General features: G+C 45.3%; 3 protein-coding genes across 9 annotated transcripts in view; 1 reads left to right on the forward strand and 2 right to left on the reverse strand.

Annotated features, from left to right (window-relative positions):
• The window catches only part of IQSEC3 (IQ motif and Sec7 domain ArfGEF 3), a 218,977-nt gene extending 210,560 nt beyond the window's left edge, over window positions 1-8,417 (forward strand). The window contains exons 12-14 of the mRNA XM_068277664.1: window positions 2,839-2,931; window positions 5,055-5,098; window positions 7,371-8,417. Coding sequence (XP_068133765.1) covers window positions 2,839-2,931; window positions 5,055-5,098; window positions 7,371-7,754 — 521 coding nt within the window. The 3' untranslated portion in view covers window positions 7,755-8,417. The remainder of the gene's footprint in view (window positions 1-2,838; window positions 2,932-5,054; window positions 5,099-7,370) is intronic.
• Window positions 8,418-38,985: 30,568 nt separating this feature from the next.
• On the reverse strand, window positions 38,986-109,044 carry LOC137564185 (sodium- and chloride-dependent GABA transporter 1-like). Of its 2 annotated transcripts, none has more exons than XM_068277673.1 (15): window positions 108,976-109,044; window positions 97,978-98,313; window positions 91,008-91,139; window positions 83,314-83,414; window positions 81,606-81,715; window positions 78,547-78,679; window positions 69,537-69,671; window positions 67,230-67,333; window positions 66,248-66,372; window positions 65,254-65,366; window positions 43,912-44,043; window positions 43,110-43,212; window positions 42,207-42,307; window positions 40,347-40,514; window positions 38,986-39,364 (listed from the first exon to the last, which is right to left on the reverse strand). In XM_068277673.1, exons 2-15 carry the CDS (start codon window positions 98,207-98,209, stop codon window positions 39,257-39,259), a joined length of 1,797 nt encoding a protein of 598 aa, XP_068133774.1. In that variant the 5' UTR covers window positions 98,210-98,313; window positions 108,976-109,044; the 3' UTR covers window positions 38,986-39,256. The 2 variants fall into 2 exon arrangements, with proteins under 2 accessions (XP_068133774.1, XP_068133775.1); XM_068277674.1 differs by lacking the exon at window positions 108,976-109,044 and adding an exon at window positions 108,877-108,959.
• A 19,285-nt stretch (window positions 109,045-128,329) lies between these two features.
• SLC6A12 (solute carrier family 6 member 12) overlaps window positions 128,330-144,179 on the reverse strand; it is a 176,452-nt gene continuing 160,602 nt past the window's right edge. For all 6 annotated transcript variants that reach the window (XM_068277667.1, XM_068277670.1, XM_068277671.1 and 3 more), the window contains 8 exons: window positions 143,222-143,325; window positions 142,783-142,907; window positions 139,849-139,961; window positions 136,890-137,027; window positions 134,571-134,673; window positions 133,172-133,272; window positions 131,869-132,039; window positions 128,330-131,278 (listed from right to left, as the gene is read on the reverse strand). In XM_068277667.1, the coding sequence (XP_068133768.1) occupies window positions 131,132-131,278; window positions 131,869-132,039; window positions 133,172-133,272; window positions 134,571-134,673; window positions 136,890-137,027; window positions 139,849-139,961; window positions 142,783-142,907; window positions 143,222-143,325 (1,002 nt within the window). In that variant the 3' untranslated portion in view covers window positions 128,330-131,131. The remainder of the gene's footprint in view (window positions 131,279-131,868; window positions 132,040-133,171; window positions 133,273-134,570; window positions 134,674-136,889; window positions 137,028-139,848; window positions 139,962-142,782; window positions 142,908-143,221; window positions 143,326-144,179) is intronic.

Here is a 144,179-nt window from a genome sequence, read left to right on the forward strand (position 1 = left end):
ATATTTTCAGTTTACACACTACTCAGCACTCTAAAGGATTTTACAGAGCAGTTACATACACTAATGGACCGCCACTCAATTTACTCTAATACTCTTTATTGTATCAAAAGGTAAATGACAACACAATATCCCCGGAAACCCCCCACCTATTAAAAACCCCTATCCCACGCTGGATACAACAGGAGCGCTCCCGGTCAACACCATACACACACAACCCACATTCAACAACCATGGACTGAATCAATCTCTAATGGCTAATAGAATGGAGGCAACTGTATGATAACGCTTCTGCAAAGGCAAGTCCACTAATCCATGTTCACTCCAGAGTATACATTCTTTAGTGATTGATCATGCAGCATAATGACACAGTCCAGATTAGAATCTTCAACAACTGCGACCGAGATCTCTGCACTTAACATATATTTGAATGCTTCCTTATGGAGTTGTTAATAACCTTCCTCGGAGCGCCGTGCCACCTGTATACCCACTCGCTCTCTACACATCTGTGTGGCTTCCGGGGTATCTCCCTTCAGCATAAAGGTGTTACCTTCTCGCTGTAACGAAAGATGGTCATCCGGGCTTCCTTCTGCGGCGTCCCGCAGATTACAGGTACCTGTATGTGTCAGGGACTTGCCGACTTGCAGCGCGTCATGCGTCCCCGTGTATGGACGCCGGAGCAGCTTCCCACATCCAGCGTATTGGCCACGCCCACATACGCGTTACGCCCACCAACGTGAGCTTCGTCAGTGTGATGACGCTGTGGCTAGGTCATAGCAGGAAACCCTCTTCTATTTAAAACAAAACTGTCTCTCATCCACGCCTCTCCATGGATCACATTTGATTCTGCGCTCTACATCTTCATTTGAAATCCTTCCATATATTTATCTCCTGGTGTTTTGGGAGAGCATATAGTCCAGAAAGATTACTGGATACAATAAACCATGAAATGTCTCATTTATTGCCAGATCAATTTCATACAATTCGTGCTGTATATGGCTTGGTTGTTTGGTGTCTCCTTATATTACCTCCGCAGAAGCTACATGCATTTTAGTTGCTTAATACTTCTATTTGTTGCCTCCATGATGTTTTATTATTTCATACCTCCTTTTAACCCTTCCTTTCAGTGTCCTCATAGAGGCCCAAGTCTAGTGCACCTATACATTTATATCTATCCCTCCTTCTCGCCGGGAACTACTTTGCTGGCAATAAATAGTACTCTGCAAACACTTCTACCTATGGTTTCATGCTGCAAATACCTCTGCCAATGGTTTCATACATTCTCATGTGCACACTTCATAGTAATCTTCTCATCATGTATATTCTCGAGACATATATATCCAATTTACAACCAATCCATGCATCCTTCTATGTCTCTCTTGTTTAAGTACCACCATTACATATATTATATTACATACTTCACATCATCCCTGCAATCCAGACTGGTTCTTATTATAAATTCATCCTATTCTAAACCCAATTATTTATAGAGGGGGACTGGTCATCTACATCTAGCAACAAATTTTTGCTTATTTACCCATACTCTTTCAAAAAATGGACCAAATTTAGCTCAGAATTAAGTCCTCGTGGGATTAACGTTCCCAGAGTGTATATCCACCTATTCTCAATTTGATATAATAATTTCTCAAAATCTCCTCCCCTTGTACTCCTTTTTGGTTTAATAATACATTTATATCTCATACAGTCTGGATTGCTATTATGGAATACTGCGAAATGTGTGCCCAATGGGCTTTTTTCATCCGCAGTAGCAATATTTCCTACATGTTCTCCAATTCTCTCCTTGATCTTCCTTTTTGTTTTCCCTATATACTTCAGTCCGCATGGGCAGGTAATCATATATATAACTCCCTCAGAATTACAGTTTACGAAACTCCTAATATCATATTTTTTATTCCCTTTCGAATTTTCAAACTCATTTGTCTTATCCACTAATTTGCAATATCTGCACGATCCACATGGGAACATCCCAGTTGGGATAGGGCCCAGAAACCCTCTTCCCCAATTTGGGTCTATATTTCTAGAGTGTACCTCAGCCTTCACCAAAGTGTCCTTGAGGTTCGGGGCCCTTCGTGGAGTCATAAGCGGATATGGACCCACAATTTTCAAAAGATCAGGGTCAAGACTCAGGACATGCCAGTGTTTTTCCAGCACCCTCCTGAGCTGGGGCCAGTGAGACCCATACGTAGTTATGAATCTCACCTTCCCCTGCCCATCATTTTTCCTTTTGCTTTTCTTTCTCAAAACTACATCACGATCGATTGTACTTACCCGCTCTCTAGCATTATCAATTTTACAGAGCAGGCCAGTGAACTCTTGACCTGTCCTCTGGAGAGAAAAATAAAATACAGTGACTGACACTTGAGATATTAAGCTTCAGAAGAAAGAGCTCTCTGGGACTTTGAAAGTTGTGGAGCTCAATTTCTCTTTTGCATAGAAAACAACTGGAGTTTCTTAACTCTTCCTGTACTGGAAACAATATTAGAATTATGTCTCTGCTCATAATGTTCTATTTCTTAGCTGTACTACACATACAAATTATTCTATCATATTTATTTTTTTTTTTGCTTCAGTGTGTCTTTAAGTTAAAGTTATTTTAGTTACTTTTTTTATTTTTTTGCTTGGAACTTGGTAAATTACTGAGAAATTAAGTTTTACCGATAGAGTGAGAAAGCAAAAAGTATTTCATGATGTAAGTTTTGTGAATCAACCCAATGTGCCTTTTTTATATTTATCAGTTCTGTGCACTAGCATTACACAATTATCAGCGGCGACTGAGTATTATTTTTGTAAGGTAACTGTGATTGTATCTTCCGTTCTTAGGGGAGCTGGAAAAGCAGCACGGGGTGAAGACCACCCCTGTCAAGACAAATGGGTCCCAGCTGGACTGTCAGTCTAAGCAGGAGTCTCCCATCGGTAAGTGGTACATTCCTACAGTGTCACGGCCTTGCCCCTCCTCCTGACCCTTGAGTTTCCCCAATCTGGCTGCTTTCCCATTTTTTTTCTGGCCTAAGTGGCACCTGTCTGTCCTTGTCTGTCTGTCCGTCCTTCTTTCTTCTTTCTCCCTTATAATTTCTCTTCCCTTGACTCATGACATTTGGACAATCTCTATGCTGCTCACTTACCCCCCACCTAGGATTGAATTAAAGTGGATAGGTTTGTTTTTGAGTCTAAGTCTAGTTTTATTTTTATTTTCTGTGGTCTGCAAACCACAGGATATGGAATTCTAGAGTAGATGCTTACGTAGAGGCTGGAATATAGAAATGGCGGGCCTGGTAGACCATAAGGGGCTTGCTGTGGGGGCTACAAGAATGACTGGCCAAGTGTGATCTTTGACCGTGGATCATTGAAGGCGAGCAAATGACATTTGGGCACACTTGTGCTGTGTATATGTGCCTTTAAATATGAAATATGTCACAGGATGATGGAGGGAGTTCCATGGGCGTAACTAAAAACCAATCCCCCCTCCCCCCCAGCAAAACTTTGACAGGGCCCCCTTAATGATAACAACCCTTCCCTCGCTTCCCTTGGTGGCCTTCACAACATGGGGGTCCATTATACAAAGGTCATAAAACGAGTGGGGCCATTAGGATACAATTGTATGGGCGTGTTCACATCTCTGCATTGTACTGCATCCTATTATCCATATGCACTTTCTACGGTGTGTTTCTGGATAATGGGTGCAATTAAGAGCTTGTTACATAACAGTTATTCATGCAATGAAAATAACTTGCATGTTATAATGTGCAGAGTATGCGTTGCATAATGTCCACGTTATAGTGTAGAATCTAGCGTGTGTACACCGGCCCTTAATCCCCCTCAGTGTGTTGGCAGGTATAGTTCTCCCCATTCACTCCGCCCACTCTATGACGCTCCTCCTGCGTCACCCTGTAGGCCCTCCTCCCCCCTGCATAGCAACAGAACACAGCCTCGGCCCCACACGTTGACTAGTGTTAAAAAATAAACATATCCAATATGTTGTTATTAATTTGCAGAGTTATGTTTTTTAATAGTTATTTAGTTTGCAACAGTGAGGATGCAGGCCGACTTCCATGCAGCCTTTTCTCTGTAGTACAGATTCTCCTTGTCACTGAGTCATCACACTTCTGCCCCTCCTGCTGACTGTCTCACTGTTCTGTCACTTCCCTTTTTCCTGCGTTCCCCATTCTGACCCTTTTTCTTTCCGTTTTCCTGTGCTTCCACCTCTGTTCATTCTCTATTGCCACTCTCTGTTTCTTTCTTTCTTTCTTGCTCTCTTTCTTTCTTGTTCCTTATTTCTTCCTTCCTCTCTTTCTTTATCTTCCTTTTTTTCTTATTTCTCTTTCTTTCTTTCTTTCTTTCTTTCTTTCTTTCTTTCTTTCTTTCTTTCTTTCTTTCTTTCTTTCTTTCTTTCTTTCTTTCTTTCTTTCTTTCTTTCTTTCTTTCTTTCCTTCCTTCTCTATATTTCTTTTTTGCTCTCCTTTTCCCTCTTTTCTTTCTCTCTCTCTCTTTTTCCCTTCATTTTTATTTTCCCATTGCCTTCTCTCTCTCTCTCTCTCTCTCTCTCTCTCTCTCTCTCTCTCTCTCTCTCTCTCTCTCTCTCTCTCTCTCTCTCTCTCTCTCTGCTCTTTATATCTATATTCCTCTCTCCTTTTACCTTTTATTCTCCTTTCTGTCTCTGCATTTATGCTCCTCTCTTTCCCTTTCTTTCTATCTCTCCTCACTCCTTTGTATCTGTTTTCTGCTCTCTTACTTCTCTCTTCTCTCCATTCTTCTCTACTCTGGTTCCTGCTTTTTTTTCTTACCTCTCTCATATACTCTGTTTCTCATCTCCATTCTCCTCTCCTTCATTTCTCTGTTTCTATTCTCGCCCTTCTTCTCTTCTCCTCCTCCTCCTCCTCTCTCTCTCTTCTGTAATTCTTTTTCTTCTCTCTCTATTCTTTCTCTCTCTCTTCTGTATCTCACTTGCTCTCCTCTCTCTTGTCTGTACCTCTTTTCTCTGTATCTTTCTCTCTCTCTCTTTCTCTCTCCTGCACCTAAGTTCACCTCATATTTTGAAGGTAAGCACGAGTCACCTGAGAAGGACGCAGACAGTGTGGTGGAGGTGAGTAGGGCTGTAACACAACAGGGCTGTCACTCCGACCAATCACAATGCTCCATCCTGCGCTGCTCACCCATCCCTCAGTTCAGGTCAGCAATCTAGTCACCCATTCACCCTCAGGCCAAAACAATATAGTCACCCCATTACCCTCACAGTGCCCTTAAAGTGTACCTGTAACCCTCAAACAGACGGAACAGCCATTTTGTGATCTTAACCAATATTCTTAATGATAACAGGTAATGCATATAAGCATAGCTTAGAATGTAACTTGAATCTTCTGACATTTCTATGCCTTTCACTGTCAACTGCCCTTATGCACAACACAAACAAATGTAATTTGGCATCACGTACCAATTAATGAAGTGAATGAAAGAAGATGCAGAGATGTGACCTTTAGCAATCAATCAGATTTGCATTTAAGCTGGCTTTTAAATAAAAAAAAAAAAAGCTGTAATTTGACTGTGTGCTAATACACTTTCCTCATTTAGTTTTATAGCGCATCCCCAAAAGCAAACCTGAAGCAAAAAAAGCCCATAGGATATAATGAATTGTATGTGTAGTACGGATAATGAATAGAACATTAGTAGCAAAGAAAATAGTCTCAATTTTTTTTTCAGGTATATAGCTTTATTTAAAACATTGCATCATGCTGTCATATTTGTCGTTTTAAACCCACACTCTGTATTTTAAGCTATAAAACAGAGCATAAATATTGACCCTTTGAACTGTCCTGCAGTAAAACCTTATCACAAGCTGCCTCTCACTGTTTCTTGGCTGTTTAAAGCGGAATGAAACACAGCAATTCTTCTTTGCTCTAAAACATTATTTACAGCATATTATATACTACCAGCATTTTTTTTTACTAGAACAGCATTCAAAGGTTTAAACATAGGACAGAAAAGCTTAATGCCGGGAAAGATGGACGCATTCGAACTGGAGATAATGTTATCTTGTGTTTACTTGTATCAAGTGAGGAATGTAAACAAACACTTCTCTGACACTGCAGACTCTCCTGAACATAGACAGACAGTCAGAAAGCATTTCTGCTTATATTTCAAGATGAAAAAAAAAAGTTATGAATAAAAAGCAAAGTCAACAAAATAGTGTACTTTGGAAACTTGTAATTTCTAAATGAATAATAATACTTATGCACAAAAGCAAATATGATAACTGTAGGGCATATACAAAGTAGGAAAACGTGTTTTTATTGAATATTATGTCAGTACTATTTGGGGTTGGGTTTGCAGAGCTCAGAGAAGCTCTTTTGTATAGATGACAATTGAAGTTTTTAACACTTCCTGTACTGGAAAACAACTTGAGACTCCTTTCTTTGCTACTAATGTTCTAATTCTTAGCTGTACTACTCATGCAATTCATTATCTCATAAGTTTATTTTCACTCCAGGTTTGCTTTAAATGGAACGTACTTCCTGTAGTGCAAACATTTAGGCAATTGCTATAAAAGTTATAGCAATGAAAATTCCCCACCGAGTGCTTTTTGTTTTTTAGTTCAGTGACATTACCAGACCCCATCTTATTGCTTAGCTAAACCTGTTGGAAATGCAGTGTACTAGTTGCCTAGCAGCACTGCTGTTGCTAAGGTGGGGACCGGAAGCCATGTTGTCACGGTTTGTCAGCATTTAGTCAAATGCAGCTTTTCTTGGAGTTTTAAATTGCTTAGGGCTTTACATCTTCAGTCTAACCTGTTAACCATGTCTGGTCTGTTCCTTACATTGAGTCAGCCAACAAAATTGCTATCTCCTCTGTAATGACGTTGAGAGGTACGCTTTAATTCCTTATTCCTTTACCTTGCAGACCACTTTGACTGGTTTTCCACCCCTGTTTGAATTTGCTTTCCCTGGACAGCCTTTGCGAATCAGCAATGCTGTCGATCTCTGATGATGTGTTTGCATGCCTTAAAGGGGTTAGTAGTAGAATTTAAAATCTTAAAAAAGTGATAAAATTCCTGCACGACATTTTACATCTTGGAAATGACCCCTTGTAATAAAGTATGGTATTTGTATTGACTTGTGGGGGGAGGAAGATAAGGTGGTCTGCAATATGGATTTTTGCATTATCTGCTAATGCAAAATGACTTTTGAGGCTTGAGCGCCTCTAGTGTCACCCTAGCATGCCACCCACCCACCTCCCCAGGACACCTAGATGAGGTTAAAGCCTACTAGGGCTCTTAGCTTCTGGGGTAAAGGGCAGCCAGGACTAGCACGTGGGAAATAGTCTTGTAACATTTAATGCTTCTTTGGCTGTTTCTAAACTAGGTGTCAATTCACAACAGGCTTCAGACGTCCCAGCACAGAGGCCCCCAGGGGCCAGAGAATGGAGCTCCGGGCAGCACGGCTCCTAACGGGAAACGGGAGGCTCTGCAGGTTGCCCCCTCCGACCAGCTCCTGCAGTGTCAGCAGATTGTCAAGGTGATTGTGCTGGACACTCCTGGCCGGGCGACGCCCGCCTTTGACCAGACTGTTGCCCGCTATGTGTCTGGGTCCTGTACCACTACTCCTCTGCGCAATGTGGGAGGAGGTGTCCAACAGCCCCCATTACCCCCGCCACCACCCCCTTATAATCACCCACACCAATACTGCCCTCCGGGGGTCCTTCTAAGAGAACGCAGATATTCCAGTGGCTCGCGGAGTCTTGTTTGAGCAATGAGTCATTTACTGGTCTGTTAGAACTGATCTGCTTGCACACATACCAAACCTTGCACATATATTACTTTCCTAATCGCTCGGTAGCCCATGCACACTGAACCCTCTCTTGCACATACTGCATCCTCTACACGTGCTACAGTCAAATATTGTTGCTCACTCATGTTGATCTCATATATTTCCCATTGATCAGGCATTTCGTGCACAATTTATCCCACCCCTTTTTATACCCTCCAAAGAGTTCAGTTCATGTATTTTTGGTAGGTTTGAACTCTTCTCACAATATTTTTTTTATTGTGGAGGAAATGTAGTATGATCAGCCTATCCCGGATGAGCCCCCATGCTGGTTAATTCTGCCTCCCCCATTGCTTCCACTGAATTTACTCGGAGCTCCTGCATAATCATTTGTGCCTGGATTTTCCTGAACTGTCCTCTCCTCTCCATGTCTCCATGCTGATTGACAACAGATTGCTTTGGGAAAGGACTGAACCAAAACACGAATTTCGATGCTATTTGCCTCGGATAAACAGACTTGGCAGCTCACCTGAAGAGTTCTAGATCGACAATCAAAGTAAAACAGGAACAAGTGAGCCGAAGTCAGACTGATGCTTCTTATTTTATGTGCAATACAGTTCTTCATGGACATATGTTTCACATGAATTCTAAGAATGGTGGAATAATTTCCGATACTTCATTTACCCTTTAAAATAGTTGAATTACCCTTAAAGAAGATCTGTAATTTAAAAAAATTCCTCTGGGGGGATACTTACCTTGAGAGGCCTCTGGAGCCTAATGAGGCTTCCTCTGTCCCTCTCCGTCCCTCCGTTAGCCTGCCCGGGTCCCCCGAAGTGCGGCAAGGTAAATATTTACCTACTGCGATCCTGCGCAGGCACACTAGCCACTCTTCCTTCAGGTTGAGGTGGAAATAGCCGAACCTGATTGATCCGCTCTACTGCGCTCTACGTGAGTCCTTTTGCACCAGCGTAATAGAGCAAATACGATGGGACTCGGCTATTTCCACCTAGCCCGAAGGAAGGATTCCGGGAGGATGCGGGGGAGCCAGTGCTGAATTGTCTGCAGGTGCAGGGGATGGGGAAGCCTCATTGGGACCCTGAGGCTTCCCCCTCCCGAGGTAAGTATCCACCGGAGTGTTTTTGTTGAAGTACAAAGTCTCTTTAAGGTTCAAGTATCACACCAATGTGATCCTATCAGCAAGGACAAAGGCTACATCAGTATGTTCCTATTGTCATAGGATGGATATTTGCACAGATACAATCTGGAGAGATTTACAAAGACTGTTGTAGAGACTTACAGTAAGAAATACCATTTGGTGAGATACATTTACAGCTGGCTTGCAGCTTCATTTTATCTCTGCCACTAGTGGCAAGAAATAGTGTTGCACCAATCTAAAACTTATGAACAGGTCTAAGATATATGATATGTTTAGTAGCAAAATATCTTGTGAATACAGTAACAATTTATTGGCTAACATACACCACAATGATGGATTCTGGCATGGGTGTCTGCAGAAACATTGGAGTGGAGAGGGGAGCTACATTTGTTACATTCTACAAGCGTAAAACCTTAGCCCTTGTGACAAAACTTTATATGAAGCCAATTTAGCACCCAGCAAAAGAAAACATTCCTAAAATAATTTGTCGGTTTGATTTTACTTTTCTCAGCAGTTTTTAATAACCTTTTTGCTTGCCATGAGGACATGCTGAAAATGTATTACCGGTATATAGATAAGAAAAAAGTAAAGAGATAAGTCAAGCTAGACGAAGAAGGCATGGCAGCAAAGAGATGCTGAAAGGTGCAGGCTGGAAGGAGGTGACATGGCAGTATAGGGATATTGATAGGTGTAGGATGGAAGGAGGTGACATCGATAGGTGCAGGCTACAAGGAGGAGGCATGGCAGCGCAGGGACACCATTAGGTGCAGGCTGGGAGGACATGACATGGCAACACAGGAATACTGATAGGTGCAGGCTGGAAGGACATGACATGGCAGCACAGGGATACTGATAGGTGCAGGCTGGAAGGAGGAGACATGGGAGTACAGGGATACTGATAGGTGCAGGCTGGAAGGAGGAGACCTGGGAGTACAGAAACACTGATAGGTGCAGGCTGGAAGGAGGGGACATGGGAGTACAGAAACACTGATAGGCGCAGGTTGGAAGGAGGAGACATGTGAGTACAGAAACACTGATAGGCACAGGCTGAAAGGAGGGGACATATGGGAGTACAGAAACACTGATAGGTGCAGGTTAGAAGGCATAGGCATGGTAGTGCAGACACTTAGACACTTAGAGTTGCAGGCTGGAAAGAGGTGATTTAGCACTGAGAGGTGCAGATTAGCAGTTGACACGGCAGGACAGAGATACTGAGCAGACTGGAAGGAGGTGGCATGGCAGTGAAGAGACACTGTATAGGTGCAGGCTGGAAGGAGGGGACATGGGAGTACAGAAACACTGATAGGTGCAGGCTGCAAGGAGGTGGCATGGCAGCACAGGGATACTGATAGGCACAGTCTGGAAGGAGGGGACATGGGAGTACAGAAACACTGATAGGCGCAGGCTGGAAGGAGGGGACATGGGAGTACAGAAACACTGATAGGCGCAGGCTGGAAGGAGGGGACATGGGAGTACAGAAACACTGATAGGTGCAGGTTAGAAGGCATAGGCATGGTAGTGCAGACACTTAGACACTAATTAGAGGTGCAGATTAGAAGGAGTTGACATGGCAGGACAGTGATACTGAGCAGACTGGAAGGAGGTGGAATGGAAGTGAAGAGACACTCGTATAGGTGCAGGCTGGAAGAAGGAGGCAGGGCAGCACAGAGACACAGATAGGTGTAAGCTAGAAGGATGAGGCATGGAAGCACAGGGGCACTGAAAGGTGTAGGCTGGGAGGAGGCAGCAAGGCAGGACAGAGACACTGATAGGTGCAGGCTGAAAGGAGAAGGCATTGCAGCACAAAGACACAGATAGGTGTAGGCTGGAAAAATGAGGCATGGCTGGACAGAGACACTGATAGATGCAGGCTGGGAGGAGGCGACACGGCAGAACAGAGACACTGATAGGTGCAGGCTGGGTGGAGGCAACACGGCAGAACAGAGACACTGATAGGTGCAAGCTGGAAGGAGATGACATAGCAATATATAGATACTTATAGGTGCAGGCTGAGAGGAGGTAACATGACAGTATAGGGATATTGATAAGGTGCAGGCTGGAAAGAGGAGGCATGGCAGCACAGAGAGACACTGATAGATGCAGGCTGGGAGGAGATGACATGGCAGAACAGAGACACTGATAGGTGCAGGCTGGGTGGTGGCAACACGGCAGAACAGAGACACTGATAGGTGCAAGCTGGAAGGAGATGACATAGCAATATATAGATACTTATAGGTGCAGGCTGAGAGGAGGTGGCATGGCAGTATAGGGATATTGATAAGGTGCAGGCTGGAAAGAGGAGGCATGGCAGCACAGAGAGACACTGATAGATGCAGGCTGGGAGGAGATGACATGGCAGAACAGAGACACTGATTGGTGCAGGCTGGGAGGAGGCGACACGGCAGAACAGAGACACTGATAGGTGCAGGCTGGGAGGAGGCGACACGGCAGAACAGAGACACTGATAGGTGCAAGCTGGAAGGAGATGACATAGCAATATATAGATACTTATAGGTGCAGGCTGAGAGGAGGTGACATGGCAGTATAGGGATATTGATAAGGTGCAGGCTGGAAAGAGAAGGCATGGCAGCACAGAGACACTGATAGATGCAGGCTGGGAGGAGATGACATGGCAATATATAGATACTGATAGGTTCATGTTGAAAGGAGGTGACATGGCAGTATAGGGATACTGATAGGTGCAGGCTGGAAGGAGGTGACATGGCAGTATAGGTGCAGGCTGGGAGGAGCTGACATGGCAGTATAGGTGCAGGCTGGGAGGAGGTGACATGGCAGTATAGGTGCAGGCTGGAAGAAGGTGAAATAGCAATATGGGGATACTGGTAGGACCAGGCTGGGAGGAAGTATCCATGGCAGCACAGAGACACGATGGGGGATTATAAATTTCAACCTCACAATATATGATAGTTTTTGGGATTGTGCGACACTCTAGCGTTGGACACTCATGTATTCAAGGAATATTGACAAAAATGGTCAACATTACAATATTGTGAATATTTCTAGGTACCAGCTTTGCACTAAGTCTTTGTAAATTGCCTCCACATTTTCCTAGCCAAGAAAAAAAACTTACTTTCAAAGCATAGTCTTCTTTACTATAATAAGAGATATATTTATAGAATAGAGAATTATTATTTGAACCTTTGCGTAGCTGCTAAAGCTGTGGAGTATTTTAAGGGCTTCCTTGAGGTGGTGATATGATGTGTGCCCACGCACCAGATGCAGATGCACTTTTCTGCTGATCTATCTTTCATTCATCATTTACCCTGATTGACTTAATTAAATGTGAAGACATCAGTCAACGATCAATAGGTGGGACTCTATGGGGAAGCTCCACCCCTTAAAGGAGCTGCAATATAAAAAATATGGGTCCTATGTACAGTATAAAACAGGGAAAAAAATTGCTTTCTAGTTGCTAGCTTCCTTCAGATAATTTTTCTCCCTACTTTTTAAAACTATATTTACAAACACAAACTATGTATCCTTTGTTGGTGAAGTTAGCTGAAAATATGGGAAGTGCCGTAAATATTCTTAAAGGGAGCAAATAAAACAAAAATGACTTGAAATGTCGAGAAACACCAAACCAAAAGTGGTTTAAAATGCTAATGGCACATTTACTGACTACTCTCCATTCTTTTGACAGGGCAAAAGAAAGGCAAATAAAATCTTATTATTTTTGTTGTTAAAATAAGGATTAGGGACATTTTTTTATACATGCTAATATATCTTTAAAAAGGGACAAAACGGCTCTAATTCTCCAAGAGATAAAAATGCAAAAAAAAAGATGTTTTTGCCCTTTTTGTGAATAATAAAGTGAGATTCAAAATGATAATACATAATATATATAGTTTTAAGAAGAGAGAATAATTGCCTTATAAATAGGCCCAGGTACAGTCAGTGTGGCAGTTTGTTAAAGCGGACCTGAAATCAGAATTCCCTCTCTGCTCTAAAAGATAAGTTACATCATAGTAACCTTTTAAGGAAAAAAAACAACAAAGAAATGTTAAAGCTGGAAGAAATCATGCAATAAATCTGAAGCGTGTCTTCTCCCTGCTTTCATGGAAGCAGACACAGGGTTAACATCCTCACAAATTAGCTGCTCTGCTGAGGCAGCCAGCTGACATAGCTGAGAGATCAAATTTCACTTGTGATTAGTCACAGATGAGGGGGAATTAGACAGTCTAAATTCTCTAAATACATACAGGGTGCGTTTCTCTATGTTTTCCTTCTGTTCTGTGCAAGAGTTCAGGTCTGCTTTAAAACTTTATTGGTTGTTAGAACTTTTTAACGCTCAACCTTTTTTTTAAATATCACAACAGTGCCACCTGCAGACAGAACTGTGTGCATATCTTTCTTACTGAGAACAGTCATTGCTATAGAGAACTCTGGTAGGCATGTGTCAAGTAAACATAACCTACTGATTATATTAGTGCAATCAATCTCTAAATGCCCCATTTCCACAGTGTAAACTACGAAGGATAGCTAAAACCAAAATATGCTGAAAATAATGTATTTTAGACTTGAGTTTTAAGGGAAATTCAACTTTTTCCTTAGCAGTAACCCCGAGCCATGCTCTGGACGGAAATCTGCAGTTTAGAGCAGTAATCCTGAGTTGCATCCATCGGAGGTGTGAAATGTGCAGGGATGCCGCAGATCTATCTAGCGGTATGATTTTTAGGGTCTGAAAGCTTGTGAAAAAATTGCACCGCTTTTGGAAAAAAAATTGGAAATAATCATACCGCCAGGGAGGTGAAAGTGAACCTAAAGTAAAAAATAAAAATGCCCATTTACTAACCTGGGGTTTCTTCCAACCCCATGAAGTCTTCCTGGTCCCTCGCCATCATCCTGGCCCATCGCCATCCTTCCAGTGTCTCGCTCCAATGTTGGATGCTTGGTCTCATGCCATGACTGGGCATCCTCCTACCTGCTAGTCGGGAGCGATCTGCGGTTGTGCACTTAGCTAAAATCGCTATCGTGCATGCGCAGAACTTTCTCTTTTCTGGGGTAGCCTGACAGAGCCGCGCATGCACAGTGGATTATGGAGTGGGACAGCAGAGGAACAGCTGAACGGGGCATGATGGGGAGGGACAAGGAAGACTTAAGGGGGCTAGAAGAAGCCCCAGGTAAAGCTGGCCATACACTTATAGATTTCCAGCCAATGTTCCAAAAAGATCGATTGCTTTCTGAAAAGAACTGACTTAAAAAGCAATCGATTCCTACCATACACTGCACATCAATTTCCAATAGATTCCAGTAGGGAATCAATTAAAAATCGATCGAACTGCAGAGTTGCACTGTTCGATGCAGTGCAAAGCAATAGGCCATAGTTATACCAATTCTCTTGCTCCGTTCCCAATTGTTTTAAAGGGGCCCATACACTGGTTGATTTCAGCATTCGATCGATCGCAAATTGATGCACAATCGAACAGCCAAACGATTTGCAGGTGATTTTGATGGATTTGATCTATCTGACAGGATGGAAAATCTAGGCCGATCTGCAAGTGCCAGCAGATCAATGGCCCATAGAGTAGCATTGAATATAATGTGCAGTAATGCATTTAGATTGATTTTCAATAGATTTCCACTAGATTTCATCCTGAAATATATTGGAAATCGGTTCCTAGTGTGTGGCACACATCAGATAGATTCCTGTCAGATTCGACCTGACAGGCACCTGACAGAAATCAATCTTTCTGATGGTCAAATCTGCACATTTATCAGTGTATGGCCACCTTAACTTTTCCATCCTGTCTGATCGATTCTTTCAATCAATTTTTGTTTAAAACGGATCAAAAATCAATTGATCTTATATCTGACATTTTGGGGGATCGATTCCCAGTAGATGAATCAAATCTGCAAAGAATCGAATAAGAATATAGATGAGTGAGGCCACCTTAAGAAAATGGGCATTTTTTTTTAGTTTAAAAAAAACATATTCCAACATGATCCGTCACCTTGGAGCACTAACAATGAAAAATAATGCATGTAATCTCAGTGACGGAGGTAATAAATTAGCTAAGTAGATTTTTCCAATAAATAATAAATATATGTATTAAAAAAAAAAAAAGAGTATAAAGACAAAGAATAAACGCACAAGGTTCCCTTATGTAACAAAAATCCTGTCTTTGACTTGCACATCCTCTGATGTAGAACTCCTCATTTAGATGTTTATCTTAATTGGGTCTTTTTGCATCAGTAAGCTTAAAGTACAACTTTGTTTAATTGGAAAAACCCTTCGGCAAGTAGTCAGCTGAGATGCAGCCATGTAAGGGTTTGGTAAACTTTGGCCTGTAGCAGCAGCATGTTTCTGTGGAGGATATAGCAACTATTGGCTGTTCCACTAAAGCCCTAGATAACCTTTATTTAATGCACGTATTTTTTAAAACATGGATTTAACCTAATATCCAAAAACATCGTAGAAATGTAATGAGTATATCAAAGCTGTCTTTCTTTTGCTATCCCTGTTTGGGTTTTAGTGGTGTTAGGACTGGAGTTATGACTGGACAGTTGGGGTGTCTGACTAGAGGTGGAATGGGGCTGGAAGTGTGGTGAGGGTGCGACTGGAGCTGTGGTAGGGGTTGTAGTGGTGTTATGACTTGAGGTGTGACTGGACTGTTGGGGTGTCTGACTAGAGGTGGAGTGTGGCTGGAAGTGTGGTGAGGGTGTGACTGGAGCTGTGGTAGGGGTTGTAGTGGTGTTATGACTGGAGTTGTGACTGAACTGTTGGGGTGTCTGACTAGAGGTGGAGTGTGGCTGGAAGTGTGGTGAGGGTGTGACTGGAGCTGTGGTAGGGGATGCAGTGGAGTTATGACTTGATGTGTGACTGGTCTGCTCGGGTGTCTGACTAGAGGTGGGGTGGGCTGGAAGTGTGGTGAGGGTGTGACTGGAGGGTGTGGTAGGGGTTGTAGTGGTGTTATGACTGGGGTTGTGACCATGGCCGGATTTCTGGCAAGGCCACATAGGCCATGGCCTAGGGCACCAGATAAACAAGGGGCGGCCTGCAGAAAGTGGGCATTATTTGCAGGGCATTATTTGCAAGTGTCCAAACAAATGAAAGGGGTCAGGATAACTGCACTATTAGTACCAGCTGGCATCTGCCTGTGCTGTGCTACAGGCAGCTGCAGTCCGTTAACCAAACGTTTGTGAACAGTGTGTGACTAGCAAAAAGCCAGGCCTTGTCCAATGACATAGCAGCAGCTGCAGGCAGTTACAGAAGGCCGGGTCTCACGCACTTGGCGTGGGGGATTAAAGGACCAGGGGCAGCACCAGCAAATAGTACAGAATACAGAAGGCAGCCTCTCACAGTACCCATTTCTTAATTGATTGGCCAGCGTACTGCTACCCTGAAAACAGCAGTGGGTACAGGACTCACTTTTACGTGTTGCTGACCCCACCCAATGTCCAATTGTGAGCCACTTTTGACAATGTGTGTGTGGTGGATGGCTCCCACCACGCCCATCACCTGTAGATCGCTTGATTGACCAGTTCCCCGTGTGACGTGATTGATTCACTTTACATTGTCATGGAGACCTCGGCACTAGTCGCAATAGAGGACACCAGCGGCCCAAAGATGTTTGGGTGGGTGGGGGTGTGTGTGGAGAGAGGTGGTAGGATACGGTTTCGGTTGGGGCGGCTGGTAATAGTCGGCCTTGGGCGGTAAGAAGTACAAATCCGGCCCTGGTTGTGACTGAACTGTTGGGGTGTCTGACTAGAGGTGGAATGTGTCTGGAAGTGTGGTAAGGGTGTGACTGGAGCTGTGGTAGAGGTTGTAGTGGTGTTATGACTTGAGGTGTGACTGAACTGTTGGGGTGTCTGACTAGAGGTGGAGTGTGGCTGGAAGTGTGGTAGGGGTCTGGCTGGAGCTGTGGTAGAGGTTGTAGTGGTGCCTATGACTGGAGGTGTGACTGGACTGTTATGGGTGTGTGACTAGAGGCGTGGTGGGGACATGACTGGAGGTGAGATGGGCATGTGTGTGTGAAAGTGTTTTGGTGAGCGTGTGTAACTGGAGGTGTGGCAGGGTATCATTAAAGGTGTGGGTAAAAGTGTGTAGGGGCGGTGTTACCCGATGTGTGGTGAGGAGTGTGACGTGTGGAAATGTGGAAATGTCTGTGGTTTAGCAAGGGGTGTGACTAGACATGTACGGTATTGGGTTGGTATGAATGGAGTTGTAGTGGGAATATGTCGGGGGAAGGAAGGAGGAGGGGAGTAGGTTTATGATGGGGAGCATGTTTGGAGAACTGGCTTAGGTCAAATATTTTCCCACATTTCCACAGAAACCTCTGCTGAAAATGCTGCCTGCCAAAGCAAGTCTGCAGACATGCTGCGACCAGGTATGGTGTATATAACACAGGCCTACTTCAAAATAATTTATTTGGATCTCATCAGAAAATGTGCAATCTAGTCATTGAGTAGTGTTGGGCGAACAGTGTTCGCCACTGTTCGGGTTCTGCAGAACATCACCCTGTTCGGGTGATGTTCGAGTTCGGCCGAACACCTCATGGTGTTCGGCCTTTTAAGTTCGGGTTCGCCCCGAACTTCTGTATGCCCCCGAACAGGGCCGAACAGGGCCCCTGTTCGGGCGAACAGGGCCCTGTTCGGCCGAACAGGCCGCAATACGGCCCCCCTATGGGGTCGCAGGCATAAGGGGGGAGCATGCCCCGATCGCGGGGGGGGTCGGAAATTCCCCCCACCCCCTCCGCTAGCGCTCCCCCCTCTGCCCGCTTCCCCATTCAAAAGTTTCAAGAAGTACCTGTATAGCGGATGGCCTGGCAGTGGCACTGTGGAGTGAGGAGGAGGAGGAGTCCGGAGAGTGACGAGTTGAGGGAGGCCGGGCAGCGGGCGTGAGGTCAGAGAAAGGGCGAGTTCCGCCCTTTCTCTGAACTCACGCCCGCTGCCCGGCCTCCCTCAACTCGTCACTCTCCGGACTCCTCCTCACTCCACAGTGCCACTGCCAGGCCATCCGCTATACAGGTACTTCTTGAAACTTTTGAATGGGGAAGCGGGCAGAGGGGGGAGCGCTAGCGGAGGGGGTGGGGGGAATTTCCGACCCCCCCCCCCGCGATCGGGGCATGCTCCCCCCTTATGCCTGCGACCCCATAGGGCCCCCAAAATAGGGATGTTCGGGAAGTTCGGGGTTCGGCCCGAACATGCCGAACATCTCGGCCATGTTCGGCGAACTTTCCCGAACCCGAACATCCAGGTGTTCGCCCATCACTATCATTGAGATGATGCAAAAGTCCCAAAACCAAATATAAACACAGCATCCCTCCTGATCTGCTTGTTCCTGTATTCTGTATCGGGACTGAAAGTCTTGCCTACGTGGAATTGCTTAATTATCGAGCGAAGCTTTAAACCCCAAACATTTCAATACACTTGCATCTCACGCGTTTCCTCACGCCATACGCCAGCAAATAAATAGCTGAACTGTCATGCAAAAAAGTGAAACTGCCAAATGAATCTATCACTCCTTCCCTTACGCTTTCTATATTATGTGTGTCAGTATATGAACTTGCCTGAGATTTGCTGAAAGGTCTATGATGCTACTTGTTTACACCACAGTATTTATTATAAAATAACATATTTTTTCAGTGGAGTGAATGGTAGAAGATTAGCGTGTGTAAAATGTAAGAATTTTCATAGAGTAAAATAGAAGACACGTAATACCGGAAGGCAGCTGTACACCTGCCTCTGAGGGAGCTACACCGCTGGGACTTGTAGTTCTATGGTGGATGTGCCGCTGCCTTCTCACTTGTGCTGTACACAATCACGTTTCCAAGTGAGATTGCCCACAAAGATCTGTGAAAGCACACTGAACTGAGACCATTAAACACCTAGGGGGTCTATTAATAGACCATAAACATCAATATTACCATGCCCTCATAATTAAGGTGGAAGATTTATATTTTTCCACATAGCATCAAAATGTATTGTTTTTCCTGATACAATGGCCTCAATTCACTAAGCTTATCTCCTGTCTTTAATAACGTTTCTAGAGTTATCACCATGGTGATGAGGCATGTAGTATTCAGGAAACATTTTACCTCAGGCAAACCTAAAGTTAACTCTTCTGTCTGTTAACTCTCCAATCCTTAAAATAACTCCAGAGTTAAAGACAGGCTGTTAATTAACTGCGTGTGAAAATAACTACAGAGGAGGTAACTTAACTACAGAAGAGGTAAATAAACTACAGAGGAGGTAACTTAGGAATGAAGAGATAAGATAACTCTCTCACTGTGTGGAGGTAAGTTTTCTCTTGCCTTATTATCTCCAGCATGATCTTAGTGAATTGAGGCCAATGACTCCAAAGTAACATGATGAGATAAACATGTATAAACAGTACTGATCCTAGAACTTGCCTATTGTTTTGGTTGTAAGAAGTAATAACCCAGGGCTATATATCACAGTTGGACTGTAGGTATAGATTGCTCGATCTCTTCCTGATACAAGATAGGAGGACATCAAACTTCAGAGCGAGAAGCATTATTTGACAGCAGCAAGGAGCCAGGAGAAAAGCTGAATAGATCATTACTAATGCCTGGTTCACACCATGCAATTTCCTGTAAGGTAGACAGGTCTAATCTGTTATTTCTGACTGGTTCAATCTGATTTCCTATTGTTTTTTGATCGATCTTCTGATAACTGATAAACGGTTTTCTGATAACTTCTATACAAGTTCATTTAGAAAAATGATTGGAAATCAGACTGGACCAGAGCCGGATTAAGGCTAAATGGGGCCCTAAGCAAAGTAACTGATTTGGGCCCCCCCCCCCATCATGTCGTTATAGAATCAGAAGATGCAGCTGCACAGCAATATGTCGCACACACCGGGCAGCCGAGCTACTGGTTGCTATGGGCAACAGCACGCTTTCCTCTGTGTGCCAGATATCACAGCAGCAGCACTTTCCCCCTGCATCTCCAGCCTGGCAATAGCAGAAAGCTCTGGACACCGCCAAACCGGAAGCCGTTCCCCAGACAGAATTACATAACCACTCCCACCACTGAACAACCAATTTCCTCCCAAACTAGACAGCCACCATGCAGCCTCCATCCCAGTGAATACGATAGTCCAGCAGAGAAGGCAGCCGCAGTGGGGGAGTATGACAGCACCAGATGAATCACATTCACCTATTGCGATCCAAGCAATAGAGGTCCCGTCATCCGGAGCCCATCTGTCTCCTCTAGAGTGCTGCCGCTCTGTTACTACTACTATTACTACTTCCTACTTCATGTCTGATCTGAGAATCAGGAAGTTCAGAGCGAGCGGCTGCACTGTAGAAGAGACAGATGGGTTTCAGATGACGGGATCTCTATTGCTTGGATCATGGATAGGTGAGTGAGCGTTTGCCATCTGCTGCTATCATTCTTGCTGCAGCTGTGGTTCTCTGTGGGAAGGGAGGGTGGAGTGGGCAGCGGCAGAGCGCACAGTAGCAGGAGGGGGACCTAGGAGGAGAGCCTGACTCTGAAGACAATCAGCAGCGCACGGCATCATTTGACAAGACAAGACAAATAACATTTATATCGCGCTTTTTTCCTGGTGGACTCAAAGCGCCAGAGCTGCAGCCACTAGGACGCGCCCTATAGGCAGTAGCAGTGCTAGAGAGACTTGCCTACGGTCTCCTACTGAATAGGTGCTGGCTTACTGAACAGGCAGAGCTGAGATTCGAACCCTGGTCTCCTGTGTCAGCGGCAGAGCCCTTAAAGGGACTCCAAGCAGTGCCTGTGGATATGCCTTTAAGCATACCCACAACTATTTCATTACATCCTCACACCTACCAGCATGATGTTTGTAATTATATCCCCCTGGGTTCCTTATATTTCATTGCATTGTGCTGAATCGAGCTGCCAACTTTGGAGAAAAGTCGTCCTGTGGCCGTGATTTCGATCGTGAAAATATCAAAAACTAAAAGGCATAGAGCAGCTGTTTATATATCATTGGAAAGAGGAGAAAAAGAGCTTTAAAATGATATGCATCTTTCCATAGTTACTGCACTGCTCTGAGTCCCTTTAACCATTATACCATCCAGCCACCGCTGACTTTGGAGAAAAGTCGTCCTGTGGCCGCGATTTCGATCGCGAAAATATCGAAAACTAAAAGGCATAGAGCAGCTGTTTATATATCATTGGAAAGAGGAGAATGAGAGCTTTAAAATGATATGCATATTTACATAGTTACTGCACTGCTAAGAGTCCCTTTAACCATTATACCATCCAGCCACCGCTGACTTTGGAGAAAAGTCGTCCTGTGGCCGCGATTTCGATCGCGAAAATATCGAAAACTAAAAGGCATAGAGCAGCTGTTTATATATCATTGGAAAGAGGAGAAAGAGAGCTTTAAAATGATATGAATCTTTCCATAGCTACTGCACTGGTCAGAGTCCCTTTAACCATTATACCATCCAGCCACCGCTGACTTTGGAGAAAAGTCGTCCTGTGGCCGCGATTTCAATCGCGAAAATATCGAAAACTAAAAGGCATAGAGCAGCCGTTTAGATATCATTGGAAAGAGGAGAAAGAGAGCTTTAAAATGGTATGCATCTTTCTATAGTTACTGCACTGCTCAGAGTCCCTTTAACCATTATACCATCCAGCCACCGCTGACAGGATGGCAAGGGCTGGTTTATGTGGTAATGGGGCCCCTTTGACTCTGAATGGGGCCCCAAGTGACTGCTTTTGTTGCCTGGTCGGTAATCCGGCCCTGGACTGGACCTGTCAGAAATAATCGATTCGACCCGTTTATCTGATGGGAAATTGCATGGTGTGAACCAAGCATAAGAACAGGGATTGACCCAAGTGCCAGAGCTTAATCATCTGCAAACCTTTACCCTTTGCTTTGTGTTGTACAGATGGTCATGCATTCATTAAATCAACCAACCAGTTTAACAACTCAATGAGAATGATCAAAAGTCAGTTTGTGATTGTAAACCAGAGATTGTTCAGCTAACCGCTTCTGGACCAGGCTGATTGAAATCTCCGCCCTGTTTGGGACCTGTTATCCCTGCCAGGGCGTAGATTTCAATCTTTGCGCCAACACTACCACCAATCACGCTGCTCTCCCAGGGCTGCAACCCATTCGCACTGCCGTCACTATGACAGCAGAGCTCCGTGAGCTGGTCAGGAGATGATTTCATTGGTTCCTGACACTGTGAGCCAATCACATTCATTAATTAAAATTGCATCTCATTCATCATCCCTATTTGCAAACCTAGAACTTTAGCTCATAAGATTATTCCAGTAGTATCCCAGTGAGGTTTAGTACTGTAGACATGTTTATCTCATCATCCTATATTTTACTTCTGGCAAATGTTAGGTTTTTTAGAAAATTCAGTGGACATTTCTTCACACCTCTACTCTGGCGGATCGCAATTCCCTCCAGTTGTCTGATCATCTTTGTTTAAAGTGTAACTCCATTTTCTTTCAGATGAAAGAAAAATTCCTCTAGAATATAAACTGCTAATATTTTAGCCCACTTGACCAGAGCAGTTTACTGTACTGTATGTCTTTGTTTTCGTTCACAGGGGATGGTTTATCTGTGTCCACTGTTCTAATCCCAGTATGCCAGCTAGTAACACAGGTGGCTGGTCTAAGGTACTGAAAGGAAGTGGTAACTGGGTGTGTCTACATATGATTAGCTTAGGGCTCTGCACAGAAAAATACACACACACAAACACAAACACCCCCCCCCCCCCCTTATTTTTGTTCTATGTCCATCCTTGAACAGAGGAACTTGGTAGTGTGGGGGAGGAGGGACAGGATCAGACACACCTCTCCTAGAACAGGAAGTGATACACTGTTTCCATCCTGAATTGCCTTTTTTCTTTTGTTTCTTAATTTTTTCCTCAGTTTTAATTGTGGATACCAGAACGTTATGCACGCTATAAAGAGAAGTTTCATTTCACCATTGTCACATTACAAAAAGTTTGTGTTTTCATTGATGTATGTAATATGATTCCTGGTAGTGAAAGTGGAGTTACACTTTAAAGTGAATCTGAGACTAGCTAAGTCTCAGGTTTTGTACTCACCTGGGGCTTCCTCCAGCTGGACGGCCTCCAGATGGCATGAGGCCAAGCGGCCTCAAGGGGGCTGGAGGAAGCCCCAGGTGAGTATAACATCTGAGACGTCTCAGGTGCAATTTTGTCTTAGGTGCACTTTAAATACAACCAAGCTTTTAGTCTTGAATAACTTTAACCTAAAGCGTTTTTAAAGTTCTACTAGAATTGGTGGGTGCCAGGGGCAGTAAGTCACCCGATCGCCAGTAAACCAGAATTCTTTTGAAACTCTGCCTAACTCACCAACAATTCCCCCACCCCCAACCGGCAAAACCGCTGTGCCGTTTTTTTTCTAAAGTGTTGCCAAAACCCTGTGGCCACCTTCACCCAACACGCTAACCTAAAAGGTGGGTGCAGCGCGCCACAGCAACACAGGTGGGGGTGGCCATATAGAGTTTCCGAAACAATTTCAATTTTTGCAAAATGGACTCCACTGGATTTGCTGGTGGGGGTGGCGGAGTTTCAAAAGAATACTAATTTATGGGCATTCAAATGAGTTACTTCCCCTGGCACCAGCCGTTGCTGAGAGATTTACATGAAAGCTATTCTTGATCCAGCCAAGGTGCTCTGTAAGTTTGCCAGGCGTATTTCAGCATGAAACATTTACTGCCACCCCCTGGTGAATATCCCCAGTGCATAAAGATGGCTGTTGGCAAATCAGTCTGGAGGTTTATAAATAGACCCCTTACTTGCGTCCTATTGTACAGCACTCAGTTCCTGACATGGTAATAACAAAGTTTTAAAAAGTACCCAATAGTTATAAAATAAGGCAAAAAAATGCAAAACGAAACAGTTATTCTGTAATGTAAGTTTTCTAATGACCACATAGGGGAGGCTCACCCAGTTGGAGCTCAGTCCCGCCGCCACTGATGATGAAGACCTATCTGTCGTTCTGAACAATAGTTTACGCCAGCGTTTAAAGGGGTGGAGAGGGGGTGGTCGGGGCTTGTATGGACATGTGATTGAGCACCCAGACACCTGTAAAATTTTGTAATTGACAAAAAAAGTGAATATTTTATCTGTTGTATAGAAATCTAGAAATTATATGAGATGATGTTGCCTCTGTTTATTGAGTCTCGTTTCTGCTTTCTGTCATTTTCAATTGAGAAGATTGCCAGTTTATGGGTTTACTCAGTTTCTCATGGCAAATACTGTTACTGAGTCCTAAAAAACCCTTTCAGATAAACATATAGCTGCACTTAGTTGTTCCCTTTTCATAACGAGAAATAACTAATGAGAACATATGTAAGCATCAGATACACAGGCAGGATCAAGATAATTTAAAGGATACCCAAACTGACATGTGACATGATGAGATAGACATGTGTATGTACAGTGCCTAGCACACAAATAACTATGCTGTGTTCCTTTTTTTCTTTCTCTGCCTGAAAGAGTTAAATATCAGGTATGTAAGTGGCTGATTCAGTCCTGACTCAAACAGGAAGTGATTACAGTGTGACCCTCACTGATAGGAAATTCCAACTATAAAACACTTTCCTAGCAGAAAATGGCTTCTGAGAGCAAAAAGAGGTAAAAAGGGGAATTTCTTATCAGTGAGGGTCACACTGTAGTCACTTCCTGTCTGAGGCAGGACTGAGTCAGCCACTTACATACCTGATATTTAACTCTTTCAGGCAGAGAAAGAAAAAAAGGAACACAGCATAGTTATTTGTGTGTTATGCACTGTACATACACATGTCTATCTCATCATGTCACATGTCAGTTCGGGTATCCTTTAAAAAAAAAAATCTGGTTATTTCTCCTAAGTTTTCTTACCTTATTTACAAAGTTCTGTTTCAGCACACAGAAAGTAAAAGAATACTAAAAAGTGGGTAATAAACGTACCATAAGCCTATGTTCACAGTGGGAGTTGCGTAACGTTCCCTGTACCAGCAGAAACGCAACAGATTTGGAAAGCGGTGCCGCACATTATCCGCACGGTGCGTCACATACAGTGAAGCATACAGACAAAGAAAAGTATGCTTCACTGTCACTGTTAACCCCCATTTTGTGGTAAGCTCTGCATACAGTGTGTTACGTCGCTGCACTCCGTTATACCTCACAGCATCCGACGCACTGTGAACGTCGCATGGGCAGTGCATTGCAGTGTGGCAAGCTGTGTGAGAATGCGTCAGTTACGCCACATTGCAACACACCACTGTAATTCTAGCTTTAGGGCCTGTTTCCACCACACGCAGATTCTGGAGGCAGAAAAACTGACTCCAATGAATGCCTATGGGCCTAGGGTCCTTTTACACTATTATCAGTTGTAAGGCTTTGTTCACATCTAAAATCTAAATCGCTAACGTCCACGTTTTGTATTTTTTTGGCAAAATTTTCCCCCCCTCCCGACGCTTCGCTGCTTGCTCCGATTTTGTGTTAAGCACTTTGTAAGCGCTTTTGCAGAGCAACTCCGTTTTTTCACTTCCTGACGTCAGTCAGCAAAGTGAACTCTTTCACCCGGAAATGAATAAATACAATGTATTTATTCATAACTATCCTATAAGGATTCATTGCACTAGCGATTTTTTAAAAATTGCTGGTGCTCAAAAAAAACAAAACGCAAAACGCTCTAGTTGTGAACAAGCCCTAACTGAAAGGTATGTAGTCCAGTGTCCATGTTTCCCACTGAAGCTTTTTAACAATGCACTGTTATGGAGGAAAAAAAATAAAATTGCTTACTTTTTACAAGATTTATTCATACATTATTTAGCCAGTGTCTCCCCATTGTGAAGTCTTACTTCACCCTTATTTACATTCCTTCATTTAGCAGAGGGGCTGACATCTTAACTGCTGGCAAAATGAATTACTATAGAATGTTTTTTACCTTTCTGTGAAGAGAACAGGAACATCACCTGATCACTCTGTGCGCTGGGGAAGACAACTATGTGATATCATTGCCAATGCTAAACATCACTGGAAGGGGCGGGGTTATATACCAGCATCCTGAATAATTTATTATGTTGTACTGGATGTCATTATTTTTTCTCTTTAAAGTGTGCCTGAAGGAAAAAGGTGACCCAAACGGGTACCTATCTCAGTAAAGGGAAACCTCTGGATAATCCAGAGGCTTCCCTCTACAAAGTTAAGTACTTGATTTTTTTCTCCTCTGGGTCACACAGGTTTGCTTAAAGGGAACCAGAGACGAGGGGAACCTTAAAAATGGAAAAAAAATGTATACATACCTGGGGCTTCCTCCAGCCCCATAAACCTGGATCACTCCCACGCCGCCGGTACCGGGTCCTGTCACTTCAAGTTTTCTGCATCCACAGGGACTCCCTCCATCTCTTTACAGATGCGCCTGCACAGTACGGAGGGAGCGCACTGCGCTTGCGTCGACTGGCCCTGACTGACCGATCTGACGGGACCCGGTACCAGCGGATAGAGGCAGCGGAGAAGGATGGCGTGGGAGCGATCCAGGCTTATGGGGCTGAAGGAAGCCCCAGGTATGTATAAATCGATTTATTCTTCGTCTCTGGTTCTCTTTAAAGAGGAACTGTAACCAAGGATTGAACTTCATCCCAATCAGTAGCTGATACCCCCTTTTCCATGAGAAATGTTTTCCTTTTCTCAAACAGATCATCAGGGGGTTCTGTATGGCTGACATTGTGGGAAAACCCCTCCAACAGTGTGATGTCAGCACCAGGGTACTGACATCACACTGGGAGCCTTGTTGCATTGTGGGAAATAACAGCTGTTTCCAACTGCCAAAATAGCAGCATCTCCTTCCACTGACATCATCTGCCAGCAGTAAAGATGTCACCATGTGGTAAATGTCAGAATGTAAATCAGGGAGAGAAAAGATTTTACAATGGGCAAACACTGACTAAATAATTTATAAATAATTATTGTAAATATTAAGCATTGTTTTTCATTATGTTATTTTCACTGCATTTCCTCTTTAAAGGGGCATTACAGTGAAATATAAGATTTTGTGTTTTCCCTAAAAGCAAGTTTCTATTAGAAAGAGCAACACATATTAGACAGTGCTTTGGTTTACAAAGGTCATCTGGATAATTTATAGCCCAGATACAGATCCTGCCATGCCAAGGCAAGAGAAGCTTGGCTGTGTGATTAGGGCTAATATCTTTCTTCTCTCTGTCAGCTCACACAACCCCGTCCTCCTAGTGCAAGTTCATTCAGGAGAAAGTACTAAGCTTTGGAATTGCTTATGTACATAAACACATTGCCTGTTTATTTACCTTACACCTTTCACAGCATTACAAGAATGGACTTACATTGCTCTGAGCTGACAAGAGGAGAGAGATGGATATAGTCACACAGCTTAACTGATGCAGAGTGCATCATTTCCTTTGCCTTGCGAGGGGACACAGGATCTGTGTCTGAGATATAAATTATACAGATGACCTTTGTAAACAAAAGCACTGTCTAATATGTGGTGCTCCTTCTAATAGAAACTTACAATTATGGAAATTCCAAGAGCTTATAATTCACTGTAATGACCCTTTAAGTTAATATGGGACAACTTATTTTGAGAATAACTGTATGCTGCTGGCTGAAAAGCTATTTTACTGATAAGGCATAAAAATATATCCTGTGGGCAAACTCAAGAGAAAAGCTGAATGGAGGTCTTTAGTGAGGTGACACATGTAGAGTTTTGGGCATCCAGGTCTTAGAACCACTCAGTAAGGAGAAACAGTAGAAACAAATCCGCAGCTCTCCAATGGCTCCAATAAAACTTCCACTTTATTTAGTAGCAAAACAGGACAGACCAAATGACGCATTTCAAACAACAATGTGCTATCTGAAACGCTGTTGGAAAGTTGCGTACTTGTTTCTAATATTTGCTGGTTACTTTTGGAAGAGGCTTTTTCCTGCACCTCCATGGGATGTGTGGGGTGTGAGCGGAGTCACTCATCTTGAACTACCCAGAACCACAAACTGATGGAAGTCCTCTTGATTACTATTGGTAAATTTCAGCTCAGATATAACAAAAAATTACATTGATAAAACATGAATGCTACTCACACAGTGGGGTTCAGTCACAAAATAGTGGTATTACTGCCGTGCACAGACTGAGGCTGCGCCCTTACTACCGCCAGCAAGTACCACGAGAAACGCTATTAGTGCCGTGGTACTCAAGTAGCGCAATCGTTGCTACCATAACATTAATAATGAGTGTTACCACTAGCAACGTGCGTTTCTGTAGCAACAGTTGCACTACTAGAGTCCCGCGTATCTCACAATACTTGCTGGGGGCAGTAAAGGTAATATTGTCATGTGCAGTCTGTTCACGGCAGTATTACCGCTATTTGTGAATAAACCCCCTTGGCAGATATCTGTCAGCTCATGTGCAAAGAACATCTTTTTTTTATCATCACCCGATGGGGTATGTGAAAGCAACTCAGTGCAGCTCTACATCATTTCCTTCAATAAACCACCTGCACTGATGGTACTTTTAGTTGACCTAATAAAACTCTGGCTCCTATGAGAAAAGAGCTGCATCATGGAAGATGGGGTCCTGGACTGGACTGGGCCGAGGCAAAGGTGAGAGAGGCATCAGCCTTGGGTGCAGTGGTGAATAGAGGCACATTTAATTTAAGAAGCAATTGCAGATCAGAGACAGACACATGTCACCCAGCACAGGTCAACCTTGCTCTTGTATCTTCCTGTCAGTATTTGGATCGTGAATTATACCTCACAACATCTTGAAATCAGAAAGCGGGACACTTAGGCCACCCCCCTAACCACACCCATAGTCATGCATACCATAAAGATTTTATACAAAAAAAAAAATTTTTTTTTAAATTAAAACTGCACTGGTCCTTTCTATCCTGGTTAATATTCTTTCATAATAACTTTTAAGAAACAATATACGTCGGTGGGGAGGGGGGTGAGGGTGCCCGTAGGTGGAGAGGAGGGTGCAACTGGAGAGGAGGCACAAGAAAATGATCGAGGTGCCAATGTGACATGCGGGGCCAGTATCATCCCTCCCTCCCTCTGAATGTGTCCCCCCTGCTTGCACAGTACCCCCTGCTTGCACAGGTTCCACGCGTACCGGCAGCCGGCTTCACTCTGCTTCCTGTTTCCAATGACGTCACAGGAAGCAGAGTGAAGCCGACTGCCGGTACGCGTGGATGAATGGTGAGATGCCAGCCCGCTCCGCTGCGCACCCTTACTCTGCAAGCAGGGGAGACACGGGCACATTCTTAGGGAGGGAGGAATGTGATGCTGGCCCTGCATGTCACATTGGCGCAACTGGCGCCTCGATCATTTTTTTTCAACCTCTCTGCCCAGCCGGCCGGGACACTGGGGGGTGATAGCGATATAGCGGGAAAGCCCCCAAAATCGGGACAATCCCGCAGGATCCGGGACACTTGGGAGGCTAGCCTGAGAGATTATGTCTGTGCCAGAGTGGTGCTACCCACTCATAATACAAGTGGCATGTGGACAGGTAATCCAGTGGTTGGGTGGGTAGGGAGGGGTAGCCTGATTGAGTAGTACCAGCCTGAGCAATTGGTCAGGTGTGGAGGGCGACCCCAAGGCCTGAACAAACAGTTAAAGCAAACCTGAAGAGAAAAAAACTTATGAGAAAGTGAATTGTATGTGTATTGCAGATAAGTAATAGAACATACAGTAAGTAACAACGAAAAATGTTTTTTTTTTTACTTTTTGTACTGGAAAACAATATGAGACTCTTTTCATTGCTATGAATGTTTTGTTTCTTAGTTGTACTACACATACAAATCATTATATCCTAAGTTGATTTTCACTTCAGGTTTGCTTTCGAACAGGGATACACTTACCAGAATCTTTTTCCCCATAGCACATAGTGGAAAACACATGTGATTCTACTAAGTGTGACCCTAGCCTTAAAGGACAACCGATGTGACATGATGAGATAGACGTGTGTATGTGCAGTGCCAAGCATACAAATGACTGCTGTTAATTTTTTTTCTTTCTGTGCCCGAAATAGTTAAACATCAGGTATGCCAGTGACAATTTCTGTCTGGGTCGGGACTGGGTCAGACTATAGCATAACCCTCACTGATAAGGAATTCCAGCTATAAAACACTTTCCAGTCAGTAAATGGCTTCTGAGAGCAGCAAAGAGATAAAAATGGTCAATAGTTCATAGATTTGAGCTCTGCCATACTTCAATGCATGTTTCATTGAGCAGAGACAATGGAACAGTAAAAACTAAATATAATTAGATTTAAATTTAAATATAAAATAAAACTGTGGGGTATCTTACAAAGTAATTTTAAGGAGAAGGAGGATAGATACAGTATAATGGTTTATCTGATCAGTTTATTTTCACCTCGGATGTCCTTTAAGACAGTGTTCCTTCCATGATGAAATTACACTCCTCAGCCAGTACTTGTACCGGCTCTCCATTCTGCATGATAGAAATATCAGAATGCAGCAGTGACACTAATATGTTTTCCTAAGCCTAGGCTAGTCTGAGGTGCAGGCACTTCCTGTGGTTTTTTTTTTCCCCCAAGTTTTTTTTCTGTGAAATTTGTTTCAGACGGGCGACCGCCAATTTTCAGGAACGTCTTTTACTACCGGGATCAACCAACACCCACATTGAGATGAAGGGAAGGGTTCACTCTAATGTGTTTACCATTGTTTGTGCAATTGGCGCAGTCGATCAACATTTTTCAGTTGTTTGCACAAATTTAACACGACAACAGAATGATGGGAACCAATGCCAAACATTTGTCACCCTTGATAAACCAATGCCAAAGCTATTGGCGGCACCCAAATCCCAGCCACTGCTCTGAAATTAGCTGTATTCTATAAAATTGCCAGTATAATGGGGATCACCATAAGGCAGCACTATAAAGGGGAGCCCCGTCTACAATCTGATATAACCATGCCCACTTTTGCGACAGTGCCCCAAGCGTGCTGTATATTTTCCCTGCTTTTGGTCACAGGGAATAGTACCAGTGTCTATCTGATCTCAATTGAAAGCCTTACTCCATACAATCTCTGGTCATATAATTCAAAGTGCTGTGCTGAAGTCGGTGGCCTTTCACCATCATTGCATTAGTTTGCGGATTGGTTGGACAGTTTCTCTTCCTGTGCTGCACTATTCCACACTATATAAAAGCAAATAAGTTATATATATATATATATATATATATATATATCCTCTATAATAAAACCCTAATGTCTCTGCGTCCCATGTCCCTGTGTGTGTCCCATTTGCGCTCTGCGCATATGCGGGGACCCAGAGACACTGAGGGAGTGTGACCCGCGGCAAGGGATGATGGGCAAAGGGGCGGACTGGCCAGCGGTGGAAATGTGTGTGCCTGTCGAGCGCATGCGCAGTGAAAGACCTAAGTTTAAAAACGGGCTTAGGTCCACTAGTATATATATATATATATATATATATATATATATATATATATATATATATACAGTATATATACTTACACACACTGTATATACCCTCTTTCCCTGAAAATAAGACCTTCCCTGAAAATAAGCCCTAGCTGGAATTTTGAGTATTCTTGAAATATAAGCCCTACCCCAAAAATAAGCCCTAGCGAGGAGGAAGAGGTGGGCAGCAAGCAGGGACACAGCGGTGCAGTGCTGATCGTGCACTGGTCCTGTCAACCTTGCACACTACAAGGTTATCAGCTCTGCGCAGGGATGTCAGGGCAGGCGCCTAATCCGTACCGTAGCCACATTTATGGCCCTTGTAAGATGGATTTCCAGGCTGTGAGAGTCACTGGAGGTAAGCAAGGGAATTGGGGGGGCCCCCTGAATGTTTTGATGAGGACCCCATGAATTGTAGTTACACCTCTGTCTCTTGGGCATATTAACAATTTAATGACAAAAACCATACTCAAAACTCAAAAGACTCTTCACATTCACAGACAATAAAGGAGCAGAGGATATATATTCTTTTAATGAGAGATAACCCTCCGAAATAAATCTGACAGTTCAGTACTCTGACTTCAGAAGTAGAACAGGCAGAAATCCAAGTCAAACGTTTAACAGTATGGGGATTATACAGTATATTGTGTATGTAATGGAAACAACGTCTAATAATAGGAAAAAAAGAATAGAAAGCAATGCGGTCTGATTTCTATGACCATAGTGTCACTGGGACTATCACTCAGATGATGATCATTGTAGAGGGACACTAAAGTTACGCGCACACACTACATCAAAGCCATTTAGGGCCATCTTAGCTGAAAAACTAGTGTGTGTACTGGTGCCCCCCCCCCCCCCCAATCACTTAAAGGACAACTAACAATAAAGTTAGATACTCACCTAGGAGGAGGGAAGGCTTTGGTTTCCTTAGAGCCTTCATGTTCCTCTCCCCGTCCCCTTGCTCTACCTCCAGGCTTCCGTTCACAACTCCCGCCAGCTACGTCTTCGGGTCTCCTCAGTAGTACTTGGGTTTTTGAGTACTTCCAAAGACAAGAGGCTCGGTACTGGGCACATGGGCACGTACACGCACATTCACAGTACCTGAGCACTCGTCTTCAAAAGCACTCAGAGATCTGGACTGTCATCTTCGCCCCCGATACACCCCCCCCCCCCCCCCCCCCGCGGAACAAAGGGCCCAAGCATTCTATTGTCTTACAAGATAAAGCTGTTGTCTCTGGAACTGTTGAGGTGGCCATATCTGCGATTTTGTGGCCGATCAACCAATCCAATCATTATCAAATTGGATGGAAATTGATGTCCCAACAAGCATTGCCGATCAGCAATTCAACCAAATTTAGCCCAACATCTGTTGAGTGCATCAATTGAGTAAGCTGGAAAATCTCAGGCCGAGGTAGTCATTTGGGTGCCTGGTGCTAACGATGTGTGATATTGGGACAAGCAATGAACGCAACGGAAACTCCAGCCGCTGTATCCGCAAATGTTAATGTGGATAAGAGGCTGCAGGTAGGCATTTGGGTAAGAAAGACAGGGACAGAGGAGAACTGGGGGAGCGGTGGCCATCAGGACATGCCTGTTCCCCCAATTTCTCTCATTTGTTTCAGCTCTGTAATGCTTTTTTAAAAAAAAAAATCACCCTCGTTTTATTAGGTGTAGACAACCAGTGCCGGTGGCAGCCCATCAGTTGTTGAGCTCTGTGTCTCAAAAAGTGCTACTGCATGCTGGGAACTTTGAGTTAGGGGCAAAGCTGTCTTCCCACCCTGATCTCCTTTCTGCTAGGTACACACCATACAATTTCCTGTTAGATTTTTTGTTATATTTACCTGGCAGATGTTGGAACATGTTGGAAAATTCTATCTGGCAGGTAAATCTAACAGAACATTGTATGATCTGTCCCTAGCAGTATACAGTTTCTGACCACAGAATAACAAACACAATAACAGAATTAATGTTTGTAATTTTAATAGTTCACAGAGTTATTTACAAAGTCAATAAATATTCAGTGTGATGGCGGGGGACGCTGTAAGGCACTCAGGTAAGACAAATCTGAACATGCCTTAAAAGGAAAGAACAGTGATTATTTTGTATTTTTCTTTGTATATTTTTTTTTTTTTTTACCAAATATGGTTTTTTTAGGGAAACATGAAATATTACAAATAAGTATTTCAAGTTTCAGAGGGCTCCACTAGCTGGTCTAGCTCGCCCAAAAAATTGTGAGAATGTTGCTTCTGGCTACATCAGACAATATAATCACAAGGCTAACGCGATGCAATTATACTCTGAGGCAGAGGCGTAGCTATGGGTGAGCAAGGGAGAACAAATGTCCTTTGGCGCAGCACTGTGAGGGCGCTAAGCATGGCTGCTGCAAACCAACATGCACGAGAGGAGGCTTGCTGACTGCCCGAAGTGCTCCTGATTCTCCCCCTCCCTGTGCAGAGGAGTGCAGAAACTTTAACAGGAGCAGAAAAAGTGGAGCACATCTGGCCATCTAAAGTGAGGCACATCTGGCTATTTAAAGGGCGGCATATCTGGCTATCTAAAGGGGGGGCACATTCAGCTATTTAAAGGGGTGACACATATGGGTATTTAAACAGGGGGAAGAGGGCACATCTGGCTATCTATATGGAGAAAGGGGGCACATCTGGCAATCTAAACAACATTTGACTCCACCCATGACCACAACCACATTCTGATATGTGGCCACGCCCATTTTGTCCAGAGGGGCACAAAAACTGTCTTTGCCCCCAGGCACTGAAAACCCTAGCTATGCCTCAGCTCTGAGGGCTCGTTTCCATATAGTGCGCTTTCATGGGCGCTTATGGAAACGCGATCGCAGGGACAGCAGACAGTGCATAGACTGCACTGTCTGCCGTTTCCGTTCATGCGTGGCGATTCACCACTGAATCGCCGCGCATAGTTTGCTGCATTTTGGTGCATATCAGCCCATGATCCCATTCAGTATAATTAATGGTATCACAAGCCCTGCCCCCTGCCAGGAGTGACGCGCAGCATGGAAACAAGCCCTAATGGCCTGAGCCCACTGACGCAGTTGTGTCTGCTTTTTAGTTCCACAACAATGTTACAGATGCTGAAAAGTGGACACAACTGCGTCAGTGGGCTCATATGTTACAGTACGGTGTGCTGGGATTAATCAGCACAAAACGAAGCTTACTGTGCAGTATCAGACAACGTGTGCATTCATAGTTGTAGTGATTGGTGGAGCATATTTTTCATAAACTATATACTTCACTGAATGCTTTGCATTATGCGTAATGCATGATCTGAGTTTCCCTTCCGTTGCATTGCAATTCTGTGCTTACAAGGAACGCAACACAATACTCCAGTGTGAACCAAAGCCTTACTGCTGAAGTCAACAAGTCTCTAATGTTTTAGGCTGGTTTCACACTGCAGCGAGTGAGGCCGCCATAGGAGAATCTCACCACAACAAAGCCCCTTTCATATGGCTCTGCAGCAGACTGCCCTAAAAGGGTCATATGCATAGGCCCGCCTCTCACTCAGTGATGTACCCCCTGCTGAACAGGAAGTACATCATCGCCGGGATTCCTGTCGGTTTGTGCATGTGTGCCTCGTTGCACCACGCTCACCCATTTTCACTTACTGCGTTGCCATAGACTTGCATTACTGCATAATCTGTTCAGTAGGCATGGATCATGCGGTAACGCACTGTTGACTTTGCGTCAGGACTGCAACAATTTGAAAACTGTCTGTTGCGTCGCATTGTAAGTATGAAAGTCTACATAGACTTTAATTTACTTAGCAGTATGTTGTGGTAAAATTGCTTAAAACAACTTTACCGCAGCGCAATAGTGTGAAAGGGGCATTAAAAGCTCAGTCCCTGGACTTGTGGGACTGAAATTGGGCCCTATTAGTCAGTGAGGAGTTGCCTTATCGCTACTATGGTGCAATAGATTTCTAACGCTTCACAGCAGCAAGGCAGCAAGTGAAGCTCTAGGGCAGGGGTCAGGAACCTTTTTGGCTGAGAGAGCCATAAATGCCACATATTTTAAAATGTATTTCCATGAGAGCCATACAATATGTTTCAAACTGGGACAGTGCGCATGCGCAGCAGAGGGCTGTCCCTGTTGCCATGGTGATGTGTATACAGTTGATTCGCTGGGCAGTGGAAGTGTCAGACACATGTTCAGCTTTTCTTGAGTTCCAGCAACATCAGCAATTTCGCTGAGAGCCAGACAGGAGAAATACCAACTAACAGCTTGTATATTGGCTAGCTGACTTGGGGGTTGATTCACTTTGTAGGATGAGATCCCTGCACTCTTGCCCAATAGGCTGCCTGTCAGGTGACTGGCAGCCTATTGGGCCAATCAAAGTGCGGGGATCTGGTTCTACAAAGTCACTGGACCTGACAGGGTCCAGGGTGGGACAATTGGAGTTGCCGTTAGTTTTTAGTTTTGGGGGAGCTCGAGTAAGTTAGTTGTGCATGCTACAGCAGTAGCATGCCTACTTTGAAAATTGTACTTGCACTGCCACACTAAGCAGCGCTACTTGAGAAGTGTAGCTTAGTGAATCAACCCCTACTGATTTGTCTGTGAGCCAGATGTAGCCATCAAAAGAGCCACAACTGGCTACCGGGCCATAGGTTCCCTACCCCTGCTCTAGGGCCTTATTCCAACCAGGCACATTTGTACCAGTTTTCTGTAATCACAGGCATTTGCAGATCCTTAGGGAGCTGGAACTGCACTTAGTTTTCAATGGGTTTTATTATATAATTGAGCCAGTTAGACCAGTGTGTTTGCATTCGCACTCAAATGCACCACTGCATACATTTTGTTAGAGGCTCAATTCGAAAAACTTTAGGTGAAAAAATACATGCATTTTTCTGTGCTTTTAGGTGCTTTTTTGTTGTGAACAAGGCTTTTAAGAGTTATCTCAATTTCATTTAAATCATTTAATATTTTCTTGACTTCAAAAAAAATCTTTAAATGTATATTTTCAATTACAAGCTAAAATGAAAACAAGATTGAAAAAAATAACATCACTATACGTTTCCTTTTCATTGGCAATTTAAAGCTGGACTCCAGAATAACAGATCATGCAGGATATAAACAGTCATTTAGACACAAATGGGCCAGAACCAATTCACTTTTTCTCCTAGGACATCATTTTTAATCTTTTGTTTAAAATAACTTTCAGCACTCTGCAATTGAAAAAGTACCGAAAAGTAGGTGAAAAAAAGTATTTTCAAAATTATTCCGCTTATTTTCTTGCTTGCTGGAAGCTTAAAAGGCATTTTATTGGTTAGATGTGAAAACATCAAATATCAAAACTTAGGAGAAAAAGTTAATTGGATTTGGTCCCTAGTGGTTGATTCATAAAACTTACCATATATACTCGCATATAAGCCGACCCACATATAATCCGATGTACACACTTTTCCTTCAGAAACCAAGAAAAAGTTATTGACTTGCGTATAAGCCCCCTCCCCAATATAGCCCCCTCCACAGTAGCCAGATGTGCCCCCTCCACATAGCCAGATGTGCCCCAAGGATGATACAGCTGTGTCTCAAGATGCCACTAGATGGCATTATAGATATGAAACACGGCGATTGCCACACAGGAAGAATCCCCAATCATTGCACTGCTGACACGCTGCTTGCACACTCCACTCCACAAGCCAAGGGACACAGGTAGTCTTGAGCAGCACAATCTGCACACCATGTTGCAGGGGATGGGGGGCACGGACACAGCAGGAATTCAGCTGCCAAGAGCAGGGTCATTAGTCTAGTGCACAATCCTTATGCTCCTCTGCAAGTAAAAAAACCTGTTCCACTGACTCGCATATAAGCTGAGGGGGTAACTTTTCAGCACATTTTTTGTACAAAAAAATTAGGCTTATACATGAGTATATAAGGTATCTCGTGAATTATCTCACCTTGGGCCTGCTGCTGGAATGGCAGATACTTAGCGCAACCTGCGTTGCTAGAGTAACTCCTTAGCTATGCCAAAAATGAGGGTAACGAGCATTAGACCCTTTGCTTACTAACTCACGAGTTATCTCTCCTTATCTGTTTATCTCATGAATAAGCAATTTATCTGGTGATTTTTCTCAGCTGGAGTTCAGCTTTAACCACTTTGCATCTCTGTTTTAACTTGCATCCAGACCTTGTTTCCCCCTTAGGACCAGAGTAGTTTTGACATTTTAGCTATGTCCCTATTTAATCAGCAATAACTTTTTCCCTACTTATGACACTTAAATGAACTATATATTGTTTTTTTTTTTCAAGACAAACTAGGATTTCATTGTATGGATTTTTTTCCCTCTAACAATTTTGTTCTTTACGCATTTTCAATGGGAAAAATAGGAAAAAAATAGAAAAAAAACACATTATTTCTCACTTTCGCCAATTACAGTTTAAAAATAAAAAGCGCTACTGCAGATAAAAAAAACACAAATTTTGTTTAGCTATCTTTACCGTTTATCATAAAACTTAGATTATGTCCCTGTCACAATTTATAGTACATATATTTGATTCTGAAATAATGCTACAGTGTGTATTTTTCACTATGAACTGAGAAAATAAAAGTATTTTTAATGGTAAAAATCAATCTTATTGGCTCAGGGAACACATAGTCCCTTCCACCAATAGTGGTGCAGCGGATAGTGCCAGAGGTGTGCACAGGAGCAATGCCCAAACGTGCACAGCTTTGCTTCAGCTACAAGACTTCTATCTACATCCTCATGGCTTAGATGAAGTCACAGAGGATGTGGATATACTACAGTGGTGGATGAAGTGGTTAATGCAGACCTAAGCATTAGAAAGTCACGAAGCAGTGGAAGAAGTCACAGCCAGGACTTATTTTGTGTGGAAGCTGCAAGCCTTTGCACTCAGTGCTTTCAGAGATACAGGCTGCTGGAATATGATGCAAATAAGGGAAATCCCTACTGGTCATTGAAGGCACCCGTCACACTAGAGACCAATGGGGAGGCTTGAGAGGCAGAAGGGCTGGATCAAAGTAAACTTTAGTAAGAGTAGGCTAACTCCCATGATGATTTTTTTCATTATATGCTCAGTTTGGTTTGCCCAGGTCTCTGCCAGGTCTATCTTTCAGTGCCAGTGTATTTCTATTAACTGTGCTTAATAATTTGTACTTCTGTTTTAAGTTACTGGTATGTCGCTGCCATTGTGTACAGTAAGAAATAACTAGCCCATACTCCTACACTGCTTGTGCTGAAGTGCTGATAAGATCTAGCCGGTGATGATAAGGAGTGCAGAAAGACAATTTATAACAATAAAGAAGGGAGGGAAGTTGTGGACAACATTTTATAAGCAGAGATTAGTACACGTAAGCAGAGATTAGTACACGTTGCAGTTAGTTTACTATCAGTATAGGCACAGTGTAAAGGCACATACACACGCCATACTGTCGCAAGCGACGTGTCCGTCAGACCCTCCCGCCGGGCAGACTTTCTGCCGACAGTAGCACGTGTGTACACGCTGCCGGCCGACTGATAAAACTGTTTCTGAAAGATCCGCTGAGTGGATCTTTCAGAAACAGTCTTATCAGTCTGCCGACAGCGTGTACACACGTGCTACTGTCGGCAGAAAGTCCGCCCAGCGGAAGGGTCTGACGGACCCGTTGTTTGCTACAGTATGGCGTGTGTACACGCCTTAACAGCTTATACTGTGTATGGTACTGAGACTGGCATGCCAGTATTGTAACATGGGGGTAAAATCAATGCTGTAAGTATATTGTGTTATTAGTCATGGCTTTGTTTTAAGTACACTAACACTTTAATGCCTCAATATGGCTAAACAGAAGTCCTCCGCCTGGTCCTAAGATAATGGAAAGCCATGCTGAGTCAGGAATTAGAGTGGAAGCACAAGGGAAGGAAATTACTGGTTGTCTATGGTCCAGTAATCACAGTCCTGGGGTCTCTCTGGAGGTGGCATCCACACTGATCCTGGGCCGCAGTCCGTTCTTCTGCATCACTCGCTCCATCTGGGGATGTGTCATCTCATGGAAGCGCTAGGTGACAGAGGGCAAAAAATGAGTGGCTTACAGTCTCAAAAAGAATGGACACAAGTTGGTAGGCCTATTCTGCGAGACAAGAGTCTGACTCCAGCAGAAAGGAGAAAAGCGGGGCACCACTTCCTAATAAAATCCCTTTATTTTCCAGTTGGGCATAAGCAGGTACAAAAGCAGTGGGGATGTCACGAATGCCTCTGAAGAAGCTGGTGTAACCAGCGAAACAGCGGAAGTGGTGCCCCACTTTTCTCCTTTCTGCTGAATCTGACAAGTGTTGTGGATGAGCACGCCCCCTGTCCCAGTTCCGGTTGATCTGCCCTGCTGCATTTGGTGCCGGGTACTGATCCTCTTTTTACAGCCCATTGTTTTGCAGTATACTTCCTTTAAAAAGCTGCAAGACTGCAGCCCTTTATAGCAGTGAAAACATACACAAACATCAAATTGACTCACAGGAAGAGTACCGATCACATTACTGGAAAGAAACCTGGAAAGAAGTTGAGAGTCAAGTTATCACACTTCCTGTGATATGGTGCCGAACGAAGGTGAAGTGTTGTTGCCAATAGCAACCAACGTATAGATTCTTGCAGACCTGATGGGGTATTGAAACTTAGCTACACAGCCACTCCTTCCCACAGTCAAAACCATCCCCTCCTACCATCTCCACCACCGCCAACTACACCAAGCAGCCACATTCTAAAGGAAGTCCGACCTGATCGGAGACTAGACCTGCTGAGCAGTGTCATGACCCCAGTACACCCAGCACTGAAGTGGCCACCCCTCCAAAAAAGAAGAACTGGCCTCCAACAAAACACAGCATACACCCAGGAAGCACTTTAGCAAATATACTGCAAAGAACATGTGTTGTAATGCTGATAACATTTAATTTAGGTTACACATTAATGAAGTTGCAGTTTGGAGTTTTGTGGGACATAAAACATTTTAAGGGTGTGGTAAGCAAAGAGATGTAATGGACCACCCTTACCTGGCTGACCGTGCCGGAGGAGGTAAGGAACAGATACAGCATGTAACTGGGGATCAACACCATGGAGGACAGTGCCATGAGCCAGCCAATGCCTTGGCCCCATGAAGGGTACACATATCGCCCGAGGGTGAGGGGAGTCATCTCCACCGCACTGAAAATAAAGACACCCTGTGGGATAAGAGGAAGAGAAAACAGATGAAAGATACTAATTAGACATCATTACAGTGGATCTATCATGGGTTGCAGTTAGTAGTAAAGCTACCACTGGGAGCCTACCACGCGATTGTTCTCCTCTCTCCCCTGCACGTGGGAAACCATTACATCATGCGCTGCTCATTCTCCCTCCACTCCCCCGCATAGCAACATACGTGTTTTATCCTGGAGACTGATAACGCATCTGTACAGGATTGGCACTGCACTGTCATCCTAGGGCCTGTCTAGTGATCCCTGCTGGGTAAAATACAGGTGTGTACGGGGCTTCAGTGTGTGATACTCAGGCAGAGCCAGGACAAGGTCCCCCAGCAACCAAGGCTGAGACGCCAAAGTGCCCCCCTCCATCCCTCCCACCCCAGCCGTCATGTGAAAAGCACACGTGATCGCACGCAAACCTTTACTTATCTCACGAAGTAATGGGGCAGCTTACGTGATAACTGCTGTGATAGCAGTTATCACACTTTAGTGAATCAAGCCCACTGATTGCTATTGCACTAATGCTGGATACACACGGTGCGTTCGTGCACTCGATTTTCCCGTCGATTCCCGTCGATTCGTTTATTTCCAACATGTCCGATTTGGATTTCGATGGATCGTTAGGTCGATTCGGCATACTTTGCATGCGAATCGACCTAACGATCCATCGAAATCCAAATCGGACATGTTGGAAATAAACGAATCGACGGGAATCGATGGGAATCGACGGGAAAATCGAGTGCACGAACGCACCGTGTGTATCCAGCATAAGAGGTGCCCCAGGGCCCCAACCCCCTCCCCCTATACCTTAATCTCTAGTTATCTGGTTTGTCATCAAGATAGTATTAATATCAATCTGTTCTGTAATATTGACTGTGACTCTTTAGGAAAGTGAGATGCGTCTTCGGGGAACTTAGTAGGAGGGTTTAGTCCCCCAGTTACCCAGAAGTTCTGCTCCAGTGGAAAGTTAACATCCAACTATATGTCACAGTTACTAATACCAACAATGCTACTCAGATACTGTACCATCCACTAGCATTTTACCTTCATTGTATCTGGTATATAATGACTATGTTATACACTTATATGTTTATTTTGTTATTTACATAAACAATGTACAATCTTACTGATATTGTTGAAATGTGGGCAATTAGGCCTTGTTGTAAATGTAAGAAAATTTCCCAATACAAATTATTGAAACATAGTTATCTGGTTTGCAGTCACTGCCATGTATCTCCTTTTCTTATTTCTCTCTGCTTCAAACACAATAGGGGAATGATAGCTGTGTGAGCTGTGCACCCCTCCTACACTGCGCCCTGAGGCTGGAGCCTCTCTGCCTCGGCCCGGCCCTGTACTCAGGGGTATCAAACAGTGTATAGACCACACTGCGTGATGGGCATACTTACGTACTCCACATCAGTACATCTGACAACGCACTGCTGCATGCATTTCTGAGTGTAATGCAGCCATCTTCCATCTGGTTGGTATAGTTAAATTGGTTCAATGCTGCAACGGAGAGCAACACAGATGCCATGTGTATGTGTAAAATGCACAGCCACCTGCGTTTCAGAGCAAAAGCAATATACCAGTGTGCCCAGGCCCTTATGAACTTGCTTGATTCACTTGGTGTATTAAAGGAACTAAAGACCCCTTCATAACCCAGAGCCTTACCAGGCAGACAAAAGGGGTGAAATAGGCCCAACAGAGCTTCCACCAAGAGCAGGGTTGGTAGCCAATCATCTCTTCAATGTCTTGATAAAATCGATCCACTCCTACAATGGAGACAGAAGACGGATGTCAGAATGTCTATTTCCTGTCTCACCTCTGGGGATGGTTTCTAAGGTTGCCAGTTTTGCAAACTAACTGCAGACAACAGTTTTAACAATGTCCAAGTTTGCTAGATCATTTACATTCATGAGAGTCTGCCAACCTTGGTAACTTCTCTGTACCAAATAGACATGTACTTAAAAAAATGTAAGTAAAATATTTTTGAAAAATTTTAAAATTCCTTTTGGAGTAAATTGCAAGTATCCAGCTCCTCACTGCTGTCAGACTGATGCCTGCTGGTGTTTCCCTCTCCCCTCCATCATACATGTAGACTGGATGTCATCCCCAAGAGGAGAAAGGAGGAAAAATACAGGTGGTGGTGAGGAGCTGGCCAACTATTGTCTGCTCTAGCTGGTAATTGTCTGCTCTAGCTGGTAATTTACAATGGAAAAACTAAGAACATTTGTGTAAACTCATTTGGACACAGGATAGAAAGCATTTCCAGGCTGGTGAAACATTAGGCCAGAGTAAAGATAGAGGTTAGCACAAATGCATATTTGTCCCTGGTTCTCTTTATAATACACCCCAGATTCTCAAGACTTATAGCTATAATTCCAGATCTGTGAAAAATGGGTTACCACCTCTAACATCCATTCAGGTTCCTTATCTCCGCTGGAAAGAAAATGAAGGATAAAGCCTGATTCACTGTTCTAGGCAACCACTCCATACCAACTTCTGTCTTCTCTATGCCATTGTTCATTAATTAGGGCTGTTAAGAATATGTTATTGACACTGACATCTCCTCACCGTAACACCAGGAGATGGACACGGTCTCAAAGAAGACCAGGAACAGGAGACACATGCCACTGGCCGAATAGTAGTCAAAGAGCTTGAAGACGTAAATTCCACCCTGTAGTGATAGAAAGTGATAAAACCTAACAAAAAAATGATCTTCTGCGTCTTACAACTAGGCAAACAATGTACACCAATGCAGCTAGGGTTTTCAGCACTCAGGGACAAAGATGTCCCATCCTTGGGTTAGTCTTGTAGCTCGCAAATGTGGGCGTGGTCATGGTGGAGCCAAATGAACAAATGCTGTAGAAGATGGCAGTGCTACAAATATACATAATTGTACTATGGGAAGATATATAGATAGGCAGATGTGCCCCCTTCCCCCATAGATATGCAGGTGTTTCCCCTTCTCCCAATTAGATAGCCAGATGTGCCACACCCCCTGTATAGGTAGCCAGATGTGCCCCCTCCCCCAATATAGATAGCTAGATGTGTCCCCTTCTCCCCATAGATAGCCAAATGCCCCCCTTTAGATTGCCAGGTGTGCCCCCTATAGATAGAAAAAGGTGCCCCCCCATATAGGTAGCCAAATGCCCCCCCTATAGATAGCCAGATGTTCCTCCTTACCCATTTGGATAGCCAGTGGTGCCCCCCCTTTCCCCATTTTAGATAACCAGATGTGCCCCCCTTCTGTCCCTATAGTCAGCTGTGACCCAGTGTAGGAGTTGCCCAGTCCTAACTGGGCAGATCTCTCTACCTATTGGGATAATTACATCTTTTTGGTGCATGTTGGCATTGAGCCCTAAGCTGCAAATACCTGGGTAATATTGGAGAAGCCAATAATGCAGGAGATGATGCAGACAGCAGCAATGAAGATCTTTTTTCTGCTCCTGAGAAGTTGCGGATATTCGTCCACCAGTGCGGTGATGAAGCCTTCCACCGTACAGAACTGCCAGGAGGTGCACCAAGGAAAGACAAGAGCAATCACATGATTCCATCATGACTCCAACTGCACTATTTAGAGTGCTTGTGATCACCTCACTACATACAGAAGTCTTTAACCACTTCAGGACCACAGTCTTTCTACCCCTTAAGGACCAGGCACTTTTTTTCCATTCAGACCACTGCAGCTTTCACGGTTTATTGCTCGGTCATACAACCTACCACCTAAATGAATTTTACCTCCTTTTCTTGTCACTAATAAAGCTTTCTTTTGATGCTATTTGATTGCTCCTGCGATTTTTACTTTTTATTATATTCATCAAAAAAGACATGAATTTTGGCAAAAAAATGATTTTTTTAACTTTCTGTGCTGACATTTTTCAAATAAAGTAACATTTCTGTATACATGCAGCGCGAAAAATGTGGACAAACATGTTTTTGATAAAAAAAACCCATTCAGTGTATATTTATTGGTTTGGGTAAAAGTTATAGCGTTTACAAACTATGGTGCAAAAAGTGAATTTTCCCATTTTCAAGCATCTCTGACTTTTCTGCGCACCTGTCAGGTTTCATGAGGGGCTAAAATTCCAGGATAGTACAAATACCCCCCAAATGATCCCATTTTGGAAAGAAGACATCCCAAAGTATTCAGTGAGAGGCATGGTGAGTTCATAGAAGATTTTATTTTTTGTCACAAGTTAGCGGAAAATGACACTTTCTGACAAAAAAAAGAAAAAAAAAAGTTTCCATTTTTTCTAACTTGCAACAAAAAAAAAATGAAATCTGCCACGGACTCACTATGCTCCTCTCTGAATACCTTGAAGTGTCTACTTTCCAAAATGGGGTCATTTGTGGGGTGTGTTCACTGTCCTGGCATTTTGGGGGGTGCCTAATTGTAAGCACCCCTGTAAAGCCTAAAGATGCTCATTGGACTTTTGGCCCCTTAGCGCAGTTAGGCTGCAAAAAAGTGCCACACATGTGGTATTGCCGTACTCAGGAGAAGTAGTATAATGTGTTTTGGGGTGTATTTTTACACATACCCATGCTGGGTGGGAGAAATATCTCCATAAATGACAATTGTTTTATTTTTTTTACACACAATTGTCTATTTATAGAGATATTTCTGCCACTCAGCATGGGTATGTGGAAAAATACACCCCAAAACACATTATACTACTTCTCCTGAGTACGGCGATACCACATGTGTGGCACTTTTTTGCACCCTAACTGCGCTAAGGGGCCCAAAGTTCAATGAGTACCTTTAGGATTTCACAGGTCATTTTGAGAAATTTCGTTTCAAGACTACTCCTCACGGTTTAGGGCCCCTAAAATGCCAGGACAGTATAGGAACCCCACAAATTACCCCATTTTAGAAAGAAGACACCCCAAGGTATTCCGTTAGGAGGATGGTGAGTTCATAGAAGATTTTTTTTTTTTTGTCACAAGTTAGCGGAAATTGATTTTAATTGTTTTTTTTCACAAAGTGTCATTTTCCGCTAACTTGTGACAAAAAATAAAATCTTCTATGAACTCACCATACTCCTAACGGAATACCTTGGGGTGTCTTCTTTCTAAAATGGGGTCATTTGTGGGGTTCCTATACTGCCCTGGCATTTTAGGGGCCCTAAACCGTGAGGAGTAGTCTTGAAACCAAATGTCGCAAAATGACCTGTGAAATCCTAAAGGTACTCATTGGACTTTGGGCCTCTTAGCGCACTTAGGGTGCAAAAAAGTGCCACACATGTGGTACCGCCGTACTCAGGAGAAGTAGTATAATGTGTTTTGGGGTGTATTTTTACACATACCCATGCTGGGTGGGAGAAATATCTCTGTAAATGACAATTGTTTGATTTTTTTTTACACACAATTGTCCTTTTACAGAGAGATTTCTCCCACCCAGCATGGGTATGAGTAAAAATACACCCCAAAACACAATATACTACTTATTCTGAGTACGGCGATACCACATGTGTGACACTTTTTTGCAACCTAGGTGCGCTAAGGGGCCTAACGTCCTATTCACAGGTCATTTTGAGGCCTTTGGATTCTAGACTACTGCTCACGGTTTAGGGCCCCTTAAATGCCAGGGCAGTATAGGAACCCCACAAGTGACCCCATTTTAGAAAGAAGACACCCCAAGGTATTCTGTTAGGAGTATGGTGAGTTCATAGAAGATTTTTTTTTCTGTCACAAGTTAGCGGAAAATGACACTTTGTGAAAAAAAAAACAATACATATCAATTTCCGCTAACTTGTGACAAAAAATAAAATCTTCTATGAACTCATCATACACCTAACAGAATACCTTGGGGTGTCTTCTTTCTAAAATGGGGTCACTTGTGGGGTTCCTATACTGCCCTGGCATTTTACGGGCCCAAAACTGTGAGTAGTCTGGAAACCAAATTTCTCAAAATGACTGATCAGGGGTATAAGCATCTGCAAATTTTGATGACAGGTGGTCTATGAGGGGGCAAATTTTGTGGAACCGGTCATAAGCAGGGTGGCCTCTTAGATGACAGGATGTTTTGGGCCTGATCTGATGGATAGGAGTGCTAGGGGGTGACAGGAGGTGATTGATGGGTGTCTCAGGGGGCGGTTAGAGGGGAAAATAGATGCAATCAATGCACTGGGGAGGTGATCGGAAGGGGGTCTGAGGGGGACCTGAGGGTTTGGTCGAGTGATCAGGAGCCCACACGGGGCAAATTAGGGCCTGATCTGATGGGTAGGTGTGCAAGGGGGTGACAGGAGGTGATTGATGGGTGTCTCAAGGTGTGATTAGAGGGGGGAAATAGATGCAAGCAATGCACAAGCGAGGTGATCAGGGCTGGGGTCTGAGGACGTTCTGAGGTGTGGGCGGGTGATTGGGTGCCCGCAAGGGGCAGATTAGGGTCTAATCTGATGGGTAACCGTGACAGGTGGTGATAGGGGGTGATTGATGGGTAATTAGTGGGTGTTTAGAGGAGAGAAGAGATGTAAACACTGCACTTGGGAGGTGATCTGATGTCGGATCTGCGGGCGATCTATTGGTGTGGGTGGGTGATCAGATTGCCCGCAAGGGGCAGGTTAGGGGCTGATTGATGGGTGGCAGTGACAGGGGGTGATTGATGGGTGGCAGTGACAGGGGGTGATTGATAGGTGATTGACAGGTGATCAGTGGGTTATTACAGGGAATAACAGATGTAAATATTGCACTGGCGAATTGATAAAGGGGGGTCTGAGGGCAATCTGAGCGTGTGGGCGGGTGATTGGGTGCCCGCAAGGGGTAGATTAGGGTCTAATCTGATGGGTAACAGTGACAGGTGGTGATAGGGGGTGATTGATAGGTGATTGATGGGTAATTAGTGGGTGTTTAGAGGAGAGAATAGATGTAAACAATGGATTTGGGAGGTGATCTGATGTCGGATCTGCGGGCGATCTATTGGTGTGGGTGGGTGATCAGATTGCCCGCAAGGGGCAGGTTAGGGGCTGATTGATGGGTGGCAGTGACAGGGGGTGATTGATGGGTGGCAGTGACAGGGGGTGATTGATAGGTGATTGACAGGTGATCAGTGGGTTATTACAGGGAATAACAGATGTAAATATTGCACTGGCGAATTGATAAAGGGGGGTCTGAGGGCAATCTGAGCGTGTGGGCGGGTGATTGGGTGCCCGCAAGGGGTAGATTAGGGTCTAATCTGATGGGTAACAGTGACAGGTGGTGATAGGGGGTGATTGATAGTAGAGTTGGGCCGAACCTCCGATTTTCGGTTCGCGAACCGGGTTCGCGAACTTTCGCGAAAGGTTCGGTTCGCGTTAAAGTTCGCGAACCGCAATAGACTTCAATGGGGATGCGAACTTTGAAAAAAAAAATTAATTATGCTGGCCACAAAAGTGATGGAAAAGATGTTTCAAGGGGTCTAACACCTGGAGGGGGGGATGGCGGAGTGGGATACATGCCAAAAGTCCCCGGGAAAAATCTGGATTTGACGCAAAGCAGCGTTTTAAGGGCAGAAATCACATTGAATGTTAAATGACAGGCCTAAAGTGCTTTCAAACATCTTGCATGTGTATACATCAATCAGGTAGTGTAATTAAGGTATTGCTTCACACTGACGCACCAAACTCATCGTGTAACGCACCGCAAACAGCTGTTTGTGTAGTGACGGCCGTGCTGGACTGGTGCGCACCATGGCGAGAGTGCAGGTTTTGGTGGCTTTACAGCCCATATGGTCAGTCACCTGGCTGATGTAGCTGAATGACAGAACAGTGACTGTCCAGCTGATCAAATTTGGTCTGACCACAATGAGGCAACGACCTTATTATCGTGGGTGTGCCCCCCGAGACACTCATCTAGGCGCCGGTCATTGCTCCATTGTGATACGCAAGCCCCTTCACCACGGCAAGGTAATGATCACGAAGGGGAATGGGCGCATGTTCATGCCTTTTCTTTTGTTGTTGCAGCTGCCCGCAGTGCAGCCAGAAAAATTAGGCAGTCATGTACACGCACCCGAAAAATTATTACAGCGGCCGCTGCTAGCAGCGGCCTAAAAAATTCAGCAATCCGCCTGGAGTCCCGGACCCTGTTGGTGGTGGCGGAGAAGGTAGTGAAGCGGCCTGCAGGCAGACATGCTGTGTGGAGGGACTGGGAGCGACTTAGTCTTCTTGGGGCAGGCCAGGCAGCCAGTCACACGGCGTGCAGGCAGAGATGCTGTATGTGCGGGGACTGACTTAGTCTTGGGGCGGGCAGCAGCCCTCCGGGATCCATGCCTCATTCATTTTTATAAAGGTGAGGTACTTAACACTTTTGTGACTTAGGCGACTTCTCTTCTCTGTGACAATGCCTCCAGCTGCGCTGAAGGTCCTTTCTGAGAGGACGCTTGCGGCAGGGCAGGAGAGAAGTTGGATGGCAAATTGGGACAGCTCTGGCCACAGGTCAAGCCTGCGCACCCAGTAGTTCAAGGGTTCCTCATCGCTGTTCACAGCAGTGTCTACATCCACACTTAAGGCCAGGTAGTCGGCTACCTGCCGTTCCAGGCGTTGGTGGAGGGTGGATCCGGAAGGGCTACGGCGAGGCGTTGGACTAAAGAACGTCCGCATGTCCGACATCACCATGAGATCGCTGGAGCGTCCTGTCTTTGACTGCGTGGACACGGGAGGAGGATTAGTGGCAGTGGTACCTTGCTGGCGTTGTGCCGTCACATCACCCTTAAAGGCATTGTAAAGCATAGTTGACAGCTGGTTCTGCATGTGCTGCATCCTTTCCACCTTCCGGTGAGTTGGTAACAGGTCCGCCACTTTGTGCCTGTACCGAGGGTCTAGTAGTGTGGCCACCCAGTACAGCTCATTCCCCTTGAGGTTTTTTATACGGGGGTCCCTCAACAGGCAGGACAGCATAAAAGACGACATCTGCACAAAGTCGGATCCAGTACCCTCCATCTCCTCTTGCTCTTCCTCAGTGACGTCAGGTAAGTCAACCTCCTCCCCCCAGCCGCGAACAATACCACGGGAAGGTTGCGCAGCACAAGCCCCCTGCGACGCCTGCTGCGGTTGTTCTCCTGCCGCTGTCCCCTCCTCCTCCTCCTCCTCCCCCAAAGAAACACCTTGCTCATCATCCTCTGAGTCTGACTCATCTTCTGCACATGACCTCTCTTCTTCCTCCTCCTCCCCCCTCTGTGCTGCCGCAGGTGTTGAGGAAACAGCTGGGTCTGATGAAAATTGGTCCCATGCCTGTTCCTGCCGTAACGGTTCCTGGTCACGCTCATTCGCAGCTTCATCCGCCACTCTACGCACAGCACGCTCCAAGAAGTACGCGTAGGGAATTAAGTCGCTGATGGTGCCCTCACTGCGGCTCACCAGGTTGGTCACCTCCTCAAACGGCCGCATGAGCCTGCATGCATTTTTCATCATTGTCCAGTTGTCGGGCCAGAACATCCCCATCTTCCCAGACTGTTTCGTTCTACTCCAGTTGTAGAGGTACTGGGTGACGGCTTTCTTCTGTTCTAGCAGGCGGGAGAACATGAGGAGGGTCGAGTTCCAGCGAGTGGGGCTATCGCAAATGAGGCGTCTCACCGGCATGTTGTTTTTACGCTGAATTTCTGCAAATCGTGCCATGGCTGTGTAAGAGCGCCTCAAATGCCCACAGAACTTCCTGGCCTGCTTCAGGACATCCGCTAAGCCAGGGTACTTTGCCACAAATCTTTGAACCACCAGATTCATGACATGTGCCATGCAGGGTATGTGTGTCAGCTTCCCCATATGCAAAGCGGCAAGCAGATTGCTGCCGTTGTCGCACACCACGTTGCCTATCTCCAGGTGGTGCGGGGTCAGCCACTCATCCACCTGTTTCTTAAGAGCAGCCAGGAGAGCTGCTCCAGTGTGACTCTCCGCTTTGAGACAAGCCATGTCTAAGATGGCGTGACACCGTCGTACCTGGCATGCAGCATAGGCCCTGCGGAGCTGGGGCTGTGTAGCTGGAGAGGAGAACTGCCACTCAGCCAAGGAGGAGGAGGAGGACAGCGAAGAGCATGTAGCAGGAGGAGAGGAGGTGGCAGGAGGCCTGCCTGCAAGCCGTGGAGGTGTCACAATTTGGTCCGCCGCTTTCTGCTTGCCATCGTTCACCACCAGGTTCACCCAATGGGCTGTGTAGGTAATGTAGCGGCCCTGCCCGTGCTTGGCAGACCAGGCATCCGTGGTCAGGTGTACCCTTGACCCAACGCTCTTCGCAAGAGATGACACCACTTGCCTCTCAACTTCACGGTGCAGTTGGGGTATGGCCTTTCTGGAAAAATAAGTGCGGCCTGGCATCTTCCACTGCGGTGTTCCGAAGGCCACAAATTTACGGAAGGCCTCAGAGTCCACCAGCCGGTATGGTAACAGCTGGCGAGCTAACAGTTCCGCCACGCCAGCTGTCAGACGCCGGGCAAGGGGGTGACTGGCCAAAAGTGGCTTCTTCCGCTCAAACATTTCCTTCACGGACACCTGACTGCTGCTGTGGGCAGAGGAGCAGGAACCGCTCAAGGGCAGAGGCGGAGTGGAGGAGGGTGCCTGTGAAGGTGCAAGGGAGAGAGCGGCATAAGCAGATGATGCACCTGAAGGAGGAAGAGGAGAAGGAGGGTGACTTTGCTTTTGTGTGCTGCTGCTGCTTTTGCTCAGGTGGCCATCCCATTGCTGTTTGTGCCTTTTCTGCAGGTGCCTTCGTAAGGCACTTGTCCCTACGTGAGTGTTGGCCTTTTCACGGCTCAATTTTTGTTGGCAGAGCGAACAGATGGCTTTGGTCCGATCTGAGGCACACACATTAAAAAATTTCCACACCGCTGAGCCACCCTGGGATGTGGGCACCTCAGCAGCTGATGCTGAAGGGCAAGTTGGCTGGCTGTACATAGGTGGCGAATCTGGCGATACATGGTGCCGGACTCTGCCACCAGCTGTTTCTGACGAAGAGCTGCCCCAGCTTCTTTCAGCAACTTCTATCCTCCTACTACTCTCTGACTCCCCCTCTGAACTGTCCCCCTCTTCATCTCCTCTATTGGGAACATACAGAGGATCCCTATCATCGTCATCATCGTAATCATCCTGCCCAGCTTCGCTTGCCTCAGAAAAATCCAAATGTGTAGGTCCTTCATCCTCCTTACACGTTACATCCATAGTGTTGTCGCGTAACGCAGACATATGAGCTGGTGAAAATTCATCTGGCTGTAACAATGGCTGTGCATCAGTGATTTCACCACCACTAAATAATTCTTGCGAAGTGTCAAATGCAGCGGAAGTGGTGCTAGTAGTAGCGCTGGTGGCTGAGCAAGATGAGGTGTTCTGTGTCGCTAAATACTCAACCACGTCCTGACAATCTTGGGAGGTGATGGGACGTGCCTTCTTCCGAGCACTGTACTGTGGGCCAGGTCCACACGAAATTACATTTACACGACCTCGCGCAGACCTGCCGGGTGGCCTTCCTCTGCCTCTGCCACTACCTCTTCCTCTTCCTCTACCTGTTTTGTCCATATCGGGTATGCACGGAGTGGTATATCACACTGCGTGCACTCACGTAGGTAGGTGGGTTCACTTAACTGCACAGGTATGCGCACTGATGCGGTGGGTTCACTGAACAGTACAGGTATACAGTGGCGGGTTCACTGAACACAACAGGTATGCAGTGGCGTGTTCACTAAACAGGTATACAGTGGCAGGTCCACTGAACAGAACAGGTATACAGTGGCAGGTCCACTGAACAGAACAGGTATACAGTGGCGGGTCCACTGAACAGAACAGGTATACAGTGGCGGGTTCACAGAACAGGTATGCAGTGGCAGGTTCACTGAACACAACAGGTATGCAGTGGCGTGTTCACTAAACAGGTATACAGTGGCAGGTCCACTGAACAGAACAGGTATACAGTGGCGGGTTCACAGAACAGGTATACAGTGGCGGGTCCACTGAACAGAACAGGTATACAGTGGCGGGTTCACAGAACAGGTATGCAGTGGCAGGTTCACTGAACACAACAGGTATGCAGTGGCGTGTTCACTAAACAGGTATACAGTGGCAGGTCCACTGAACAGAACAGGTATACAGTGGCGGGTTCACAGAACAGGTATACAGTGGCGGGTCCACTGAACAGAACAGGTATACAGTGGCGGGTTCACAGAACAGGTATACAGTGGCGGGTCCACTGAACAGAACAGGTATACAGTGGCGGGTTCACAGAACAGGTATACAGTGGCGGGTCCACTGAACAGAACAGGTATACAGTGGCGGGTTCACAGAACAGGTATACAGTGGCAGGATCACTGAACAGGTATGCAGTGGCAGGATCACAGTACAGGTATGCAGTGGGCTGAGGGCTCACTGAACAGAACAGGTATGCTGTGGCAGGATCACTGAACAGCTATGCAGTGGCAGGATCACAGTACAGGTATGCAGTGGGCTGAGGGCTCACTGAACAGAACAGGTATGCTGTGGCAGGATCACTGAACAGGTATGCAGTGGCAGGATCACAGTACAGGTATGCAGTGGGCTGGGGGCTCACTGAACAGAACAGGTATGCTGTGGCAGGATCACTGAACAGGTATGCAGTGGCAGGATCACAGTACAGGTATGCAGTGGGCTGAGGGCTCACTGAACAGAACAGGTATGCTGTGGCAGGATCACTGAACAGCTATGCAGTGGCAGGATCACAGTACAGGTATGCAGTGGGCTGAGGGCTCACTGAACAGAACAGGTATGCTGTGGCAGGATCACTGAACAGCTATGCAGTGGCAGGATCACAGTACAGGTATGCAGTGGGCTGAGGGCTCACTGAACAGAACAGGTATGCTGTGGCAGGATCACTGAACAGCTATGCAGTGGCAGGATCACAGTACAGGTATGCAGTGGGCTGAGGGCTCACTGAACAGAACAGGTATGCTGTGGCAGGATCACTGAACAGGTATGCAGTGGCAGGATCACAGTACAGGTATGCAGTGGGCTGGGGGCTCACTGAACAGAACAGGTATGCTGTGGCAGGATCACTGAACAGCTATGCAGTGGCAGGATCACAGTACAGGTATGCAGTGGGCTGAGGGCTCACTGAACAGAACAGGTATGCTGTGGCAGGATCACTGAACAGCTATGCAGTGGCAGGATCACAGTACAGGTATGCAGTGGGCTGAGGGCTCACTGAACAGAACAGGTATGCTGTGGCAGGATCACTGAACAGGTATGCAGTGGCAGGATCACAGTACAGGTATGCAGTGGGCTGAGGGCTCACTGAACAGAACAGGTATGCTGTGGCAGGATCACTGAACAGGTATGCAGTGGCAGTATCACAGTACAGGTATGCAGTGGGCTGAGGGCTCACTGAACAGAACAGGTATGCTGTGGCAGGATCACTGAACAGGTATGCAGTGGCAGGATCACAGTACAGGTATGCAGTGGGCTGAGGGCTCACTGAACAGAACAGGTATGCTGTGGCAGGATCACTGAACAGCTATGCAGTGGCAGGATCACAGTACAGGTATGCAGTGGGCTGAGGGCTCACTGAACAGAACAGGTATGCTGTGGCAGGATCACTGAACAGCTATGCAGTGGCAGGATCACAGTACAGGTATGCAGTGGGCTGAGGGCTCACTGAACAGAACAGGTATGCTGTGGCAGGATCACTGAACAGGTATGCAGTGGCAGGATCACAGTACAGGTATGCAGTGGGCTGAGGGCTCACTGAACAGAACAGGTATGCTGTGGCAGGATCACTGAACAGCTATGCAGTGGCAGGATCACAGTACAGGTATGCAGTGGGCTGAGGGCTCACTGAACAGAACAGGTATGCTGTGGCAGGATCACTGAACAGGTATGCAGTGGCAGGATCACAGTACAGGTATGCAGTGGGCTGAGGGCTCACTGAACAGAACAGGTATGCTGTGGCAGGATCACTGAACAGCTATGCAGTGGCAGGATCACAGTACAGGTATGCAGTGGGCTGAGGGCTCACTGAACAGAACAGGTATGCTGTGGCAGGATCACTGAACAGCTATGCAGTGGCAGGATCACAGTACAGGTATGCAGTGGGCTGAGGGCTCACTGAACAGAACAGGTATGCTGTGGCAGGATCACTGAACAGGTATGCAGTGGCAGGATCACAGTACAGGTATGCAGTGGGCTGAGGGCTCACTGAACAGAACAGGTATGCTGTGGCAGGATCACTGAACAGCTATGCAGTGGCAGGATCACAGTACAGGTATGCAGTGGGCTGAGGGCTCACTGAACAGAACAGGTATGCTGTGGCAGGATCACTGAACAGCTATGCAGTGGCAGGATCACAGTACAGGTATGCAGTGGGCTGAGGGCTCACTGAACAGAACAGGTATGCTGTGGCAGGATCACTGAACAGGTATGCAGTGGCAGGATCACAGTACAGGTATGCAGTGGGCTGAGGGCTCACTGAACAGAACAGGTATGCTGTGGCAGGATCACTGAACAGCTATGCAGTGGCAGGATCACAGTACAGGTATGCAGTGGGCTGAGGGCTCACTGAACAGAACAGGTATGCTGTGGCAGGATCACTGAACAGCTATGCAGTGGCAGGATCACAGTACAGGTATGCAGTGGGCTGAGGGCTCACTGAACAGAACAGGTATGCAGCCAGGAAGAAGTTAAGCCTAACTAATCTTTCCCTGAGAGACAGTCTGCAGCAGCTCGCCCTACTCTGACTAATGCAGGCACACGAGTGGCCGTAATGGCCGCCGCTGCCTGCCTTATATAAGGGGGGGTGGGGCTCCAGGGGCTAGTGTAGCCTAATTGGCTACACTGGGCCTGCTGACTGTGATGTAGAGGGTCAAAGTTGACCCTCAGGTGCATTATGGGGCGAACCGAACTTCTTCCGCAAAAGGTTCGCGTGCGGTACCCGCACGCGAACCACCTAAGTTCGCGCGAACCCCGTTCGCCGGCGAACCGTTCGGCCCAACTCTAATTGATAGGTGATTGATGGGTAATTAGTGGGTGTTTAGAGGAGAGAATAGATGTAAACAATGGATTTGGGAGGTGATCTGATGACGGATCTTCGGGCGATCTATTGGTGTGGGTGGGTGATCAGATTGCCCGCAAGGGGCAGGTTAGGGGCTGATTGATGGGTAGCAGAGACAGGGGGTGATTGACTGGTGATTGACGGGTGATTGACAGGTGATTGACAGGTGATCAGGGGGGATAGATGCATACAGTACACGGGGGGAGGGGTCTGGGGGGGGGGGTCTGGGGAGAATCTGAGGGGTGGGGGGGTGATCAGGAGGGGGCAGTGGGCGGGGGGGGGATAAAAAAAAAATAGCGTTGACAGATAGTGACAGGGAGTGATTGATGGGTGATTAGGGGGGTGACTGGGTGCAAACAGTGGTCTGGGGGGTGGGCAGGAGGGGGTCTGAGGGGTGCTGTGGGCGATCAGGGGGCAGGGGGAGGGAAATCAGTGTGCTTGGGTGCAGACTAGGGTGGCTGGACACTGGGACCACCAGGGCAGGAGGCAGCCAGTATAATAGGCTTTGTATACATTACAAAGCCTATTATACAATGTAAGTGCGGCGATCCGGGTGCTAGTAACCCGCCGGCGCTTCCGAACGGCCGGCGGGTTACTACGAGCGGTGGGCGGAGCCAGTCCCCGGCGGCTGATCGCGTCACGAATGACACGATCGCCGCATAACCACTCCCGCAGCCGCCCCCGCCGATGGGCGTATTGCGGTCGTTTGGGCCCGGACTTTGCCGCCGCCCATCGGCTGGGGGCGGTCCTTAAGTGGTTAAAGAAGCGCTGTCAGCCATACTATCTCAGAAAAAACCCCACATATATAAGTAGATAAATACTTGCTGTATTTACATAACATATGTATTGCACTGTCAACGCTTTGACTTTAGGGATTTTTCTACAGTAAAAAAGAGAGAAAATCCTTCTTAGCATTTCCCATTTTAAGTGTGGCTATTTTGCAGCCAATCCTGATGTCATTTCCTCCCTTACTCTCCTCTGCCTGATTTGCCCGTCCTTCACTATAGAAAGTGCATTGTCTCACCATGAGAAATATTGGTCAATCAGAGAGGAACAGATGTGTGGGAGGGGAAACCAGGAGGGAAAGAGGCTTCAGCCAATCAGACTGCATTACTTAAGTCTGAGGGGAAATAGAGAAGCAAACAATGGCAACCCAACATGCCCTGCAACTTCCTTTTTGTGTACCAAATTTTGTGTGTACCAAATAAGAGTAAACTGGGGAATGATCATTTATAAACAAGAAAAGTAATTGTGATTTTAACTTTTGTATTTCCTGGTTAGCATCCTTGTTACTTGTTTACTAGATAAAAATAAACAATTGATTTTTTTATTTTATGCCCGACAGTTACACTTTAACCACTTGAGGACCTAGGGCTTTCTACCCCTTAAGGACCGGCCACTTTTTTTCCATTCAGACCACTGCAGCTTTCACGGTTTATTGCTCGCTCATACAACCTACCACCTAAATGAATTTTGGCTCCTTTTCTTGTCACTAATAAAGCTTTCTTTTGATGCTATTTGATTGCTCCTGCGATTTTTACTTTTTATTATATTCATCAAAAAAGACATGAATTTTGGCAAAAAAATGATTTTTTTAACTTTCTGTGCTGACATTTTTCAAATAAAGTAAAATTTCTGTATACATGCAGCGCGAAAAATGTGGACAAACATGTTTTTGATAAAAAAAACCCATTCAGTGTATATTTATTGGTTTGGGTAAAAGTTATAGCGTTTACAAACTATGGTGCCAAAAGTGAATTTTCCCATTTTCAAGCATCTCTGACTTTTCTGACCCCCTGTCATGTTTCATGAGGGGCTAGAATTCCAGGATAGTATAAATACCCCCCAAATGACCCCATTTTGGAAAGAAGACATCCCAAAGTATTCACTGAGAGGCATAGTGAGTTCATAGAAGATATTATTTTTTGTCACAAGTAAGCGGAAAATGACACTTTGTGAGGAAAAAAAAAAAAAAAAAAAGTTTCCATTTCTTCTAACTTGCGACAAAAAAAAAAATGAAATCTGCCACGGACTCACCATGCCCCTCTCTGAATACCTTGAAGGGTCTACTTTCCAAAATGGGATCATTTGTGGGGTGTGTTTACTGTCCTGACATTTTGGGGGGTGCTAAATTGTAAGCACCCCTGTAAAGCCTAAAGGTGCTCATTGGACTTTGGACCCCTTAGCGCAGTTAGGCTGCAAAAAAGTGCCACACATGTGGTATTGCCGTACTCAGGAGAAGTAGTATAATGTGTTTTGGGGTGTATTTTTACACATACCCATGCTGGGTGGGAGAAATATCTCTGTAAATGACAATTTGTTAATTTTTTTTACACACAATTGTCCATTTACAGAGATATTTCTCCCACTCAGCATGGGTATGTGTAAAAATACACCACAAAACACATTATACTACTTCTCCTGAGTACGGCGATACCACATGTGTGGCACTTTTTTGCACCCTAACTGCGCTAAAGGGCCCAAAGTCCAATGAGTACCTTTAGGATTTCACAGGTCATTTTGAGAAATTTCGTTTCAAGACTACTCCTCACGGTTTAGGGCCCCTAAAATGCCAGGGCAGTATAGGAACCCCACAAATGACCCCATTTTAGAAAGAAGACACCCCAAGGTATTCCGTTAGTAGTATGGCGAGTTCATAGAAGATTTTATTTTTTGTCACAAGTTAGCGGAAAATGACACTTTGTGAAAAAACACAATTAAAATCAATTTCCGCTAACTTTTGACAAAAAATAAAATCTTCTATGAACTCACCGTGCTTATAACAGAATACCTTGGGGTGTCTTCTTTCTAAAATGGGGTCATTTGTGGGGTTCCTATACTGCCCTGGCATTTTAGGGGCCCTAAACCGTGAGGAGTAGTCTTGAAACGAAATTTCTCAAAATGACCTGTGAAATCCTAAAGGTACTCATTGGACTTTGGGCCCTTTAGCGCAGTTAGGGTGCAAAAAAGTGCCACACATGTGGTATCGCCATACTCGGGAGAAGTAGTACAATGTGTTTTGGGGTGTATTTTTACACATACCCATGCTGGGTGGGAGAAATACCTCTGTAAATGGACAATTGTGTGTAAAAAAATCAAAAGATTGTCATTTACAGAGGTATTTCTCCCACCCAGCATGGGTATGTGTAAAAATACACCCCAAAACACATTGTACTACTTCTCCCGAGTACGGCGATACCACATGTGTGGCACTTTTTTGCACCCTAACTGCACTAAGGGGCCCAAAGTCCAATGAGTACCTTTAGGATTTCACAGGTCATTTTTGTTTCAAGACTACTCCTCACGGTTTAGGGCCCCTAAAATGCCAGGGCAGTATAGGAACCCCACTAATGACCCCATTTTAGAAAGAAGACACCCCAAGGTATTCCGTTAGGAGTATGGTGAGTTCATAGAAGTTTTTATTTTTTTGTCACAAGTTAGCGGAAATTGATTTTAATAGTTTTTTTTCACAAAGTGTCATTTTCCGCTAACTTGTGACAAAAAATAAAATCTTCTATGAACTCACCATACTCCGTACGGAATACCTTTGGGTGTCTTCTTTCTAGAATGGGGTCATTTGTGGGGTTCCTATACTGCCCTGGCATTTTAGGGGCCCTAAACCGTGAGGAGTAGTCTTGAAACCAAATGTCGCAAAATGACCTGTGAAATCCTAAAGGTACTCATTGGACTTTGGGCCCCTTAGCGTACTTAGGGTGTAAAAAAGTGCCACACATGTGGTACCGCTGTACTCAGGAGAAGTAGTATAATGCGTTTTGGGGTGTATTTTTACACATACCCATGCTAAGTGGGAGAAATATCTCTGTAAATGACAATTGTTTGATTTTTTTACACACAATTGTCCATTTACATAGAAATTTCTCCCACCCAGCATGGGTATGTGTAAAAATACACCCCAAAACACATTATACTACTTTTCCTGAGTACGGCGGTACCACATGTGTGACACTTTTTTGCAGCCTAGGTGCGCTAAGGGGCCCAACGTCCTATTCACAGGTCATTTTGAAGCATTTGTTTTCTAGACTACTCCTCGCGGTTTAGGGCCCCTAAAATGCCAGGGCAGTATAGGAACCCCACAAGTGACCCCATTTTAGAAAGAAGACACCCCAAGGTATTCCGTTAGGTGTATGGCGAGTTCATAGAAGATTTTATTTTTTGTCACAAGTTAGTGAAAAATGACACTTTGTGAAAAAAAACCAATAAAAATTAATTTCCGCTAACTTTTGACAAAAAATTAAATCTTCTATGAACTCGTCATACACCTAACATAATACCTTGGGGTGTCTTTTTTTTCTAAAATGGGGTCACTTGTGGGGTTCCTATACCGCCCTGGCATTTTACAGGCCCAAAACCGTGAGTAGTCTGGAAACCAAATGTCTCAAAATGACTGTTCAGGGGTATAAGCATCTGCAAATTTTGATGACAGGTGGTCTATGAGGGGGCGAATTTTGTGGAACCGGTCATAAGCAGGGTGGCCTTTTAGATGACAGGTTGTATTGGGCCTGATCTGATGGATAGGAGTGCTAGGGGGGTGACAGGAGGTGATTGATGGGTGTCTCAGGGGGTGGTTAGAGGGGAAAATAGATGCAATCCATGCACTGGGGAGGTGATCGGAAGGGGGTCTGAGGGTTTGGCCGAGTGATCAGGAGCCCACACGGGGCAAATTGGGGCCTGATCTGATGGGTAGGTGTGCTAGGGGGTGACAGGAGGTGATTGATGGGTGTCTCAAGGTGTGATTAGAGGGGGGAATGGATGCAAGCAATGCACTGGCGAGGTGATCAGGGCTGGGGTCTGAGGGCATTCTGAGGGTGTGGGCGGGTGATTGAGTGCCCTAGGGGCAGATAGGGGTCTAATCTGATAGGTAGCAGTGACAGGGGGTGATTGATGGGTAATTAGTGGGTGTTTAGGGTAGAGAATAGATGGAAACACTGCGCTTGGGTGGTGATCTGATGTCGGATCTGCGGGCGATCTATTGGTGTGGGTGGGTGATCAGTTTGCCCGCAAGGGGCAGGTTAGGGGCTGATTGATGGGTGGCAGTGACAGCGGGTGATTGATGGGTGGCAGTGACAGGGGGTGATTGATGGGTGGCAGTGACAGGGGGTGATTGATGGGTGATTGATAGGTGATTGACAGGTAATCAGTGGGTTATTACAGGGGAGAACAGATGTAAATATTGCACTGGCGAATTGATAAGGGGGGGTCTGAGGGCAATCTGAGCGTGTAGGCGGTCGATTGGGTGCCCGCAAGGGGCAGATTAGGGTCTGATCTGATAGGTAACAGTGACAGGTGGTGATAGGGAGTGATTGATGGGTGATTGATGGGTAATTAGTGGGTGTTTAGAGGAGAGAATAGATGGAAACACTGCGCTTGGGTGGTGATCTGATGTCGGATCTGCGGGCGATCTATTGGTGTGGGTGGGTGATCAGATTGCCCGCAAGGGGCAGGTTAGGGGCTGATTGTTGGGTGGCAGTGACAGGGGGTGATTGATGGGTGATAGGTGATTGGCAGGTGATTGACAGGTGATCAGTGGGTTATTACAGGGAAGGACAGATGTAATTAATGCACTGGCGAATTGATAAGGGGGGGGGTCTGAGGGCAATCTGAGCGTGTGGGCGGGTGATTGGGTGCCCGCAAGGGGCAGATTAGGGTCTGATCTGATAGGTAACAGTGACAGGTGGTGATAGGGGGTGATTGATGGGTAATTAGTGGGTGTTTAGAGAAGATAACAGATGTAAACGATACATTTGGGAGGTAATCTGACGGCGGGTTTGCGGGCGATCTAATGGTGTGGGTGGGTGATCAGATTGCCCGCAAGGGGCAGGTTAGGGGCTGATTGATGGGTGGCAGTGACAGGGGGTGACAGAGGGTGAGTGATGGGTGATAGGTGATTGGCAGGTGATTGACAGGTGATCAGTGGGTTATTACAGGGAAGAACAGATGTAATTAATGCACTGGTGAATTGATAAGGGGGGGTCAGAGGGCAATCTGAGCGTGTGGGCGGGTGATTGGGTGCCCGCAAGGGGCAGATTAGGGTCTGATCTGATAGGTAACAGTGACAGGTGGTGATAGGGGGTGATTGATGGGTAATTAGTGGGTGTTTAGAGAAGATAACAGATGTAAACGATACATTTGGGAGGTAATCTGACGGCGGGTTTGCGGGCGATCTAATGGTGTGGGTGGGTGATCAGATTGCCCGCAAGGGGCAGGTTAGGGGCTGATTGATGGGTGGCAGTGACAGGGGGTGATTGATGGGTGATAGGTGATTGGCAGGTGATTGACAGGTGATCAGTGGGTTATTACAGGGAAGAACAGATGTAATTAATGCACTGGTGAATTGATAAGGGGGGGTCAGAGGGCAATCTGAGCGTGTGGGCGGGTGATTGGGTGCCCGCAAGGGGCAGATTAGGGTCTGATCTGATAGGTAAAAGTGACAAGTGGTGATAGGGGGTGATTGATGGGTGATTGATGGGTAATTAGTGGGTGTTTAGAGGAGAGAATAGATGTAAACAATGGATTTGGGAGGTGATCTGATGTCGGATCTGTGGGCGATCTATTGGTGTGGGGGGGTGATCAGATTGCCCGCAAGGGGCAGGTTAGGGGCTGATTGATGGGTGGCAGTGACAGGGGGTGATTGATGGGTGATTGATGGGTGATTGACGGGTGATTGACAGGTGATTGACAGGTGATTGACAGGTGATCAGGGGGATAGATGCATACAGTAAACAGGGGGGGGTGGTCTGGGGGGGGGGGTCTGGGGAGAATCTGAGGGGTGGGGGGTGATCAGGAGGGGGCAGGGAGCAGGGGGGGGGATAAAAAAAAAAAATAGCGTTGACAGATAGTGACAGGGAGTGATTGATGGGTGATTAGGGGGGTGATTGGGTGCAAACAGGGGTCTGGGGGGTGGGCAGGGGGGGGGGTCTGATGGGTGCTGTGGGCGATCTGGGGCAGGGGGGGGAGAAATCAGTGTGCTTGGGTGCAGACTAGGGTGGCTGCAGCCTGCCCTGGTGGTCCCTCGGACACTGGGACCACCAGGGCAGGAGGCAGCCTGTATAATACACTTTGTAAACATTACAAAGTGTATTATACACTTTGTATGCGGCGATCGCGGGGTTAACATCCCGCCGGCGCTTCCGTATAGCCGGCGGGATGTTGCGGCGAGCGAGCGGTGACAGGCGCCGGCGGAGGATCGCGTCACGGATGACGCGATCGCTCCGCCCATGCCCTTAAATGGACCGCCGCCTCTGTGGGTGAGGCCGTCCTGCAGGGCTCCACTTCCCCGCCGCCCCTGTGTAGTGGGCGGTCGGGAAGTGGTTAAAGCACATCCTAACCAAGAGGGATATGGAGGCTGACAGATTTATTTCCTTTTAAACAATGCTAATTGCCTGACCATCCTGTTGATCCTCTGCCTCCAATACGTTTAGACAAAGACCCTGAACAAGCATGTCAATCAGGTGTTTCTGACTGAAATGTGACTGGATTAGCCGCATGCTTTTTTCAAATGTGGGACTCACACGGAAGGACAGCCAGGCAACTAATATTGTTTAAACGTAAATTGATATGGCAGCCATCATATCCCTTTCAGTTTAAGGTGTCCTTTAAAGAGACACTGAAGCGAAAAAAAATTATGATATTATGATTTGTATGTGTAGCACAGCTAAGAAATAAAACATTAAGATCAGATACATCAGTCTAATTGTTTCCAGTACAGGAAGAGTTGAGAAACTCCAGTTGTTATCTCTATGCAAACAAGCCATTAAGCTCTCCGACTAAGTTAGTCGTGGAGAGGGCTGTCTTCTGACTTATTATCTCAACTGTAAGTGAACAGTTTTCTTTTTATCTGCCAGAGGAGAGGTCATTAGTTCACAGACTGCTCTGAAAGAATCATTTTGAATGCTGAGTGTTGTGTAATCTGCACATATTATAGAATGATGCAATGTTAGAAAAAACACTATATACCTGAAAATAAAAGTATGAGAATATTTTCTTTGCTGCTAATCTTCTAGTAATTATTCATAGTACACAACCAATTCACTATATCATATTTTTTTTTTCGCTTCAGTGTCTCTTTAAGTGTCATTCCTGACATCAACAAGATCCAGATATGGCCAAGAGTCATAATACGGTCATTTTAATTATTTACCGCCTATGGGTTGGGAGAGTACTAGTATATTCTAAAGTATATTAAATCTAGCCAACTGCTTTGGTCCTTCTTAAGATTTGCCAGATAACAGTTGCCCAGTCTGGCAATTTCTGATTGTCACGGCTGCAGGTTGATTGCAAAGACTGCCAATTGCTTATTATTAGATCATCTAGGCCAGTCACAATTGGCAATATGCAAGTAGAAAGTCCAGGTTAGCACACCGTTTAAAGTTGCAAATTGCTTCAATTTATTGCTTAATTGGCACAAGAATATGACAATTGTTTCGGGGCCACAGCGGGTCCCCTTCTTCAGATAGTGCAAACAAACAATACAGTACACCCATAAGTGCACATCAATTATATACTCTATGACAATCAAGACAGTAACCCCTCCCATCTTTCCTGCATCATATGTAAACAAACAATGCCACACTTTACAGTATAAGCCATCAAACATGCCATATAGTGTCATCATGAGGTTACATGTACACATGAATGCCCCGCATGCTCGACCTCCAAACTTGTTGCAATATTACTGCCAGTCAATGGTGCCAACAGGAGTAATGCTCACTCACCCCAATGTGTCAATCCATGTCTGCCTGGGCGGGGATCCGTTCCGATTCAAACCTGATAGGCTCCTAGTTCGCGCCACGGACGCTGCAGCCGTTACCGTGCGCTCTGTGTACATCTCAACAGGGAAACCACATCACTTCCGCCATGCGCGGCATCTCCATGACGTCACTTCCGTTGTGCGCCATGAGCGTCGTATGTAGCGTCCCTATGGCAACCGTCGGGTGTGCCAGTCGCCGTGCACCAAAGATGTCGTATTAGACGTCACTGAGGGGGATCCCAGCCCATCCCACTAGGCGAACTCCGTCACACAGTGGGTATGGGCCTGGGAGTCACCAGCCAATCATGGCTCTCATCATTGCTGTCAAGCAATTTGCAACTTTAAACAGTGTGCTAACCTGGACTTTCTACTTGCTTGTTACATTTTTGGATGTTGGGCTCAGCATCCACAGGTTACAGCACCCATACCTTGGGTAAGGTGTGCCACCTCTACAACACAACTATACAATTGGCAATACATGGGTGTCTGGGCAGAGGTACCTAACCTCCCTATTACTAAAGCTGGCCATACACCATGCAATCTGACTGCACATTTAACCAACATCTGTGTACTATAAAACCAATAGTAAATACAAAGAATTGGGAAAGTAAAACACAGACACACACACACTCACATACATGTATTTAGATAAACTTAAAACCTCAAATTGGATGAAACAACAAGCAATAATTGCTTGTAAATCCAAAGACCCCTGTGATAATGAGTGGCTTTAGAAAAAACATAAGTTTAGGTGCAGCAGGTGTGAGTTTGTTGCACACATATTCAGTTCACACAGTTGCTGCATTGGAATTAATGAGTATTTATATAAACGTTACTTGAACTGGAGTTTATGTAAACACTCTACACAGGGAGAGGAAAATATCAGGATAGTCTGTACTACGGAGTACAGATTCCAAGCTGACAAAGAAGTGCAATCTGTGCCTACAATCACTTGTGGTAATCCATAAGGCTTCTTACCTGGCTGTCCAAACCCAGCATGACCAGCATGGAGAAGAAGAGGATGGACCAGATAGGGGACATGGGGAGCTGAGTGACTGCTTGAGGATAGGCCAGGAAAGCAAGGCCTGGTCCTAGAATACAAGAACAAGGTAGTATATTAAAGGGATGGCCAAGGCATTTTTTTTTCAAATTTGGATAGAGTGGAGAATGATAAGGACCCATTCTCAACACTACATTTGTCCTACGCCTCCTTCTCTGAGCTCCAACTCTTGATTTTAGTATAAGTGACTGGTAGTTACATTATGGAGGAAATCAGAATAATTTAAAGGGGAGTGAACACATTAAGGGCTGGATCGGTTCCTCTGGGCCCCATTGCAGCCACTATGCTATGCTCCTGCTTTTGATAACTGGCATGTGGCTATGAATATGGGGGATTCCAGGTAGAATAAGTGCAGGATCTGAGGATCTTTCTGCCAATGGGTCACTTTTTCACTGACAAATAGGGGTTGTCAAAGTTGAAAATAAACCAACGATATAAACAATTGTACTTATAAGCAGCATTTTGTGTGTGTGTGTGTGGGGGGGGGGGGGGCTTGTCAGCAGTGTGCACAGGTGCACTAGAGGCTGTCCCGTAAGTAGCCGAGCCCGATTGGGTCCACCTGCGCAATAGAGTGGAATCCGATCGGGTATCAGCCGTACAGATGTCCCTGACAATCTATTTGTGTTGGAAAGGGGGTGTCAGCTACTGATTGGGATGGAGTTCAATCCTGGATTAAAGTTCCTGTTTAAGCTGCATATATTTGCATGAAATAATCATACAATTTACATCAACTTGGATTTATATTCATATCATCCACCACCCCTATTGACAAGTATCCCAGGTGCCTGGAGAGATGTCCTCCTGTTGTGTCTTCCTGGCAGGAAGTGAAGAGAAACCTCTTTAGTTGGGACACAGGAGGCTAAGCACTGGTCACAGATTCTGATCCTTCGCGCTGGTTTTAGGTGGGCTTACCTGAAGCCGCCAACTCCTGGATGGGCTTTTTGGTGATGTGTGACATGAAGCCAACGATGGAGAAAATGACAATGCCAGCGAACATGCTGGTGGAGGAGTTAATAGCGCAGACGATGATGGAGTCTCTGCAGGCGACAGAAAGATGAGAGAAAATGAGGCATGATTCAGTAATATTCTCCTGAGCTGGAGATAGAGAACATAAATCATCCAGAGGAACTGTCGCGAAAATCTTAAAATTTAAAAGGCATACAAATAAGAAGTACATTTCTTCCACAGTAAAATGAGCCATTAATTAATTTTCCCTTTGGGTAGGGGCCCATAGCTCCTTAGCTACGCCACTGGACATTACCTTCTTCTTGGTGCCCAGGATTGCCCCAGATCTTCCAAGATCCCAACAACAACCTTGCTGATTGCTGTCTGCTCACACTTAGGTAGCTTTAAAAGCACCAACCTCTAGTCATATGTGCATGAAAGGAAGAAGAGATTACTCTATTGGTTGAAGCCACACCTCCCTGCTGACTGATACATGGCTACAGACTCACTGGGAGGGTGGAGTGGGAGTGGCTGACAGCCGCAGATTACTGAGGAGGAAATGAGATCCGCGAATAGTGCAACAGGCACTTTCCATTTTTAATTTGCAAAAAAAAAAAAAATACCTCAACCCCCTTTTTATGCATGATTCATACAATACAATACACTACCAATGCATAAGACGCTGTGCATAAATATCAGCTTTAAGAAAATGTTGGACACCCTAGAATAAAAGAAAAGGCTCTTCTTGCCTACCCTAAGGACCCAATGGATCCTAACGTGGTCCGTAATGACCCTAGCAATGATTGCAACTTACCTAGCAGCAGACACTTTAATACATTCAGGCACCTATGAAGGACCATTTATGATCTTCATAGGACAGACTAAATCTGGTCAGGAATATCACAGCAGAGTGCTGGAAGTTGTGGGAGGGATTTGGGGGATGTCTGACCTGTACACGTTGTTGTTGAAGGAGTTGTAGCTTCCCAGAGCGATAAGAGATCCCAGGCCCAGCCCGTAAGAGAAGAAGATCTGCGTAGCAGCATCCATCCACACCTGAAGAGAAGACCATAGCTACCATATCAACATAAACGGGCCAGCAAAGTGCCCCGCCCACTCAGCCCCAATGCTCACCACACACACAGAGTTTATGTATTCTGTCTGATTCACACATTTCACCAACACCTGTGTAGTAGAAAGACCTGGGCCAGATGACCAAACAAACCCATAAATAGACTGACTCTCCCGTTGAACATTAATATGCATTTTGAATGAAGATAAGACCATTTCAAAAGTGAACCTGTGTTAATGGTGCCCATACACAGTACAATTTTTTCATTTTTTCGTTTGGATCAGAGAAAAAACAAGACAAGATTTTGTCAGAACTGAAATATATCAGTTGCTGTCAGTAAAATATCAGTTGCTGTCAGTTATATATCAGTTGCTATCAGCTATAGCTGAGAAGACAACTGAATGTGCCAGGTAATGTCTATGTTTCCCTATGGCTCAAGTGGGCGATGTTACAGTTTAACAGTGTGCTGACCAGAAAGCTGTTATGGGGTAATGGCCATTTTCAAAATGGAGGACAGAAAATTCCCTTGATCACAGAGGACAAACAGGATGCGGGAAAGGAGAAAGAGATTGATGAGTAGACTACACGGGAGGTAAGTATGACTTGTGAATGTTTATTTTGACTTTTAATTTTCAGTTCAGGTTTTCTTTAAGCTAACTTAAAGAGAACCCGAGGTGGGTTTGAAGAATATTATCTGCATACAGAGGCTGGATCTGCCTATACAGCCCAGCCTCTGTTGCTATCCCAAACCCCCCTAAGGTCCCCCTGCACTCTGCAATCCCTCATAAATCACAGCCACGCTGTTGACAAACAGCTTGTCAGAGCTGGCTGTGTTTATCTCTATAGTGTCAGTCTGCTGCTCTCCACGCCTCCTGCAGAACTCCAGTCCCCGCCTGCATCCCTTCCCTCCCTGCTGATTGGAGGGAAGGGATGGGGGCAGGGACCGGAGCTATGCAGAAGGCGGGGGAGCAGCTGAGACTGACACTACAGATGTAAACACAGCCTCACAGCATGGCTGGGATTTATGAGGGATTGCAGAGTGCAGGGGGACCTTAGTGGGGTTTGGGATAGCAACAGAGGCTGGGCTGTATAGGCAGATCCAGCCTCTGTATGCAGATAACATTCTTTAAACACACCTCAGGTTCTCTTTAACTTAAGCCTGATTTGTAAACTGTTCCAGCCCCTGCCTCATTACTTTTAATGTCTAGAATTCTGACTTTACTGCAAAGCCTACTTGCTGCAGATGAGTGACCCACAAAGGATCAGTGTCTCCTACCAGAAAAGAGGTAGGAAGTTTGATGTGTAATAAAGCAGTCGTTTGCTCAGCCCAGCTATCTCCACCTTTACCTGAAAAGACACCTTTTATAACTCACTTATATCAATATAATAAAGAAATGAGCGATATTACACAACTGAGCAGCCAATACTTGTAGATCTGTAAACAGCTTGCTCAAAACCTTATTATTAAAACTTAGCTGTATCTAAATATAGTAAAATATATGCAAATTGAAAATATGAAAGAAATTATACCTGACTAAAAATAAGGCCAGTTTTACACCTGGCCATTGCATTTGCAGTGCGATGCTCCGCCCCACCACATTGCGCCGCAACGCACAAAACGTCATTCATATGTGTACACGTCCTTCGCCGCCCCTCTCCCAATGACGTACTCCCTACTGGACAGGAAGTACATCACAAGGATTCCCAAGTTTCCTCATCGTATTCTCATCATCCCGTACTGTAGCCACCAACATATTTAACATTTCTGCATCGCCCATTGACTTTCATTACTTCCGCTGCGGTTCGGCGGACACCACTGAAGTTCGGCAGGAAACGCGCTGTTGACTTTTCGGCAGCTTAGTGGCCGATTGGGCATGACGCAACACCGTAAGTGTGCTAGGCCCCATTGTCTTGCATTATCATTGTATTAACCAGGGGTAAAACAGGGTAAGACAACACACACCTGCAAGGCAAGTGTAAAATGGGCCTAAATCCTATCTAGAAAAAGTGATGGAGAAAAGAAGAAATAAAAAAGAGAAAATATTAGAAGAAGGGAGGTGAAGAAAAGAGTGTTCTTCACTATTAAAGAAAAACTTAAAAACCATACTGGCCAGGTCTAGCCAAACACAGGAAATGGCCACAACAATTAAAAGAAACAAAACACAATATTTTAATACCCTCTCGCACCTCAGATTCGGCAAGTTTGGTAAAATCGGGGGTGATGTAGAATCGGATGCCATCCATGGCTCCAGGAAGGCTGATGCCACGGAAGAAGAGTATCACCAGCATGAAGTAAGGGTAGGTAGCAGAGAAGTACACCACCTGTGGGGCGAAACACAGAAATTAGCCAATGAAATGAGAGCAAGAGGAGGATCTGCTGGACTCATCTCAGCTTCTACACTACTTGCCTGGCCACTGTCAGCATGGAGATTTTATGTTTTCCTCATGCTTGTTTGGGTTTTCTCCGGGTTCCCTGGTTTCTTCACACAATCCAAAAACAAACTTCCCCTAAAGACTGGTCCTACTCTGTTGTCAGGCCTCATTCATGCCTAAAATCGAAAACGCAAGAGTTTTGGTGCGTTTTTTCCCCTCCCGGTGTTCCACCGTGCGCTGGATGTTTCTGGTAAAATTGCTTTTTTAAGCACTTTTCCAGAGCGGTTTTGCAACTCAGTCACTGACGCAAGTCAGGAAGTGAACTCTGACCTGGGAAAGAATAAATACAATGTATTCATTCTTAAAAACGCAATCACTGCACAAAGCGATTTTGTGAGCGTTTTGCATTTTTCCTATACCAAAATCGCCTAAAAAATGGTACAGGCACCGCTTTGCTGAGCGGATCGCAAACGAACCACTCAGCTGTAAACTCTCTCAAAGGGAATCATTGCAAAGTCGTTTTTAGGGTGATTTTGAAAATCGCCTGCGCTTGAAAAAGGGCAAAAACGTCCTTAGTGCGAACAAGCCCTAAGTGACATTAGAATTTAAGTGCCCCTGAGGGCCAGTTAGTAATGTGCTTGATGTACACTGTTAATTGCTGTATACTGTAAGTGTATAATATTGAAATTATGTAATAATAATATTCATACTGGACAATTTCCTGTAAGTTAAATAATTATTTCAATTCAGTGGATAGAGATCTGTGCTCCGCTACATTTTTCCCATGGTTCTCTTGAGAAACAATATGACAGCAGGCACACAATACTATTAAGGTACAATTGGCATTCTAAGATTAAAACAAAAACATCTTTGTACAATCTTTAAATTGCTGTAACTGTACCCCTCCCTCTAAGCAGATTGTCTACAAAAGAATGTCCTTGCAGAAGGTCTGTGACGGATGATCTGAAACATTCCCAAATCTACAATGGGCTGGTCAGAGGCTCTTAACAGCCCTGCTCAAAGCTGACAGGAACAAGTAAGTAGCTACTGTAACACTCTGTACTTAGTCAGTCATGACTGCAGAGCTATAAGGAAATAGGATGTATTCTTTCTGAGCTATTGTATTGTGCCAAAAACAATTCCGGGCATGACCCCTCATGCTTGGCGAAATAAATAAAATTCTGATTCTGATTCTGAATTCTGATTCTGATGACAGCTTCAGTAACTGGTCTTAAAACCATTATTTCTTCAGTCCTCTCCCTCCATAACATCTCCAGGCACACCTCCATCACACCTCCAGTCCTACACACTCACTTCACCTCCAGGCAGACCCCATTACTACACCCCCATTCACACCTTCACCACACCTCTGGTTGTACATCTTCACCACACTTATAGTTATACATTTTCACCTCCAGTCATCCCTAATTTCACTTCCAGTCATACCTTCAAGTAACAACACCACCACATACCCAACCACACCACTGCCACATTCCCAGCCACACCACCACCACATACCCAACCACACTACCCACCACATACCCAACCACACCACTGCCACATTCCCAGCCACACCACCACCACATACCCAACCACACTACCCACCACATACCCAACCACACCACTGCTACATTCCCAGCCACACCACCACATACCCAACCACACCACTGCCACATTCCCAGCCACACCACCACAACTACATACCCAACCACACTACCCACCACATACCCAACCACACCACTGCCACATTCCCAGCCACACCACCACCACATACCGAACCACACCACTGCTACATTCCCAGCCACACCACCACCACCACATACCCAACCACACCACTGCCACATTCCCAGCCACACCACCACCACCACATACCCAACCACACTACCCACCACATACCCAACCACACCACTGCCACATTCCCAGCCACACCACCACCACATACCTAACCACACCACTGCTACATTCCCAGCCACACCACCACATACCCAACCACACCACTGCCACATTCCCAGCCACACCACCACCACCACATACCCAACCACACTACCCACCACATACCCAACCACACCACTGCCAAATTCCCAGCCACACCACCACCACATACCCAACCATACATTCCCAGCCACACCACCACCACCACATACCCAACCACACTACCCACCACATACCCAACCACACCACTGCCAAATTCCCAGCCACACCACCACCACATACCCAACCACACCACTGCTACATTCCCAGCTAGTGTTGGGCGAACAGTGTTCGCCACTGTTCGGGTTCTGCAGAACATCACCCTGTTCGGGTGATGTTCGAGTTCGGCCGAACACCTGACGGTGCTCGGCCAAACCGTTCGGCCATATGGCCGAACTAAGAGCGCATGGCCGAACGTTCCCCGAACGTTCGGCTAGCGCTGTGATTGGCCGAACGGGTCACGTGGTTCGGACCCGAACGCGCTCTGATTGGCCGAACTGTCACGTGGTTCGGGTAAATAAATACCCGAACCACGTCATATCTCCGCCATTTGTCTGTGGGTTTAGCTTTGGGTAGGCAGGCAGGGTAGTTCGCGCTCCAGCCACGCTAGCCAGGGTCCCCCCCAGTCATTGTGTGTCGCTGCTGGGAACAGTAGTACACCGCTCGTTCAGCCACACTATATAGCATTCTGTGTACTGTTCTGTGTCTGCTGGGAACAGTAGTACACCGCTCGTTCAGCCACACTATATAGCATTCTGTGTACTGTTCTGTGTCTGCTGGGAACAGTAGTACACCGCTCGTTCAGCCACACTATATAGCATTCTGTGTACTGTTCTGTGTCTGCTGGGAACAGTAGTACACCGCTCGTTCAGCCACACTATATAGCATTCTGTGTACTGTTCTGTGTCTGCTGGGAACAGTAGTACACCGCTCGTTCAGCCACACTATATAGCATTCTGTGTACTGTTCTGTGTCTGCTGGGAATAGTGGTACACCGCTCGTTCAGCCACACTATATAGCATTCTGTGTACTGTTCTGTGTCTGCTGGGAACAGTAGTACACCGCTCGTTCAGCCACACTATATAGCATTCTGTGTACTGTTCTGTGTCTGCTGGGAACAGTGGTACACCGCTCGTTCAGCCACACTATATAGCATTCTGTGTACTGTTCTGTGTCTGCTGGGAACAGTAGTACACCGCTCGTTCAGCCACACTATATAGCATTCTGTGTACTGTTCTGTGTCTGCTGGGAACAGTGGTACACCGCTCGTTCAGCCACACTATATAGCATTCTGTGTACTGTTCTGTGTCTGCTGGGAACAGTAGTACACCGCTCGTTCAGCCACACTATATAGCATTCTGTGTACTGTTCTGTGTCTGCTGGGAATAGTGGTACACCGCTCGTTCAGCCACACTATATAGCATTCTGTGTACTGTTCTGTGTCTGCTGGGAACAGTAGTACACCGCTCGTTCAGCCACACTATATAGCATTCTGTGTACTGTTCTGTGTCTGCTGGGAATAGTGGTACACCGCTCGTTCAGCCACACTATATAGCATTCTGTGTACTGTTCTGTGTCTGCTGGGAATAGTGGTACACCGCTCACCCGTCACTGTATAGCATTGTGCTCTGTGTCGCTGCTGGGAATAGTGGTACTGTATAGCATTTCTGTACTGCCACTGTACTGCTGCCAGTCAGCGTGTACTGTAAGGATAAGTGAAATGAGGAAGAAATCCGGTGAAAGAGGGAGGGGCAAGGGAAGAGGTGTTTCCCCTGACGGTTCACGTACAGGCCACAGGGGAGCACCCAAGAAAACCCACTCAATACCGCCCATGTTGTCCAGGACAACAACCCTCACAAATCCAAAAGAACAGGACCAGATAATTACTTGGATGACCTCTCAAGCGTCCAGCAGTGGGTTAAGCAGCACCAGCACATCACGCACGAGGTCCGAGTCCTCAGCCAGTTACAAGGAGCCAGTGGGCACAAAGCTGACACAACCGGCAGCGACACCACGCACACAACTGCCAGATAACCAGTCCGATGAATTACCTCAGGACACAATGGGGTATTCGCAGGAGCTATTCCCAGCCCAACAAACTTCCACCTTTCAAAGGTCAATGGAGGAACAGCCAGAAATGTTGTGCCTGGATTCACAACCGTTAACTGTGGGAAATGCACCGCGCACTGAAATACAAGGCGAGTCCGAAGAGGACTCGGAAACCCAAATCCCAGAGCAATTTGGGCAGGAGGGGTTGCAATTGCAGGAGGTCGGCCGACAAGATCTGGAAGACGACGTCGGAGTGTGCTGCGCAGAGGTTGTTGTGGGGAGCTCTACTCCACGGCGGTGGCCCACAATGACATATGACGAGTTTGAGGAGATGGAAGAGGAGGGTATGGACAATGTGGACAGAGACCCAGATTTTGTTTGTGAACGAGAACATCGCCGTCGTAGCAGCAGCACAGATGAGTCTGTTGAAGAACACACTGCTGCACGAGTTCGCCTTGTGCCACAAGGTAGGCGGCGCGCAATTTCAGGCACCACAAGCGTGGAAGTTCAAGTGAGAGGCAAAAGAGGAGCAAACAGAAATCGCCAGCAAGGAGGCAGGTGCTCCAAAGTCTGGGCTTTCTTTGAAGACTGCACTGAGGATGTTACCATGGCGATTTGCAAGGTGTGCAAGACCCGCCTGAGCAGGGGGAAAAATATTAACAACCTCTCCACCACCAGCATGAGCCGTCACATGCTATCCAAACATCCCACTCTTTGGGCAAACGCGTCAGGACAGGGTACCAGAAACAACACTGCCTCCCTTGGGTTCACCAGACCCGCCTCAGCAGCAGCAGTAGCCCAGCCATTGCGTGGTTCACAACATTCACAAACATCAGACGACGCTGACACTGTCACTTTCCGGAGTAGTGCTCTTGAGGTCTCCCAGTGTTCATCAAACACAACAACCAACAGCCCTTCCGTGTGCAGCGCTACGGTTCAGTTGTCTGTGTCGGAGATGTTTGAGCGCAAGAGGAAATTGCCAGCAAATGACCCCCGGGCCGTGGCAGTAACAGCCAGCATAGCCAAGCTTCTGGCCTGCGAAATGCTGCCATATCGATTGGTGGAGACAAACAGCTTCAAGGGCATGATGTCAGTGGCCATCCCACGTTACGTGGTTCCCAGCCGCTACCACTTTGCACGCTCTGCAGTGCCTGAGTTGCATGAGCACGTGGTCAGCAAAATAACCCGAAGCTTGAAGAATGCCGTTGCCTGCAAGGTTCACCTCACCACTGACACCTGGACGAGTGCGTTCGGCCAGGGTCGATACATCTCCCTTACCGCGCACTGGGTGAACCTTGTGGAGCCTGGCAGCGATTCCTCACCTGCTACGGCACGGGTGTTGCCCACGCCACAAACAGCTGCACCGCCGTCCCTCCCACTGGATAACAGCAGCACCTACCTCTCTGACTCCTTCTCCTCCAACGCATCTCAAAGCTGTACCTCATCCGGAAACGCTAACCCAGCAGCAGTAGGATCGTGGAAGCAGTGCAGCACAGCTGTTGGCATGCGTCAGCAAGCGTTGCTGAAGCTAATCTGCCTTGGGGATAAGCAGCACACAGGGGAGGAAATTTGGAGGGGAATAAAGGAACAGACGGATTTGTGGCTGGCACCGCTGGACCTGAAACCGGGCATGGTTGTGTGTGATAATGGGAGTAATCTCATTCGCGCTTTAAGGTTGGCTAAGCTGACACACATCCCTTGCCTGGCGCACGTGATGAACCTAGTAGTTCAGCGGTTCCTGAGGACATACCCAGGCGTGCCCGATCTGCTGTTGAAGGTGCGTCGAGTGTCCAAACATTGTAGAAATTCCAGTACTGCTTCGGGGGCACTCGCCAAGATGCAGGAGCGCTTCAATCTCCCCCACCATCGCTTGCTGTGTGATGTCCCTACGCGCTGGAATTCTACGCTGCACATGCTAGCCCGCTTTTGCGAGCAGAAGAGTGCAGTGGTCCAGTACATGACGGCGCAGTACCGAGGCGCATCCGGCCAGCTGCCAAGCTTCTGTGGATCCGATTGGGCCAACATGTTGGACCTCTGCCAAGTCCTCCAAAATTTTGAGCAATCCACGTTGCTTGTGAGCAGTGACAACTCTTCAGTCAGCATTACCATACCACTGCTGTGTTTACTGAAGAGGTCGATGTTAAAAATCAAGGAAACAGCTGTCATGATGCAACTGGGGGAATCTGAAGGAGAAAACGATCAGCGTGATGGTACCAACATCAGGCCATCCGCCTCAGGGAACGCTGGCCCCAGCAGCTATGACGAAGAAGAGGAGGAGGAACAGCTGGAGTTGGAGCAGGAATTTCATGCCACCACTGACGAGGGCCAGAGCGGTGCACGTTGGACTTCCACAATTCAACGCGAATGGTCAGCAGAAGCAGACCAGGAGGAAGGTGACGACTATGATGCATCACAACAACTATCACAACGCTCACAAGAGGATGATGAGGATTCTGGTAGGACTCTGGCACACATGGCTCAATTCATGCTAGACTGCATTGAACGTGACCCACGCATTGTGCGCATTCTGGACAACACCAATTACTGGGTTTATACCCTTCTGGATCCATGGTACAAACACAATGTTCCAAAACTGCTTGAAGAAAGAGTCAGACAGGTCAAAATGGAAGAATACCAGCAGGCCCTTGTGGAGACTTTAGAGAGGAGATTGACATCCTCCCCCTCCTCTAGCCAGTTGTACGCAGACAGACTGACTTCCGCAAACCCAGGACGACCAGGAGGGCAGCAAACAACGCAAGCCGCAGCTAGTACCCAAAAGGGAATGGTATCGGCAGTGTCCTTGGAGTGGGAAAATTTTCTGACACCCATGCAGCCGCAGCCCACTGAACAGCAAGCGTGCAGATCCACCTCCAACACCGATCGCCTGGAGAAGATGGTCAAGGACTACATGTCAGATGGCGTAGCTGTGTCGAACAATCCATCTGCACCCTTCAACTATTGGGTATCGAAGCTAGACACCTGGCACGAACTGGCAATGTACGCAATAGAGGTGCTGGCTTGCCCGGCAGCCAGCGTTATGTCGGAACGCTGTTTCAGTGCTGCCGGAGGCATCGTCACAGATCGGCGTATCCGCCTCTCTACAGAAAATGCAGACCGTCTGACTCAAATTAAAATGAATCAATCCTGGATTGGAAATGACTACGCAACACTCCAGGACCCCAACCAAGTAACATGACCAATGAACATCTGGGATGGTGTTGCGTTTCCGGGCCCTGTTTATTGAACCTCTCATCTGTATTACATTTATGACTGCATGGCGGCAAAAAGCATTGCTGCTATATCCGCACGCTTTTTGTCCACATGCAAGGCCTGGGTTGTTGTGTCTCACAAAGCGTGGCCTTCTCCTCCTGCGCCTGCTCCTGTTCCATCACGTCTGCTGCTGCTGGGTTAGCGTTGCCGCGTGGTCCCTGTTTATTGAACCACTTATCTTTATTACATTTATGACTGCATGGCGGTACAAAGCCTGCTATCCGCACGCTTCTTGCCCTCATGCAAGGCCGGGGTTGTTGTGTCTCACAAAGCGTGGCCTTCTTCTCCTCCTGCGCCACCCTCCTCCTGTTCCATCACGTGTGCTGCTGCTGGGTTAGCGTTACCGGTCCCTTTTCCTGGAACCTCTTATATGTATTACATTTATGACTGCATGCCGACAAAAAACATGTTACCTGTGCAAAGAAAACAGACATTTCCCGCATTTAAAAGACAGTTTTCCCTTTGAAACTTTAAAATCGATTTTCTCAAAAACTATAAGCTCTTTTTGCTAATTTTTTTTTCCTCTTGTACCCACTCCCAAGGTGCACATACCCTGCAAATTTGGGGTATGTAGCATGTAAGGAGGCTTTACAAACCACAAAAGTTCGGGTCCCCATTGACTTCCATTATGTTCGGAGTTCGGGTCGAACACCCGAACATCGCGGCCATGTTCGGCCTGTTCGGCCCGAACCCGAACATCTAGATGTTCGCCCAACACTATTCCCAGCCACACCACCACCACCACCACATACCCAACCACAACACCACAACATTCCCAACCACACCACTGCCACATTCCCAGCCACACCACTGACACATTCCCAGCCACACAACTGCCACATTTCCAGCCACACCACCACCAACATATTCCCAGCCACACCACCAGTCACACTGTCACCACATTTCCAACTACACCACTGCATATTCCCAGCCACACTGCTGCCACATTCCCAGTCACACTGCTGTCACATTCCCAGTCACCCTGCTGTCACATTCCCAGCCACACCACCACCACCACATTCCCAGCCACACCACTGCCACATTCCCAGCCACACCACCACCACATTCCCAGCCACACTGCCGCCACATTCCCCACCACACCTCCGCCACATTCTCAGTCACACCACCACATTTTTTATTACACCACCACTACACCTTCAGATACTGTACATGGGCCATGACAGATCCATATAAAAAGATACCTCTTGGAAAGTCCAACCTTGTCCATAAGCCTGATCAATGAGTATGGCTGAAAATAGTGTAGGATGAATGACTACATAGCTTTCTAATGCATTAATTAGTGTCAGCACTTTGGTAGAAATCAGGAGGTGTCGGGAGGTGGAAGGATTCCTACTCTCCAATCTATTTGCAGTCTGAGAAATATAAGTTGTTTGAAGGATCAGACTGCTATCTAATAGTGTATGGCTAATGTTAGTGAAGTAACTTAATCAATGCACTCTGTAAAACACTATTGAAAGAGCATCAATGCTATATAAATGCAAAATAATAATGATACCTCTCCCTAGTACTGTACCTTGCCTGTCCACTCTACTCCTTTCCAGATGGAGAAGTAGACCATGACCCAGGATAGTGCCAGTGTGCATGCCAGAGGCCAGCGGATGTTACCTGGCTCGCCCAGCCCCCCAGTGATCTGATGCATGTTCCTCCTGTGCAGCCAGAGATAAAACAATGTGTGTTATTGCTGCAGCATACATGTCACTAACACTACAAAAGCAAAGTCCCCAGACTTGGTAAACTGTAACCAGGACCTTCTGCTCTCTTGGGATTAGCAAAATGGGGCCTTTCTTGCACCTGCAATACTTCTCAATTACACCCATGGGTAACATTTCAAACTACTATCGTTTTTCACCTGTCATGTTAGATTTTCCTGACTTACCTAAAATAAATACAAAAATATTCACTTCATTGTAATTTTTTTTAGTACTAAACCTAATACATAACTAAATAAAATTAAAACAATCACTAAAAAATGAGTTTTAAGCAGGTAACTAGGAATTGTATTGTCTTATTTCTTATGCAACAGACAGTATAAACAAACCGAATGGAAGTACAGGTAATATTTGTTCACAAACTATGTCCCAACGAGGACCTAACCTATATGTACAAAATAAGTGACGTAAGGGGTCACTGGTCAATCAGCTGGATTGTAGTCTTGTAAACCAGTGATCAACAGGTCGCCAGATAACATCTATACAAGTATGGGGAGAGACTTGACACAAGTATCATAATTGTCAGTCTCACTTTGGTACTGATACACATATATATGCAAGAAAGAAATAAAAGTATGTTGCTGTAAGGTGCGAGGTCTTTGCTGATCCCCCCCAGTGCTGGCAATCAGTCAGAGGATACTGGGGCGTAGCTAGTCCCACCACGGCAGAGTACTGTTAAAAGTGATTGCAAAAGGACATGGCAAAATAGGAGTATGGTAACATAACTGTGGTGGAGGCTAAGTTCTGTCTCATCCATGTTTCAGGCAGAAGAAATCATCCCCAGGTTTAACCCTCTAAACATCAGGGCTTTCATACTATATACTACTATGTAGGAGCATACAGGTCTCTCTGTGATTGATGGCAGTCTCACACTTAGCCTCCACCACAGTTATGTTACCATACTCCTATTTTGCCATGTGCTTTTGCAATCACTTTTAAAGAGAATCTGTATTGTTAAAATCGCACAAAAGTAAACATACCAGTGCGTTAGGGGACATCTCCTATTACCCTCTGTCACAATTTCGCCACTCCCCACCGCATTAAAAGTGGTTAAAAACCGTTTTAAAAAGTTTGTTTATAAACAAACAAAATGGCCACCAAAACAGGAAGTAGGTTGATGTACAGTATGTCCACACATAGAAAATACATCCATACACAAGCAGGCTGTATACAGCCTTCCTTTTGAATCTCAAGAGATCATTTGTGTGTTTCTTTCCCCCTGCAGCTATCTTCCACTGAAGTGTCAGGCTGTTTCTTCCTGCAGAGTGCAGACAGCTCTGCCCATATGTAATTCCTCAGTATGTGAAAGCCCAGCCAGCTCAGAGGAGGATTTATCCAGCTTGTAAAAGATAAGAGAGAAGCTTCCCTAATCTAAATAATACACAGGCAGTGTGCAGAGAGGGGCCTGGAGGGGGGAGATGCATCACAGAACACACTAAAGAACTTGGCAGCCTTCCAGACACAGGCTGACAAGTCTGACAAGAGAGAGATAAGTTGATTTATTACAGAGATGGTGATAGTAGAACGTGCTGCAGTAAGCCAGAACACATTAGAATAGCTTTTGAAACTTGTAGGATGATAAAAAACAGGATGCAATTTTTGTTACGGAGTCTCTTTAACAGTACTCTGCCGTGGTGGGACTAGCTACGCCCCAGTATCCTCTGACTGATTGCCAGCACTGGGGGGGGGGGGGGATCAGCATAGACCTCGCACCTTACAGCAACGTACTTTTATCTCTTTCTTGCATATATATGTGTATCAGTACCAAAGTGAGACTGACAGTTATGATACTTGTGTCAAGTCTCTCCCCATACTTGTATATATGTTATTTGGAGACCTGTTGATCACTGGTTTACAAGACTACAATCCAGCTGATTGACCAGTGACCCCTTACGTCACTTATTTTGTACATATAGGTTAGGTCCTCGTTGGGACATAGTTTGTGCAACAGACAGTATGTAAGTAAACCCTAAGCAAGATCCCCAGCTGTTCCAAGAACAGATGACCCCACACAGCAGACTGACTCACAAAGGAGGACACACCCCTCCTCATCTCTTGCAGCTAAGTAAACCAGCTGGACTGCTTTGTTTAACCACTAATAGCCAGGATTCTTTAAGAAACCCACCATGCTTTTCAAAGTAAGTCATATGACAGCATCCATAGGAGCACCCAAAGGTGGGGAACTACAGAAATGGTCCCCCCCCCCCACCCCTGACATAACTTGAATTCCTCTTTCTAATGCTGGGCACAGGTCACAAAAAAAATGCAGCTACAGTAGGTCCTCATTATGCCACTGCTCAGGAGGGCGTAATCTGCATATCTGGTAATGTGTACGTATGACTGGTGTGGTGCAAGTGTCTTGCCCCGGGTTCCCCTGCCACTGGAAATTCGCACTGCACTATAAGTGAAACTAGCCCTTAAAGGGAACTTGAAGTTAAAGGTATATGGAGGCTGCCATATTTATCCATTTAAACAATACCTGTTGCCTGGCAGTTCTGCTGAAGATGCACCCAGTGATTGCTTATCAGCAATTATAATAGCCAGTAACACTTCCCAGGTGCCATACAGGGCCGGTTCTAGCTACAATGGGGCCCTGGGGCAAAAATAACCTGAGGGCCCCCCAGAACTCAGAGAAGGTGGGTGTGTGCCTGCCTCGATAAGGCTGTGGGGAGAGGATGGAGCGCGGGCGGGGGTGATTGGCCACATAATTTAGTGGGGTGATGGTGGACACTTGAGGGCCCCTATTGATGCTGGGGCCCTGGGGAAATTGCTCTCTTCGCCCCCATGGTAGCGCCTACCCTGGTGCCATATTAAGGATGCCAACCCTGGGTAGGTGAGATCCAAAGTAACAGTTGCTACTTACTCCCAGAATTCGGTGACAGCACTGGTCAGGTTGGTGGTGTCGTTCAGAGAGTAATTGGAGAAACAGCGGTCAGTGTTCCAGGTGTTGTCACAGCTCTGCCAAGGTAGCGTCTGCAAAGAAGCAAGTTACTAGGTACGAGGGCAGCCAACCTTCTCTGTGATCCCAGAAAAGAGGGGGGGGGGTTGCATTGATGGATTGATTTAAGATGTTATTTTCATTCTGCCCCGACCCTATGGAACTCCCTTCCACTCCCCCTCAGACTCGCTCCTTCCTTCAACACCTTCAAGCAAGCCTTCAAAGCACATTTCTTTAAAATGGCCTACCTTACATCTACCACACTCTAACTCTCTGTCAATCACTCTTTCCACAGTCCTACCTTACGTGTCCCTCCCCCACCCTTTAGATTGTAATGGCCCATACTCACGGGCTACAATTGTCGCCACAACACGCGGCGCGCGCGTGTTGTGGCGACAGGTCGCCCGTGAGTATGGGCCGTCACACGAGCGCGCACCCCGAACTGTCGCCCGTCGCTGATGTCGCCAGGCGATTGAAAGTTTCAATCGCCTGGCGACAGTCGCCGCCGCAACTCCGCCGCAACTGTCGCTAGTCCGCGTAAGTACGCGGACTAGCGACAGCAACCTCCATTGAGGTATACGGAGCTTCCGGCGGGGGGAGGAGGAACGTCGGCGACAGCTTCCGTCGCACCGCTGGTCCCTCTTCCGCGTGTGTACGCGGAGGGACCTGGCGAGGAGCTGTCCCCGGCCTGTCGCCCACACGCTCACGTGTGCTGGCGACAGGCCACTTTTGCTGCCCGTGAGTATGGGCCATTAGCCTTGACAGGGCCTCCCCCTTCCCTTAGTGTGTCCTTCTTAATTTTGCTACCCCAGCAATGACACCCTTCTCATGGACTAACTCGGACTTGATTTTCTGGGTCTTTATAAAACGCATTTTACACCCTGATTGCATGTATAACCTTGTGCTATGTTGTAAAACTGTTTGTTACCGCTCTGTCTGTCACCCCTTGTTGCAATGTATGTATCCCTATTTATTCTCCAGCGCTGCGTAATATGTTGGCGCTTTATAAATACAATAAATAATAATAATAATAATGTCCACAGACTTCATGAGATATAAATCTAGCTTGGATTACAACCAAAATATAACAACAACAAAAACTGAAAATAAAACAATGGGTTTCTAAAAAGGGCATTTTCAGGATTAGGAGCAGAGATACAATTATTTATCTCATCAGTTTATTTTCATTTCAGGTTTTTAAGTGCAGCTGTCATTTAAAAGTAAAAAAACCCAAAGAAATCTAATGACGGGAACACACGATGCACATTCCCGTCCGATCGACGGGTAATCTGACAGGAAGTTTTATCGTGTGTACATGTCCAAACTGCTCCTGATCAATAAAGGGATAAATTTTTCGATGATAACTTTGCAAAGTTGATCCCTTTATTGATCAGAAACAGATTGGAGAGGTTGGAAATAATCGTGTGGTTCCCCTGGAAGTTGTATTGTGTAATCCCACCATTACTCTAGTTTTTCATATCAAACTGCAGTGTATAGCATTGGAATTGGTAAGGAGGAAACACATGTATACAACTTGCAATCAGGTGCATTCACATTTCTTCGGGCAGTAAAATCAGAACTGAATTATAATTACACAAACACATTTAGCACAATGACCTCATTTTATACTCACTGAGGAGAAGGAATTGAAGAGATAGTACAGGGCCCAGGCAATGATCACAATGTAGTAAATATTCAACCAAAACGACAGCACCACTGCAGCCATCCCTACCCCTGTAACAATGAAAACATGTGGAGAAGAATTAACAATGGATGTGCTAAACATCTAGCATTGCTATTAGCTCCCATGCCCTGGGAGAGGAACTGATCTTTTGCAAGACACAAATTAGTATACATATTTAAGAATTAATATTCATTTGACTTGCAAATGCCTACAAATGGGAATGCAAGCCTGATTCCCTGTCACAGAGACTGTGATCTTCTCTGAGGTGCACATTTCAGTAGATAGTAGTCTTGCTCCGCCCATTTGCAGTCCGCTCTGATATTCTGGGTTTTCTCTGTGTATTGACCAATCTTAATAAGCATTCGGCCACGGGTCACATTATTTGGGTGCTGGGATAGCATTTGGGTGCTGGGATAGCACAGGTGTCTACTAGATGCCAATACAAATTATCGTAATCGGGTCCCCAGGTGGTGAGTTGGGCACCCAATGCAGATAGCAGCTGATCATCTTCTACATAGGAAATAATGATTGCACCTGATAGTCTACAAATAGTAGTTTGGTGGCTGAGATTCATGTTAGGTATAACAAGGGGCACTAGGATAGGGTTAGTGTTAGGCAATAGGTTGGGGGTTTAAAGTTAGGCACTAGGAGAGGAGGGTTCGTGTAAAAATGAGGTGTAGAGATTGCCTGAACAGTTCGCTAGCAAACAAGAGGAAAACATTTTTTTCAAAACGACTTTATCATTTTTGAGAAAATCGATTTTACATTTCTTGTTCTGAGTCTGGGAAATGATTCCTGGCCTGCCAACTTTAGCATTAATAGCAAAGCCCCCCTTACGTGCTGGAAACACCACATTTTCAGGGTATGTGAAGGCGAACAGTGGATACAAGAGGAAAACACTGTTTTTCAAAAAGACCTTATAATTTCTGAGAAACTCAATTTTAAATTTCACATTCTGATTGTGGGAAATGTTTCCTGGGCTGCTGACTTTAGCGATAAATAGCAAAACTCCCTTTACGTGCTAGAAACACCAAATATTATTTTCAGAGTATGTGAAGGAGGACAGTGGGTACAAGAGGAAAACATTTTTTTTCAAAACGACATTATCGTTTTTGAGAAAATACAGTTTAAATTTCTTGTTCTGAGTGTGGGAAATGTTCCTGGGCCACCAACTTTAGCAGTTAATAGCAAATCCCCCTTACATGCTATGCTAGAAACACCAAATTTTAAGGGTATGTGAAGGAGGACAGTTGGTACAAGAGGAAATCATTTTTTCAAAAAGACCTTATAGTTTTTGAGAAAATCGATTTTAAATTTCTTGTTCTAAATGTGGGAAATGTTTCCTGGGCCGCTGACTTTAGCAGTTAATAGCAAAGCCCCCTTACATGCTATGCTAGAAACACCAAATTTTAAAAGTATGTGAAAGAAGACAGTGAGTACAAGAGGAAAACATTTTTCAAAACGACCTTATAGTTTTTGAGAAAATCAATTTTAAATTTCTTGTTCTGAGTGTGGGAAATGTTTCCTGGGCCGTCAACTTTAGCATTAATAGCAATGCCCCCTTACGTGCTGTAAACACCACATTTTCAGGGTATGTGAAGGTGAACAGTGGATACAAGAGGAAAACATTTTTTCAAAAAGACCTTATAATTTTTGAGAAAATCAATTTTAAATATCACAATCTGAATGTGGGAAATGATTCCTGGGCTGCCGACTTTAGCGATAAATAGCAAAGCCTGCTTTACGTGCTAGAAACACCAAATTTTATTTTCAGGGTATGTGAAGGAGGACAGTGGGTACAAGAGGAAAACATTTTTTTCCAAACGACTTTATAGTTTTTGAGAAAATCGATTTTAAATTGCTTGTTCTGAGTGTGGGAAATTATTCCTGGGCTGCCAACTTTAGCATTAATAGCAAAGCCCCCTTACGTGCTGGAAACACCACATTTTCAGTGTATGTGAAGGTGAACAGTAGATACAAGAGGAAAACACTGTTTTTCAAAAAGACCTTATAATGCCTGAGAAAATCTATTTTAAATTTCACATTCTGAGTGTGGGAAATGATTCCTGGGCTGCCGACTTTAGCGATAAATAGCAAACCCCGCTTCATGTGCTAGAAACACCAAATTTTATTTTCAGGGTATGTGAAGGAGGACAGTAGGTACAAAAGGAAAACATTTTTTTCCAAACGACCCTATAGTTTTTGAGAAAATCAATTTTAAATGTCTTGTTCTGAGTGTGGGAAATGTTTCCTGGGCCACCAACTTTAGCTTTTAATAGCAAAGCCCCCTTACATGCTATGCTAGAAACACCAATTTTCAAGGTATGTGAAGGAGGACAGTTGGTACAAGAGGAAAACATTTTTCAAAAAGACCTTGTAGTTTTTGAGAAAATTGATTTTAAATTTCTCATTCTGAATGTGGAAAATGTTTCCTGGGCCGCTGACTTTAGCAGTTAGTAGCAAAGCCCCCTTACATGCTATGCTAGAAACACCAACTTTTCAGGGTATGTGAAGGCAAACAGTGGATACAAGAGGAAAACATTTTTTCAAAAAGACCTTATAATTTTGAGAAAATCAATTTTAAATTTCACATTCTGAATGTGGGAAATTATTTCTGGGCCTCCGACTTTAGCGATAAATAGCAAAGCCCCCTTTACGTGCTAAAAACACCCCATTTTATTTTTAGGGTATGTGAAGGAGGACAGTGGGTACAAGAGGAAAATTTTTTTTTTCCAAACGACCTTATAGTTTTTTGGAAAATCAATTTTAAATTTCTTGTTCTGAGTGTGGGAAATGTTTCCTGGGCTGCAGACTTTAGCGGTTAATAGCAAAGCCCCTGTACGTGCTAGAAACACCCTCTATTTTTTGACCTTGAAGATGTTGCCACACATCAGGGAGGACATCTGGAGCGGACGGTGCAGCGTTGGGTGCTTAGCGTTCTCAGCTATACTTAGTATAGCTGAGAGCTGCAGCAGGACGTCGAGTGTGGAAGAGTGTGGCAGCGGCCGGTGGAGACCTTCCATCAAGGTTGCAAGATAGAGAATATTGGTGTGGGATCATTTCTGAGCATATTGGCGTGGGGACATTTTTTTAAAGGTTCAGGTAAGTATTTATGGTTAATTAAGAATATTAAAGGACTTTGTTCCTGTTTGTGTTTTTATTCTTTGTGTAAATTTTTCCTGGGGATGGGGCAGCCATCTGAGGGTCCTATTCTTAAAGAATCCCAGATGGCACTATGAACACTATGCTGGGACGTAGGCAGTAGGCAGCCCCACTTCCACTTGGGGCACCTGAGGTGGGGAAGAGCCCCTTGTCCATGGATTTAAAAGGGCTCTGCAAGAGCCGGGGGCTGGGATTCATGTTAGGTATAACAAGGGGGAGATTAGTGTTAGGCATTATGTAGGGGGTTTAGAGTTAGGCACTAGGAGAGGAGGGTTCGTGTAAAAATGAGGGTTAGTCTGTACTAAAATATTGACAACAGAGGGTTTCCTAGCCCCACCCCCTTACAGATAGCTGAGGTGTAGAGATTGCCCGGACAGTTCGCTTGCGAACAATTCCCTGCGAACCTGGGCTGTTTGCCATTCGCGTTAAACATGATTTGTTTAAAAAAAATTGAGTTTGCATTTTACATTTAAGTCAATGGTTGTCGAATTTAGAGGTAAATAGCAAATACCTTAGTTTTTGAGAAAATCTATTTTAAATTTCTCATTCTGAGTGTGGGAAATATTTCCTGGGCTGCCAACTTTAGCGGTTAATAGCAACTCCACCTTATGCGCTAGAAACACAACATTTTCAGGGTTAGTGAAGGATGACAGTGGGTACAAGAGGAAAACATTTTTTTTCAAAACGACATTATAGTTTTTGAGAACGTTAATTTTAAATGCCCTTTTCTGAGTGTGGGAAATGTTTCCTGGGCCACCAACTTTAGCAGTTAATAGCAAAGCCCCCTTACATGCTATGCTAGAAACACCAAATTTTCAGGGTATGTGAAGGATGACAGTTGGTACAAGAGGAAAACATTTTTTCAAAAAGACCTTATAGTTTTTGAGAAAATCAATTTTAAATTACTCATTCTGAATGTGGGAAAATTTTTCTGGGCCACTGACTTTAGCAGTTAATAGCAAAGCCCCTTTACGTGCTAGAAACACCAAATTTTAAGAGTATGTGAAGAAGGACAGTGCAGTAAGTACAAGAGGAAAACATTTTTTTCAAAACAACCTAACAGTTTTTGAGAAAATCGATTTTCAATTTCTTGTTCTGAGTGTGGGAAATGTTTCCTGGGCCGCCAAATTTAGAAGTTAATACCAAAGCCCGCTTACGTGCTGGAAACACCACATTTTCAGGATATGTGAAGGGGAACAGTGGATACAAGAGGAAAACACTCTTTTTCAAGAAGACCGTATAATTTTTGAGAAAATCAATTTTAAATTTCACATTCTGAGTGTGGGAAATGATTGGGCTGCCGACTTTAGCGATAAATAGCAAAGCCCCCTTTACACTCTAGAAACACCACATTATATTTTCAGGGTATGTGAAGGATGACAGTGGGTACAAGAGAAAAATATTTTTTTTTAAATGACATTATAGTTTTTGAGAAAATCAGTTTTAAATTTCTTGTTCTGAGTGTGTGAAATGTTTCCTGGGCAGCCAATTTTAGAAGTTAATAGCAAAGCCCCCTTATGTGCTGGAGACACCACATTTTCAGGGTATGCGAAGGCGAACAGTGGATACAAGAGGAAAACATTTTTTCAAAAAGACCTTATAATTTTTAAGAAAATCAATTTTAAATTTCACATTCTGAATGTGGGAAATGTTTCCTGGGCTGCGGACTTTAGCGGTTAATAGCAAAGCCCCTTTATGTGCTAGAAACACCCTCTATTTTTTGACCTTGAAGATGCTGCCACACACCAGGGATGACCTCTGGAGCCGACGGTGCAGCGTTGGGTGCTTAACATTCTCAGCTATACTCAGTATAGCTGAGAGCTGCGGCAGGGCATCGAGTGTGGCAGCGACCAGCAGAGATCTTCCATCAAGGTTGCAAGACAAAGAATATTGGCGTGGGATCATTTCTGAGGATATTGGCGTGGGGACAATTTTTTAAAGGTTCAGGTAAGTATTTATACATAGCAAGGAAATGAACAGCGCTACTTAAAAACAGGCAAGTGCCTACCTGCAAAAGAGTGCAAGCCCCACCTGTGGGATATAATACACACCGAGCATACACATGACCTGTCTACCACTGGAGGAGGATGTTAGTTTCCTGTAACAGCTTGCATGCAACCTATTAAGTACTCGTCCCTCCCACTGCGAAGAAGTCGATCCTCCATGGGAGGGGCCTAACACTAACTAAATCCTAACCTATGTATATGCATAGCCTGAGTGCAGCTAATCAATTCAAATCAAAAATTGAAAATTGCGCAAAAGGTGGATCAGCGCAACACCAGGCCGCCTCCGAATGGCCTCCAATCAGAGGTGCACTGAGCCCCCCCAGAAACTACAAACGCACCTTGAACCCAAACAGGGCTCTGTATTCTGGCTATCCCAGCCTGCACGGGTGACAAGGGATTAAAGAGGCTTGGGAGGGGGGACCCCACATCATTTTTTTAAATATTTCCCACACTCTGAACATATATATATATAAAAAATAAATACATTTATATGCATGTTAATACGTTATCTGTCATTTTACCCCAGTAACTTTGCTTCTTTTGCCCTCTAACGTTAACATCTATTTTCTCAAAAACTATAAGGTCTTTTTGAAAATAATGTTTGCCTCTTGTACCCACTGTCCTCCTTTGCATAACCTGAAAATGTGGTTTTACTAGCTCGTAAGGGAGCTTTGCTACTAACCGCTAAAGGTGGCGGCCCAGGAAACATTTCCCACACTCAGAATGAGAGTGCCCACTATCCACCTTCACGTACCCTGAAAATTTGGTGTTTCTAGCACGTAAGGGGGCTTTGTTATTAACTGATAAAGTTGGCAGCCGTTCACCTGCCATTTAAAGCAGGAGGATCAGCCATACTATGCCAGGAAAAAAAGACATATATAAGAAGATAACTACTTGTTCTACTTACATAACAGATGTATTGTACTGTCCACGTTTTGACTTCAGTGAATTTTACAGTAATAGTAAATGAAGAGAATTCTGTTCCTGGCATGTGCCATCTCTTTTTCCCTCAGAATGAAGCTAATCCTGATTTAATTTCCTCCCTTATGATCTCCTCCAATCTGCAGGGTCATAGCTAGCTTGCTTGTAAACACATTTCTGCACAGGATTAGATTTCAGCCTAAGCTGTAGAGCAGGAATGTAGGAAGGGAGATAACAAGCTTCCCTCTCTCTCTGTCTTCAGCAACGGCAAGACAATGCCATTCAGCCGTGATCAGCCCCGGTAATAGGCTCAGTCATGATCAGTCTGGGCTACTGCGCATGCACAGTAGCCTAGATTGACGTGACTGAGCCAATTACCGGGGCTGATCGCGGCTGAACAGCAGACCGCGGGAGGACGGCAAGGGACTCACACGTGCTTATGGAGTTGGAGGAAGCTCCGAGTGAGTATAAAATTTTCAGAGTCCCTCAGCTCTGGTTTCCTTAAAGTCTATGGAACCCCCCATTCACGAACATTTGCGGTAAATTCTCATTCGCAAATCGAAAATTCGATGTTCGCTACATCACTACTGAGGTGCAAGGTCAGTCCATCAGAGCAGCACGCCAGACACTAAAAGAACAATGCACAAGGACCAGCACACTCCAAGATACTTCTGAAATTATCTTGCTTTATTGAAAACATTTCTTCTGAATTTTTTGGAGTAAAATACACTGTGACACATTCAGGAAACACCAGAGGTAATGGTCATTCAACACAGGCAACTAAAGTCTATCAAAATGCTTGGTTCCATTGGACAGCATAAGCTTTAGACTTATGGAATTACGGAAGACACAGTGTTAAACCATACATAATGTGTCTCCAAGGCCATTGGATGGAGATTGCCTTGGACTTGGAGACACATCATGGTTTAACTTGGTGTCTTCCGTAACTCCACAAGTCTATAACCTATATTGTCCAGTGGAACCAAGCATTTAGATGAACTTTGTCTGTCTATGTTGGATGACTATTTGCTGATGTATTTTCTGGATGTGTCGCAGCGTATTGTACTACAACAAATTGTGTAGATATTTTTTCAATATAGAAAGTTTGTAATTTCAGAAGTATCTTGGAGTGTGCTGGTCCTTGTGGATTGTTCTGTAGTAAATTATTAGTAATGGCGTCCAACTGAAATGGTAGCGGTTCTACACGTACACTCCAGGCCACTCCCATTACCGCCTGCACACTGACCACTGGAGGGGTAATAGCACCAACAATAGAAAAGATTACATGACTTAAACATCTAACCCCAACAAAATATGCCTTTAATAAAGCTATGCAAAATATCTGTCTCCATACCAAGCAATGCAAAATAGGGCAATGGTGTATTAGTCTTAACATTATTCAGATAAATAAAAAATTGCTTATTTCCAAATGTTCAAATGACTAAATAAAATGAATTAAGGGTATTGGCATAAGAAACACTCCTCAAGATCATTAGTAAGAGTTCAAAGAAAATACATGTTTTTAAGTTGCCAAATTTATAATGAGCTCTGTACCTTTAAACATGGGGGCCAGTTTCCACACCCCTAGTCCTCCAATAGAGGTGAATTGCCCCAGTGCCGTCTCCAGAAAAAAGAGGGGAATCCCAGCGAAGACCAGCGTCAGGAAGTACGGGATGAGGAAGGCACCTAGATAAAGCATTGATGAGGTATATTATTATTTTTGGTGATGTTTCTCCTACTAAATGTTACAGGTAATCAAAAATGTGTGGTGTTTGAAAAGGGTTTCCTGTGTAAAAAGCAATGCAGACCTCGATAAGGTACACCATTTACTTCTGACTACTCTTTTTTTGAATTGCGTCTAAACTATTGCTTCTAAACTTTTCCCCCCTTATTTTACTTACCTCATGTTTACCTCCCCTATTCAGCAGTTCATGGTTTGGCTCTGAGGCCTATACAAGAAGGAACAAAGATTTCCATGTGTAATGTGATCAGCAGCCAATCAGAGTAGGACTATGCTGTCCTAGTATAGTCCTTAAAGCGGATCCGAGATGAAAAACTAACTATAACAAGTAACTTGTCTATATATCTTATCTAAAGTTTAGATAGTTTACACAGCAAATCTAGCTGCAAACAGCTTTAATAGAAAATTATTCTTTCTTCCTGTGATACAATGACAGCAGCCATGTTGTTTATAAACATTACACAGAGGCAGGCTTATCTGTATCTTGAGCACTCATCCAAAACCTAATCCCCCCTCCTCCCTCCTCCCCTCTGCCTCTGAAATCAATGGCTAGTAACACCTACTCTTCCTCCTGCCCAGACTGAGCTCCCATGAGCCCTTGCTAATGCCAAGGCTCTCTGGAAACCTGTGGGCGTGGTTTATTTAGTTTATAGGAAATTAGAGTATTAAAACAAAAACAAAGAAGTATTTGGCTTGAGGAATGCCCTATAAACAATAGGAAAGGAACACAATTATGCAATGAGTAAAAGTTCACCTCGGATCCACTTTAAGGGCCGAGGTCCTCACACATTTTTGGCACAGCTCACAAGAATTGATGGGACTGAACTAGGAAAGGTGTGGATGATCAAGTAAAACACATTTCTCAGTCTATCCTAAACACTGGCATGGATGTGACCCTTGAGGACTGAAATTCGACATTCATGGAATATGAGTTCTTGGCATCATGTGATGCAGAGTAGCCAATGATGAGGGAGCCCCAGGAAACTTCCACACAATCTCTCACAATACAAAGGAGCGGGTGGAGAGTTTGTGATCCGCTGCCCAAATCATACCCCACCCCCTGTTTTGTGAGATCTGCTGCAATGTGCCAGAGAACACAATTAAAGATAGATTTACCAATAAGGGTTAGTGAACTGCATTCCCAATATAAACTATGACAGTAGAAAGTGGCTGCAAATTTTCACTCGGCCAGCTTGTAGTAGAGAGGTAGTCTGCTGGGTACAGGACAGGTACTAAGTGCATTTAAAACAAAGTATGAGAACTAAGAATAAACATAAGAGATAATTAATTGTAGGTGCTGAGCTAATGGTAAAAAAAGACTTTCTTGGAGTCTCTTAGTATTGTTTTTAATTTAAGGTCTGAATTTCTAAGATTGGATTTTAACTGCAGCCATGCTGTTCGCACTACTTCAAAAGATAGCTCTGGCAGTGAATGGATCAACATTACATCAGATATGTATGTTTACTAGGTCTATAGCCCAACTGGCAGACTATAGTAGAACTTAAATTTAAAGGGAAATTAAACCCCCCAAAAAAATCTTCAGTGTTTTCTTCTTATCTCTCAGTTTCACTATCTAAATTGCAAAAGAGAATGGCAAACTTTTTGAATAGCTTATTTTATCATTATTTATTGTATTTCTAAAGTGCCAACATATTATGCAGTGCTGTAGAATAGATAGATGGGGTTAACAGAAAAGGTAGGACATACAAGGAGCACAGAAAAAAGAACAAGAAACAGGAACATGTGGGCCGACTGTCTCTGGTAACAATAGTTCAATGTCTTTTGGTAGAATAGATCAAGACCATTTTAGTCCATCAGGGGGAGCCCGACAGGGAGGGTGAAAGCTCAAGTTAAAACACTAGGGTGGAGGTCCCTGCCAGAGGCTTTCAATCTAAGGGTGTAACGATTGTGTAATGATTGGTATAGCAACACAGACGTCTGATTATGGGGTGATCTGCAGAATCACCAATAATACAGACGCTATACCTGATTATGTGGCGATCTGCAGTATCACCAATAATGCAAATACAGTATAGCTGACAGGATAGCAAGGTGTATAGTGCTTGGTGCAACGGTAACTGATTAGTTTAATGAGACCTCACCAGAGGAGCTGGTGGGTACTATCATAAACAGTAACTGAGTAGATTTAACTAAACCTCACCAGAGGAGCTGGTGGGTACTATCAGAAGAGCACCTCACCAGTGGCGAGGGCCCACTGGTGAGTAGAGAGGTCCTACAGGCTTGGTTCGGCAACTGAGAGGCAGAAACAGTACAGAATCAGTAGGCAAAAGAGTAGTAGGTATTCAGGCAGAGGTTCAGCAACTAGATCAGATGGGCAGAAGCACAGAAGCGTGAAGCAATAGCAGAGTCAGAGATAAGCCAGAGTCATACACAGAACATCAATAATATACAATAAAGCAATAGTCCTAGGATTGTGTGAAATCCCTGGTTTCCTCCCAGATCAAAGCACACCGGATACTAGTCTAAGGTCTGAGCGCTAACACGTATGTATTCGCAACCGCAGACAGTTTGCGAGTGAACAGGGAAGGCTTAAGAAGCAGAGGAGACCTCACAGCCGCGCCCACAACAATCAGCCAATCCTGAGCGGCGTCAGTCCCCTCTGACGTCAGCCAACCAGCGGGTCAGCTGACGCGCCTCCTCCCAGCATAAAGGTCCCGCGATACAGTGACCCTATGTGCAAATGAGATTCCCATCCTCGCCGTGGTAGACGCCGGCGGAATGGAAAAAGTCCCCGAGCAGGGAACCGAGGTGGCTGCGGAGACATTCTGCATGCCCGCAGCCGTAAGCACAGCAGCTGTGCAGCTGTTTCTTTACCAGTTTCACAGCATCAGAACTTTGTTTCTCTTATACAAGCCTCATTTTTAGCTGCACAGAAGAAAACTGCCCGGGCTTTTTTCCCCTGATGCTGTGCAAAGCATGATGGGATTTCTGATTTTGTTGTTCTCGTTCTGCTGTTTTGGTTTTATCTGTAAACTGTATATCTTTTTTTTATTTATTTTGTAATGGAAGTGGAATTTCCCAGTAAATATATCAACCCATTAAAATACACTAAAAGGCTTGTGTTTTAGAGGCTGTCCTGTTGATGGTGATTTGTGGCATATTTGGTGGGCCTGATTCAGAACAGAAAATCCTTAGTTCTTTCTATTAACTCCACCCTGGAACCTTTTGATATACTACTTGGCAATAAGCCTCCCAGCAAAAAGCACCTGCCCACTATTTGCAGATCTTTGCACCTGTCTGTTGACAAGGTATTTGGAGCCCTTAATCAGGTTATTATGATATCTGAGCATAAACTTACAAAAGTTAAAAATACATTACCTAAGTTTTTTTAAAACCTGGAGCTTGTGGATAGATTGGCAGGAGAACGTTGCATTCACGCATGTTCTGCACTCCTTGTAGCACGCCCCTGGTACATACTTATTAATGGTGTAGCAATTACATTTACAATGCAAATAAGCGCCTGCCATACACATCTAGAAAAAAGCAGCTGAGCACAGACTGGTCTGTATAGTACGGTAAGTCCCAACAGGCAAGAGTAAATGGTGCTGCTCATCTTCTCCCTGACTAGTTTCGCACTACAGCGTCTTCAAGGGATGCAATAGTGACATAATGCGAAACTAGCCAGGAAGGAGATGGACGGCACCATTTACTGTGCCCTGTTGGGACTTACTATACAGAGCACATCTTGGCTTTGGGGTTCCCTATCTTACAGGGCCCTGGATGTAAGTTTTTATGCACGGTTTCCTGCACAGATTGTATTTGCGAATTGTTTTTACAAAATGAAACACTGTTTTTTTTGCCTTATTACATAAAACAATACCATCATATCGATATAAGTCGATTTGACTACTATTGGTTGAGAAACAAGCCGGATCCCGTGAGAGACCTGACCGTGGATCATAGACAAGAAATCGTTGCCTGGACATTCTATCTTGAAACCTTATGCAGCCTTTTAGTTTGGGATGGCATGGGCTGGTGAGCCTTGATTTTGTATTGCTATTGATGGTGATTTGTCACTGAAGGCTATTGAACACTGTGTGCAATAACTACTTAATGGTTTAGCAATGTTTATTTCTCCAAGAGCTGTTCTGGAAGATCTGCATGACTGGTGATACTGGCTGGCATTATTGAAACTTGATTTTATCTTGTCTTTTTCCTTGTTACCCCTTACATGCTCCCATACTCCATACTCCTTAGGCCAGGGGTGTCAAACTCAAATACAAAATGGGCCAAAATTAAACACAGGGATCAATGCACGGGCCAACCTCAATGTCTTGTGGCCAGCCACCTTCCTCCCTTATAAAGTTTCTTTGTGTCTAAAGGCCCCCTCTACTATACAGTTCTCTGGTGTCTAGTGTCCCCCCTTATACAGTTTCCTGGTGTCTAGTGCCCCCCTTATACATTTCCCTGGTGTCTAGTGGCCCTTCTTCCTCCGCCTAAACATTTCCCTGGTGTCTAGTGATTACCCTCTCCCTCCCCCATATTTCCTCCCTGCTGATTTAGCGCTTCACCTCCAATATAGCTTCCCTGGTGGTCAAGAGATGGTCAAACATCATGCAAAGTGGGGAAACCACTAGAGGGCCAAATCTAATGGATCTGTGTGCAAGAGTCTGACATGTATGCCTTAGGCTCACAGCCTACCGTAACCCCCCCCCCCCCCTAAAAAAGTGAAAACTGTACATTGTATTATTATTTTATTTGCTCAATATTATTGTTAATTATCTAATTTTCTCTCCATGCGTGGGAACTCATTGTTGCATTATTTTCGAATGTCTATTTTTGTGCTTCGCAGTACAATGAACTACTTTGAAACTAAAATACACTAAAAGCTAAATCTCTAAAATAAAAATAAGCAAAGCAAAAAAGAAATAATGTATCTTTATATATATATATATATATATATATATATATATATATAAGATATGCTCATTGTTTTGTTTCAAAAACAGTTTATCAGGATGCCATGACTGCCCACTCTCATATATGTATATGTTACGGCCAGAACCCGAAGTTTGGCCACTTCTAGATCTGGCCGGCCACTTCGGGTTCTGGCCGGCCAATGCGCGAAGTGGCCGCTGCGCTGCGGCCAATGTTAGAAATGGAATGATTCCTCTGACATTAATGTATCTTCTGGCCGCAGCGCAGCGGCCAAACGTAGAACAACTTAGTTCATTTAATGCAATTCAGCCGGGCGGCAATGTAACAATTCAAGCCGCCGGCTTTTTCTCTGCCTCTCTCTCTCTCCTTCTCCCCCCCCCCCCTCCCGCCTCTCTCACTCTCTCCTATGGGCAGCCGGGCGGGGACACGAGTGTCCCCCCGGAGTCGTTCGTCGCGGCAGGGGAATCCTGCCGTTCTTGCAGAGCGGGTGCTGGCAGAAGCGATGTCTGCAGCCTCCCCGCTCTGCTTTCCTGGTGCGACGAACGACTCCCGGGGACACGTGTGTTCCCGCCTGCTGCCCATAAGAGGAGGAGAGAGAGGCAGAGAAAAAGCCGGCGGCTTGAATTGTTACATTGCCGCCAGGCTGAATTGCATTAAATTAACTAAGTTGTTCTACGTTTGGCCGCTGCGCTGCGGCCAGAAGATACATTAATGTCAGAGGAATCATTCCATTTCTCACATTGGCCGCAGCGCAGCGGCCACTTCGCGCATTGGCCGGCCAGAACCCGAAGTGGCCGGCCAGAACTAGAAGTGGCCAAACTTCGGGTTCTGGCCGTAACATATACACCAATAGGAACCTCGGGCAGCAAATTTAAAGATGCTTTTGCCAGGGTTTCTAGCTGCAGCATTAGCAGAGAAAACGGAAACCTAGCAAAAGCATCTCAAATCTCCCCCTTGGATCTCCTATTGGCCCTATGATATAACCAATGGGAATCATCTTCATGAAGGATTCTCACTGGTACAGTCCATGGCCGGAGATTTGTAGATGCTTTTGCCAGCACTCCCTTGTCAGTGTTGCGGCAGTGTTGGTGGTACTGTGACCATAGACTGGCGGGCACAGACGTGTAGCAGGCGACTTTTCCACCATGTTTTTAGAAGAAAGAACTCTGGCCAATCTTGTGGCGTGTGGATGATCATGCTGACTAATGTCCTGAATGGTGTTCAATTGGATGGAAGTGCTAAATTAATTTACACTGTTCTATTTGTACATATAGAATAGGAATAAATATTTAAAGACTACTGGAAATGTCTGTGTTAGTGTCTATGTTTGGATTGAGTAGCAGTACAACCGCATCTCCTGGACTCCTCGCCTGTTTTTGCAATGGACTGACAGGCTCCCCCCCCCCCCCCCCCCTTCCAGTATCTGCAGAGCCTCCATGGTTTGAACTTCCCATTTTTCCATTTAGCCCACTGGAAGGGGGTTAAGTGGCATGGTGGACACTCTCCCTCACATCTTGATTTGGAAGGGTGGTGAGTGTTGTTTACTTGACTACACCTTGTCCTCCCAGGAGACATCATTCCTTTTATTTGGTTCAGGCACAACAAGGCACAAGAGTGATCATGTGACTACACTGCTCATTTAGAAAGTTTCAGCCTGTGTTTGAGGGTCAGTTCACACCATGATGGACTAGCTGGAGTGAGCAGCATAACCAATGCACTGTACCTTCTCAGATGGGCCAATGCAGGTGCTCTGTGGAGCACAATCATCCCCAGATATGTCAACGCATCTGCTTTCTGCTAATTATCATGCAGGTGAACAATCTATGGTATCTTTAGATTCAGCACACACACTCACGTACACAATTCAGGCAGCCAATAACTCACCTCCTCCATTTTTTCCACACAGATAAGGGAACCGCCAGACGTTTCCCAACCCAATGGCGTAGCCCACACAGGACAACAAGAAGTCAAATCTTCCTTTCCAGGTTCCTCTGTCTTCTGCATCAGATTTCTTCTTGGTCTCTACTGGAAATGAACAGTGGGTCTCAATAGGCAGAGCCTGGCGTACCTCCGTGGGGGAGCTGAGCTCTACGGAGTTGCTGTCTATCTTTCCCATCTTGGTCCAGCAAGTAGGGCAGAGGCAGACACAACAGGCTGAGATCCTTCACAGTTCAGTGGAAGACAGATAGGGGAATATGGCTGGATACAGGTTGCTCCAACCTGTGAAGAAACAATATACAGTTTAATGAGAAAACCATTCAGTGTAATTACAAAACCATATTTGTGGCAAACTCTGAACCTGCCAAGCTTCTCATACATTCCACAAAAGTGTGACGACCGATAATCAGCTTGTCTGATGAATGCTCTTTGTTGTTCTTTTGTTTTTATTAAAGACTGACTCCAGCCATGTATTTCTGTTAGGACTTACATTACTGTCAGAAATCCACAATGGAAAGTTTTCTCCTCAGTTTCTGTCCTATTGAAGCTCATCATTAGGTTAGCAGATGAGTAAAGATCTATCCATTCGGAGACATAGACAACAATTGAAAGCTCCACACATTGGAGCCATGGGGGTTGAGAAATTCACATTATAGAATCAGGTAACTACAGAGGCTGTAGTTCTTTCTAGACTTATTGCAAGCCATTGTAAAACAGAAGTAATACTGGCCTTTAAAGTGTTGTGTGCTTATACTATAGCAAAAAGTAAGCAGTTAAAATCTGACAGAATCAAAAGGTTTTGGACTAGTCCATCTCCTCATGGGAGGATTCTCAGGGTTTTCTTTGTTTTCAAAAGCATTTCCCGAATGGCAGTTGTTAAATCTAACTGCCAGAATACTGTGAGTAGGGAAGCTGATTGCTATCTTGCTGTTCAGGAAATGCTGTTGAAAACAAAGGAAACAGAGAATCCTCCATGAGTAGATGGACCAGTCCAAAACATTTAAGTTCTGTCAGGTTTTAACTGTTTACATTTTTCTCTGTAGTGGTCCTTTAACCCTTTCTGGACCAGCACCCTCTGCCCCCTTAAGGACCAGACGGTGCTGGTCCCGTAAATCGCCGCTTCCCGACGAATCGCCGCAATGATCCGCCGCTCCCGATGAACACCCCGCTCTGTCCCCGCCGTAGGCTGCTCTCTCTGCCGTCGCTATGACGGCAGAGCGCTGTGCGCCGGTCAGGAGCCGCTTTCATTGGCTCCTGACCCTGTCACTCCATGTAAGCCAATGAGAGCGTCTTACATGAATGACAGGGCCAGGAGCCAATGAAAACGGCTCCTGCCCAGCTCACAGTGCTCTGCCGTCATAGAGGCGGCAGGGCAGCAACGAGCGGCGGGGGCAGAGCGGACCGAGCGGCGGAGACGGGCAGGGGCATGCGGTAAATGGGACGTAGAGTTTACGTCCTGTCAGGACCGCAGCGCCCCCCTGCCCGACGTAGATTCGCACTCGCTCGGTCCGAAAGTAGTTAAAGTACACCTGAAGTAAGAAGCATAAGGTTGCCATATTTATTTCCTTTTAAACAATTGTAGATGCCTGGCAGTCCCTTTGTTCTCTTTGGCTGCAGTAATGTCTGAATCACACAGTTGAAACAAACATGTGGCTAACGCAGCCAGACTCCAGTCAGAAACATCTGATTTGCATGTTTGTTCAGGGCCTATGGTTAAAAGTATTAGAGGCAGAGAAATAGCAGGACAGCTTGGCAATTGGCATGTTTCAAATTAAATACTAAAGTTGTCCTTTGAGTGTGAAAAAACTTAAACTAAGATCCTTATTCATAATGTAACATATCTACATGACCAATGTTACCCCCATTTTATGATACTGTAACTGGCACATCACCTCCAGTGTGTACGGACGGTATGACTTTTGAACAGGCAGCCAAGTTGCTGAACCATGATAAGCTGGAAATCTGGACTAGAACAATATTGGGTGTGAAGGAGGGTAAAAGAAGAAGAAAAAAGCACGAAAGGTGCCAACTCTTTAAACATCCAGCTGACCATCAAAAATCCACAACAGGGAGTGGTAAATAACAAAGCGTCAGAAGGGGGCGTGTCATTAGGAGAGGAAGAAGATGGCACAAACAAAGGGATCTGCTGGGTGTTAGCTTGAGAAGGTGGCATTCTTCTTTATTCAGCCAGCAGCTCTCAAGTGTGGATAACTTGGATGAGGTGGTCTTTCATGATGGCTTGCTTGCCTGAAGAACCATGCACAAGAACAAAGATAACTGCTGGGTGGCCTTCCTCTTGGTCCTGCAGTATAAACATAAAGGGCTTGATTCACAAAGCGGTGCTAACCTACTTAGCACGTCTAAAGTCTTTAGACGTGCTAACCAGGGTGCTAAGTAGGTTAGCACCGAATTTCTGAATCAGATCGCCTGCTTAGTACCGCGCGCAAAGTTTTGCGCTCGCAAAGTCCAATGCGCGCGCTAAGTCCCATAGGCTTTAATAGGCACTTTGCGCGGAGCACCATGCGCTCTGTGCAGTGCGTGCGTAAAGTTTTACACGCATAAAGTTTTGCGCGCGAAAAGCTCGTTTAGACGTGTTAAGGGGGTTTTCACAGGCGTGTTAACAGTTAGCACCGCTTTTTGAATCAAGCCCAAAGTGCTAGACTTCCTGCAAGTATCATAATCCAAGGCCAAGATGTAAACACATTTTCAATTTAAAAAGTATTTGAACACAAACTTAGCTAATTTTCTGAGAGAGGCAAAGTCCAGTACCCATCCCTGTGGAGACCACATCACCCAACTCTGGTTCATCAACACCAACATACATTGTGAAGCAAATGTACAGTACAGCACTCAGCCCTAAGCCCAGGAGCCAACTACAGTTGTCAGAAGTATTACTTTAAGTGCATTACTCGAAGTCTATATTGTTGCAAGTGACAGATCCATTATACTGTATATGTCAGTGCTTAGCACACTGAAAATAACCTGATGAGATAAACAATCGTAACTACAGTCCTAATGTGAAATAAGACTTTCCTAGAATCCTGCAGTGTTATTTTATGTTTAAAAGCCAAAAACACAAGTTTAAAAGTTTTTATTGTCTAAACTAAATGACTTTGAATGTTTTTCAGCTCCGATCTTGAATTGATGACTTTATATTATTTTATCTAGTCCCTGCATTCAGTACATCCAAAGACATAACAACATAAGTTGGTTATGCAACAGTACAAGCTTTCAAATCTTTGTTTCTTCGTCAGGAATTAACAAATGTATTGGTAGGCCAGTGGACAGCAAGAGATTAGGATGTGTGAAAGTTTTAATGTTTAGGACTGCAATCCTCAGTTTAAGGCTGGTTTCACAGTGGGACGTTAAAGTCCCACGTTACAGCAGCCAGTAACGCAGCCTAACTCACAGCACTGTAAAATCAATGTGCTGTTTCACAGTGCACACGTTGGGTTTCATAGTAACGCAGCACGTTTAAACAAAGTGCTGCATGCTGTACGTTATACTGGCTAGTGGCTAAGCCACGTTAGACTGTTTGCACATGCTCAGTAATGTTGGAGGAGGAGGTCTCCCCTCCTTCTCCGCAGCCAGCCACATGGCTAATTAATATTCACTGCAGTGCAGAGACTCCTGGTAGGACTGTAGTGTTGTCCGGATCATGAACGAATCGTTCATTTGATCCGGATCTTTTTTGTGAGTCGAATCATCCGGATCATCACAGTGAAAGATTCGGTTCACAGTGGATGTCTGTCTGGAAGAAACAGGAACATACAGAATGTACAGTGCAGGGAAAGTCCTGTCCTGCTAGTCATTTCACCCAGTCTGCTTCCCTAGTAAAATGATTCAAATGATTTAGTTCAAAGATCCGGATCTTTTCAATGATCCGAATCCTTAAAAAGATCCGGACCTCCTATCACTAACCTGGAGCGGCTGCTTTGAGAGCTGCATAACACAGCTCAGTCTGACGTCCAACTTCAACACCACCATGCGTTGCATTAGGGGCACGTTATGCGACCATAACGTCCCCTAAAACGCAACGTCTTGGTGGGAAAGTAGCCTTAATGTTTATGACTGCAATCTTCAATCAGGTGTGATGTTTCTAGGCCTCGTAGTTTATCATGAACCCTGGTTTGATAAACTATGAACCCCAGAAACATCTACCTAACATTATCTATTTCCCACCACCAGGTCACCCTGTGCACGTGTTGGGGCCTATTTCCACTAGGGGCAGCGTCCATTTCCAATTTGTCCAATTCCAATATCAATTAATGTTTTAATTGATAGTGTTTACTCTCATTGTTTGAGATGTCAACCATTGGATCCAGGCAATCTTTTTACATTTAACCCTTTCCCTGTCAGTCGATTTGTCCTAAATGCAAACATCTACTACCAAGCAGTTTTTAGACATTTTGCACTCATTAGCTTTACTTCGGATTTTTGACAAGAAAACCTACATAGCAAGAAGTTTAACTTGACCAACTCAAAAACTTTGGAACTGTCATGTTGTCCCTACCCTTTGGAATCCCTTGCCAAACTTAATCAAGACAGCTCCCACCATGGACACATTTAAATCAAAACTAAAGAGCCACCTGTTTGTTCTGGCATTTATGATCACATAACTTTTTCCGCTGTACACATCACTATGTACTGATCTGAGACAAGCTTATGCGCTTTGGGTCCTCAGGGAGAAAAGTGCTTTACAAATGTTTTGTTGTTGTCGTTGCTGTAAAAAAGATAAACAGACAAAGACGGAGAGTTTTTGCCATCAATAATTGAAGCTGAAAATGGACTTGTGGAATCCCACTTTGGCTTCATATGACTGGTTTGTTTTCAAGTTGCAAAAAAATCTGTATAATTCTGCATCAACACAGAGATTTTTTTTGCATCTCATTTACCCTCCTTAGTGTTTAGTATTACTTTAAAGGGACACTGTAGGGGGTCGGGGGAAAATGAGGTGAACTTACCTGGGGCTTCTAATGTTCCTCCGCAGACATCCTGTGCCTGCGCAGCCACTCTCCACTGCTCTGGCCCCGCCTCCGGTTCACTTCTGGAATTTCAGACTTTAAAGTCTAAAAACCACTGCGCCTGCATTTCCGTGTCCTCAATCCCGCTGATGTCACCAGGAGCGCACGGCGCAGGGCCGGGCCTAGGCATAGGCTGGAGAGGCTCCAGCCTCAGGGCGCAGTGTAGGAGGGGGAGCACAATTCATTCAGCTGTCATTCCTAATTTTGTGTAAAGCAGAAAGAAATAAGAAAAGGGGATACATAGCAGTGACTGCAAGCCAGATAACTATATATTAAGGTGTTGGGGAGGTTGTGGGCCCTGTGGCCCTCTTAGTCTAATAGCAATCCGTGTGTGACAGCTGAGGTGGGAGGGATGGAGGGGCGCACTTTGGTGTCTCAGCCTTGGGTGCTGGAGGACCTTGTCCCTGCTCTGGTACTGCGCAGGCTCAGTATGGTCTGTGTCTGCGCAGTACGCGCCTGGTGACATCAGCGGGATTGAGGACATGGCAACGCAGGTGCAGTGGTTTTCAGACTTTAAAGTCTGAAATTCCAGAAGTGAACCAGAGGCGGGGCCGGAGCATCGGTGAGTGGCTGTGCGGGCACAGGATGTCTGCGGGGGACCATTAGAAGCCCCAGGTAAGTTCACCTCATTTTCCCCCGACCCCCTACAGTATCCCTTTAAGGAGAGAGAGTGAATGATGATGACAATTATAGTACAGTGCTCTGTGCTGGCACTTTACAAATGAAAGATGATGATAATGACAGCAGAAATTTGCCTTCTTAAAACAGAACATATTATTGATTATTAAAAGGACTCCGAGCAGTGCAGAAACTATGGAAAGATGCATATCATTTTAAAGCTCTCTTTCTCCTCTTTCCACTGATATATAAACCGCCGCCCTACGCCTTTTAGTTTTCGCTATTTTGGCGATTGAAATTGCAGCGGCAATCGCAAAAATAGAGAAAACTAAAAGGCGTAGGGCCGCGGTTTAGGTGTCGCCAGAAAGAGGAGAAAGAGAGCTTTAAAATGATATCCATCTTTCCATAGTTACATTGTATTACACAGGGCGACTTTTTCTGCTGAATGGAGATGCTGAGTTTGAGAAAAAGTCGCCCGGTGTAATGCAATGTAACTATGGAAAGATGGATATCATTTTAAAGCTCTCTTTCTCCTCTTTCTGGCGACACCTAAACCGCGGCCCTACGCCTTTTAGTTTTCTCTATTTTTGCGATTGAAATCGCGGCTGCGGCAATTTCAATCGCGAAAATAGCGAAAACTAAAAGGCGTAGGGAGGCGAAAGAGGAGAAAGAGAGCTTTAAAATGATATGCATCTTTCCATATTTTCTGCACTGCTTGGAGTCCCTTTAACCTCCTGGGCGATAATCCCGAGCTGAGCTCGGGGTATGTCGCGCAGGAGGAGTTCTCAGGCCCTGGTGGGCCGATTTGCATAATTTTTTTTGTTACACGCAGCTAGCACTTTGCTAGCTGCGTATAACTTACGATCGCCGCCGTTCGCCGCCGATCCGCCGCTACCCGCCATGCCGCGCAGCCCCCCCCCTCCCCGACCCCTTGCGCAGCCTGGCCAATCAGTGCCAGGCAGCGCTGAGGGGTGGATCGGGACTCCCTCTGACGTCACGACGTCCATGACGTCGGTGACGTCATCCCGCCCCGTCGCCATGGCGACTGGGGAAGCCCAGCAGGAAATCCCGTTCTGAATGGGATTTCCTGCTTACTCTGATCGCCGAAGGCGATCGGAGTGGGTGGGGGGATGCCGCTGCGCAGCGGCTATCATGTAGCGAGCCCAGGGCTCGCTACATGATTTAAAAAATGTTTTAAAAAGTGCTGCGCCCCCTCCTGGGCGATGTAATTGAATCGCCCAAAGGGTTAAAGGAGAACTGTAGAGAGAGGTGTATGGAGGCTGCCATATTTATTTCCATTTAAGCTATACCAGTTTCCTGGCTATCCTGCTGATCCTCTGCCTCTAATACTTTCAGCCATAGACCCTGAACAAGCATGCAGCAGATCAGGTTTTACTGACAATTTTTTACAGATCTGACAAGATTAGCTGCATGCTTGATTCTGGTTTGATTCAGCCACTACTTCGGCCAAATATTTCAGCAGGGCTGCCAGGCAACTAGTATTGCTTAAAAGGAAATCAATATGGCAGCCACCATATACCTCTCACTACAGTTATCCTTTAAGGTTAGAGTGAGCATATGATGTTTCCCACAATGCATCACTGCTGAGTATGCAAATCATCCCTCTGATAAGAAGGCAAATTTCTGTTTTGCATAGCATTTTAGCAAGAGGGCTTTTTGGTCCTTTTAAGCCCCATACACATTCCAACAAGTTCTGGTTCAGCATGAGCTTGCTGGGCAATCTGTAACTCTGGATAATGACAGCAGTAGTAGTGATACGTTATGCTGTAAACAGCAGAGCTGGGACAAGGTCCTCCAGCACCCAAGGCTGAGACACCAAAGTGCGCCCCTCCATCCCTCCCACCCCAGCTGTCACACACTGATTGCTATTAGACTAAGAGGGCCACAGGGCCCACAACCTCCCCAACACCTTAATCTCTAGTTATCTGGCTTGCAGTCACTGCTATGTATCCCCTTTTCTTATATCTTTCTGCTTAAAACGCAATTAGGAATGACAGCTGAATCAATTGTGCGCCCCCTCCTACACTGCGCCCTGAGGCTGGAGCCTCTCCAGCCTATGCCTCGGCCCGGCCCTGGTAAACAGTAATGAGAAACATGCAAGTATCTTAGCCCAGAGCTAAAATCAATAAAGCAAGTATATTTACTCATGAACCCCAGCTTCATTTTAAGGTGTGTTAACCACATTTAAGGCTCTAAATGCTTGGGGATTTGTTACTGTAAGGATTCCTCCTGTGGTGTGTTCTGTCCATTGCGGTGGAGCCGCAAACGGACAGTTCTGGCTTGTCAGCCTGCATTCGGTTGTGCATTCGTAATGAGTCACATTGCCATTTTCAATTGCTCTGCAGTTCTTGGCAGCTCAGAATGCTGTCATCCTTCCACCAATGGCTTTCTACAGCTGAGCTGCAGCCAGATAGCCCTGGATTTCTTGCATGCATGTTGTTGCATAGAACTGCATGCATTGGTACAGATAGTCTTTCAGGTAGCAAATGGTAACCAAGCCAGCTCAGGATTGAATGATTACCATTCAGCTGTGTGGAGATTTGCATGCTTGCATCCATTGGCTGATGCCAGCATAAAAGTCTGCCTCCCCCTGTTAGACCTCGCCCGTCATAGTTTCAGCTCTGTCTAAGCTGTTATTGGGTCCTTTGATATTGTAAAATATATTCCTAGTCTTGTTACTTTCTAGTTCAGTTAACTTGTGGAGCTACGATTATATATTTCACATGGGGACATATATACGTACTCCTTCTAGTGCAGAGAATTGTATTGTTTGTATTGCCTAGTGAGCAGGGGAGGACTGGCCAGGGGGGAAGGGGGGAGACTTCCCCCCAGGCTGCCTCTCATTTAATGATTTAGGGCTGGCCAATCCACCAACTGCTTCGATAATTATTATCCAATCAGATCAAAATCTGTGCCGCCACAAGCATGCCCAATGAACAATTTTACTTATTTTCGGGTAGAAAGTAGTTGAATGTATCGATCTGAGATGCTGGAAAATCTCGGGCCGATGTGGTCGTGAAGTGTAATAACAAACTATGAACGTGCGGCTGTTGTCCCTCAAAATGTATTATGTGCCCCTTGGTGCCTGTGCATTTATACTTTACCTGTCATGCTGTCCCTCGAGTATCCTTGCTGTATTTCTGCATTGGCGACCTACGTGACTACCGGTATATAGCACGTGGGGCGCGTGTGATGTCATTTGGGCTGGGGCTGCCGTGAAACCGGGCCTCTTGTTTGTGTTTTCCTCCAGGCCAAAAGGTCCCAGTCCTCTCCTGCTAGTGAGTTCGCTGTATTGCTCCAGTCAGATCTAGCTAGTCTCCTTGCTTATGTTATATATTGGTTCATTGCCAATATATACATATTCTAGTCAGCGTTTGTTATTTTCCTTGTATTCGTGTTACGGTGATCTATCAGTGCCGCTGATATATACGTACTCGAAACTGTTGATATCCTGTGTTCAGCTAGTCAGTTTTTGCACGTTTCGGTAGGTTGCGCTTAGCTTGATCGGCCGTGCTTAGCTAGCATAGTCCTGTCCTTGCGAGGTAGCCAATGCTGTGGTTGCTATTGGTTACCTCACTCTTGTCTTTGTGAATGCTTGCTGTCACTGAGGCAGTGACTAGATTAGCAAGCATTCATTCTGTCAGCCTCTGTCCTCCTAGTCCTGTCCTTGCGAAGTAGTCATTGCTGCGGTTGCTATTGGCTACCTCACTTCAGTCTGTCTTGTATCTGTCTGAATGTTTGCTATCGCAAGAGCAGCGCAACATCGCACTGCGCTGCCATTGCGTCTTATCAGAAGCCCAGAGCTGCAGTTGCTCTGGGCAGACTGTGTGGCCTCTTCCATTATCCAGCTTTTAGCCTTGTTATGCTGGGTGGTCAGAATGTATGACCCCCCCAGCATTACAGTTACACAAAATAATTGTTGATGATCATTCTGCATAACGTGATCATGAACAAGAGCTGTGTCGATTCGCGAACAGGACCACTTCTGGCCATTTTCATGCCCAAGGCAAGGCACCTGTTGCCTGCCACCCACTCCTTACACTTATTAATAGGAAATCTGCAGCCTACATTAATTGGGTTTGCAGACAACAATGAGGAATTGATAAGTTAGATTTCAAAAAAATGTTTCTCAAATCAAGTCTTTAAAAGGATATACAAGTTCATAGCAGGTCAGATACACCCCACTGGCTCAAACTCGCTCACATAACAAACCCTTCCTACAACTGTTGGGAGATGAGTAGCCACATCTATTAAACAAAAACATTATACTGTTTGTGTGAAGCCTGGGTCTTTACATGTTGAATTATTGTCCTGGAAATCAAGAATTGCAAACGAAGAGTTGCAAATGAAGAGTTGCAAAAATCAATACAGACCAAATCAAAACAATTGCAGCTTAATTAGCTCATGAACAGTACCTGCCATTCATTGTCATGCTATTCAGCCAACCTTTGTCATGTTAATGAATAGTGCCCATTTAGGTGTTAAAGTTACCATTCATCCCTGTCTACATGGAAGTAGCAGTTTTTCATAAGAATTGCATAAAGCACAGTCTGCTAATAATAGCTCATTGGTGCCCCCTCAAGCAGCTGTCACCCTAGGCATCTGCCTGATATTACTATGCCTAGAAACGGCCCTGGCGGTGAAGCAGACTGTTCTGTTCTATGGAAAGTGGAGAGAGCAACAAGCAGCAGTAGAGTAGCAGCCAAATGAGGTGCGCATAAAAGTAAACTGGGCAAGACACAGAACATTTATATTGAGCTATTCTCCCAGTGGACTCAAAGTGCCAGAGCTGCAGCCACTAGGACACACTCAGTAGGCAGTAGTAGTGTTAGGGATTCTTGCCTAAGGTCTCCTTACTGAATAGGTGCTGGCTTACTGAACAGAAAGAGCTGATATTAAAAATCCAGGTTGCCTGTGTCAGAGCCCTTAACCAGTAAACATCCTTGCGATATACAGAACTAAATTGACGAGAATATGTTGCTGTATGTGAGGCTGTTCCTCTGCCTATAATATCCTTTGCAGGCCTGACCCAGAACCGGCATACAGATCAGGTATCCTCTCTCTAATGACTGCATGCTTGTTCCAGGTGTGACTCGCACAATACTGGAGGGAAAAAAATCACATTCATTTAGAAAATTTCATTTTTATAAAGGCGACAAACAGGACAGTCAGGCCTCCTTACTGTACTCAGTGCAGGTTCCCTTTACATCTTCCTCTGAATAAAACTGTGTGATGAATCAGGTTTGCCCCTCCGTAAGATCTGCTAGCATCAGTGTCTTACCTCAAGCTGCTGCCACATCTGTTGTGTCAGGAGAAATCCCACCGTCACCCAAACTGATTGCCCATAGGGGGTCTCTGCGCTGTGCGGCCGCTCCACCCCTGTTCATCATTAGCCCAGATATTGATTGTTTATTAATGAGCTTCTGGTTCATGTCCAGTATAATCACCATCAAGCCATGTGACAATGCCATCATGTAATGTGTCCCTGAAGGACAGCAACTTGTGTCCCCGTCATCACTCACTGCTATTCCACCCCAAAACCGCTCTGTAGTTTTGAATGAATGATGCAAAAAAAAATTGTAAAACAAATTTTTAAATCGTAAAATTCACAGATCCTTACCTCCTTCTCAGCAAACCGCAGATGTCAGCTGACTCCTCTCCGGAGTGCAGAAATAAGCATGCCGTGGAATACCACAAGACTTGTAAGTAATGTAGAGAAGATTCCGCACACAGTGGCCCATATGCAATTAACTTTTTCTCCTGAGTTTTCTCCTAGGTGATATTTTTAAAGAGAATCTGTAACTTTCAAAAGTGCTCCTGAGTACTTACCTCAGGACCCCGTCCTGCTCCGTCTCTGTTTGAACAGCCGCCGTGTAAATATTTAACTTTCAGGCTCCAGCGCAGGCGCAGTAGCGGCTCTCGGGTCGGAATCAGGCGGAAATAGGCGATCCCAGTAGGGTCCACTGGGATCTGTTGCCTGCCCATACGCCACAGGCCGATTCCCGAGCGATTATTTCAGCATGAAATCTCTCAGGAATCTGCCTTGTGACGCCGCATCTGGCCCCGGTGCTGCCCCCCGTAGTGTAAAATGTGATCCCCGCTGCCCAGTGCAGAATACTTTACCTGTTGGTTTCTGCCGCTGGCTCCGTCTCTGCATTGCCTCTTAGACGCGCGCACCATGTGGTTGCCGGTGTAATGTGTGCGTGTGTGTGACATCACACAAGCGCCCGCGTACACTCCCACAACCAGGTGGGGTGCGTGTATGTACATGGAGGGCGGAGTACGGAGCCAGCGGGGAACACCGTCAGGTAAGTATACTGCACGGGGTTACCGGGGGCATATTTTACACTGCGGGGGGCCGCGCTGGGGCTTATTGCAGTTAACGCTCATCCTGATAGCGCGTGCTGTTACCGCCACGCACCTAATTGAGCATTTCGGTCATACATCTTGCAGCAAGTCTGATAGATACATGTGACCGTTTTTGGCCTTAAATTGTTTGCATTGTCGAAATGGGCATGTTTTTTGTAATAATTAAATTGGATGGTCGATTGTCCGCCAAGTTGACTGATGTATAGTCACCTTAAGGGACCGTTTCCACTAGAAGCGGTGTGATGCGGCTACATAGCCGCATTGCACCGCGGGTGAGCTGAAACACATGCACGGCAACGGAATAGTTGTTGTGCGGAGTGGTGCGGAGCGATCTGAAAATCTGCAGCATGCATGGCCGCATCCACACGCACCAGCGTCCTATCTCCTCTAATTGATGCGGAAGTGACGCGGCCAGCAGCGGAAGTGATGAGAAGGAGCAAGGTAGCCGGATTCGCATCACTATCCTGGTGGAAATGGGCCCTGAGGGCTGGAACCCACTAGAGCGATTTTCTGAGCATTTAGGGAGTGATTCAAACTGCTAGCGATTTCCCTTAACGGCCAAATTTTACTGGAGCGGTTGCGATTACCAAAATCGCAAACGCAGGACATGCAGCATTTTTGAGCACTAGCGATTAGCATTAGCGTTTCTGCAATGTAAAGTATATAAACGCTGGCATAATTGCTCGTCAAAACCTACAAAGAGCGTTTTTGCTAGCGTTTTTACATTACTGCACACTGTAACAAAATTAAAATGAATTGAAAGCACCAATCAGAATTAACCACTTGCCGACCGCACGCTTATACCGTGCGTCAGCAAAGTGGCAGCTGCAGGACCAGCGACGCAGTACTGCGTCGCCAGCTGCAGGCTGATTAATCAGGAAGCAGCCGCTCACGCGAGCGGCTGCTTCCTGTCAATTCATGGCGGGGGGCTCTGTGAATAGCCTGCGGGCCGCCGATGGCGGCTCGCAGGCTAAATGTAAACACAAGCGGAAATAATCCGCTTTGTTTACATTGTACGGCGCTGCTGCGCAGCAGCGCCGTAAGGCAGATCGGTGATCCCCGGCCAATCAGCGGCCGGGGATCGCCGCCATGTGACAGGGGACAGCCTGTCACTGGCTGCACAGGACGGATAGCGTCCTGTGCAGCCCGGTCACCAGGGGGGGACAGGTAGGAGAGGGAGGGGGAGGATTTCGCCGTGGAGGGGGGCTTTGAGGTGCCCCCCCCCCCCCGCAACACCCGGCAGGCAGGAGCGATCAGACCCCCCCAGCACATCATCCCCCTAGTGGGGAAAAAAGGGGGGCGATCTGGTCGCTCTGCCTGCACCCTGATCTGTGCTGGGGGCTGCAGAGCCCACCCAGCACAGATCAGCTAAAACAGCGCTGGTCCTTAAGGGGGGGTAAAGGGTGGGTCCTCAAGTGGTTAAAAACGCTAATCGCTACACAACCGCTGGCACATTGATTACACTTTTTTAAATTGCTACTGAAAACGCTCATGAAATCGCTTGCAAACCGCTCGTACAAAATGCTAGCGATTGCGATTAGCGATAGCCAGGGCCGGCCTTAGGTTTCACAGCGCCCTGAGCGAAACCTGATTATTGTGCCTCCTCCCTTCATCCTCTTCCCACGTGCGCGCCCCCACACGCATGCACACACACACACACAGGCCCATATGCAATTCACCTTCTCTTCTGTGATATCTCCTAGGAAAGTGGTTCCCAACCTTTTTGACGTTGTGACACAAATGCTTAGATCTCTGTGACAAGTCACATATATTTAATAGAAACAATACTATTAATAACCACGAATGGATGGAAAGAGTGCATTATCCTAAATATACTTAAAAATGAAGGCTAGAACCTTTCAGGAATATTAATAAAAACAATCATGGGACAGTTAGCGCCCCCCCCCCCCCATTTAGAATGATAGCACAGCACCGACAATTCGTACCACGCGTTATAGCTGCAGTGCACCCCCCCCAAAAAAGTGCCCTCAAACTCAGTATAGGTAGGTAGCCAGGTATAGGTGCCCCCAGTATAGGATCTCACGTGTAGGTACTCTCAATATAGGTTGCCAAGCATAGGTGCCCCAAGTATAGGAAGTCAGTTTAAGGTCTCCATCCCCCCCATAGGTAGCCAGGCGTAGGTGCCTCCGGTATAGGTAGCCAGGTGTTGGTGCCCTCAGTAAAGGTAGCCAGCTATAGATGACTCCAGTATAGGTAGCCAGGTGTTGGTGCCCTCAGTAAAGGTAGCCAGCTATAGATGCCCCAGTATAGGTAGTCAGGTGTTGGTGCCCTCAGTAAAGGTAGCCAGCTATAGATGCCTCCAGTATAGGTAGCTAGGTGTTGGTGCCCTCAGTAAAGGTAGCCAGCTATAGGTTCCTCCAGTATAGGTAGCCAGGTGTTGGTGCCCTCAGTAAAGATAGTCAGCTATAGGTGCCCCCAATATAGGAAATCAGGTGTAGGTGCCCTCAGTATAGGCAACGAGCTATAGGCGCCCCCTGGGAAGCTGGCGCCCTGAGCGACCGCTCCAGTCGCTCAGGTCAAAGGCCGGCTATGGCGATAGCGTTTTGTAGTGGGTTCTAGGCCTTAGTCTTGTTGTCAGGTTAAAAATGAGTTTACAAAGCTGAGTTTTCTGTAGTAGTGGCATCAATAGCAATAATAGGATTACATTTTTTTTTTCTGCTGTGAAAGTCCTTTAATAACTTGTACTAATGTTCTATAGAGCTACAGCAGTTTTATGTTCTACTGGCTTCATGAGACTACCTAACAAACTTTTGAAGTGTTTGTGTCCTCATACAGCTGCCAGCGTTTTCCCCTCCTCTGTATCTCGCACTGGGCTCCTCCTGCCATCTCTCTGCTCAGTGTCTTCTGCCTCCTGCCCCTCCCTTTGTGTTTTCTGCCCTTTTCAGCAGAATGTCACTAATTGTCTGGACAACTTTGGCTTCTTTTTAAAGTAAAACACCTATAGCCAGAAGATGTTCTTCCCAGACCGATGCCCGCTCAGCCAACCTGCGTGTAATGAAAGCTGGCACCACCGGGGCTCCCTGTCTGCTTTGCACAGAGAATCTCTTAAAGATGACCGGTCTCTGGCAGACAATAGGAGCCGCAGCGGCACTGTCTGATCCAGTGCTTTGCTGAATGCTGCTTGCCAAGCCGTGGATGGGCTGAGAATGTTGCTGGGTCACGAAACACTTTCAGCCATATGTCTTGGTCATGTTATACATTCCTTATTGAGCATAGTAATGGGCACCAGCTAATTGCCTTACTCCAAGGGGCAGAACTTAGGATTAGCAAATCGCAGCTTCTAGCAGCTGTGTCCATTGTTGAATGATTTGCTAGCAACTCCCAGCCCCAGGTGAAGTTAAATTGCTAAACTAATAATTAACTAAGGACAGGGGCGTAAACTCAAATCATAGAGCCCCCCAGAAAAACTTTGATGAGTCCCCCCCAATGTTCAGACCCTTTCCCTTGCCTACCCCTGGTGACCCTCTCAGCCTGGGGGCCATCTTGTAGGGATCATTAAACAAGTGCGGCCATCATAATCTTCACACCCATAACAAGTGTAGCCACAAAAACATCTGATCTAAAGGATGGAAGTCTTTATTGGAGGAAGTAAAGTAGTAATTGCCCAGCATCCCCCGTAGCTCTGGGCCTACATGCAGTTGACCAGGCGGCTCCGATGTAGTTACACCCATGCATGATAGGAGAATGTTTTGCTCATAAACATGTCAGTAGATTACTATTGATGTACCCACTTAAAATGTACCCAAGGCGCGAACCTAAGGGAAGTAAACAGATAATTGTCTAAGAAGAGGGAATCCTCTGGATCCTGCAGATGCTTCCAACATCCTTCTGGCCCCCACTGCTTGTCAGATATGTTAAAGGGATACTGTAGGGGGGTCGGGGGAAAATGAGTTGAACTTACCCGGGGCTTCTAATGGTCCCCCGCAGACATCCTGCGCCCGCGCAGCCACTCCCCAATGCTCCGGCCCCGCCTCCGCTTCACTTCTGGAATTTCAGACTTTAAAGTCTGAAAACCACTGTGCCTGCGTTGCCATGTCCTCGCTGCCGCTGATGTTACCAGGAGCGTACTGCGTGGGCCCAGTATGGTCAGCGACTGTGCAGTACGCTCCTGGTGACATCAGCGGCAACAAGGACACAGCAATGCAGGCACAGTGGTTTTCAGACTTTAAAGTCTGAAATTCCAGAAGTTAACCGGAGGCGGGGCCGGAGCATCTGTAAGTGGCTGCGCAGGCGCAGGATGTCTGCGGGGGACCATTAGAAGTCCTGGGTAAGTTCAACTCATTTTCCCCCGACCCCTCTACAGTATCCCTTTAAGTGGCTGCGTGTCTCTTTATGCACTCCTCTTGATGTGATTGAATGAAAATGGAATGATTTCAATAATCTGATAGAATTGGTTAGCAGTATTTCATCCATTAGTGACACAACCGATCGTTCCCAATCAATCACAGCAATTAAGTTGGGTGATGGGTTGTCCACAGGGTTATATAGTCTATGCGCACCTTAACCCTCCCCCACTCCTCTGTCTAACACTAACCTTCACCTTCACCTCTGCTTAGTGGTAATATCCGCAGCCAATGTACAGTTAGATAAGTTCATTGCATTCCTTTCTGATATGCCCATGCCCAACTGGCACCAATACCCACTAGTGATTATAACATCATGTGCATCTTGAACTAACAAATATGCCTGCCGCAATATGCTTATGCTATTATTTCTCATCCATAGCTGTTCTCTGCTGTCTGTTTAGTGTCTGCATGAGAGCTGCTATTTTGCTAGTTGTTGTGGTCAGTAGCCACGGAGGCAGGATAACTGAAACTAGTTTTACTTACAGGATTCACCAACACTCAATAAAGCAGTGTCGACTCTTCACACAGTTTGGTTGATTCATCATTGATCGCTGCTTCGGCAGCCCTTGTTAAAAAATAATTAGCAGCCGCTATGCTCGCTCCTTGCAGCGTAGCATGCCTAACTTAGTTATGCATGTTGCTTCCTTAGCAATGCGCGCTACTTTAAATACCAGCCGCTGCTGTGAAGTATCACAAACATGATACTTCACTAGCGTGGCCGCTACTATGTTAATTAACATAATTATTATGTAGTAACTATGTTGAAGTATCAAGGTCACGATACTTCACAGCAGCGCCGGTATTTAAAGGAGTGGGCACTGCTAAAGCAGCAACACGCATAACTAAGTAAGGCACACTATGCTGCAAGGAGCGAGAGTAGCATGCATAGCGGCCCCCAATTGTTTTTTAACGAGGGTTGCTGAAGCAGTGTTCAATGATGAATCAACCCCACTGTTCCTACCTAAGGCAAAACACCAACAAACAATCCCACAACAGTCTATTATGCAGTAATACAAGTAGAACAATGCCCTCTAAAGGCCAGATGTATGAACACCACTCTAGTGATGTCAGCAGTGCAGTGTGCATGGAACATGGAGAATTCACTTTATCTATAGTTTACTGTACACAGTCATCTGCATGTGTTATCTGAAACAGTTAACAGTCACATGGAAGTCATTTCTTATCAGTTCTTGAAAGGGAAGCATCATACTATCCTGGTCAATGCAAATGTAAACAGAAAGTGACGGTTAATCTTAACTTGTCGGGGACTGTGTCACGCCAATGGGCACCCAGGACCGCTGAATGCCGATGGGTGTGTTTTGCAGGAGATCACGCGTGCTGATGCGTGCGCTTCTCCGCTTAGATGAGGGGGCTCCGCTCCGCCATCATTTTTTTCAGCGGCGATCGCTGATAGGAGACTGTTAGATGGCGAAACCGATGTCTATTTACACAGTACAGCGCTGCAATCTACAGAAGCACTGTATTGGGGACACGGCTGCCCCCCTGGGAGATACCAAAGTGATCCGCTGTGATAGGCTGAAGCCAGGGATGTAAAAATACAAAAAAAAGATATTTATTCAAAAATAAAACAAATAAATATTTATATTAAAAAAAAACACTCCAGGAGCGATCAAAGCCCACCAACAGAGAGCTCTCTTGGTGGGCAGAAAGGGGGGGGGGGGGGGGGAATCACTTCAGTGCTGAGTTATACGGCCCTGCAGCAAGGCCTTAAAGCTGCTGTGGCCTAATTTGCAAAAAATGGCCTGGTCTTTAGGGGGGTTTAAGCCCGTTGTCCTTAAGTGGTTAATTAGCTCATCACTACTGAATATGAGAAATGGTAATCTGTATTTCTGTGTATTCAGTCTTCTGTCTTATTTAAAAAGTTATTTTTCCTTTTCTGGAACAACGTGTACTTTGTGGCGGCATGAACAGCATGGATCTTTCCCCACAATTCAGCCGCTGCATACTGTTACATTTTGTGTCACGATAAAGTAGCGGAGGTGGTGTTTCTCCTTCTGACACTCCCCTTCCCCCCAGAGCTCCCTTCACCCGCACGACGCTCAGCAGCACAGGCAGTCAGCTCTGTCAAATCACATTATTTCCACAACACTAAGGAGAGCTTTAAAAATAAACCGGTTCCTTTTCTTGCTGAACAAACCTGACGGCCGAGAGCAGAACTAGGACAGAAGGAGGACATTAACCTGTCCCCGTCCAAGCAGCTGCCTTTCACCGCTAGTCAGTCGTGACACTATTCTTCTGGGGTTTACAGATCATTAGCTGGTCGGATCCACCTTCCTACTGCAAATCAGCTTCGGTGACCTGCACCAAGAGCCAGACAGACATGGAGTATTTCTGTAGAGCCTGATCTGAGCTTTCACAACACGTTCTTACCACAGAATTCATTCATCCTGAAACATTTCATGTCCTGTCCCCAACCAATTTTTTCTTACCTGGAATTGCAGTCATTATTAATCTCTGCACTTATGCAATATTATAGTTCTGTCTGTAGGTGGCACTGTGTGGAGATGTTCAAAAGTAAGTTTGTTGATAAAGTTTTACAATGCAACAAGCACTGCATTATGATACTGGTGGGAAATGGTGGCAATTGTTAAGGGGAAGGAAAATGGTTACCAAAGCAGTTGTGGGGAGGAGGGGTTATGATGGACACACTTTGGTTGGGTTGGTTTGTTGGGGGGGGGGGGGGGAGGGGGGGGGTAGGGGGTGACTACCATGGGGAAGTGGAGGAGGGTGGGACTTAGGAAGGGGGCGCCATGAAATTTTAACTGAGGGGGCGGGCAAAGTTTGTAGTTATATCTTTGCCTGTGTCCCTCCCCTTTGATAAACATCTGTGTAACCACACAAGCTGGGAAGCAGACCAGGAGGGCAGCGTTTCTGCCTTTTAGGGTGGGGCTTTCAACACCTCAGCCATAGACCGTGATTGCTCAAGATTCTTCAGGTGGCCAGGAAGTGATGTCATGCTTCCACTATGGTTTACAGCTAACAGCATATAGTGGAGTAGCACTAAGCCACAGGGGCCTGATATCTGTACCCCCGACATCCTAGACAGGGGCTTCAGTTTAGTCTTTAGTGCATTCGGAAAGGGCAAACAAGTACTTGTGTAAGGACAGTTATACTTTCATTTTAAAATGTTTAATTTTTTTCAACAAGTACCTAAAAAGTATTTTTGAAATTTGTGAAGCGTGATCCTTGACACCTGCTAATCAAAAAGTAAATCTAGCCATACATTCACACATCTCACAGGCAATCGATTTCTCCCTATCGGGAAATTGTTCAGAGTGTTCCAGTCAACTGTTATTTTTTATTTTATATAATTAGCAATGTGACTGAGAATCCACCAGAGCCACTGCACCTTCTATGCCTAATCACACTTTCGACTGATAAACTGACTGAAAGTGATCAGAATTTCATCAGTTGGGTTTGCAGGGGTTCATATTTTGGCAACCGACTCACTCAAAGAGATTAAAGGGAACCTGAAGTGCAAATAAACTTATGAGATAATGATTTGTATGTGTAGTACAGCTAAGAAATAGAACATTAGTAGCACAGATATGAGTCTCGTATTATTTCCAGTACAGGAAGAGTAAAGGTAGCCATACACTGGTCGATTTGCCATTAGATCGACCAGCTGACAGATCCCTATCTGATCGAATCTGATTAGAGAGGGATCGTATGGCTGTCTTTACTGCAAACAGATTGTGAATCGATTTCAGCCTGAAACCGATCACAATCTGTTGAGCTGCTCCTGCCGCCTGTGCCCCCTCCCCTATACATTACCTGACGCTGGCTCCCGGACGTCTTCTCCGCGCTGCACCGCACCGCTCTGTTCTTGCTCCATCCCGGCGTTTCCTGTGTCACTCCGTGACCAGGAAGTTCAAATAGAGCGCCCTCTATTTGAACTTCCTGGTCACTGCAGTGACACAGGAAGCGCCGGGATGGAGCCGGAACAGAGCGGTGCAGCGCGGAGAAGACGCCCGGGAGCCAGCATCAGGTAATGTATACCTGATCGGATCGGCCGCCGCTAGCGACGCACACGCTACCCGCGGGCGATCAAGGGTAATTTCCTGCACGGCGCGATCGACGGACCGATCCGATTTCGGGAGGAAATCGGATCGGCGGGTGCGTTTAGCGCGATCGATTGGCAGCAGATTCGATCCTGGGAATCGGGCCAGTGTATGGCCACCTTTAAGAAACTTCCCTTGTTATCTATGCAAAAGAGCTTTTCTGAGCTCTCCTACCAGTTTAGTCATCTACATTTTATTAATAATACGTACTACACATACAATTCATACATCATATATTAAATAATTTTATCAAGTTTTTTTCACTTCAGTGTCACTATTAATAGACCAGAAAATGAATTAAGTAAATTATGGGGCTCACGTAATCATGAGTGGGTGGGACAAAAACCAATGCAGTCCTCCCCCTACAGTAAACTCTGAGGCTTAACCCTTTCAGCTCCCTGCAAAGTGAAACCAAGTTAAAGAGGAACTGTAGGGAAAATAACATAATTAATAAAATTGCTTATGTTTTACAATATTCACTTATAAATTAATAAGTCAGTGTTAGCCCATTGTAAAATCTTTCCTCTCACTGATTTACATTCTGAAATATATCACTGATGGTGACATCTTTAGTTCTGCCAGGTGATCTGAATGGAATGTATGTTCCTGAAAGTTCTAGGCACAGAGGGAGATACTGCTTGCTTGGTAGTTGGAAAAAGCTGTTATTTCCCACAATGCACCAAGGCTCACAGACAGGAAACTGTCAGGGCCATTGTCATGACATCACACTGTGGGAGGGGTTTCACCACAATATCAGCCATACAGACCCCCCCTGAAGATCAGTTTGAGAATAGGTAAATATTTCTCATTAGAAAGGGGGTATGAGCTACTGATTGGGAAGTTCAATCCTTGGTTAAAGTTCCTCTTTAACACTTCAGTTTTTTATGATTTCCATAAATTGTAATGAAGACATTTTCTTCATAAAGGTTATCATGCTGTGGCTAATCATTTACAGCAGAGAGAAAATTCTGATTTTAGTTTGACGCAACTGCACTAATCCAAACCTTGATGAATCACAAACATTACAAACTGGGAGAAGGATCCATTGGTAAATAAAGCAGACGTTTGACCTTCTATGAAGGCACACTTTGCTTTGAGAAGGACTGCGTGGAGAAGTCATACTGAGTTGTATTACCGGCTAGGCTGGGGAAGTGGTTGGGTTAATACTGATGACATTAGCTTTAGAAGAACGCTGCGTTCATGATAAGTACTCCTGTTTGACGCTGTCACAACCAGACTTCAAGGCAGAGAAGTGACAAGGCCTCCAGAAAGACAGCTTGTGAGGAGAAGAAAATGCGGCACAACGGGTGACAACGGCCCAAAACACAACGGAGATGGTTAAAGAGCCTGAGTGCCCTGGGGTGTGAGCAGCACAGAGCCGCGGTCTCCTGCTTCAGCAGGACTGGGCCTGGATGGAAAAATAGAGCCAGCTGACGCTTCTCGAGTAATGGAAAATGTGAGAGTGTGGCAGGCTGGCCCAGATGACGCGAGAGGAGCTATAAATACACATTGCCCGGCTACTGCTCCGGGGCAAATCACTGCGTAAAACAGAGGAAAACAAGACGTACAGAGCAGAGCTGGCCTATCCCCTTCCATACACCCCCCCATTCAGAAATTCAGCCTCTTCTGTGACCTCTGCATGTACAATGTATCACTGCAGCCAAGTGAATCTTATTAATGGCTGCATAAAATGAAGAGGGCACCTGCCCAGGGCTCCGGCCTCAAGGGACTCCAGAGAACACAGCAGCTGTCCAGAATGTGTCTCAGTCTTATTGCTTTTGACAATCCACAGAAGAACTGTTCATAGAAAGCACAAGGACTGTGGCCAATGTCATTGGCACAATTGTATAATAATCTCCAAGAACATTCTGCTTTTGAGCCTGGTAATTTAAAGGCTGCAGTAGCTCAAAGGTACATAAGACAGTTAAAGCTCCTTTCACACTAGCGCAGTGGTCTAAGGCCCCATTTACACTTAATCAGTCAGTTGCTCTCAGTTATAACTGAAAGGACAACTGATTTTCAAAGTAATGCCCATTTTTCCCAATGGTTCAGTTCACACTATACACGTTTTAACTGAAAGATTTTTCATCATGCACTGCTATGGAGAAGAAATAAAAACGTGTACCAACTGATTAAGTGTAAATGGGGCCTTAGACTGATCACACTACCCACAGTGTGAAGTGCTCACGATGACTCTTGGGCGATGCAAACTATGCACAGTTCATTATCACATGGCGATACTGTAAGGAAAACAAGGGATCGTGGTGACGGTGCACGTGCGCAGACCAATTGTTATCTAGTGACATGCTACGTGTCCAACAGGGGGCACATCACTGAGCGCATCGCATATTACCCTGTCGCAGCACTCTGCCTCAGGGTAATATGCAAGAGGACATGCGCAGTGCGATTGTCCTGCTTCATGCAAAGGCACTGTAGTAAAGGGACAGAGGGCACCATCCATAATATAAAACTGTTTTTTAAAGTAAATCAATACTTCAAACAGCTATCCAAAAAAAATAAAATTTTCTGGAAGCCCCTGATGTTAGATTGTAAGTTAGATTCACGTAGTCACTTCAGCTCCCATCTCCCTCCATCCCAGCATGGCAATCCTCATAACCATTTTAACACAGAACTTCATCCCAGTTGGTAGCCAATAAATCCTTTGCCATGTGAACCTTTTCATAAACAGGTCACTGTGTGGCTGATATTGTGGTGAAACCCCTCGTTAGAGATCATGACCCGAACGGTTCGACCGCGAGCTGATTCGCGCGAACTTTGGTGGTTTGCGCTGAACCGCGAACTATATGGGAGTTCGACCCGTCCCCTATACTACATCATTAGGGTCAACTTTGACCCTCTACATCACAGTAAGCATACACAGGGTAGCCAATTAGGCTACACTCCCTCCTGGAGCCCCCCCCCCCCCCCCCTCATAAAATGCAGGCAGCGTCAGCCTTTTCACACACTCGTGTGGCTGCAGTAATTACAGAAGGGAGAGAACCTGCTGACATAGGGAAAGCTTAGTTAGGCTCTTGTGTTAGGCTTGTTAGGTTTCTCCTAGCTGATACTTATTGCTAAGAAGCACTCCTCATCATCAACAGCTCTTTGGAGAGCTAATGTTGTTCTTGTGATCTATTTTTTTTTTTTTGTGTGTGTGTCCCGCAGACACTTGTGTTGCATATACAGCCCTGTCAGTCAGTCGCAGCTGCTGGACCTTGACTCCTTGGTAATTCCTACTGTGCCACTGCCAGGCCCAGCACATTCAGTGACTACCTGTGTGTGTGACAGCTGCACATTTGTAATACCAATCACTGCATACCCACCTGTTTAGTGCACCTACCTACCTATGTGACCGCACGCAGTGTTATATACCACCAGTTGCTGCACCTGTTCATGGTACCTGTGTGTGTGACAGCTGCACATTTGTAATACCAATCACTGCATACCCACCTGTTCAGTGCACCTACCTACCTACAAGAGCGCACAGTGTTATATACCACCAGTCACTGCACCTGCTCACTGTACCTGTGTGTGTGACAGCTGCAAATTTGTAATACTAGTCATTGCATAATTGTTCACAGTACCTGTGTGACCGCACGCTGTGTAATATACCAGTCCGTGCATACCTGTTAACTGCACCTGTGTGACAGCTGCACATTGTATTGTAATACCAGTCACTGCATACCTTTCACTGCGTCCTGTGTGACTGCACTTTTTACTAGTCAAGTCAGTGCATACCTTTCACTCCCCCCCCCCCCGATATGGACAAAACAGGCAGAGGCAGACCACCCGGCAGACCTGTTCGAGGTCGTGCGGCCCTGGCCCAAAGTATAGTGCTCAGAAGAAGGCACGTCCCATCAACTCCCAAGATTGTCAGGACGTGGGTGACTATTTAACACAGAACACCTCATCTTCTGCAGCCACCAGCGCTACTAAAAGCACCACATCCGCTGCATTTGACTATTCACAGGAGTTATTTGGTGGGGAATTCACTGATTCACAGCCATTATTGTTACAACAAGATGAAGGCGCTAAGCAAGTTGCACCACCTCATATGTCTGACTTAGGCGACACTATGGATGTAAGGTGTGAGGAAGAGGATGATGAAGTACCCACTGTTGGTGCAGTTTATGAGGTGTCTGAGGCAAGCGAAGCTGGGGAGGATGATTACGATTATACGGATGACACGTGGGATCCTAATAGGCAAGTTGACCAAGTGCACAGTTCAGAGGGGGAGTCAGAGAAGAGTAGGAGGAGACGAGTTCCTGAAAGAAGCAGCGGGAGCTCGTCGTCAGAAACAGCTGGTGGCAGTGTCCGGCGTCATGTATCGCCACCTATGGACAGCCAGCCAACATGCCTTTCAACGTCAGCTGCTGATGGCACCATAGTGCCATCACCCCAGGGGGGCTCAGCGGTGTGGAAATTTTTGTGTGTGTCTGCCTTAGATCAGAGCAATGCCATCTGTTTTTTCTGCCGCCAAAAATTGAGCCGTGGAAAGGCCAACAGCCACGTAGGGACAACTGCCTTACGAAGGCACATGGAGAAAAGGCACAAACTGATATGGGAAGACCGTCTGAGGAAAAGCAGCACACAAAAGCAAAGCCACCCTCCTTCTCCTCTTCCTCCTTCAGGTGCATCATCTTCAGCCGCTTTCTCCCTTTCACCTTCACAATCACAGCCACCCTCCTCCACTACGCCTCTCACCTTGAGAGCTGTGAGCAGCGATGAACCCCTGGACTACTGGGTGCGCAGACTTGACCTGTGGCCAGAGCTGTCACAATTTGGCATCCAACTTCTGTCTTGCCCTGCCTCAAGCGTCCTGTCAGAAAGGACCTTCAGCGCAGCTGGAGGCATTGTCACTGAGAAGAGAAGTCACCGAGGTCACAAAAGTGTTCAGTACCTCACCTTTATCAAAATGAATGAGGCATGGATCCCGGAGGGCTACTGCCCGCCTGAAGACTAAATCACGACCCGACACACAGCATCTCTGCCTGCACGCCATGTGACTGCCTGCCCCATGACTAAGTCGGTCCCCACACAGCATCTTTGCCTGCAGGCCGCTTGACTGCCTTCTCCGCCACCACCAACAGGGTCCAGGACTCCAGGCGGATTCCTGAATTTTTTAAGGCCGCTGCTAACAGTGGCCGCTAACAAAACCAATAAAAAAAATTTCTGGTGTGTGTACATGCCTGCCTAATTTTTCTGGCTGCACTGCGGCTGCAACAACAAAACAAAAGGCATGTACATGTGTCAATTCCCCTTCATGATCGTTACCTTGCCACGGTGAAGGGGCTTGCGTATCACAATGACCGCCAGCTATATGAGTGTGTCGGGGGGAAGGGCACACCCAAGATAATTAGGTTGTTGCTTCATTGTAGACAGACCAAATTTGATCAGCTGGACAGTCACTGTTCTGTCAATGAGCTACCTCAGCCCGGCGACCATATGAGCTTGAAAACCGCTATCGCCTGCACTCTCGCCATGGTGCGCACCAGTCCAGCACGGCCGTCACCACACAAACAGCTGTTTGCAGTGCGTTACACAGTGAGTTTGGTCTGTCAGTATGAGGCAGTACACTAATTACACTACCTGATTGATGTATACACATGCAAGATGTTTTACTTTTAAAGCACTTTAGGCCTCCAATTTAGCATGCAATGTGATTTCTGTCCTTCAAACGCTGCTTTGCGTCAAATCCAGATTTTTCCCTGGGACTTTTGGCATGTATCCCACTCGTCCATGCAAAAACTCAGATGTTAGACCCCTTGAAACATCTTTTCCATCACTTTTGAGGCCAGCATAAATGTTTCTAGTTTTCAAAGTTCGCCTCCCCATTGAAGTCTATTGTGGTTAGAAAAGTTTGCGCGAACCAAACTTTTTGCGGAGGTTCGCGAACCGAAAATCGAAGGTTCGAGCCATCTCTACCCCTCGTCAGGGCCTGACAGTTTCTGTGAACAGCTGTCTGCGAACCCTGTTGCTTTGTGTGAAATAGCATCTTTTTCCACCAAGCAAGCAGCGTCTCACTCTGTACATATGCAGTGCTGCCCATAATTATTCATACCCTTGCAAATTTTGACTTAAAGAGGAGCTGTTAGGTATAGGGTCTCAGAGAAAAAAAACACATATATCAGTAGCTAAATATTGGCTGTACTTACATTACATATGCATTACACTGTCCACGTTTGGATTTCACAGAATTTTTATATAGTATTTGCAGAGATTGATGCTCCTGACAGCTCATGGCAGGTTCCATGTTTGACTGTCTTGTCTGAAGCCAATTGTTATGTAATATCCTCCTTTACCCGGCTTCCTGATTGATGATTCTTTAGCCCTCCCAAGTTCCAGCCTTCAGACACTCCCACCAGTCTCTGGTCTAACGGTTGTCTAAACGATTGTCCTGGGGAGGCTGTCAGATGAACAGAGGTGAGCCGTTTTAGTTCTATACTGGGAAGTCCGGATATTTTCAATGATTCAAATCGGATCATTGAAAAGATCCGGATCTTTGAACCGAATCTTTGAATCATTTGCAGCAGAGTGAGAGAAGCTGCAGTTCCTGTTTCTTCCAGACATCCACTGTGAACCGAATCTCAGATGATTCGACTCACAAAAAAGATCCGGATCAAAGATCCGAATCGTTATTGATCTGGACAACACTACTGTGCAGTGAATGTTAATTAGCCATGTGGCTAGGAACAATAGTGGACTCGTGCAGTATACTCTAATGCAGTGTTTCCCAACCTTTTCCGGCCCGGGGAACACTGTCTGACCAAATTTTTCTCCGGGGAACGGCGCGCGCGCGCGGTGGGGGCGATGCGGCCCCCGGTTGTTTGCGCGACCTAGTGGACAGTGCCGCTATGGGGGGGGGGGGGGGCTGGGGTGCGGCTGCATAGCTGGCATAGTTGCCCCAGTGTAGGGAGTTTAGTTGCCTCAGTATAGTGCCCCAGTATAGCCAGTATAGTACCCCAGTATAGCCCCCCCAGTATAGCCAGTATTGTGCCCCAGTATAGCTAGTATAGTGCCCCAGTATAGCCAGTTTAGTGCCCCAGTATAGCCAGTATAGTGCCCCAGTATAGCCCCCCAGTATAGCTAGTATAGTGCCCCAGTATAGCCAGAATAGTGCCCCAGTATAGCTAGAATAGTGCCCCAGTATAGCCAGTTTAGTGCCCCAGGATAGCCAGTATAGTACCCCAGAATAGTGCCCCAGTATAGCCAGTTTAGTGCCTCCCGCCCGTCCCCGCGGCCGCCGCTGTTATTACCTTGTTAACAGCGGCCGCTCTCCCCTCTCCGGCGCGTGTATATTCAAGCAGCGTATCTCCGGCTGCTCTGTGTGATGCACTGATGCGGAAGAAAGGAGGGCAGCGGCTTCCTGTAACGGCGATATGTATCGCCGTTACTATGGTAACCGAGCCCTGCCTCCTTCCGCATCAGTGCATCACACAGAGCAGCCGGAGATACGCTGCTAGCATATACATGGTCTGGAGAGGGGAGAGCGGCCGCTGCTAAGGTAATAACAGCGGCGGCCGCGGGGACGGGCGGGAGGGGGGATAAGAGCACGGCACACCAGGCAACGTTCCGCGGCACACTAGTGTGCCGCGGAACAGCGGTTGGGAAACACTGCTCTAATGCAACATGTGCACTGTGAACAGCACATTGATTTTTCAGTGCTGTGAGTTGGGCTGCTGCTGTAACATGAGCCTGTAACTTCCCACTGTGAAAGCAGCCTTAGGGCGGGATAGGGAAATGAAGGAGAGGACCAAGGGAGTGCAGTAGGGAGAAGAAGCAGCCCCAGCATGCTCTGCAGTATCTGTTATGCAGCCTGCAGCCTCCTTAGGAGCTTGGGAATAAAGAGGATTGCTATTCAGCAAACAACAAAGTAAGAGAGATTTTTAACTTCAGTATTGCCTTTTTGGCTTCCTTCTAAACTGTTTAACACAGGAGAATAGAGGTTTAAATTAGCTTTTGTAGCCTAGCAGTTACTCTTTAAAGTTACTTTTATTAAACCACCAAGTAATTTTTGACGGGACATTACATAGGTGTCTCCCAAAAGATAATAAGATGATGTACAAGACGCATTATTGTGGAAAAAAAATATTCTTAGCTTTTATTTACATTTGTGCAAAAAGTGTCCATCCAAAATTATTTATACCCTTCACAATCTGCCACAGTCTGTGGGAAAATCCAAAGTTCGATACCATTCCAAGTAGTCCAAGCTGTTCTAATGCATCTTAATTACGCTGATTAATTGGGAACAGCTGTTTTTAACAACAGGTGAAAAACAGCAGCTCTCTGCAGTTGATTTGTGGACAGTCATGGCTAAGACAACGGAGCTCAGTAAGGACCCGCGGCTGCGCATTGTGGCTGCTCACAAGTCTGCAAAGGGCTACAAGGCCATTTCTAAATGTTTTCAAGTTCCAGTGGCTACAGTGCAAAGCATTATTAAAAAATAGAAGATGTTCCACACTGTGGAAAATCTCAGAAGATGTGGTGGGAAGCAATAGTGACACCTGTGCTGGCCAGGAGGATAGTGAGAGAGGTGAAAAAAGAATCCAAGGATCACCACCAAGGCCATCCTGGTGAATCTGGGCTCTGCTGGTGGCAATGTCTCAAGGCAGACAATCTGCACACTGCTGGGTTCCACGGATGCAGACCAAGGAGGACGCCACTTCTCCAGATAAGCCACACAAAAGCTTGCTTGGCCTTTGCAAATGCTCATCTGATTCTGGACAAAGAAGAAGACTTCTGGTCTTCTGTGTTATGGTCAGTTGAAACAAAAATTGAATTGTTTGGTCACAATGATGTTTCCTTCATTCGGCGTAAAAAAGGAGAAGCCTTCAACCCAAAGAACACCATCCCCACTGTCAAACATAGTGGCAGGTACCTAATGCTTTGGGGGAGTTTTTTCAGCCAATGGACCAGGGAACCGCATCACAGTAAACGGCACCATGAAAAAGGGCAATACATGATGATTCTCAATGACATCAGGCAGTCTGCAGAGAAACTTGGCCTTGGGCACCAGTGGACATTTCAGCATGACAATGACCCAAAAACACACAGCAAAAGTGGTGAAGAAATGAATAGCAGACAACCACATTAACGTTTTGGAGTGGCCCAGCCAGAGTCCTGACTTAAATCCAATTGAGAATCGGTGGAGGGAGCTAAAGATCAGGGTGATGGCAAGAAGACCCTCCAACCTGAATGATTTGGAGCTCATTGCTAAAGATAAATGGGCAAAAATACCTGTGGAGACATGCAAAAAGCTAGTCTGCAATTATAGGAAGCGTTTTATTGCTGTAATAGCCTATAAAGGCTTTTTTCTATTGATTATTGAGAAGGGTATGAATAATTTTGGAATGGACACTTTTTTTCCCCCCACAATAATGCCTCTTGTACATCGTCTTATTATCTTTTGAGAGACACCTATGTCATTTCCTGTAAAAAAAATGTTGATGGGGCCTTCATACCTGGGCACTCGTGAGCAATACCACCTGCCCCGTCCTATGGGATATTCAGTCAGTTGACTGGCCACTGTAAATTACTATACAATGCATACTGCAAAAAGTGTATGGGGACTAAGATAAATTCAGAGCATTGTGAACAAATCAATTACCGCTTGGGTCCCCTTTTCTCCAGGGGCCCATAGCAATTGCTATGGCTGCAATGGCTATTGCTACGCCCCTCACATGCACAAAGATATATTTGCAGGTTCACTGGCAGGACAGGAATCATCTGGCAAAAGATTCAAGAGTACTTATCATCAGGCACTAATGCCATCCACATTAACAGTGACACAACAAGAAATAAAAAAGAAACACACAAATAAACCAAATTGTTCCCCTTTTATTTCTATTCAACAGACTTTTCTTCAAAGGTTTCCAAACAGTCCGTGCAATCCAACAGATTAATGTCGGATCAGGGCTGATGACCAGCAAGGTAGGCACTGTCCTTAGACAAAAGACTTCAAAACTGCTGAATTCCGATAAATAGGGCCCTGGCAATTTTATGTTTTTGTTAGAAATGTGTGCAATTTTCACTATTTTTAATTTTAATGCAAAGTGAAGAACGGCACAATCATAAAAAAAAATGTTCATCCATTTTATATTAAATCTATTTATATTAGCGTTAATAATCTTCCATGGGTAGGTAGAGGTTAATTTTACATTTTAGGATTTGGGATAATTATTTGTTTTAGGGTTAGAGAGGCCTTTATATTTTAGATCTTCACATTTGTTTAAAATATGTAACGCCAAACTTCAGATTCGACTGCGAACGCTCGTAAATTTGCAACTGCATCTTGTGGTGTCTGCTGGTTTGTTACTAATGCAGCCCTTGTTTGCCATCAATGGGGTAAAGAATAAAAAACAGAAAAAAATATTACTAAAGGAACAATTAAAAAACTAGATACACCTATGAATACAATCAACAATCACTCTAGAATAAAAATATTTTTTCAGAGACCATAATATACCGCAATACTATTTGCGAATGATTACGTAATCTATTATCGCGGAGATGGTCATGTGATCATCCACTAAGGCTACCACTGGCAGGTTCAACGTGCCACACTGCCCCCTGGTGGTGGCCACTATCTGTAACATAAATCCATTAGCTGCAGAAATGTGTTTTAAGCTGGGTTCCCACTTGCAGCCGGACTATGTACGGCAAGCAGGAGCGGACACTGTAGCATCTGTTCCCATGCCCCGTTGGGGATGGTTTTCAATCATAGGCTATATGGGGAATGCATCCGACTTTCTTGGAAAATCGCGGACAACACAGAAGTGCAGTCCACTTACCACAACAGATCTGCTGCAGACTGACAAGTGTAAACGTATATTTTTAAAATAGGACCCATTCACTGTCAGTTTTCCGATGCGCTAAATGGACAAAAACGTGTCAGTTTCCCGCTGTAGAGGGAACCGAGCTTTACAGTAACAACAGACATAGACCTTCATTCCTAGGAGATCATTTTTCCTCCTCTGTTTAAAATAACTGTTCAGCACTCTGTAAATGGAAAAGTACCACAGTAGGTGAAAAAGTACTGTCAAAAATATTCTGAGTATTTCCTTCCTTGCTCATGGCTTCAAAGGTATTGTATTGGTATGATGTGAAAACATCCTAAGAAAAAACTCAAGAGAAAAAGTTAACTGCATATGGGCCATAATGTATTAAGATAACTCCAGGATTCTCCAAGCATTTCCAGTGTAGATATAGGAAACCTGGTTGGCTTTAATTAAAATTGTCTGCTAAGTTGTTTGGATTTCAGATATGGGAATGCAGCGCCTGCATAAAACATTAGCTAGACTGGGGCTCTAATACATTGCAGAGCCTTGTACATTAGACCTGTTGTACATGATTCAGCATGGCTTTGCTATGCTGAATCCTCTTTCAAACTATTATTTATGAAGATTTAAACTTGTGACTATAGTCTGGAGTACCAGTTGTCATATTGGTGGTCGGTCAAGGCACGCCCACTCAGTTCCCACGTAATAAAACCCCATTCAACAGGTAAAAGCTGGATTTCTTTGCCATTTATGGTGTGTTGGGAATCCATGGAGATGCTTTTGCAAATAAGGGTGCATATGTACATCCAATTGTGATGGCCATCAACTGGCCAATTTTACCACTTCCATGTAGTGTGAGAGCCAACAGATACGCTCTTGTATTACAAAAATTGGCTAACCAAAATTGGATGTGTGTATGCACCTTAAGGCCCAATGCGCATGCGCAGAAATAGATAAAATTATAAAAACTGGCACCTATTTCACAACTTGATTGGAAGAGATGTGGCTTCTTTAATCTGTGGATCTGTTAGGACGTGACCCTTTTTTTGTGGTTGCGTTTATTATCCAGTACTTCGAGTCATGTCCACTATAATCAGATTATAGGGTTAGGTAAGCAGCCAACATTATGTGCTTCTCCTTGGCTGAGAAATTTTCCTACAAGGACTGATCATGTCTACAAATACAAAATGTTTACGTTGTAATCTAAGGGCCTACTGTGATCAGCAGCTAGAAAGTAATATTTTTTAACCCTCCTAACTAAAACAGTACTTCTCTTGGTTTAATGTAGACATTCTTCTAACATATCTCTAGATTAAGGATACCATCGTTGTTAATCTTAGCTGGCTCAATAAAGGTTTTTCAAAAATAAAGCCAACTTGTTCTACTGCAGAGCCACAGAGAGGCAGAGCTTGGATGGGGCTGCCTGCAGCCTCTGCTGATATAAATCACCCAGAATGCATTTTGTTAAGCTCATCTCATAAGCATAGTCACATGAACATGCACAGATGAGAAAACGAAGGATGCTGCCTACTAAAGATATATGCAACATTTGATGTGTAATTCCACCATTTTCCCGGAACCCATGCCGATTTTGGGCCATTAAAAAAGCAAGGCTGTCAAAAAAACATAGTTGAATGATGATAAACTAGGAACCCCAAAATGAGTCCTTAGGCCTCATTTGTGGTAATAACATAGAACAAATGTATATCTGCAGTGTGAGGGTTGAGACGGATGGTCGGTTTAGGTTGTAGGTTCTGGTAGAGGTCCTTATATGGACCAGGCAGTAAAGTCCTCCTTATTTACAGGTCCCTGGATGACTGTGGCAGACACTTCTTCCTCCATCAGAACCGTGTCTCCTTATCCGCAGCAATAAGTCCATCCTTGACCTCCACGCTCAGTGCTGTGCATTTCCAGCTGTCATTAACACCAGACAAATACTTCTTGGGCTGAGGAAGGTCGGCGTGTGGTGTGACCAGCTGCTTCAGCCTCTGCCGGGACACACAGAACATACAATAGTTACTATACATCACTTCCTGTCACACACTATGCTGTCAAAAAAGCAGGGGAATAACTTTTAGGGAGGGTCTACAATCATATCTCCCAACTGTCTCTTTTTCACAGGGAAAGTTTAGGAAGCAAATCTCCCTGTCCATCTTTCCTCCACATTTGTCCCTCTTTCAGGACTGATGTACAGATCTATGTAAATAGGTGTATTTTTCTATTAATAATGTGTTTAACTGACTTTAAACTTTATTCCCATCAATTAAAAATGATATATTTCTTATTTTCAAATATTAAAATGAAGGAAAACTACTAATGATAGAAAGGACTAGGGTGGTTTAAATGATAAAACTACATCTTTTGCTTCTGAATTCCTTGTGATATGCATGATGAGGGGTGTGGTGGGGGCATGGTTTGAGGTGTGGCAGGGGCGTGTCTTAAAATGTCACTTTTTCTTATCTCAAAATGTTGGGAGATATGGCTGTACATCTGGGTAAAATGATTGCAGCCAAAGCAAAACTGAAAAATGGGGCCCCCCTCATAGTTTTCTATTGACACTGCCCACCTACACTCTTACCTGTGTGAATGGACCTTTGGTCTTTAGGGTGATATAGGCAGCATAGACTGGAATGCAGATCATTGAAGAGATAGCCATGAGCCAGCCAATAGCATAACCCCATGGCGGGTACTCATAACGGTTATTGTATTTCAGGGGCGTGTACTTGATGAGGGAGAACAGGAAGGTACCCTGTAGGAGAAGAATTGTGAGAGAGAAAGAATGCCATTAGGAAAGCAACAAATGCTACAAGACTGTCTTCACTAGTCCTGATGAAACCCAGTCATGTGGGTGAAAGGCATAGATGCTGGATGTCAAAGAGAAACCATAACAACACATAGAATGCAGTTACTGATACAGGACACTCACTTTTATATTAAATAATCTGGCAATTACTTCTGAGTTGATGCAGGATTATGTAAGTTTTGTATGCAAATTTATGGAGCTTGAACATGGACCAATCGAATCCCACCAAGGTTTAATTTGACTGGTCCATTTTCAAGTCCATTTGCATACAGAATTTGCATAATCCTGCATCAAGTTGAAATTCTTTGCATCTCATTGACCATCCCTAATATTACACTACTGTGTCAATAACCAGTATTTGGTAATTAAAGATCACTACAGTCTCTGTCTCTGTTTGCACTGGCATTAAGCACCGGCATCTTCCTGTCATTAACATTGCTGGGAGAACGATGGGATAGCATAGCGGAAAGTGAAGACCAGAGCTGTTTTGGGCTCAACTAGTAACCTTCCTTCCTCCGTTACAAGGGACTACACTTCAGATCAGGTGATTTTGTGGCTACACTTGTTATGGGTGTGAAGATCATGATGGCCAGCCTTGTTTTATGACCCTTGTGAGATGGGCCCCAAGGCCGTGAAGGGAAACAAGGGGGTAAGAGAAGGGGTGTGAACATTGCGGGGGCTCCAGCAAAGTTTTGCTGGGGGCCCCATGAATTGTAGTAACGCCACTGATTGCACAGTCCACTATTATGCTTGACGCTCGCTCTGTGTAATGTTTGATGCCTTTTGGCCCGTTCTTGGATGTTCTCTTGGGCGATATCGTAATGACCACTTTCTGGAAACCTGCCTTCTGATGGCAATTACAATGGAAGAGAGAAGTGTATGCAGGGTGAAGGGAACAGTTTACCGTAAGAATGATTGCCTTATTTCAAAGCAAACTTCGAAGTCATAATAATCAGTGTAGCACCAATGAAAACTTGATTCATGACCAGGACCACAAAAACACCCTCTGGCACAGATGTCTTGGCAACCTCTGTACCCCCTGTTGTGAATTTCAGATCTTCACTGGTCAAAAACTCACCATACAGACGGCAGGGGTGGCCACCAACCAGCAAAACTTTACCACTGGCCAGGGTCTATAACCAATCATATCCTCTATGTCGTCGTAGAAACGGTCAGCTCCTGCAAGAGGAAGATACAATAATGATTCATATCTAATAAAGATAGTCCCCTCTTTACACTCCAGTGACAAATGCCTCAAAAATGTCTCACAGTTGTCCTCATGTTCTGTATGTGCTGTGCTGTGTTATAACTTAGTTTTGTTTTTACATGTTACATTATTGTATAAACTGTTGTAAGTTGTTTAAAGTGGTATTACATTCTATAAATTAAATATCTAATTAAAACACTGTATTGTGTTAATTATCTTTTACACTGGTTATGTTTTGCCTTTGCCAAAGTGGTAGTTATCTTTAGTGTGCTGCTGATAAGTAGGAATGGTCAATTAGATCCAATAAATTTCAAGTTGATGCATGATGCAAATTTTGTATGCAAATGTATGCAGCTTGGACATGAACTAATCAAATCCTGCTGAGATAAAATTTGATTGGTCTGTTTTCTAGTTGTATAAATTTGCATATACAATTTGCATAATCCTGCATCAACTCAAATGTTTTTACATCTCATAGACCATCCCTACTGATAAGATATAATTACAGTCACTGCGTGGAGGAAGGAGAGTCAAGCAGGGTCATCCTGATATTATATTTCCAGTAGTCAGAAGGAAGGGCCCTGCTTTGTAGTTTGAAAACATCACCAATACGCTCCTTCCTCCTCCAGTGACTGCAATTACATCTTATCAGCAGCACAATTAAGATAACGGCCTCTTCGGCAAAGAGGGCAAAAAATAACCAGTGTAAAAATATACAATGTAAAATGTTTTTTACACTTGAACAATAAAAACAATAATTGAAAAGCATGCTCTTATAGATACTACTTTCTATAACAAAGCACCGTGGTTTTTTTAGATTTTCATTTTTTAGAGTTTAATACTAGTGTTGATCGAACCCCCAGTTACTCGGGCTCGGCTCGGCCGGACATGGTCCAGATGTGCGGGATATTCTGCCGAACACCGAGCCTAATTGAAGTCAATGACTTCAATAAGGCTCGGTGTTCGGCCCAATATCCCGCACATCTGGACTATGTCCGGCCGACCCGAGCCAGAGTAACTGGGTGTTCGATCAACACTATTTAATACCACTCTAAAGCATATAGGAATTAAAAAAAAAATAATAGTATAAAAAAGGGTATCCAAATTTGAAAGTGTCTGAAAGTGAAATATTTATCCACACGTTCCAGTATATTATTATAATACATGACTCGACTTACAAAAGAATTTGATTTACAAACAACCATCCGGATCAGTAACCTGTCTGTAAGTAAATCTGTTATGTTAGTACAATGATGCTTCCCTGACTTACCATACACCCAGCCAACACAGACCACTTCAAAGATTGCAACCAAAAGCAGACAGGTCCCACTGGCCGCGTAGTAATCAAACAGCTGGAAGACATACATGCCACCCTGTGCAGGAGAGAAGTCATGTTACAGGGTGTCACACTAAGAACACATTGTTTTTCAGTCTCTGAAAGTGAAGCATGGAGCGGTGTTAGTCGAAGAACAGATGTCCGACATCAAATCATCCAATGTTGGTTCAGGTTTAATGACCTACCTATCATGGCTGAAGATGAAACGTAATGTTTGAAAAGCTTGCAATAAAACCATGCACAGTCCTTAAAGGTATTACCTGACTCAACGTTTGTTGGTTTGGTGTCGGCATATCTGTCTATCTGAAAGTGACTCTACCATGTTCTCACTCATAAACAAACAAATTCAATATCTGAAAATGTACAAACTTCTTTGGTTCTCCTTTTTTTTTGTTTTCTTTTGTGGGTTGTCCAAAAGATACATTATTGGTAAGCAATCAGCAATAAAAGAATAAATGGAGCGTCATATAAAAAACGTGTCTGAAACATAGACATCATATATATGCACATGGTCTGGGAATGCAGGCTTCTTTGCATATTACAACCGTACAGGAAAGGACAATAGTAGTGCAAAAGATATTTGTAGAGCAATGGCAATACATACATCACACAGTAAACAGTTTTGGGAAGAAAATGAGACAGACCACCTCCCCCCACCCAGAGCATGATAATCCACCAGACAACCTAGGCAGGTGATTGGGGGCTAGTGTGCATCAAGGGGCCCACTTGCCACCTTCTTTGACCTCTCTCCACCTCAGTTTACCAAAAATACCACAAGGGGACCCCAAATCAACTACCTTGCCTAGGGCCCCATTATATCTTCATCCATCTCTGCCCTTACCACTGTGAGATCGACCCCTCTCAGTGCAGAGCTCAACAATTGAACTTATCATGCATAGAAAATCCACCCATGTGATCCACCCAAGGCCACCACACCTTTCAAAGTGGTACATGGTGCCACTCTGTTGTTTATACGCTGAAACACAAGTTTCTTGTCAATTCTGTATAAAACCGCATTGAAACGTAGAGTCTGTTGTTTCCTTTGGGAGGCGATATAGACCTCTGCAGAAGGCACATGTGCTGAATCAGCTTGTGGGTGGCATGATTCATCGCGTCCAGCTTGTAGCCTAATAGGAAGATTTTGGGGTCTTTGGTAAAGGGACCCTGGGTGACATTAGATATCAAGGTGAAAATTCGAATCCATAGTTTAAAGACTTTTTCGGCATTCCCACCTGGTATAATACATTGAGCCAAGAGTGGGGCAACCCATGAAAACAATTAGGTAAGGGTGAAGGACTTATCTTTGCAACATTCAGAGGGACCATATACATCCTATCAAGGAGTCAAACTGAGCCCTCAATGGCCGTAGCCTGCATGCTACCTTTGGATAGCGTCTCAAATGACTTCTGCCATTCTTCCGCATCAAACGTGCCACCCACATTAGCCTCCCCACTATCCGTGAAGGGGAACCTGACTTCCCTAGGTAGTTCCTGCTCTTTTTAAAAAAAACAAAACAAAAACAATCTGCACTTTTCCAGATAAAAGTGTTAACATCCCCTAGTGACTGTATGCACCAAGCTTATAGTTATGAGGACAAACATTTAAGTCTGCTTTTTCTTCTTAATTACTGTATGTTAGGGTCGAAAAATGCATGACTCAAGAAAAAATACATTTTAGTTTTGGATTGTGTGGTTTACCACTCCTGGGTTTTGATTTTTTTCTCTCAATAGCGGAGAATCTCTTTTACGTCCTGCCCTAACAGGAGGTGTGTAACTCTCCCTGATAGGGACAGTAACAGCCATGCAAAGTTTTTTTGAGGAATTAAACTTCTATGAAGTTTTTATTGTTGTCAGCCATTTCCTGTTCCGCAGACCACCAGGGTTTGTATTAAAGCCTACAGGGGTTCATAAAAGTTCCGGAGATAGCAAGTCAAGGAAAAACTCCACAGTGGGGACACAAATTACAGTAAAAAAAGAAAAGGAATATAAGCTAAAAATAGTCCCACTGTACATTTTAGGATGGTGGTGCACGGGGACATCACCATGGGCATGCGCAGCCAGAAGAAACCTATTGGACCAGCTGAGTCAAATAAGTATTGAAGGCCCAGCGCTGCATTGATGCGGTGTAAGAGGTTTTGGGAAACCTCTGAACTATCCCCTATCCAGGGACATCCCACTGTAGATGCCACATATAAGCATTTTATCATGTAAATCGTACGATCTGGCCCTGTGATTGGCTGGAATTATACCATACCTCGGTCAGCAGGATGAGGCCCAAGAAATAACAGATGATAGCTATGACAAGGATGAGGAGTTCCCGGCGATATTTCTTCCGGAACACTTCAGGGAACATGTCCACAATGGCCGTCACCAGACTCTCTACACAGACAAACTGTAGCAAGAGAATTGTATCACCTTCATAGAACACATTAAATATTGGATTGTGAAGAACTAATCCCTGAGGCTACTTCATGGAAATATTTATCTTTAACATAGATAACTGAACCTGTCCTGACTGCACACCATCCTCTCATTACTGCAAATAACTCCTCCTATTTTTACTGCACAGATGCATCTCTCCCACCCTTCATGCTAATAACTCCTCCTACTCTTACTGCACAGATATCTCCCACCCATCATGCTAGTAACTCCTCCTACTCTTACTGGGCAGATCTTTCCCACCCATGATATTAGTAACTCCTACTCTTACTGCACAGATATCTCCCACCCATGATGCTAGTAACTCCTCCTACTCTTACTGCACAGATATCTCCCACCCATCATGCTAATAACTCCTCCTACTCTTACTGCACAGATATCTCCCACCCTTCATGCTAATAACTCCTCCTACTCTTACTGCACAGATATCTCCCACCCATCATGCTAGTAACTCCTCCTACTCTTACTGGGCAGATCTCTCCCACCCATGATGCTAGTAACTCCTTCTACTCTTACTGCACAGATATCTCCCACCCATGATGCTAGTAACTCCTCCTACTCTTACTGCACAGATCTCTCCCACCCATCATGCTAGTAACTCCTCCTACTCTTAATGCACCGATCTCTCCCACCCATCATGCTAATAACTCCTCCTACTCTTACTGCACAGATCTCTCCCACCAGTCATGCTAATAACTACTCTTACTGCATAAATTTGACCTTGCTAATTACCATATGTACTCCAGTATAAGCCAAGATTTTGAGATCAAAAAAGTGTCCAAAACGCATAGGTCTTAGCTTATACTCGAGTCATAAGCGCGGAGTGACCCGCCCGAGTGCATCCCTCACTGAACATGAAAGCTGGAGCTGCATTTCCAGAGCAGAGATGAATCTCAAGGGTCAGTGTCTGGGTTGTGCCCCTCCCCTCCCCCACCCCATGTGCAGAGTGGGGCTGGTAAATTGCTGTGGCTCTGGCAGGCTGCCAGGGCAGAATTTATGTCATACCTCTCATACCCCCCCCCCCCGCATATACAACACGGTATAACTTCTTTCAGTCACTGGTTCTCAGAGTATCTGAGTGTTCCTCGGAATATGCATGGCGGTATTACTACTTTCACTCACTGGTCCACTTTGTTAAAGGGCAACTGAAGTGAGAAGACTATAGAGGCTGCCATGTTTATTTCCTTTTAAACAATACCAGTTGCCTGGCAGCCCCGTTGGTCTGTTTGGCTGCAGAAGTGTCTGAATAACACCAGAAGCAAGCATGCAGTTAATCTTGCCAGATCTGACAATAATGTCAGAAACTCCTGATATGCTGCATGCTTGTTCAGGGTCTATGGTTGAAAGTATTAGAGGCAGAGGGTCAGCAGGGCTGCCAGGCAACTGGTATTGCTGAATAGGTAATAAACATGGCAGCCTCCATATACCTCTCTTTTCCGTTGTCCTTTAAGATTTCTCTGCAACTTGTTACAGGTAGTTGCAATGCCATTGCTATGACGTCCTCTAGGGGCGTCTCTCATCTTGTGCGCGACTGCAGGTGTCATAGCAATGAGACTGCAGCTGACAAGTTGCAGATGAATCTTAGTGCGTGGACCAGGGACTTTGAAAATCACCCTAAAAAGCTTGTACAATGATTCCCTATGAGAGTTTTCTCATCTGAGCAGTTTGTTTCCGATCCATTCAGCAAAACGATTGCCTGTACCATTTTCTGAGCATTTTTGCTCAATGGAAGGTACAGGGAAATCACAAAACGCTTGAAAAAGCTCTTTGTATAGCGATTTCCCCAGTGCTTTGATGAATAAATACATTGTATTTATTCATTTCTGGGACAAAGAGTTCACTTCCTGACTTGCATCAAAATCGCTCAGCAAAAGCGCTTAGAAAAGCGCTTAAAAAAACTGCAGCGTCCACGAGTGCCTGGAGGGGGGGAAATAAATTGCCCACAAAATTGCAAATCGCTTCAGTGATTGTGATTTTAGATGTGAACAAAGCCTGAAAGTAGAAACATCAAGACGCATGTGCCGAGGGACACTCAGACACTCTGGGGAAAGGGGGGGGGGACAAAACAGAGATATGCCACAAATTCTTTTCTGGAACATGGGGATTAACATGGCCACCACAGCTACTGCAATTTAGCGGTAGTCGCTGCCAAGCGTCCGTGTGAACTGGCCCTAACTCTTCTGTGCACTGCGGTCCTCATGTGCAGTAGTAGCCCCTATTCAAGTATCATGTGCATATGTTTCCTCTACCCCCTCAAAGTCAACTGTCAATGCTTTGTTCTGCGTCATAAGGCCATTGCATTTTATACCTTCGGCTTATACTTGAGTCAATCATTTTTACAACTTTTTTAGGTAAAAGTGTGTGTGTGTGTGTGTGTGTGTGTGTGTCTGCCTATACTCGGGTAGGCTTATACTCGAGTATATACAGTTATTGTGACCACACATACAAAATAACCGTTTCTCTACCCATCTGTATCACAGAAGGTCTAGATAGAGCATTTGGCATGATTTACTAATGCTATCCTTGTTGAGTTCCCTGGAAAACACAAGTGACCCAAGATATCTAGCCTGACTTCATCAGAAATTGTCAGCTATTAGGATGCAAAAAAAACTTGCAACAGCCGCCTGAGTCATGCTCTTTGGTGATTTCTAACTCTGAAGGACCTCAGTAAATCAGGCTTGTAGTCTATATATTATTTTGTTTACAATGTTCTGCGGCTGCGCCATCATCATTACTCATTTTTCTTATATATTTCTAGTTTCATGTCCTGGTACCTGACTGTCAAGTCCCAAGAAGATGAGCATAAGGAAGAAGAGGCAGGACCATAGAGGGGACACGGGCATCATTGTCACAGCTTTCGGATAGGCGATAAAAGCAAGTCCAGGACCTGTAACAGAGAGAAGGCCTCAATAAGCTTCTGAGATTTCACTTACACAAATGACCCCCTGATGAGTCATATGATGAATAAACCGGTAGGGTGGAGCCAAGGACATGCACACTAAGCCAGCAGAGGGAAGGATGAGCGGGACGCAATAATCCACCCAGCAAGGAAATGGTGATATGCAAATGCTGTCAATTGTGTTTTAAAATGTACGGTATTACTGTTTTTAGGATGTTGTAGTAGTGGTTTTACACATGTTTTGCCCTGTTTGAGTTTGCCTGCAGATTTGCCCATAAGAGAAAGCCCCGGTGGCGATTATAGACTGACTGCTATCAAGTAGTGTCGGTGAGCAGAAGCATAAAGGGGGTGGAGTGCTTGAAGTGGCAGGTGGCTGCTCCCATATTGTGCATTGGCTCCTAAGCAAACTGTGTGATATTTTTAATGGTCTGAGACAGATTACACTATGTGGTTTTATTTATTTATTTATTCAAGTATTTATATAGCGCTGACATATTACGCAGCGCTGTACAGAGTTTATTGTCTTGTCACTAACTGTCCCTCTCAGAGGGGCTCACAATCTAGTCCCTACCATAGTCATATGTCTATGTATGTATCATGTAGTGCATGTATCTTAGTCTACGGCCAATTTTAGGGGAAGCCAATTAACTTATCTGTATGTTTTTTGGGGATGTGGGAGTAAACTAGAGTGCCTGGAGAAAACCCACACAGACACGGGGAGAACATACAAACTCCTTGCAAATGTTGACCTGGCTGGGATTCGAAACAGGAACCCAGCGTTGCAAGGCAAGAGCGCTAACCACTATGTCACCATGCATTTAAGGTGTATTTTAGGATAATCCATAGGATTAAGGAATAATTCTGTGGATTGAGTGCTGCTGTATATTGGATTGGGTTTAAACAACAGACTTGGTGGTCGAAGGACAGAGTGACCCACTGATTGATGAACATTGAATATAGCTGATCCACTTAGATCTTAGAAAGTCAAGTGCAGCATTGTGGGGGATTATGTACTCTAAGTAATGTTGCATTGTAATTTGCAATTACAAGCTAAATCATTATTAATTTAATTTGTAAACGTAATCAGGAACCGTAATTTTGCAATTTCACTTAATTTTCGTACAATTTTGTGCTGACTTTAGCACTCATATATGCTATAATCACCACAATTGCTAAGTATGTTAAGGGGAATAGTGAGAACAGGGCAAAAAAATAAATTTTTAGAAAATCTATTTTAAATCTTGAGTTTACAGGGAACCTTAACAGAGGGGGAAAAAAAGTTTAACTTATCTGGGGCTTCCCCAAGCCCCCTGCAGCCATCCTGTGCTCTCGCAGCTCCTCGAGTGTCCTCCGGTCCATGCCACGGGTAAGTTTCGTTTTCGGACGACTGAGAGTCAGCCCCCAGCAACGCGTACTCTTCTTCGCCTTCCCCGCCATCAACCGCGTCCTGCGCAGGCGCAAGCATACTGCTCCTGTGCATGACACGCTTGAAGGCGGGGAAGGCGATGAATAGTACGCGTTGCCGGGGGCCGACTCTTTGTCGGCCGAAAACAAAACTAACCCGCGTCAGGGACTGGAGGACACTTGAATAGCTGCGAGGGCACAGGACGGCTGCAACGGGCTTGGGGAAGCCCCAGGTAACTGAAACTTTTTTCCCCCTGGGTTAAGGTTCCCTTTAAAAACCATTTTCCTTTGCATTTTTAAAATCGATTTTCTCAAAAACTACAAGGTCTTTTTTAAACATTATGCGTAGCAATTTTGTTGTCGTAGCAATTTTGATGATGATTGCACGAAATTACGAATGGATTATACAAAATCAGTTGAATGTCCAAATCGTAATTATGTATGGCTGTAACTGCAAAAATGTACGCTAAATTTTGCATAATCATAATATTCTGATCATCAATAGTTAGTTCTATATGTGAACTATTGTGTTGTGTTATGTATAGAATCGCTGTGTCACATTGTTGGCAAATGTCGTTTATTCATCAAGAAACACTCGTACACAGCACGTTTTATCGCTTGTGTACTTAGCTTTAGGCTTTTAGGCCTTGATTCACAAAGCGGTGATAACTCAGTTATCACGCCTAAAAGACTTTAGGCGTGATAACCTTTGCACTAGCAAAGTTATCACCGCTTTGTGCTCTAACTCGCACGAAGCTACCGCGCGTACGCACGTACGCGCGTACGTGCGCGCGCAAAGTCCCATAGGGCTTAATGGGAGCTTCGCGCGAAGCGCCGGGTGCTGCCGCGCGCCTGCGCGCTTGCGCGCGCAAAACTTTGCGCACGCAAAATTCGCGCGAGTTTCTTCTTATCATGCCTAAACTGAGTTTAGGCGTGATAAAGGGGTTTTCACTCGCGTGCAAACACTTTGCACCGCTTTGTGAATCGAGCCCTTAGTCTTAAAAAAACACTGCTAGAAAAGGTTGTAAAATTGGGCTTTGATGTTTGCTTTTTAGTACAGGCTGTGAATACACATCTGATTGTAACTTGAAGTCTAATAATAATGATTCAGTCACTTGTTTTGGTCACTCAGGGACGTAGTGTGAATAGAAATGTTTTTCCTAAGCTATAGTTCTGGTGTATTTTTCCTCAGGTATAGTTCTTGTGTATTTTTCATTTCCCATTCTTTGTCAACACAAAGTGACGTGATTCAGTCATTGTTTTGGCCACACAGGGACATAGTCTGAATAGAAATGCTTTTCCTAAGATATAGTTTTGGTGTATTTTGCCTCAGCTATAGTTCTTGTGTATTATTCATTTCCCATTCTTAGTCAACACAAAGTGGCGTGACAGCTCTCCAGCTTACCAGACTCGGCCACCTGAGAGATGTGGACATTCTGTTCCTGGGCCATGAATCCCAGAACGGAGAAAATGGCAAATCCCGCCACAAAGCTGGTCAGGCTGTTAAGGAAACAGAGGGCTATGCAGTCCCTGCAGAGAGAGAGAGAGAGAGAGGAGGGTGTGGCATATGTTTTTCTGGAAAAGCAGACATATTCCTACTCATTTGCTGTATTGCTTACATTCACATCCATGTCACAATAGAGGGACCATAGGAGAGGAATATTGCATTGCCCTGTCTTTTTATGAAAAAATATTGTAAAAATAAGTAAAGTTCCTCTTTAAATTCACTTGTACCTGTATGTTTAGTGACTAGGTCCCATCACTAATGATGAAGATGATTGGAAATTCTGCCTAGTGTGTATATAATCAGATAGGTATATTGTATGTCAAACAGCACCCCTCACCTGAAGCAGTTGTTGTTGTATTTGTTGTAGCTGCCCAGAGCAGTTAGACACCCCTGGCAGATGGCGTAGGAGAAGAAGATCTGTGTCCCGGCATCCATCCACACCTGCAATGCAAACAATATGTAGGTAACATTTATATGAGTGCAGCCTTGAAAATGAAAATTCTATGAGCTGTAATTGGACTGGGCAATGAAGAGCACATCCATTGTGTAAAGGACAGAGCATGTTATGTAAGGCTCTGTCTTAAAGGACTACTCTACTGTAGGGGGATAGGGGGAAAAAAGAGTTGAACTTACCTGGGGCTTCTAATGGTCCCCCGCAGACGTCCTGTGCCCGCGCAGCCAGTCACCAATGCTCCGGTCCCTGCCTCCGGCCCCTGGAATTTCCGACTTGAAAGTCGGAAAACCACTGCGCCTGAGTGGGCGTGTCCTCGCTCCCGCTGACATCACCAGGAGCATACTGTGCTGCTGCAGACCGTACTGGGCCTGCACAATACACTCTTGGTGACATCAGCGGGAGTGAGGGCTCAGCCACACAGGCACAGTGGTTTTCCGACTTTAACGTCGCAAATTCCGGAATTGAACCCGGAGCCGTGGTCCGGAGCATCGGTGAGTGGCTGCGCGGACACAGGACGTTTGCGGGGGACCATTAAAAGCCCCAGGTAAGTTCAACTCATTTTCCCCCTATCCCCTACAGTAGTCCTTTAATGCTGTCAGGATCGGTGGGTCTCAGGGTTAATGGCTCCAGGTGCGCTCTGTGCGCTCACATGATGGCACAATGACGTCATTGTGTCGCTGTGCGAACATGCAGAGACAGGAAATGGGGAAATCTCTCTTCAAACAGGACCCCAAAAGTAATCATAGCCTGTTGGAGATTTTAACCCTTCCCCCGTCCATCCTAAATAATAGAAAATACTATTTGAAGTAGCGATTTAAAAATCTCTGAGGATGATTCAATA

The sequence above is a fragment of the Hyperolius riggenbachi genome, chromosome 3, assembly GCF_040937935.1.
Source record: "Hyperolius riggenbachi isolate aHypRig1 chromosome 3, aHypRig1.pri, whole genome shotgun sequence".
Lineage (NCBI taxonomy): Eukaryota > Metazoa > Chordata > Amphibia > Anura > Hyperoliidae > Hyperolius > Hyperolius riggenbachi.

Bases quoted from the DNA above. Each gene is read 5' to 3' on its own strand.
- LOC137564185 (XM_068277673.1), bottom strand. From the start codon at position 98,209: ATGGGAAAGATAGACAGCAACTCCGTAGAGCTCAGCTCCCCCACGGAG. The intron at 91,140-97,977 runs GTGAGTTATTGG...TGCTTTATCTAG, and splicing joins GTGTGGAAAAAATGGAGGAG to GTGCCTTCCTCATCCCGTAC. The intron at 44,044-65,253 runs GTAAGAAGCCTT...ACCTCCTGGCAG, and splicing joins TGCTGGGTTTGGACAGCCAG to TTCTGTACGGTGGAAGGCTT.